This window comes from Oncorhynchus gorbuscha, linkage group LG26, assembly GCF_021184085.1.
Source record: "Oncorhynchus gorbuscha isolate QuinsamMale2020 ecotype Even-year linkage group LG26, OgorEven_v1.0, whole genome shotgun sequence".
Taxonomy (NCBI): Eukaryota; Metazoa; Chordata; class Actinopteri; order Salmoniformes; family Salmonidae; genus Oncorhynchus; species Oncorhynchus gorbuscha.
The window spans coordinates 20,248,266-20,392,444 of record NC_060198.1 but is presented as its reverse complement, the minus strand read 5'-3'; the positions used below and the strand labels follow the sequence as shown (position 1 = coordinate 20,392,444).

Below are 144,179 nucleotides of genomic sequence, written 5' to 3'. Positions count from 1 at the left end.
AGATCAAACGGTCCAGCACGTCCCGAGAAAGAACCCAACTCCTCTCCTCAGGACCGTAACGAAAAAAACTATAAAAAGGGAAACTAGGGTACTACTCTAAAAAAAAAATGAGACACGGGTAGAGAACTGAAAACTTTAGAGCAAACAGGACCAAACAGGCCAGGAGAGTAACAACTAGGGACAGACTGAGACACAGCAAGGGCAGGAACAAGAACAGGAGAAATGCGATGGCAGGGAACAGACTGAGACCCAGCAAGACCAGGAGCAGAAGCAGAAAAATACGCACAAGGGTGGACCCCATCGTCAGTATCGGAGCGCTGGGACAGAATGGCTCCCACGCCCACCCCCGACGCGTCAACCTCAACAATAAACTGTTTAGTGACGTCAGGTGCAACAAGGATAGGAGCGGAAGCAAAACGCTTCTTAAAGAGATCAGAACAACAATCATACGACCGGTGAGGAGGAAGGGAGTTGGTTCTGGACCGACTGAAGACCGTGCGCAGACCATGATATTCCTCCGGCACTCCTGTCAAATCACCAGGTTCCTCCTGAGAAGAGGGGACAGAACAAACAGGAGAAATAGCAGACATTAAACACTTCACATGACAAGAAACGCTCCAGGAAAGGACAGAACCACTAGACCAATCAAAAGAAGGATTATGACACACTAGCCAGGGATGACCCAAAACAACAGGTGTAAAAGGTGAACAAAAAATCAAAAAAGAAATGGTCTCACTATGGTTACCAGATACAGTGAGGGTTAAAGGTAGTGTTTCATATAATATACTGGGGAGAGGACTACCATCCAAGGCAAACATGACCGTGGGCTCCCTAACTGTCTGAGAGGAATGTCATGTTCCCGCGCCCAGGCTTCGTCCATAAAACAGCCCTCTGCCCCAGAGTCTATTAATGCACTGCAGGATGCTGCCGATCCGGTCCAGCGTAGATGGACCGGTAAAGTAGTACATGTACTTGACGGAGAGGACCGTCTAGTAGCGCATATCAGTCGCCCTCCGCTTACTGATGAGCTCTGGCCTTTAACTGGACATGACATGACAAAATGACCAGCGGAACCGCAATAGAGACAGAGGCGGTTGGTGATTCTCCGTTCCCTCTCCTTAGCCGAGATGCGAATACCCCCCAGCTGCAGGGGCTCAACACCTGAGTCAGTGGGGAAAGACGGTAGTGTCGGAGAGAGGGGAGACACAGTTAACGCGAGCTCTCTTCTATGAGCTCGGTGACGAAGATCTACCCGTCGTTCAATGCGAATAGCGAGTTCAATCAAAGAATCCACGCTGGATGGAACCTCCCGAGAGAGAATCTCATCCTTAACCTTAGCGTGGAGTCCCTCCAGAAAACGAGCGAGCAACGCCTGCTCGTTCCAGTTACTGGAGGCAGCAAGAGTGCGAAACTCTATTGAGTAATCCGTTATGGATCGATTACCTTGACATAGGGAAGACAGGGACCAGGAAGCTTCTTTCCCAAAAACTGAGCGATCAAAAACCCTTATCATCTCCTCTTTAAAGCTCAGATAATTGTTAGTACACTCAGCGCTTGCCTCCCAGATAGCTGTGCCCCACTGCCGAGCCCGACCAGTAAGGAGTGATATGACGTAGGCAATCCGAGCTCTCTCTCTTGAGTATGTGTTGGGTTGGAGAGAGAACACGATATCACACTGGGTGAGAAAGGAGCGGCACTCAGTGGGCTGCCCAGAATAACAAGGTGGGTTATTAACCCTAGGTTCCGGAGGCTCGGAAGAACCGGAAGTAGCTGGTGACACGAGACGAAGACTCTGATACTGTCTTGAGAGGTCGGAGACCTGAGCGGCCAGGGTCTCAACAGCATGCCGAGCAGCAGACAATTCCCGCTCGTGTCTGCCGAGCATCGCTCCCTGGAACTCGAGAGTAGAGTAGAGAGAATCCATAGTCGCTGGGTCCATTCTTGGTCGGATCCTTCTGTTATGCAGGTGAATGAGGACCCAAAAGCGACTTGGCGAAAACAGAGTCTTTAATCCAGTAAAGTAAAATACAATCAAAAAACACAACTTCCACTCGTAATGACGAGAACCGACTGGAGACTCGATCTTGAACAGCAGGTAGCCTCGGGAAGGCACTTGAACCTAGCAGACTCAGACACCTGCTCACCACGCAGCATCTGAGGGAAACACGACACGACTGGGCGATACACAAACACAGCACGGTGACCAATACATACAAGGCTCCGACAGGACAGGAACGGAACACAAAGGAAGAAATAGGGACTCTAATCAGGGGAAAGGATCGGGAACAGGTGTGGGAAGACTAAATGATTGATTAGGGGAATAGGAACAGCTGGGAGCAGGAACGGAACGATAGAGAGAAGAGAGAGCGAGAGAGTGAGAGAGGGAGGGGGAGAGAGAGGGATAGAAAGAGGGAACGAACCTAATAAGACCAGCAGGGGGAAACGAACAGAAGGGAAAGCATAATGACAAGACAATATATGACAAAACATGACATCTCTAAGGTCAGGGCGTGACACAATTATTTTTCTGAATACTGCATTGTTGGTTAAGGGCTTGTAAATAAGCATTTCACTAAGGTTGTATTCAATGCATGTAATATATGCCATTTAGCAGACGCTTTTTATCCAAAGCGACAAATAAAATGTAATTTGATTTGTAATTTGCACCAGTTTGATTAACCTAGCAAATGTACCAATTTAATTGCTCAATGTTTTCCCATGTCCACTCCACCAGTACAGATTGCAATCCTTGTCATCCCCATTTACATGTTTATTTATGTAATTTTTGTCATGCCAGGCACACATCCAGGCTCCATTTTAATGGGCCATTATTAGAGTAGGCAAAGGCGCAGATCAAACAAGCCAAGTAAACACCCACAAATCCATTTCACCAATGCTCGTTTGATGGCAATTATTTCATCACTATGAGCTCAATTCAGACTTTGATACTGACACCGAATAGAATTGCAACAGCATGATGCTGAAATGTATATTGATCATTTGTTTGGGGACAGATAGGGGATTGTTGAAAATCCTGACATTTTGGATATGTCCCCTGAAAGCTTTATATACAGTTCATGAACTCCGTTCATTAATTCACTTTGATATGTCCATTGTTTGTGTGTGTTTTTTTGGTTTCACTATCCTCGTGGGGAACAGAAATCCTCAGAAGTATAGTAAAACAAGAAAAATTGGGGACTTTTCGACAGTCTTCCCCAAAAGGAAAAAGACTATTTTAGGCTTAAGGGTTAGGTTTAAGGTTACAATTAGGGTTAGGGGGTAGACTAAGGGTTATGAGTTAGGGTCTGGTTTAGGATTAGGGGTTTGGGTTAAGGTTAGGGTTAGGATTAAGGTTAGGTTAAGGGTTAGTGAAAATATAATTTTGAATGGGAGTCAATTGTTTGGTAGTGGCTATGTGGGTGTGTGTAAGATATATATATAGAGAGAGTACTTCAGTATTGGCTCATATCATTCCTTGAAAGTTTGTGTGACCATTGCGTTCATAAACAGGTGCATCTTCCAACATTTTGTAGCTGGTCCGCACTCAAAAGGAGATTCAAGGTTTCTATTTAGTATTAATTTCATTCAGGGGTAGGTACATAGACAAATGTTTTGGCCTGTTTCGCGTGTGTCATGTATGTGTGTGCATCTGAGAGAGAGAGAGTAATTTAAGTTTTACACATTAAAATTGTCAAACTGTAACTTGTTACTTGTTGTATTGGGAGTGTTGATGTTTCATCAAAATAAGGACGCAAGGGTTATGTTACATTTGGAGCCTTGGAGTCATACGAAACCATTATTTTATCTTAAAGACACACCCATCTTTATGGCTGACTTTGAAAGAGTAGGACAACCTTGACATTCCCTCACACAAGCTGTGTGTCGCCTCCGGGAGATGGTCATTCCCTCTCCATGTGAATAGGAGGAGCCTTTAGTTTTAGAGGACACGACTTCAAGTCCAGGTGCTGAGGAGAGGGAAAGAGCGAGAGGGGTGGTGTGGTTTATGCAGGTAAACACTAGTAATCTCGACCACAGAGAGGCAAGTGCGAAGTTTAGCCCACACCCAGCACGCTTGCGGACACCGTACCGATCCACATGTGTTGATGTATCTTCCGTTTCAGCAACCCGCGAGTGGGAAGCAGCCAATGCCAATGCGCTCTCGACTGTGGACCGTGCTCGCAGGTCAGAGGATGCGTAAAAATGCTTTGTAACTGGAATAGCAGGTGCTGGAAGAAGGGCGTCCGACTGTCAACACGTCTAAACTGTGCGCATAGCGCCGAGCGCTGATGTTCAAACCATGGAGAAACAAGCTCTTGCAACGGCTCTGAGCTTGTCCATGAGCGTTGTCTCTTTACTATTGCTGGTCACCGCTATCTTCACCGACCATTGGTACGAGACAGACACCAGAAGGCATAAGGAGAACTGCGACGAGTATGGGTCGGATTCTAACGACCAGAAAAACAGGGAGATGCCAATATACCACTTGCCTCTTGTGGACAGCGGTAACTCCAAACGGAACGTGGCGCTTATGAAGCCGATTCACGTCGGGAGTAGAGAGGAGGAATTGCTTGAGAACTGGAGGGCGATACTGGGGATGGGGATTCTTGAGACGGAATGTGGGCGTCCGTTGTTCTCCACATATTCTGGACTGTGGAGAAAATGCTACTTTCAAGGCATGGACCGAGATATCGATAAACTCATATCAAAGGGTAAGTTTTAATGTGCACACTAAAAAGTGTGAGAAAAGAAAAACAGTTGTGAAATTTGCTGTCAATGATCCGTGACTATTAGGCAAGGACTGTTTTGCATTCCTTTAATCGAGGTAGCTCCATCTGTGGTGATGATTCTGCATACGTGCATTGCGTCAAAACAAGGTTTATGAGGGCTCATATGCACAAGGGCTCATGATTATACACGCCCAAACTAATTTCCAGGAACATGAATTGCCATTTCAAACTCATTGCCAAGGTAGGCTATTTTTATTTCTATAATTGTCGCATCATGACGAGGGTGCTGAGAAATGATAGCCTAATGATTTAGGTTATTAATAGGCTAATTTATGAGGAACATTTTTATATTTATTTCCCTCTCATTTTCCCACAGTGGTAATCGTTGTAAACTGGCCTGGGAATTGTTTGTTTATGTTGTTATCCCAGTCAAATCGTCAATAGAGCCATCGATAGGGCTACAAAAGCCAAAAATGTTGATTGACGACAGAACCCAAAAGGGTTCTTTGGCTGCACCCATAGGAGAACCCTTTTTGATTCCATTTACACCCTTTTTGGTTCCAGGTAGAACCATTTTGGGTTTGTGGAAAGGGTTCTACATGGAACTCAAAATGTGTTTACTTGGAAGCAAAAGGTTTCTACCAGGAAGGGACAGATAACACCTTTTTTTTTACCCACAAAGAAACCCCTTTGAAGCCATTTTTTATTCTACAGGGATGTGTTCAACATGGAACCCTACAGGGTTCTTAAGAATAATTTCTATGGAAAAAAGGGACCTGAAAGGTTCATTTGATTGAAAGTGTTCTACCTACAACCATAAAGGCTTCTCCTTCAGGGATACACCAGAATAAACATTTTCTAAAAGGTGAATTCATGCCCAATGTGCTGAAGTTCAAGTCCCTACAAAGTCTTTTTAAGGTTGAAACGGGATGAATGGAGAACATTTCCCCACAGTGTCCAGTCCATCAAGATTAATGTCACCCCGATTAAGCCAGGGGCTAAATGTCACCGAAACCCACTTGCCACCTTGCATTTAAAACAGATAAGGTGTCATGTGAAGGATCTCAAGCTTCAACACCTACCCTTTGATTTCTGTCAATGTTGATTTCATTTGATACCTGTGAAGGATTGTGCCCATACACTCTTAGAAAAAAGGGTTCCAAAAGTGTTCTTTGCGGAAGGATAGGGTTATACGAACCGTTTTGATCAGAAGAAGGGTTCTTTGTAAGGGCGAAGTGTTCTACCTAGAATTATTAACATCCTAAAAACATCCGATTTTGGAAGAAAGGGTTCTTTGATGATTATTTGGAAGGCAAGAAGGGTTCGACATAGAACACATATACAGTGCATTAGGAAAGTATTCAGAGCCCTTGACCTTTTCCATATTTTACGTTACAGCCTTATTTTAAAATTGATGAAATCGTTTTTTCCCTCAACAATCTACACACAATAATACCCCATAATGACAAAGCAAAGCAGGTTTTTAGAAATTTTTGCAAAATGTATTAAAAAAATATCACATTTACATAAGTATTCACACCCTTTACTCAGAATTTTGTTGAAGCACCCTTTGGCAGCTATTACAGCCTTGAGTCTCTTGGAAATGACACTACAAGCTTGGCACACATGTATTTGGGGAGTTTCTCCCATTCTTCTCTGAAGATCCTCTCAATCTCTGTCTGGTTGAATGGGGAGCATCGCTGCACAGCTATTTTCAGGCTGATTAATTAGGGCTGATTTCAGGTTTTCATTTCAATCGGTAATCGGCATTTTTGGACACCGATTATGGCCGATTACATTGCACTCCACGGGGAGACTGCGTGGCAGGCTGACTACCTGTTATCCGAGTGCTGCAGGGAGCCAAGGTAAGGTGCTAGCTAGCATTAAACTTATCTTATAAAAAACAATCAATCGTAACATAATCACCAGTTATTAACTACACATGGTTGATGATATTGCTTGTTTATCTAGCCTGTCCTGCGTTGCATATAATCGATGCGGTGCCTGTTAATTTATCATTGAATCACAGCCTACTTCGCCAAACGGGTGATTTAACAAGCGCATTTGCGGAAAAAGCACTGTCATTGCACTCAATGTGTACCTAACCATAAACATCAATGCCTATCTTAAAATCAATACACAATTATATATTTTTAAACCTGCATATTTAGTTAATATTGCCTGCTAACATGAATTTCTTTTAACTAGGGAAATTGTCTCACTTTTCTTGCGTTCTGTGCAACAGAGTCAGGGTATATGCAGCAGTTTGGGCCCCCTGGCTCGTTGCGAACTGTGTGAAGACCATTTCTTCAGCATAAATACTGGAGGCTAACAAAGACAGCCAACTTAGCCAAACGGGAGATGATTTAACAAAAGCGCATTGCGAAAAAAGCACAATCGTTGCACAAATGTACCTAACCATAAACATCAATGCCTTTCTTAAAATAAATACACAGAAGTATATATTTTTAAACCTGCATATTTAGTTAAAATAAATTAATGTTAGCAGGCAATATTACCTAGGGAAATTGTGTCACTTCTCTTGCGTTGGAATTTGCCAGAATTTTACATAATTATGACATAACATTGAAGGTTGTGCAATATAACAGCAATATTATGGCTTATGGATGCCACCCGTTAGATAAAATAAGTCATTAATATGGTCTAAGTATTTCTGTGTGTTATTATATCATAATTAAGTCTATGATTTGATAGAGCAGTGTGACTGAGCTGCGGTAGGCAGCAGCAGGCTCATAAGCATTCATTCAAACAGCACTTTCCTGAGTTTGCCAGCAGCCTTTCGCAATGCTTCAAGCATTGCACTGTTTATAGCATTGCACTGTTTATAGCATTGCACTGTTCAAAGCTATCAACTCCTGAGATTAGGCTGGCAATACTAAAGTACATATTAGAACATCCAATAGTCATAGGTATATGAAATACAAATGGTATAGAGAGAAATGGTCCTGTAATCACTACAACCTAAAACTTCTTACCTGGGAATATTTAAGACACATGTTAAAAGGAATCACCAGCTTTCATATGTTCTCATGTTCTGAGCAAGGAACTTAAACGTTAGCTTTTTTACATGGCAAATATTGCACTTTTACTTTCTTCCAACACTTTGTTTTTGCATTATTTAAACCAAATTGAACATGTGTCATTATTTATTTGAGACTAAATTGTTTTATTGATGTATTATATTAAGTTAAAATTGTCACGACTTCTACCAAAGTCGTTGCCTCTCCTTGTTCGGGTGGTGCTCGGCGTTCGACGTCACCGGTCTTCTAGCCATCATTGATCCATTTTTCATTTTTCATTGGTTTTGTCTTGTCTTCCCACACACCTGTTTTCAATCACATTCATTACCTGTTGTGTATTTAACCCTCTGTTTCCCCTCATGTCTTTGTCAGAGATTGTTTATTTTGTCAGCGTAGTGTTTTTTGTATAGGTGTGCGACGGGTCTTCATACCCATATGTGTTTATATTCATTTTTCTATTTAGTGTTATGGAGCATGTTACTTGGACATTTATTAAAAGACTCCATTTTACACTCCGTTTGACTCTCCTGCGCCTGACTTCCCTGCCACCTATACACATATATCTGACAAAATAAAAGTGTTCATTGTTCATTCAGTATTGTTGTAATTGCCACTATTACAAATATATATATAAAAATCGGCCGATTAATCAGTATCCGCGTTGAAAAATCATAATCGGTCAACCTCTACTCCAGAGATGTTCAAGTCCAGGCTCTGGCTGGGCCACTCAAGGACATTCAGAGGCTTGTTCTTAAGCCACTCATGCGTTGTCTTGAATGTGTGCTTAGGGTCGTTGTCCTGTTGGAAGGTGAACATTCACCCCAGTCTGAGGTCCTGAGCGCTCTGGAGCAGGTTTTCATCAAGGATCTCTCTGTACTTTGCTTTGTTAATCTTTCCCTCGATCCTGACTAGTCTCTCAGTCCCTGCCACTGAAAAACATCCCCACAGCGTGATGCTGCCACCATCAAGCTTCACTGTAGGGAGTATTTCAGGTTTTCTCCAGATGTGACGCTTGGCATTCAGGCCAAAGAGTTCAATCTTGGTTTCATCAGACCAGAGAGTCTTGTTTCTCATGGTCTGAGAGTCCTTTAGGGGCCTTCTTGGCAAGCTCCAGGCAGGCTATCATGTGCCTTTTACTGAAGAGTGGCTTCTGTCTGGCCACTCTACCATAAAGGCCTGATTGGTGGAGTGCTGAAGAGATGGTTGTCCTTCTGGAAGGTTCTCCCATCTCCACAGAGGAACTCTGGAGCTGTGTCAGAGTGACCATCGGGTTCTTGGTCACCTCCCTGACCAAGGCCCTTCTCCCCGATTTTCTCAGTTTGGCCGGGCAGCCAGCTGTAGGAAGAGTCTTGGTGGTTCCAAATGTACATTTAGGAATGATGGAGAGCAAGTAGGTTCTTGGGGACGTTCAATGCTGCAGAAGTTTTTTGGTACCCTTTCCCAGATCTATGCCTCGACACAATCCAGTCTCGGACATCTACGAACAATTCCTTTGACCTCATGGCTTGTTTTTGTTCTGACACGCACTGTCAACTGTGGGACCTTATATACACAGGTGTGTGCTCTTCCAAATCATGTCCAATGAATTGAATTTACCACAGGTGGACTCTAATCAAGTTGTAGAAACATCTCAATGATTATCAATAGAAACAGGAGGTACCTGAGCTAAATTTTGACTCTCATAGCAAACAGTCGGAATACTTTATTTTTTATTTTTTTACAATTTTGCAAAAAAATCCTGTTTTTGCTTTGTCGTTATAAGGTATTGTGTGTAGATTGATGAGGAAAACAATTAATGCAATCCATTTTAGAATACGGCTGTAACATATCAAAATGTGGAAAAAGGGAAGGGGTCTGAATACTTTCCAAATGCACTGTATACTGTATATAATATTTCACAGCATGCTCTATTGCAGGGAGATTTTCAGAATTGCTTGTTTTACTGTAATATCTGTGTTTTTGCATGTACATTGATGGCTTGATAAATATTATGTTACACAGAGATAAATAACATACAATTTTCTAAACTAATCCAATCTCTTAGTATTTGGATTTATTTCACCTATTACTGAGATTATTGTTTCAATTTAGATAATTGAAGTTGTCTCAGTATTCAATCTTTCCTACCCTGGCAGTCATTCTGAAAGCAAGTTGCAGATGATTAACAATTCCACTTTTTGGATATCCTATCTCTGTTATGCAGGTGAATGAGGACCCAAAAGCGACTTAACGGAAACAGAGTCTTTATTCCAGTCTTACACAAAAGCGATAATCCTGGATATTATCTAGGTACATGCAAAAACAGGAAAACTGAAATCCACTCGTCAGTAGAGAGGAATGACTGGAGACGCGACCACAGACTGCAGGTCGCTTCGGGAAGGCACCGGCCGTAGCTGACATTGACACCTGCTCACACGCAGCATCTGAAGAAGGTAAAACACGACAGGGCGGAACAAGGACACAGAACAGCGAACATCAAGCAAGGATCCGACAAGGACAGAAGCGGAAAACAGAGGGAGAAATAGGGACTCTAATCAGAGGGCAAAATAGGGGACAGGTGTGAAAAGAGTAAATGAGGTAGATAGGAAAATGAGGAACAGCTGGGAGCAGGAACGGAACGATAGAGAGAGAGAGGGAGAGAGGGAGGGGGAGAGAGAGGGAAAGAAAGAGGAAAAGAACCTAATAAGACCAGCAGAGGGAAACGAATAGAAGGGAAGCACAGAGACAAGACATGATAATCAATGACAAAACATGACAGTACCCCCCCACTCACCGAGCGCCTCCTGGCGCACTCGAGGAGGAACCCTGGCGGCAACGGAGAAAATCATCAATCAACGAACGGTCCAGCACGTCCCGAGATGGAACCCAACTCCTCTCCTCAGGACCGTAACCCTCCCAATCCACTAAGTACTGGTGACCACGTCCCCGAGAACGCATGTCCATGATCTTCCGTACCTTGTAAATAGGTGCGCCCTCGACAAGGACGGGGGAGGGGAGGGAAGACGAACGGGGGCGCGAAGAAAAGGCTTGACACAGGAGACATGGAAGACAGGGTGGACGCGACGAAGATGTCGCGGAAGAAGCAGTCGCACAGCGACAGGATTGACGACCTGAGAGACACGGAACGGACCAATGAACCGCGGAGTCAACTTGCGAGAAGCTGTCGTAAGGGGAAGGTTACGAGTGGAAAGCCACACTCTCTGACCGCGACAATACCTAGGACTCTTAATCCTACGTTTATTGGCGGCTCTCACAGTCTGCGCCCTGTAACGGCAAAGTGCAGACCTGACCCTCCTCCAGGTGCGCTCACAACGTTGGACAAAAGCCTGAGCGGAGGGAACGCTGGACTCGGCGAGCTGGGACGAGAACAGAGGAGGCTGGTACCCAAGACTACTCTGAAACGGAGATAGCCCGGTAGCAGACGAAGGAAGCGAGTTGTGAGCGTATTCTGCCCAGGGGAGCTGTTCTGCCCAAGACGCAGGGTTTCGAAAAGAAAGGCTGCGTAATATGCGACCAATCGTCTGATTGGCCCTTTCTGCTTGACTGTTAGACTGGGGATGAAAACCGGAAGAGAGACTGACGGAAGCACCAATCAAACGACAGAACTCCCTCCAAAATTGTGACGTGAATTGCGGGCCTCTGTCTGAAACGGCGTCTAACGGGAGGCCATGAATTCTGAACACATTCTCAATGATGATTTGTGCCGTCTCCTTAGCGGAAGGAAGTTTAGCGAGGGGAATGAAATGTGCCGCCTTAGAGAACCTATCGACAACCGTAAGAATCACAGTCTTTCCCGCAGACGAAGGCAGACCGGTAATAAAGTCTAAGGCGATGTGAGACCATGGTCGAGAAGGAATGGGAAGCGGTCTGAGACGACCGGCAGGAGGAGAGTTACCTGACTTAGTCTGTGCGCAGTCCGAACAAGCAGCCACGAAACGGCGCGTGTCACGCTCCTGAGTAGGCCACCAAAACCGCCGGCGAATAGAAGCAAGCGTACCCCGAACGCCGGGGTGGCCAGCTAACTTGGCAGAGTGAGCCCACTGAAGAACAGCCAGACGAGTAGAGACAGGAACGAAAAGAAGGTTACTAGGACAAGCGCGCGGCGACGCAGTGTGAGTGAGTGCTTGCTTTACCTGTCTCTCAATTCCCCAGACAGTCAACCCGACAACACGCCCTTCAGGGAGAATCCCCTCGGGGTCGGTAGAAGCCACAGAAGAACTAAAGAGACGGGATAAGTCATCAGGCTTGGTGTTCTTATTACCCGGGCGATAAGAAATCACGAACTCGAAACGAGCGAAAAACAACGCCCAACGAGCTTGACGTGCATTAAGTCGTTTGGCAGAACGGATGTACTCAAGGTTCTTATGGTCAGTCCAAACGACAAAAGGAACGGTCGCCCCCTCCAACCACTGTCGCCATTCGCCTAGGGCTAAGCGGATGGCGAGCAGTTCGCGGTTACCCACATCATAGTTGCGTTCCGATGGCGACAGGCGATGAGAAAAATAAGCGCAAGGATGGACCTTATCGTCAGAATGGAAGCGCTGGGATAGAATGGCTCCCACGCCCACCTCTGAAGCGTCAACCTCGACAATTAATTGTTTAGTGACGTCAGGAGTAACAAGGATAGGAGCGGATGTAAAACGCTTCTTGAGGAGATCAAAAGCTCCCTGGGCGGAACCGGACCACTTAAAGCACGTCTTGACAGAAGTAAGAGCTGTGAGAGGGACAGCAACTTGACCGAAATTACGAATGAAACGCCGATAGAAATTAGCGAAACCTAGAAAGCGCTGCAACTCGACACGTGACTTTGGAACGGGCCAATCACTGACAGCCTGGACCTTAGCGGGATCCATCTGAATGCCTTCAGCGGAAATAACAGAACCGAGAAATGTGACAGAGGAGACATGAAAGGCGCACTTCTCAGCCTTCACGTAGAGACAATTCTCTAAAAGGCGCTGGAGTACACGTCGAACGTGCTGAACATGAATCTCGAGTGACGGTGAAAAAATCAGGATATCGTCAAGGTAGACGAAAACAAAGATGTTCAGCATGTCTCTCAGTACATCATTAACTAATGCCTGAAAGACAGCTGGAGCATTAGCGAGACCGAACGGCAGAACCCGGTATTCAAAATGCCCTAACGGAGTGTTAAACGCCGTTTTCCACTCGTCCCCCTCTCTGATGCGCACGAGATGGTAAGCGTTACGAAGGTCCAACTTAGTAAAGAACCTGGCTCCCTGCATAATTTCGAAGGCTGACGACATAAGGGGAAGCGGATAACGATTCTTAACCGTTATGTCATTCAGCCCTCGATAATCCACGCAGGGGCGCAGAGTACCGTCCTTCTTCTTAACAAAAAAAACCCCCGCTCCGGCGGGAGAGGAAGAAGGCACCACGGTACCGGCGTCGAGAGAAACAGACAAATAATCCTCGAGAGCCTTACGTTCGGGAGCCGACAGAGAGTATAGTCTACCCCGAGGGGGAGTGGTCCCCGGGAAGGAGATCAATACAACAATCATACGACCGGTGAGGAGGAAGGGAGTTGGCTCGGGACCGACTGAAGACCGTGCGCAAATCATGATATTCCTCCGGCACTCCTGTCAAATCACCAGGTTCCTCCTGAGAAGAGGGGACAGAAGAAACAGGAGGGATAGCAGACATTAAACACTTCACATGACAAGAAACGTTCCAGGATAGGATAGAATTACTAGACCAATTAATAGAAGGATTATGACATACTAGCCAGGGATGACCCAAAACAACAGGTGTAAAAGGTGAACGAAAAATCAAAAAGGAAATGGTCTCACTGTGGTTACCAGATACTGTGAGGGTTAAAGGTAGTGTCTCACATCTGATACTGGGGAGAAGACTACCATCTAAGGCGAACATGGGCGTGGGCTTCCCTAACTGTCTGAGAGGAATGTCATGTTTCCGAGCCCATGCTTCGTCCATAAAACAACCCTCAGCCCCAGAGTCTATCAAGGCACTGCAGGAAGCAGCCGAACCGGTCCAGCGTAGATGGACCGACAAGGTAGTACAGGATCTTGATGGAGAGACCTGAGTAGTAGCGCTCACCAGTAGCCCTCCGCTTACTGATGAGCTCTGGCTTTACTGGACATGAAATGACAAAATGTCCAGCAGAACCGCAATAGAGGCAAAGGCGGTTGGTGATCCTCCGTTCCCTCTCCTTAGTCGAGATGCGAATACCTCCCAGCTGCATGGGCTCAGTCTCTGAGCCGGAGGGATGAGATGGTTGAGATGCGGAGAGGGGAACACCGTTAACGCGAGCTCTCTTCCACGAGCTCGGTGACGAAGATCTACCCGTCGTTCTATGCGGATGGCGAGTGCAATCAAAGAGTCCACGCTGGAAGGAACCTCCCGGGAGAGAATCTCATCTTTAACCTCAGCGTGGAGTCCCTCCAGAAAACGAGCGAGCAACGCCGGCTCGTTCCAGTCACTGGAGGCAGCAAGAGTGCGAAACTCTATAGAGTAATCCGTTATGGATCGATCACCTTGACATAGGGAAGCCAGGGCCCTGGAAGCCTCCTTACCAAAAACTGAACGATCAAAAACCCGTATCATCTCTTTAAAGTTCAGATAATTGTTAGAACACTCAGCCCTTGCCTCCCAGATAGCTGTGCCCCACTCCCGAGCCCGACCAGTAAGGAGTGAAATGACGTAAGCGATCCGAGCTCTCTCTCTTGAGTATGTGTTGGGTTGGAGAGAGAACACAATATCACACTGGGTGAGAAAGGAGCGGCACTCAGTGGGCTGCCCAGAGTAACATGGTGGGTTATTAACCCTAGGTTCCGGAGACTCGGAAGACCAGGAAGTAGCTGGTGGCACGAGACGAAGACTCTGAAACTGTCCTGAGAGGTCGGAAACCTGAGCGGCCAGGGTTTCAACGGCATGACGAGCAGCAGACAATTCCTGCTCGTGTCTGCCGAGCATTGCTCCCTGGATCTCGACGGCAGTGTTGCGAGAATCCGTAGTCGCTGGGTCCATTACTGGTCGGATCCTTCTGTTATGCAGGTGAATGAGGACCCAAAAGCGACTTAACGGAAACAGAGTCTTTATTCCAGTCTTACACAAAAGCGATAATCCTGGATATTATCTAGGTACATGCAAAAACAGGAAAACTGAAATCCACTCGTCAGTAGAGAGGAATGACTGGAGACGCGACCACAGACTGCAGGTCGCTTCGGGAAGGCACCGGCCGTAGCTGACATTGACACCTGCTCACACGCAGCATCTGAAGAAGGTAAAACACGACAGGGCGGAACAAGGACACAGAACAGCGAACATCAAGCAAGGATCCGACAAGGACAGAAGCGGAAAACAGAGGGAGAAATAGGGACTCTAATCAGAGGGCAAAATAGGGGACAGGTGTGAAAAGAGTAAATGAGGTAGATAGGAAAATGAGGAACAGCTGGGAGCAGGAACGGAACGATAGAGAGAGAGAGGGAGAGGGGGGGGGAGAGAGAGGAAAGAAAGAGGAAAAGAACCTAATAAGACCAGCAGAGGGAAACGAATAGAAGGGAAGCACAGAGACAAGACATGATAATCAATGACAAAACATGACAGTACCCCCCCACTCACCGAGCGCCTCCTGGCGCACTCGAGGAGGAACCCTGGCGGCAACGGAGAAAATCATCAATCAACGAACGGTCCAGCACGTCCCGAGATGGAACCCAACTCCTCTCCTCAGGACCGTAACCCTCCCAATCCACTAAGTACTGGTGACCACGTCCCCGAGAACGCATGTCCATGATCTTCCGTACCTTGTAAATAGGTGCGCCCTCGACAAGGACGGGGGGAGGGGAGGGAAGACGAACGGGGGCGCGAAGAAAAGGCTTGACACAGGAGACATGGAAGACAGGGTGGACGCGACGAAGATGTCGCGGAAGAAGCAGTCGCACAGCGACAGGATTGACGACCTGAGAGACACGGAACGGACCAATGAACCGCGGAGTCAACTTGCGAGAAGCTGTCGTAAGGGGAAGGTTACGAGTGGAAAGCCACACTCTCTGACCGCGACAATACCTAGGACTCTTAATCCTACGTTTATTGGCGGCTCTCACAGTCTGCGCCCTGTAACGGCAAAGTGCAGACCTGACCCTCCTCCAGGTGCGCTCACAACGTTGGACAAAAGCCTGAGCGGAGGGAACGCTGGACTCGGCGAGCTGGGACGAGAACAGAGGAGGCTGGTACCCAAGACTACTCTGAAACGGAGATAGCCCGGTAGCAGACGAAGGAAGCGAGTTGTGAGCGTATTCTGCCCAGGGGAGCTGTTCTGCCCAAGACGCAGGGTTTCGAAAAGAAAGGCTGCGTAATATGCGACCAATCGTCTGATTGGCCCTTTCTGCTTGACCGTTAGACTGGGGATGAAAACCGGAAGAGAGACTGACGGAAGCACCAATCAAACGACAGAACTCCCTCCAAAACTGTGACGTGAATTGCGGGCCTCTGTCTGAAACGGCGTCTAACGGGAGGCCATGAATTCTGAACACATTCTCAATGATGATTTGTGCCGTCTCCTTAGCGGAAGGAAGTTTAGCGAGGGGAATGAAATGTGCCGCCTTAGAGAACCTATCGACAACCGTAAGAATCACAGTCTTCCCCGCAGACGAAGGCAGACCGGTAATAAAGTCTAAGGCGATGTGAGACCATGGTCGAGAAGGAATGGGAAGCGGTCTGAGACGACCGGCAGGAGGAGAGTTACCTGACTTAGTCTGTGCGCAGTCCGAACAAGCAGCCACGAAACGGCGCGTGTCACGCTCCTGAGTAGGCCACCAAAACCGCCGGCGAATAGAAGCAAGCGTACCCCGAACGCCGGGGTGGCCAGCTAACTTGGCAGAGTGAGCCCACTGAAGAACAGCCAGACGAGTAGAGACAGGAACGAAAAGAAGGTTACTAGGACAAGCGCGCGGCGACGCAGTGTGAGTGAGTGCTTGCTTTACCTGTCTCTCAATTCCCCAGACAGTCAACCCGACAACACGCCCTTCAGGGAGAATCCCCTCGGGGTCGGTAGAAGCCACAGAAGAACTAAAGAGACGGGATAAGGCATCAGGCTTGGTGTTCTTATTACCCGGGCGATAAGAAATCACGAACTCGAAACGAGCGAAAAACAACGCCCAACGAGCTTGACGTGCATTAAGTCGTTTGGCAGAACGGATGTACTCAAGGTTCTTATGGTCAGTCCAAACGACAAAAGGAACGGTCGCCCCCTCCAACCACTGTCGCCATTCGCCTAGGGCTAAGCGGATGGCGAGCAGTTCGCGGTTACCCACATCATAGTTGCGTTCCGATGGCGACAGGCGATGAGAAAAATAAGCGCAAGGATGGACCTTATCGTCAGAATGGAAGCGCTGGGATAGAATGGCTCCCACGCCCACCTCTGAAGCGTCAACCTCGACAATGAATTGTTTAGTGACGTCAGGAGTAACAAGGATAGGAGCGGATGTAAAACGCTTCTTGAGGAGATCAAAAGCTCCCTGGGCGGAACCGGACCACTTAAAGCACGTCTTGACAGAAGTAAGAGCTGTGAGAGGGACAGCAACTTGACCGAAATTACGAATGAAACGCCGATAGAAATTAGCGAAACCTAGAAAGCGCTGCAACTCGACACGTGACTTTGGAACGGGCCAATCACTGACAGCCTGGACCTTAGCGGGATCCATCTGAATGCCTTCAGCGGAAATAACAGAACCGAGAAATGTGACAGAGGAGACATGAAAGGCGCACTTCTCAGCCTTCACGTAGAGACAATTCTCTAAAAGGCGCTGGAGTACACGTCGAACGTGCTGAACATGAATCTCGAGTGACGGTGAAAAAATCAGGATATCGTCAAGGTAGACGAAAACAAAGATGTTCAGCATGTCTCTCAGTACATCATTAACTAATGCCTGAAAGACAGCTGGAGCATTAGCGAGACCGAACGGCAGAACCCGGTATTCAAAATGCCCTAACGGAGTGTTAAACGCCGTTTTCCACTCGTCCCCCTCTCTGATGCGCACGAGATGGTAAGCGTTACGAAGGTCCAACTTAGTAAAGAACCTGGCTCCCTGCAGAATTTCGAAGGCTGACGACATAAGGGGAAGCGGATAACGATTCTTAACCGTTATGTCATTCAGCCCTCGATAATCCACGCAGGGGCGCAGAGTACCGTCCTTCTTCTTAACAAAAAAAAACCCCGCTCCGGCGGGAGAGGAAGAAGGCACCACGGTACCGGCGTCGAGAGAAACAGACAAATAATCCTCGAGAGCCTTACGTTCGGGAGCCGACAGAGAGTATAGTCTACCCCGAGGGGAGTGGTCCCCGGAAGGAGATCAATACAACAATCATACGACCGGTGAGGAGGAAGGGAGTTGGCTCTGGACCGACTGAAGACCGTGCGCAATCATGATATTCCTCCGGCACTCCTGTCAAATCACCAGGTTCCTCCTGAGAAGAGGGGACAGAAGAAACAGGAGGGATAGCAGACATTAAACACTTCACATGACAAGAAACGTTCCAGGATAGGATAGAATTACTAGACCAATTAATAGAAGGATTATGACATACTAGCCAGGGATGACCCAAAACAACAGGTGTAAAAGGTGAACGAAAAATCAAAAAGGAAATGGTCTCACTGTGGTTACCAGATACTGTGAGGGTTAAAGGTAGTGTCTCACATCTGATACTGGGGAGAAGACTACCATCTAAGGCGAACATGGGCGTGGGCTTCCCTAACTGTCTGAGAGGAATGTCATGTTTCCGAGCCCATGCTTCGTCCATAAAACAACCCTCAGCCCCAGAGTCTATCAAGGCACTGCAGGAAGCAGCCGAACCGGTCCAGCGTAGATGGACCGACAAGGTAGTACAGGATCTTGATGGAGAGACCTGAGTAGTAGCGCTCACCAGTAGCCCTCCGCTTACTGATGAGCTCTGGCTTTTACTGGACATGAAATGACAAAATGTCCAGCAGAACCGCAATAGAGGCAAAGGCGGTTGGTGATCCTCCGTTCCCTCTCCTTAGTCGAGATGCGAATACCTCCCAGCTGCATGGGCTCAGTCTCTGAGCCGGAGGGAGGAGATGGTTGAGATGCGGAGAGGGGGAACACCGTTAACGCGAGCTCTCTTCCACGAGCTCGGTGACGAAGATCTACCCGTCGTTCTATGCGGATGGCGAGTGCAATCAAAGAGTCCACGCTGGAAGGAACCTCCCGGGAGAGAATCTCATCTTTAACCTCAGCGTGGAGTCCCTCCAGAAAACGAGCGAGCAACGCCGGCTCGTTCCAGTCACTGGAGGCAGCAAGAGTGCGAAACTCTATAGAGTAATCCGTTATGGATCGATCACCTTGACATAGGGAAGCCAGGGCCCTGGAAGCCTCCTTACCAAAAACTGAACGATCAAAAACCCGTATCATCTCTTTAAAGTTCAGATAATTGTTAGAACACTCAGCCCTTGCCTCCCAGATAGCTGTGCCCCACTCCCGAGCCCGACCAGTAAGGAGTGAAATGACGTAAGCGATCCGAGCTCTCTCTCTTGAGTATGTGTTGGGTTGGAGAGAGAACACAATATCACACTGGGTGAGAAAGGAGCGGCACTCAGTGGGCTGCCCAGAGTAACATGGTGGGTTATTAACCCTAGGTTCCGGAGACTCGGAAGACCAGGAAGTAGCTGGTGGCACGAGACGAAGACTCTGAAACTGTCCTGAGAGGTCGGAAACCTGAGCGGCCAGGGTTTCAACGGCATGACGAGCAGCAGACAATTCCTGCTCGTGTCTGCCGAGCATTGCTCCCTGGATCTCGACGGCAGTGTTGCGAGAATCCGTAGTCGCTGGGTCCATTCTGGTCGGATCCTTCTGTTATGCAGGTGAATGAGGACCCAAAAGCGACTTAACGGAAACAGAGTCTTTATTCCAGTCTTACACAAAAGCGATAATCCTGGATATTATCTAGGTACAAAAAACAGGAAAACTGAAATCCACTCGTCAGTAGAGAGGAATGACTGGAGACGCGACCACAGACTGCAGGTCGCTTCGGGAAGGCACCGGCCGTAGCTGACATTGACACCTGCTCACACGCAGCATCTGAAGAAGGTAAAACACGACAGGGCGGAACAAGGACACAGAACAGCGAACATCAAGCAAGGATCCGACAAGGACAGAAGCGGAAAACAGAGGGAGAAATAGGGACTCTAATCAGAGGGCAAAATAGGGGACAGGTGTGAAAAGAGTAAATGAGGTAGATAGGAAAATGAGGAACAGCTGGGAGCAGGAACGGAACGATAGAGAGAGAGAGCGAGAGAGGGAGAGAGGGAGGGGGAGAGAGAGGGAAAGAAAGAGGAAAAGAACCTAATAAGACCAGCAGAGGGAAACGAATAGAAGGGAAGCACAGAGACAAGACATGATAATCAATGACAAAACATGACAGTACCCCCCCACTCACCGAGCGCCTCCTGGCGCACTCGAGGAGGAACCCTGGCGGCAACGGAGAAAATCATCAATCAACGAACGGTCCAGCACGTCCCGAGATGGAACCCAACTCCTCTCCTCAGGACCGTAACCCTCCCAATCCACTAAGTACTGGTGACCACGTCCCCGAGAACGCATGTCCATGATCTTCCGTACCTTGTAAATAGGTGCGCCCTCGACAAGGACGGGGGGAGGGGAGGGAAGACGAACGGGGGCGCGAAAAAAAGGCTTGACACAGGAGACATGGAAGACAGGGTGGACGCGACGAAGATGTCGCGGAAGAAGCAGTCGCACAGCGACAGGATTGACGACCTGAGAGACACGGAACGGACCAATGAACCGCGGAGTCAACTTGCGAGAAGCTGTCGTAAGGGGAAGGTTACGAGTGGAAAGCCACACTCTCTGACCGCGACAATACCTAGGACTCTTAATCCTACGTTTATTGGCGGCTCTCACAGTCTGCGCCCTGTAACGGCAAAGTGCAGACCTGACCCTCCTCCAGGTGCGCTCACAACGTTGGACAAAAGCCTGAGCGGAGGGAACGCTGGACTCGGCGAGCTGGGATGAGAACAGAGGAGGCTGGTACCCAAGACTACTCTGAAACGGAGATAGCCCGGTAGCAGACGAAGGAAGCGAGTTGTGAGCGTATTCTGCCCAGGGGAGCTGTTCTGCCCAAGACGCAGGGTTTCGAAAAGAAAGGCTGCGTAATATGCGACCAATCGTCTGATTGGCCCTTTCTGCTTGACCGTTAGACTGGGGATGAAAACCGGAAGAGAGACTGACGGAAGCACCAATCAAACGACAGAACTCCCTCCAAAACTGTGACGTGAATTGCGGGCCTCTGTCTGAAACGGCGTCTAACGGGAGGCCATGAATTCTGAACACATTCTCAATGATGATTTGTGCCGTCTCCTTAGCGGAAGGAAGTTTAGCGAGGGGAATGAAATGTGCCGCCTTAGAGAACCTATCGACAACCGTAAGAATCACAGTCTTCCCCGCAGACGAAGGCAGACCGGTAATAAAGTCTAAGGCGATGTGAGACCATGGTCGAGAAGGAATGGGAAGCGGTCTGAGACGACCGGCAGGAGGAGAGTTACCTGACTTAGTCTGTGCGCAGTCCGAACAAGCAGCCACGAAACGGCGCGTGTCACGCTCCTGAGTAGGCCACCAAAACCGCTGGCGAATAGAAGCAAGCGTACCCCGAACGCCGGGGTGGCCAGCTAACTTGGCAGAGTGAGCCCACTGAAGAACAGCCAGACGAGTAGAGACAGGAACGAAAAGAAGGTTACTAGGACAAGCGCGCGGCGACGCAGTGTGAGTGAGTGCTTGCTTTACCTGTCTCTCAATTCCCCAGACAGTCAACCCGACAACACGCCCTTCAGGGAGAATCCCCTCGGGGTCGGTAGAAGCCACAGAAGAACTAAAGAGACGGGATAAGGCATCAGGCTTGGTGTTCTTATTACCCGGGCGATAAGAAATCACGAACTCGAAACGAGCGAAAAACAACGCCCAACGAGCTTGACGTGCATTAAGTCGTTTGGCAGAACGGATGTACTCAAGGTTCTTATGGTCAGTCCAAACGACAAAAGGAACGGTCGCCCCCTCCAACCACTGTCGCCATTCGCCTAGGGCTAAGCGGATGGCGAGCAGTTCGCGGTTACCCACATCATAGTTGCGTTCCGATGGCGACAGGCGATGAGAAAAATAAGCGCAAGGATGGACCTTATCGTCAGAATGGAAGCGCTGGGATAGAATGGCTCCCACGCCCACCTCTGAAGCGTCAACCTCGACAATGAATTGTTTAGTGACGTCAGGAGTAACAAGGATAGGAGCGGATGTAAAACGCTTCTTGAGGAGATCAAAAGCTCCCTGGGCGGAACCGGACCACTTAAAGCACGTCTTGACAGAAGTAAGAGCTGTGAGAGGGGCAGCAACTTGACCGAAATTACGAATGAAACGCCGATAGAAATTAGCGAAACCTAGAAAGCGCTGCAACTCGACACGTGACTTTGGAACGGGCCAATCACTGACAGCCTGGACCTTAGCGGGATCCATCTGAATGCCTTCAGCGGAAATAACAGAACCGAGAAATGTGACAGAGGAGACATGAAAGGCGCACTTCTCAGCCTTCACGTAGAGACAATTCTCTAAAAGGCGCTGGAGTACACGTCGAACGTGCTGAACATGAATCTCGAGTGACGGTGAAAAAATCAGGATATCGTCAAGGTAGACGAAAACAAAGATGTTCAGCATGTCTCTCAGTACATCATTAACTAATGCCTGAAAGACAGCTGGAGCATTAGCGAGACCGAACGGCAGAACCCGGTATTCAAAATGCCCTAACGGAGTGTTAAACGCCGTTTTCCACTCGTCCCCCTCTCTGATGCGCACGAGATGGTAAGCGTTACGAAGGTCCAACTTAGTAAAGAACCTGGCTCCCTGCAGAATTTCGAAGGCTGACGACATAAGGGGAAGCGGATAACGATTCTTAACCGTTATGTCATTCAGCCCTCGATAATCCACGCAGGGGCGCAGAGTACCGTCCTTCTTCTTAACAAAAAAAAACCCGCTCCGGCGGGAGAGGAAGAAGGCACCACGGTACCGGCGTCGAGAGAAACAGACAAATAATCCTCGAGAGCCTTACGTTCGGGAGCCGACAGAGAGTATAGTCTACCCCGAGGGGGAGTGGTCCCCGGAAGGAGATCAATACAACAATCATACGACCGGTGAGGAGGAAGGGAGTTGGCTCTGGACCGACTGAAGACCGTGCGCAAATCATGATATTCCTCCGGCACTCCTGTCAAATCACCAGGTTCCTCCTGAGAAGAGGGGACAGAAGAAACAGGAGGGATAGCAGACATTAAACACTTCACATGACAAGAAACGTTCCAGGATAGGATAGAATTACTAGACCAATTAATAGAAGGATTATGACATACTAGCCAGGGATGACCCAAAACAACAGGTGTAAAAGGTGAACGAAAAATCAAAAAGGAAATGGTCTCACTGTGGTTACCAGATACTGTGAGGGTTAAAGGTAGTGTCTCACATCTGATACTGGGGAGAAGACTACCATCTAAGGCGAACATGGGCGTGGGCTTCCCTAACTGTCTGAGAGGAATGTCATGTTTCCGAGCCCATGCTTCGTCCATAAAACAACCCTCAGCCCCAGAGTCTATCAAGGCACTGCAGGAAGCAGCCGAACCGGTCCAGCGTAGATGGACCGACAAGGTAGTACAGGATCTTGATGGAGAGACCTGAGTAGTAGCGCTCACCAGTAGCCCTCCGCTTACTGATGAGCTCTGGCTTTTACTGGACATGAAATGACAAAATGTCCAGCAGAACCGCAATAGAGGCAAAGGCGGTTGGTGATCCTCCGTTCCCTCTCCTTAGTCGAGATGCGAATACCTCCCAGCTGCATGGGCTCAGTCTCTGAGCCGGAGGGAGGAGATGGTTGAGATGCGGAGAGGGGGAACACCGTTAACGCGAGCTCTCTTCCACGAGCTCGGTGACGAAGATCTACCCGTCGTTCTATGCGGATGGCGAGTGCAATCAAAGAGTCCACGCTGGAAGGAACCTCCCGGGAGAGAATCTCATCTTTAACCTCAGCGTGGAGTCCCTCCAGAAAACGAGCGAGCAACGCCGGCTCGTTCCAGTCACTGGAGGCAGCAAGAGTGCGAAACTCTATAGAGTAATCCGTTATGGATCGATCACCTTGACATAGGGAAGCCAGGGCCCTGGAAGCCTCCTTACCAAAAACTGAACGATCAAAAACCCGTATCATCTCCTTTTAAAGTTCAGATAATTGTTAGAACACTCAGCCCTTGCCTCCCAGATAGCTGTGCCCCACTCCCGAGCCCGACCAGTAAGGAGTGAAATGACGTAAGCGATCCGAGCTCTCTCTCTGAGTATGTGTTGGGTTGGAGAGAGAACACAATATCACACTGGGTGAGAAAGGAGCGGCACTCAGTGGGCTGCCCAGAGTAACATGGTGGGTTATTAACCCTAGGTTCCGGAGACTCGGAAGACCAGGAAGTAGCTGGTGGCACGAGACGAAGACTCTGAAACTGTCCTGAGAGGTCGGAAACCTGAGCGGCCAGGGTTTCAACGGCATGACGAGCAGCAGACAATTCCTGCTCGTGTCTGCCGAGCATTGCTCCCTGGATCTCGACGGCAGTGTTGCGAGAATCCGTAGTCGCTGGGTCCATTCTGGTCGGATCCTTCTGTTATGCTGGTGAATGAGGACCCAAAAGCGACTTAACGGAAACAGAGTCTTTATTCCAGTCTTACACAAAAGCGATAATCCTGGATATTATCTAGGTACAAAAAAACAGGAAAACTGAAATCCACTCGTCAGTAGAGAGGAATGACTGGAGACGCGACCACAGACTGCAGGTCGCTTCGGGAAGGCACCGGCCGTAGCTGACATTGACACCTGCTCACACGCAGCATCTGAAGAAGGTAAAACACGACAGGGCGGAACAAGGACACAGAACAGCGAACATCAAGCAAGGATCCGACAAGGACAGAAGCGGAAAACAGAGGGAGAAATAGGGACTCTAATCAGAGGGCAAAATAGGGGACAGGTGTGAAAAGAGTAAATGAGGTAGATAGGAAATGAGGAACAGCTGGGAGCAGGAACGGAACGATAGAGAGAGAGAGCGAGAGAGGGAGAGAGGGAGGGGGAGAGAGAGGGAAAGAAAGAGGAAAAGAACCTAATAAGACCAGCAGAGGGAAACGAATAGAAGGGAAGCACAGAGACAAGACATGATAATCAATGACAAAACATGACAGTACCCCCCCACTCACCGAGCGCCTCCTGGCGCACTCGAGGAGGAACCCTGGCGGCAACGGAGAAAATCATCAATCAACGAACGGTCCAGCACGTCCCGAGATGGAACCCAACTCCTCTCCTCAGGACCGTAACCCTCCCAATCCACTAAGTACTGGTGACCACGTCCCCGAGAACGCATGTCCATGATCTTCCGTACCTTGTAAATAGGTGCGCCCTCGACAAGGACGGGGGGGGGGGGAAGACGAACGGGGGCGCGAAGAAAAGGCTTGACACAGGAGACATGGAAGACAGGGTGGACGCGACGAAGATGTCGCGGAAGAAGCAGTCGCACAGCGACAGGATTGACGACCTGAGAGACACGGAACGGACCAATGAACCGCGGAGTCAACTTGCGAGAAGCTGTCGTAAGGGGAAGGTTACGAGTGGAAAGCCACACTCTCTGACCGCGACAATACCTAGGACTCTTAATCCTACGTTTATTGGCGGCTCTCACAGTCTGCGCCCTGTAACGGCAAAGTGCAGACCTGACCCTCCTCCAGGTGCGCTCACAACGTTGGACAAAAGCCTGAGCGGAGGGAACGCTGGACTCGGCGAGCTGGGACGAGAACAGAGGAGGCTGGTACCCAAGACTACTCTGAAACGGAGATAGCCCGGTAGCAGACGAAGGAAGCGAGTTGTGAGCGTATTCTGCCCAGGGGAGCTGTTCTGCCCAAGACGCAGGGTTTCTAAAAGAAAGGCTGCGTAATATGCGACCAATCGTCTGATTGGCCCTTTCTGCTTGACCGTTAGACTGGGGATGAAAACCGGAAGAGAGACTGACGGAAGCACCAATCAAACGACAGAACTCCCTCCAAAACTGTGACGTGAATTGCGGGCCTCTGTCTGAAACGGCGTCTAACGGGAGGCCATGAATTCTGAACACATTCTCAATGATGATTTGTGCCGTCTCCTTAGCGGAAGGAAGTTTAGCGAGGGGAATGAAATGTGCCGCCTTAGAGAACCTATCGACAACCGTAAGAATCACAGTCTTCCCCGCAGACGAAGGCAGACCGGTAATAAAGTCTAAGGCGATGTGAGACCATGGTCGAGAAGGAATGGGAAGCGGTCTGAGACGACCGGCAGGAGGAGAGTTACCTGACTTAGTCTGCGCGCAGTCCGAACAAGCAGCCACGAAACGGCGCGTGTCACGCTCCTGAGTAGGCCACCAAAACCGCTGGCGAATAGAAGCAAGCGTACCCCGAACGCCGGGGTGGCCAGCTAACTTGGCAGAGTGAGCCCACTGAAGAACAGCCAGACGAGTAGAGACAGGAACGAAAAGAAGGTTACTAGGACAAGCGCGCGGCGACGCAGTGTGAGTGAGTGCTTGCTTTACCTGTCTCTCAATTCCCCAGACAGTCAACCCGACAACACGCCCTTCAGGGAGAATCCCCTCGGGGTCGGTAGAAGCCACAGAAGAACTAAAGAGACGGGATAAGGCATCAGGCTTGGTGTTCTTATTACCCGGGCGATAAGAAATCACGAACTCGAAACGAGCGAAAAACAACGCCCAACGAGCTTGACGTGCATTAAGTCGTTTGGCAGAACGGATGTACTCAAGGTTCTTATGGTCAGTCCAAACGACAAAAGGAACGGTCGCCCCCTCCAACCACTGTCGCCATTCGCCTAGGGCTAAGCGGATGGCGAGCAGTTCGCGGTTACCCACATCATAGTTGCGTTCCGATGGCGACAGGCGATGAGAAAAATAAGCGCAAGGATGGACCTTATCGTCAGAATGGAAGCGCTGGGATAGAATGGCTCCCACGCCCACCTCTGAAGCGTCAACCTCGACAATGAATTGTTTAGTGACGTCAGGAGTAACAAGGATAGGAGCGGATGTAAAACGCTTCTTGAGGAGATCAAAAGCTCCCTGGGCGGAACCGGACCACTTAAAGCACGTCTTGACAGAAGTAAGAGCTGTGAGAGGGACAGCAACTTGACCGAAATTACGAATGAAACGCCGATAGAAATTAGCGAAACCTAGAAAGCGCTGCAACTCGACACGTGACTTTGGAACGGGCCAATCACTGACAGCCTGGACCTTAGCGGGATCCATCTGAATGCCTTCAGCGGAAATAACAGAACCGAGAAATGTGACAGAGGAGACATGAAAGGCGCACTTCTCAGCCTTCACGTAGAGACAATTCTCTAAAAGGCGCTGGAGTACACGTCGAACGTGCTGAACATGAATCTCGAGTGACGGTGAAAAAATCAGGATATCGTCAAGGTAGACGAAAACAAAGATGTTCAGCATGTCTCTCAGTACATCATTAACTAATGCCTGAAAGACAGCTGGAGCATTAGCGAGACCGAACGGCAGAACCCGGTATTCAAAATGCCCTAACGGAGTGTTAAACGCCGTTTTCCACTCGTCCCCCTCTCTGATGCGCACGAGATGGTAAGCGTTACGAAGGTCCAACTTAGTAAAGAACCTGGCTCCCTGCAGAATTTCGAAGGCTGACGACATAAGGGGAAGCGGATAACGATTCTTAACCGTTATGTCATTCAGCCCTCGATAATCCACGCAGGGGCGCAGAGTACCGTCCTTCTTCTTAACAAAAAAAACCCCCGCTCCGGCGGGAGAGGAAGAAGGCACCACGGTACCGGCGTCGAGAGAAACAGACAAATAATCCTCGAGAGCCTTACGTTCGGGAGCCGACAGAGAGTATAGTCTACCCCGAGGGGGAGTGGTCCCCGGGAAGGAGATCAATACAACAATCATACGACCGGTGAGGAGGAAGGGAGTTGGCTCTGGACCGACTGAAGACCGTGCGCAAATCATGATATTCCTCTGGCACTCCTGTCAAATCACCAGGTTCCTCCTGAGAAGAGGGGACAGAAGAAACAGGAGGGATAGCAGACATTAAACACTTCACATGACAAGAAACGTTCCAGGATAGGATAGAATTACTAGACCAATTAATAGAAGGATTATGACATACTAGCCAGGGATGACCCAAAACAACAGGTGTAAAAGGTGAACGAAAAATCAAAAAGGAAATGGTCTCACTGTGGTTACCAGATACTGTGAGGGTTAAAGGTAGTGTCTCACATCTGATACTGGGGAGAAGACTACCATCTAAGGCGAACATGGGCGTGGGCTTCCCTAACTGTCTGAGAGGAATGTCATGTTTCCGAGCCCATGCTTCGTCCATAAAACAACCCTCAGCCCCAGAGTCTATCAAGGCACTGCAGGAAGCAGCCGAACCGGTCCAGCGTAGATGGACCGACAAGGTAGTACAGGATCTTGATGGAGAGACCTGAGTAGTAGCGCTCACCAGTAGCCCTCCGCTTACTGATGAGCTCTGGCTTTTACTGGACATGAAATGACAAAATGTCCAGCAGAACCGCAATAGAGGCAAAGGCGGTTGGTGATCCTCCGTTCCCTCTCCTTAGTCGAGATGCGAATACCTCCCAGCTGCATGGGCTCAGTCTCTGAGCCGGAGGGAGGAGATGGTTGAGATGCGGAGAGGGGGAACACCGTTAACGCGAGCTCTCTTCCACGAGCTCGGTGACGAAGATCTACCCGTCGTTCTATGCGGATGGCGAGTGCAATCAAAGAGTCCACGCTGGAAGGAACCTCCCGGGAGAGAATCTCATCTTTAACCTCAGCGTGGAGTCCCTCCAGAAAACGAGCGAGCAACGCCGGCTCGTTCCAGTCACTGGAGGCAGCAAGAGTGCGAAACTCTATAGAGTAATCCGTTATGGATCGATCACCTTGACATAGGGAAGCCAGGGCCCTGGAAGCCTCCTTACCAAAAACTGAACGATCAAAAACCCGTATCATCTCCTCTTTAAAGTTCAGATAATTGTTAGAACACTCAGCCCTTGCCTCCCAGATAGCTGTGCCCCACTCCCGAGCCCGACCAGTAAGGAGTGAAATGACGTAAGCGATCCGAGCTCTCTCTCTGAGTATGTGTTGGGTTGGAGAGAGAACACAATATCACACTGGGTGAGAAAGGAGCGGCACTCAGTGGGCTGCCCAGAGTAACATGGTGGGTTATTAACCCTAGGTTCCGGAGACTCGGAAGACCAGGAAGTAGCTGGTGGCACGAGACGAAGACTCTGAAACTGTCCTGAGAGGTCGGAAACCTGAGCGGCCAGGGTTTCAACGGCATGACGAGCAGCAGACAATTCCTGCTCGTGTCTGCCGAGCATTGCTCCCTGGATCTCGACGGCAGTGTTGCGAGAATCCGTAGTCGCTGGGTCCATTACTGGTCGGATCCTTCTGTTATGCAGGTGAATGAGGACCCAAAAGCGACTTAACGGAAACAGAGTCTTTATTCCAGTCTTACACAAAAGCGATAATCCTGGATATTATCTAGGTACATGCAAAAACAGGAAAACTGAAATCCACTCGTCAGTAGAGAGGAATGACTGGAGACGCGACCACAGACTGCAGGTCGCTTCGGGAAGGCACCGGCCGTAGCTGACATTGACACCTGCTCACACGCAGCATCTGAAGAAGGTAAAACACGACAGGGCGGAACAAGGACACAGAACAGCGAACATCAAGCAAGGATCCGACAAGGACAGAAGCGGAAAACAGAGGGAGAAATAGGGACTCTAATCAGAGGGCAAAATAGGGGACAGGTGTGAAAAGAGTAAATGAGGTAGATAGGAAAATGAGGAACAGCTGGGAGCAGGAACGGAACGATAGAGAGAGAGAGCGAGAGAGGGAGAGAGGGAGGGGGAGAGAGAGGGAAAGAAAGAGGAAAAGAACCTAATAAGACCAGCAGAGGGAAACGAATAGAAGGGAAGCACAGAGACAAGACATGATAATCAATGACAAAACATGACAATCTCTGTCTGGATTCCAATAGGAATTACACATATTACACACAATATTGCCGTAAATAATTTGATTTTAAAAGCTAATAAGCCTAGTGGAACCTTTCATATAGGGTTCTAGGAAGAACCCTCAGAAGATAAAGTGTTCTCAATAGAACCATTTATAGATGGTTCTAGGAAGAACCTTTAGATGATAAAATGGTTCTTGGTAGAACCCTTCATAGAGGGCTCTAGGCAGAACCTTTCACAAAGAGTTCTCGGTAGAACCATATACAGGGGGTTCTATGAAGAACCTTACATTGAGGGTTCTAAATAGAACTCTCTGCAAAGGGTTCTATTCAGCATCAAAAAGGGTTCCCCATGGGGACAAACCAAATAACCCTGTATGGTTCTACTTAGCACCTATTTTCCTAAGTGTGTAGACTAAGGCTACTCAACCTCATACCAAAGGAGTTGCCTCTTAGACCTTCTTGGACCTAAATGGCAGCATAATGCCTCAATGAGCATCTTATTTACTCAGTGGCTGCATCTCAAATGGCACCTTATTTCCTGTAGTGCACTTATTTTGACCAGGGCTCATAGAGCAATAGTCAAAAGTAGTGCACTATACACTCTTAGAAAAAAAGTGCGATCTAGAACCTAAAAGGGTTCTTCGGCTGTCCCCATAGGAGAAACCTTTGAAGAACCCTTTTTGGTTCCAGGTAGAACCTTTTTTGGGTTCCCTTAAAAACCATTTCCACAGAGGGTTCTATATAAAACCCAAAAGGGTTCTACCTGGAACCAAAAAGGGTTCTACCCAGGCTCCCAGTGTCCTGTCTGGAGCGTGAAGTCACAAACTCTGCTGGTTGGCTACTGGTGAAGCAACATAGTGGTATAGAAAAGCCCTAGAAAACCAATGTAAATTACGATCGTCAGAACGGCCAAAAATGTTTGGGGGGGACAGCCGTTTTGGGCTCAACCTAGTTTATTATGGTCAAGTTCGATCCCCACAGTGAATTATTTAAGAGTTTGTTACAAATTTAGATATTTAATTAAATAGTCATCCAGTCTGACTACTACTGTCACGCCCTGACCTTAGAGCTTTTTATGTCTCTATTTTGGTTTGGTCAGGGTGTGATTTGGGTGGGCATTCTATGTTCTTTTTGCTTTGTTTTTTGTATTTCTTTGTTTTGGCCCGGTATGGTTCTCAATCAGGAACAGCTGTCTACAATTGTCTCTGATTGGGAACCATACTTAGGTAGCCTTTTTCCACATGGTTTTTGTGTGTAGTTAATTTCTGTTTAGTGTTTTGCACCTTACAGGACTGTTTCTGTTTCGGTTATTCTCTTTGTTATTTTTACTATAGTGTTCAGTTTCATTAAAAAGCATGAACACTTACCGCGCTGCGCTTTGGTCCGATTCCTCTTCCTCAGATGACAAAAACCGTTACAACTACACAGGACCACGTGCTGACACAGACCAATCATGGGATATGAGGATGCTCCCAGTTGACTCAGGCAGGATGAAAACGACTACATCGACCATGATCCTTTGCTCTTGACAGCCACTTTCACTATGATCCTTAGTGCCATTCAGCCCCATTTAGCAATAGGGCATGCTTAAAATTAACATACTTCTGGTTTCATGTGCCAATCGGGAGTTTTCCATGGGAATACGCGGATGACATCAGCACTGTCACTATCTACTGGAACCAAAAAGGGTGCTCCTATGGGGACAGTCGAAGAATACTTTTTTCTAAGAGTGTATAGGGAATAGGGTGCCATTTGGGACACAGGCAGGGATTGCGAGCAGAACTAATCATATCTATGCAAAGGCATGGCGTGTTGGTTACTGTAAAATTGTTACGGTTTTCTTCCGTTGAAGGAGAGTCGGACCAAAATGCAGCGTGGTTAGTTCGATACATCTTTAATAGACGAAAAAAACACGAACAATACAAAACAACAAACGGAATGTGAAAACCTAATACAGCCTATCTGGTGAAAAAACACAGAGACAGGAACAATCACCCACGAAATACTCAAAGAATATGGCTGCCTAAATATGGTTCCCAATCAGAGACAACGATAATCACCTGACTCTGATTGAGAACCGCCTCAGGCAGCCATAGACTATGCTAGACACCCCATAAAACCCCAAGACAAAAACGCACCACAATAACTAACCCATGTCACACCCTGGCCTGACCAAATAAATGAAGACAAACATACTATACTTCGACCAGGGCGTGACAAAAATAAACAAACAACCTCCCGACTCTCTGAGCGTGAGATGCAGATGCTCGGCTCGCAGCCTCACACACCTCACGTTCACAGTGAGAGATCAGCTTCAAAGTGCCTGCTCAAATATGCACATGATGATGTTTCATAATTTCTACCAAGTATGAAATGGTAGCGGTTCCCATGCATTATGTAGATGTGGACCACAAGAACTATGATAGAGCTTTTGAATGTGTGTTAAGATTTTGAATTTAAAAAGTGTTTTAAAGAGCATCAGGGCTTCATTCGATGGTAAACTGTCTAGATTTTGTCCCACCAATTCAAGTTGTGGGAGCTCAGCTTGAAATAAGGACAGACGTTCTCACCGGCAACATAGGACTCATGTCTACTGTACTCTCGTACAAGAAAGAGACAACATTTTACAGTAGCTCACATACAGAGACACCGTAACAGCAGCAAAGGTAACTTGGTAACACTTTATAGGTTGCCTTTATAAAGTTCATTTTTCTAAATGGCTTATAACAGTTATTTAATCATTTGTAAATGCATCATAAACAAATGTGAAAGGGTACCTTATAAAGTGTTTACTGAGCACTCACTATGTGAACCTGTCTAAATCTGTCCAGTTTGGAAAAAGAACAAAGTAAGCAACAGCACAGGCCAAGTTAAATGAATTTGTCCTGCATATAGTTGATTACGACACCAATTAAACTCTACAGAAGACCTAGGCCTGCCATTTGTGTAAGGGAAACTGGACCAGCCAAGTCATAGGTTGCTTCAAAGCCAGGTAAATGTTAAAGTGTTTACCCTTTTCAAACCAAGTGAGCCATTGCATGGAAATACAAGAGCTCTCTCAAATGTCACAGTTTGAGGCAGTGAAATGAGGGTAAAAAAAATGGACACATCAAAATGCCTGGTTTGTGACACAAAGGCTTTTGTTAACCATCAGTGACATAAAGCTGTTATGAAATTCAACGTTAAATTCAACTTTTATACAGTACATGATTATAAACCATTATAATATGGCATTATGCCATTGACAGTACCAGTCAAAAGTTTGAACACGCCTATTCATTCAAAGGTTTTTCTTTATTTTTACTATTTTCTACATTGTAGAATAATAGTGAAGACATAAAAACAATGAAATAACACATATGGAATCATGTAAAAAAAAGTGTTAAACCAAAAAAAGTGTTAAACAAATCAAAATATATTTTATGGATATTCTTCAAAGTAGAAAGTAGAACTCCCTTTTCCTTGATAACAGCTTTTGCACACTCTTGGCATTCTCTCAACCAGCTTCATGACGAATGGTTTTCCAACAATATTGAAGGAGTTCCCACATATGCTGAGCACTTGTTGGCTGCTTTTCCTTCACTCTGCGGTCCAGATCGGGTGATTGTGGAGGCCAGGTCATCTGATGCAGCACTCAATCACTCTCCTTGGTCAAATAGCCCTTACCCAGCCTGGAGGTGTGTTTTGGGTCATTGTTCTGTTGAAAAACAAATGATAGTCCCAGTAAGTGCAAGCGAGATGGGATGGTGTATCGCTGCAGAATGATGTGGTCGCCATGCTGGTTAAGTGTGCCCTGAATTCTAAATAAATCACTAACAGTGTCACCAGCAAAGCACCTCCGTGCTTCATGGTGGGAACAACACATGTGGAGATCATCCATTCATCTACTCTAAATCTCACAGACACAGCGGTTTGAATCAAAAATCTCAAATTTGGACTCGTCAGACCAAAGGACAGATTTCCACCAGTCTAATGTCCATTTCTCGTGTTTCTTGGCCCAAGTAAGTCTCTTCTTATTATTGGTGTCCTTTAGTAGTGGTTTCTTTGCAGCAATTCAATCATGAAGGCCTGATTCATGCAGTCTCCTCTGAGCAGTTGATGTTGAGAATTGTCTGTTACTTGAACCCCGTGAAGTATTTATTTGGACTGCAATCTGTAAGTCGCTCTGGATAAGAGCGTCTGCTAAATGACTTAAATGTAAATGTAAATGTGTGAAGTGCAGTTAACTCTAATGAACTTATCCTCAGCAGCAGAGGTAACACTTGATCTTCCAGTCCTGTGGCGGTCCTCATGAGAGCCAGTTTCATCATAGACCTTGATGGTTTTTGCGACTGCACTTGAAGAAACGTTCAAAGTTTTCTAAATGTTACGTATTGACTGACCTTCATGTCTTAAAGTAATGATGGACTGTGGTTTCTCCTTGCTTATTTGAGCTGTTCTTGCCATAATATGGACTTGGTCTTTTACCAAATAGGGCTATCTTCTGTATACCACCCCTACCTTGTCGCAACACAACTGATTGGCGTAAACGCATTAAGAAGGAAAGAAATTCCACAAATGAACTTTTAACAAGGCACACCAATTTGGTATTTTATTAGGATCCCTATTACTCTTCCTGAAGTCCACACAAAACATTTAACATGGCATAATACAGAACATTAACAGACAAGAACAGCTCAAGGACAGAACTACATACATTTAAAACAAGGCACACGTAGCCTACATATTAATGCATACACACAAACTATCTAGGTCAAATAGAGGAGAGGGATTGTGCTGTGAGGTGTGGCTTTATCTATTTTTTAAATCAGGTTTGCTGTTTATTTGAGCATCAATAGATGGAACGGAGTTCCATGCAATAATGGCTCTATATAATACTGTACGCTTTCTTGAATTTGTTCTGGATTTGGGGAATGTGAAAGACCCCTGGTAGTATGTTTGGTGGGGTAAGTGTGTGTGTCAGAGCTGTGTGTAAGTTATCTATGCAAACCATTTGGGATTTTCTACACATTAATGTTTCTTATAAAAAGATGAAGTGATGCAGTCATTCTCTTCTCAACTCTTAGCCAAGAGAGACTGGTATGCATAGTATTATATCAGCCCTTTGATTACAATGAAGAGCAAGACATGCCCATCTGTTCTGGGCCAGCTGCAGCTTAACTATGTCTTTCCTTGCAGCACACAACCGGACAATAATTATGATTAGACAAAATTAGAGCCTGCAGAACTTGCTTTTTGGAGTGTGGTGTCAAAAAAGCAGAGCATCTCTTTATTACGGACAGACATCTCTCCATCTTTACAACCATTGAATCTTTATGTTTTGACAATGACAGTTTACAATCTAAGTATCCAAGTAATTTAGTATCCTCAAATTGTTCAACAGCCACAACATTCATTACCAGATTCAGCTGAGGTCTAGAACCTAGGGAATGATGCTCTTAGTTTTAGAGATGTTCTGGACCTGTTTATGACTGGCCACCCATTCCAAAACAGACTGCAACTCTTTGTTAAGGGTTTCAGTGACTTTATTATCTGTGGTTGAATCATCAGCATACATGGACACATATGCTGTGTTTAATGCCAGTGGCAGGTCATTGGTAAAAATAGAAAAGAGTAGAGGGCCTAGAGTGCTGCCCTGCAGTACACCACACTTTACATGTTTGGCATTAGAGGAGCTTCCATTAAAGAAATCCCTTTGAGGTCTATTAGATAGAGAGCTCTGAATCCACGATATGGCAGAGGTTGAAAATCCATAACACATGCATTTTTTCAACAACAGGTTATGGTCAATAATATCAAAGGCTGCACTGAAATCTAACAGTACAGCTCCCACAATCTTCTTACTATCAATTTTTTTCAACCAATCATCAGTCATTTGTGTCAGTGCAGTACATGTTGAGTGCCCATCTCTAGAAGCATGCTGAAAGTATGTTGTTAATTTGTTTAAAAATAAATGTTTTTTCCAATAGTTTGCTAAGAGCCGGCAGCAAACTTATAGGTCTGCTGTTAGAACCAGTAAAGGCCACTTTACCACTATTGGGTAGCAGAATAACTTTGGCTTCCCTCCAGGCCTGAGGGCAAAGACTTTCGTCTAGTCCCAGATTAAAGATATGACAGATAGGAGTGGCTTTAGAGTCAGCTACCATCCTCAGTAGCTTTCCATCTAAGTTGTCAATGTCGGGAGGTTTGTCATTATTGATCAATAACAAGATTTTTCCATCTCTCCCACACTAACTTTACAGAATTCAAACTTGCAATTATTTTATTCGTTTTTTTTATGCATGAATACGATGGTTCACTGTTCGTTGAATTGAAATGCATTCCAGGTGACTACCACATGAAGCTGGTTGAGAGAATGCCAAGAGTGTGCAAAGCTGTCATCAAGGCAAAGGGTGGCTACTTTGAAGAATATAAAATATATGTTTTGGTTACTACATGATTCCATATGTGTTATTTCATATTTTTGATGTCTTCACTATTATTCTACAATGTAGAAAATAGTAAAAAAATAAAATAAAGAAAAACCCTTGAATGAGTAGGTGTGTCCACACTTTTGACTGGTACTGTATGTTGTACTAAGAGTTGTGCAAAGTTGGTAGAATATTATTCACAGCTGTAATGGCTGCCACAGGTGCTTCCACCGAGTATTAACTCTGAGGTGTGAAGACACATGTAATCAAGACATCTTATTTTGAATTAATTCAGACATTTTTCTCAAACTTTCTTTCAATATAAATATGTGGAGTAGGCTGTAGGTAAAAATCCAGTGTAATCCCTTTTTAAATGTAATTATGGTAACTTCAAGTAAAGATATGCAAGTTGGGCAAAGATTTTACGTAACGAAAGTAATGCGTTCTAATGTTAAAACGTAGAGCTTTTTAGTAACCCATTCTCTCCACAGGTATTGCGGACCGATGCACAACTGTCAAGTACCATTTCTCTCAGCCCATTCGGCTTCGAAACATCCCGCTCAACCTGACGAGAACCATTCAGCAAGATGAATGGCATCTCTTACGTAAGTATTGCAGACTGAACGTCCCACAACCACCTGCAATAAAACCTCTTGCATGGCTAGCAGTTTTTTATAGAGAGAAATAGTAATTGTGTCTTTAAGTAGGAACTAAAGGAGGCTAACTGCACCATGGATCATTGGCCAAAGCCTATGGGGAAATGTATGCTTTTTTGGAGGGGGGGTTGGATAAATGTAAAAAAAATAAAAAAACGTCTGTGGTATAAGGCCACAGGCTTATGAGATCTTATACGTTTCTGTCACGCCTTGGTCATTGTATCTTGTGTTTTTGTTATATGTTTGGGTAGGCCAGGGTGTGACATGGGTTTATATGTTGTATTTCGTATTGGGGTTTGTATTAATTAGGAGTGTGTATTAGTAGGGGTGTGTCTAGTTAGGCTTGGCTGCCTGAGGCGATTCCTAATTGGAGTCAGCTGATTCTCGTTGTCTCGGATTGGGAACCGTATTTAGGCAGCCTGAGTGCACGTTGTATTTCGTGGGCGATTGTACCTGTCTTTGTGTTAGTCACCAGATAGGCTGTAATTAGTTTCACTCGTTTGTTGTTTTGTATTCTCAGTTATTTCATGTACAGCATTTTCTTCATTAAAAGTCATGAGTAACCTACACGCTGCATTTCGGTCTGACTCACTTCAAACAACAGACGAATATCATTACAGAATCACCCACCACGATTCACAGACCGAGCAGCGTGTGAACTGGCAGGATCTGAAGGTGGACGTTATGGACAACAGAAGCAAGGATTATACGACGAGGGAAGAAATCGACAGGTGGGCGGCCGACCCAGTGCGAGTGCAGGAGCCCGCCTGGGATTCCCTACAGCAATGCGAGGAGGGCTACAGGCGAATCGAATCAACGAAAAAGACACGCCGGGAAAACGGAGAGGCGCAGGTTTAAACAGGCAGCGACAGCTGGAGCAGCAAAGGGAGGTTGAATTATTTGGAGAATGGACATGGGAAGACGTGTTGGATGGTAAAGGTTGTTACACTTGGGAGGAGATATTGGCCGGAAGAGATCGCCTCCCATGGGAACAGGTGGAGGCACTAAGGAGAGCAGAGGCAGCGGGAGATAGGAGCCGACGATACGAGGGAACACGGTTGGCAAGGAAACCGGAAAAACAGCCCAAAAAAATTATTGGGGGGGAGCTAGAAGGGAGAATAGTTATGCCAGGTAGGAGACCTGCGCATACTCCCTGTGCTCACCGTTGGGCTAGAGAGACCGGGCAGGCACCGTGTTATGCTATGGAGCGCACAGTGTTTTCAGTGCAGGAGCATAGCCCGGTGAGGCACATACCAGCTCTTCCTATTGGCCGGGCTAGAGTGGGCATCGAGCCAGGTAAGCTTGGGCAGGCTCGGTGCTCAAGAGCTCCAGTGCGCCTGCACGGTCCGGTCTATCCAGAGCCACCTCTACATACCAGTCCTCCGGTAGCAGCTCCCCGCACCAAGCTTCCTGTGCGTGTCCTCACGCCAGTACCACCAGTTCCAGCACCACGCACCAGGCCTCCAGTGCGCCTCGCCTGTTCAGCGCAGCCAGTGCTTTTCTCCTCTCCTGCGCTGCCGGAGTCTCCTGTCTGTCCAGCGCCACCAGTGCTACCAGTCGGCCCAGCGCGTCCAGTGCGCCTCGCCTGTTCAGCGCAGCCAGAGCTTTTCTCCTCTCCTGCACTGTTGGAGTCTCCCGCCTGTTCAGCTCAGCCAGAGCCTTTCTCCTCTCCTGCACTGCCGGAGTCTCCTGTCTGCCCAGCGCCGCCAGTCGGCCCAGCGTCACCAGTCTGCCAGGATCCGCCAGAAGTGCCAGTCTGCCAGGATCCGCCAGAAGTGCCAGTCTGCCAGGATCCGCCAGAAGTGCCAGTCTACCAAGATCTTCTAGATCGGCCAGACAACCTTAATCATCCAGGTCCACCAGCCAGCCAGGATTTACCAGAGCCTACTACCTGCCTGAGCTTCCTCTCAGTACTGAGCTTCCTCTCAGTACTAGGCTCCCTCTCTGTACTGGGCTCCCTCTCAGTACCGAGCTTCCTCTCAGTACCGAGCTTCCTCTCAGTACTGAGCTTCCTCTCAGTATCGGGCTTCCCCTCAGTACCGGGCTTCCCCTCAGTACCAGGCTGCTTCGGTCCCGGGCTGCCCCTCTGTCCCGGGCTGCCCCTCTGTCCCGGGCTGCCCCGCTGTCCTGAGTTGCCCCTCTATCCTGAGTTGCCCCTCTATCCTGAGTTGCCCCTCTATCCTGAGTTGCCCCTCTATCCTGAGTTGCCCCTCTGTCCCGAGCTGCCCCTCTGTCCCGAGCTGCCCCTCTGTCCCGAGCTGCCCCTCTGTCCCGAGCTGCCCCTCAGTTATGTGGGGATCAGGGTGAGGACTATTAGGCCATGGTCGGCGGAGAAGGTGGATTATCCTAGGACGCGAAGGGGAGGAACTAGGGCATTTATGGAGTGGGGTCCACGTCCCGAGCCAGAACCGCCACCATGGACAGACGCCCACCCGGACCCTCCCTATGCTCTTGAGGTGCGTCCCGGAGTCCGCACCTTAGGGGGGGGTTCTGTCACGCCTTGGTCATTGTATCTTGTGTTTTTGTTATATGTTTGGGTAGGCCAGGGTGTGACATGGGTTTATATGTTGTATTTCGTATTGGGGTTTGTATTAATTAGGAGTGTGTATTAGTAGGGGTGTGTCTAGTTAGGCTTGGCTGCCTGAGGCGATTCCTAATTGGAGTCAGCTGATTCTTGTTGTCTCGGATTGGGAACCGTATTTAGGCAGCCTGAGTGCGCGTTGTATTTCGTGGGCGATTGTACCTGTCTTTGTGTTAGTCACCAGATAGGCTGTAATTAGTTTCACTCGTTTGTTGTTTTGTATTCTCAATTATTTCATGTACAGCATTTTCTTCATTAAAAGTCATGAGTAACCTACACGCTGCATTTCGGTCTGACTCACTTCAAACAACAGACGAATATCATTACAGTTTCGTTCTATGAGATAATCTTCCTCAGCTAATTTTTAAGCATTTATGTAATCAAAACAAGCACACAAAGCACATAAATACTTTATAATTCATAAAGGTCATGCAGTCTTACTGATATTATCTCATAGAACAAAACATATAAGATCACCTAAGCCTGTGTTAACTTCAGATCTTATTTTCAGTGTTTATCCTAAAATCCCACTCCTTCCCCATTAATTTCCCCCATTTCCCCTAACAAACCAGAGGTAGAAAATGCTAGCTCATTTCCGTCTGGGTCTGAGCAAAAATATGGACAATGGATAGATGGCCTTGGTGTGATGTGAGAAGTTTGATTCCAGGTGCCCCACAACTGCTCTCTGTTGGTGTCTGCGGTGGGATAGTCTGACGTCTTTCATGAGTAGTGTTAGGGTCCTTTAAGATCAGCTTTTCCAGGTAGTTGTTGGTGCAAAAACGTAGCTATCCTAACTTTCATCTTACGGATTTGGGGCAAATTTCTACCACCATCTTTGCTCAACCAATAGCATTGTATCCCTACCCATATTATTTCCATTATTTATTGGGGAATATTTGTACTGTTCTTGCTCTTCCCATCCCTTGTATTGTGTGTTTTTTTTGTATAAATATTTACATGTTTTGTATGTGTGTTTTTTAAATATGTTTTTCAATGCTTCATACAGTACTGTAGACTAAAGGTTCTGTCTGTTGTGTCTAGGTTTGATAATGAAATAACAGTGGAAGTCCAAATGCCAGTGCTCCATATTAATTTGGCTTCATGCTGTGGAACCTTTAGAACCTTCAGACAACCCTAGTGATCTCATCAGACATCCATGATCTGTAATAAGGCTACTACTGGGTACACATGGTGAATATGTTAAGTTAACCTTTCGAAGCTAGTATTCCTACTCCAATGTCCAACCCCTGATGAGTGGATTACTACATGCTTATGGAAAATGTTCACGGGGAGGAAGTAAATGTCAGCTCATACAAGAAAAACATATTAACGCCACACAGTCTATTATTACTGCACAACTAGTCTGAGGAAGTCAAAAATACGATTGGTTTTCTTTGTCTGCATGCCATCTTTAGACAGTGTTAGCATCCCAAATGGCACCCTATTCCCTATTAAGTGCACTACTTTTGAGTGCACAGTTGTTCCCTATTAAGTGCATACGGTGTTATTTGGGACGCTGCCATTGTTTTTCCTGCTCGAGGTTGATCCTGTGTTAGGATACTGCAACTCGATCTGACAAATGTATGAGATGCAGATTAGGCCTAAACATTTTTGGCAAAGTATCAGATATGTGATTTATGATCAATGTGTCATAATGTTGTAGCAGTATATCATAAGTTGCAGGAATTTAATATTACCATCAACATATCCCACTATAAAACTGTTGTGTGTTGAGTGACATAATGCTTGCCATAACGTTTACTGAAAACAAGGCACAATGCTGTCATGATGCATTAAGGAAATCATTAAAATTCACCTATTTTTAACAGTCGTGGCTGGCCATTTTATGTTATGACAGGCATCATGTCATTCTTATGACAGGGTTGTAACAAATGTAGGACAGGGGAGACCAAAAGACAAGCATTACCTAACAAAAACTCGTGTTTTTTCCCGTGTTTGTTTGGAGACTGTTGACGGGCAGCACGAGCGGGTTTACCAGGGGGCGGTTGTCATGGAAATGTTGGTGTGTGCATGTGTGCTAATGTTTTCACTCGTGTTTGTGCTCTTGTGTGTGTGTGTGTGTGTGTGTGTGTGTGTGTGTGTGTGTGTGTGTGTGTGTGTGTGTGTGTGTGTGTGTGTGTGTGTGTGTGTGTGTGTGTGTGTGTGTGTGTGTGTGTGTGTGTGTGTGTGTGTGTGTGTGTGTGTGTGTGTACGCTTTGTGTTTGTCTGTGTGTGTGTGCATGTGTGCTTATATGTACGCTTTTGTGAATGCTGGTGTCTGTATCTTTGTGTGCTTGTGTGCTTGTGTGCTTGTGTGTGTGTGTGTGTGTGTGTGTGTGTGTGTGTGTGTGTGTGTGTGTGTGTGTGTGTGTGTGTGTGTGTGTGTGTGTGTGTGTGTGTGTGTGTGTGTGTGTGTGTGTGTGTGTGTGTGTGTGTGTGTGTGTGTGTGTGTGTGTGTGTGTGTGTGTGTGTGTGTGTGTGTGCGTGAGAGAGTGCTATGTTTATATGTGTGTGTGTCTCAGATCTGCGGCGAATCACGGCGGGGTTCTTGGGGATGGCGGCTGCCGTTTTGCTGTGTGGCAGCATTGTGGCCACAGTGGGCTTCTTTTGGGAGGAGAGCCTCACCCAGCACATCTCCGGCCTGCTCTTCCTCATGGCAGGTACAACGCCTGCCAACTACCAACACCCTACCTCTCCTGTGTGTGTGTTAGGGCTTTCATTGCCAACGACCTACCTATCCTGTGTGTGTGTGTGTGTGTGTGTGTGTGTGTGTGTGTGTGTGTGTGTGTGTGTGTGTGTGTGTGTGTGTGTGTGTGTGTGTGTGTGTGTGTGTGTGTGTGTGTGTGTGTGTGTGTGTGTGTGTGTGTGTGTGTGTGTGTGTGTGTGTGTGTGTGTGTGTGTGTGAGAGTGCGTGTGTGCGTGTGTGTGTGTGTGTTAGAGAGAAAGAGAGAGAGAGACAGGCAGAGAGAGATATAGAGAGTGTGTGGTTCTCTTTCCCTTTCATTGTTGGTTTCTTTGTGATGGCAGCTTTCAACTTTTGTCTCTCTCTGCCTCTTTTACTGCAACCTATCTCTATATCTCTAGTTTTCTCCCTCTCTCTCTCTCTCTCTCTCTCTCTCTCTCTCTCTCTCTCTCTCTCTCTCTCTCTCTCTCTCTCTCTCTCTCTCTCTCTCTCTCATCGCCAGAATACTAACCACCGGTCCTGGGATTCATCATTATGCACACCTAGCACTCATCATTACGCGCACCTGTTAATCATTATGATTCACACCTGGGCTTCATTAACTTCATCATTTCTTCCCCTTTATATGTCATTCTCTTATGTTTTCTCACCAGTTGGTATTATTCTTGTGTACCAGCGTATAGCCTGATGGAATTGTCTCGTTTCTGGTTTTGTCATTTTATTAAACTTTTCACCTGCACCTGCTTCCTGACTCACAGCTCCGTTATTACACTTTCTCTCTTGTCCAAATCTTCCTCCAAAGTGTTCATCAAACACATACAGTAAAGGCTCTTTTTTTAGCAGAATTTGTAAGTGCCTAATGGATACAGAGGCATTCATAATACCTTACAGACAGGTGTTAATATGCATAATAAAACATGCCATAAGCATTCATAATAGCTCATCGCTACAAACAGGAGACTACTTCTATGGTTGTATGCAAACATTCCTATAACATATTTATAACATTACAATAGGGCGGATAATTTTTAATTTCAGTTGTGTTTTAGATTTCCTTTCAACTTGTGTCTTTTATTTATTTATGTTATACTCGTTAATTTCTGTTCCATGTGAATGGCAATCCGGATTGGCACATCCATTTTTTAAACTTTTAAATGAATAATATATATATAGCCATTGAAGAATATAACTTAGAAATGCCTCATGATCTTACTTCAACTGTCTAACCTGTCATTTGTTATTTTAATCCTGCATTGTCTCTTTAATAAAAATCTTGGAAGTTACAATTTGTCCCCTCCAGGGATCTTCTGCACCATCTCCTTGTGCACCTACGCCGCCAGCGTCTCCTATGACCTCTCCCGGAACCCACCCTTCATCTACGGACTGCCCGGCGACGTGGACCATGGCTACGGCTGGTCCATCTTCTGCGCCTGGGTCAGCCTGGGACTGACCGTGGCATCAGGCTGCCTCAGCACCACCTACCCCTTCCTCAGCCAAACCAAGGCCCTGCACTCCAAAACCGCACGGGAGTCCTCAGTATGAGCAGTGTGAGAGAATTGAGTGCCCCCTGTAGAATCGGGGGGGGGGGGGGGCTGAATTGTTGGTGTGGACATTTTGTTGCTGACTGAAAACCAATATAAGAGGAGCTGCTTTATTTTTATGAAACCAGAGATGACAACATAGTGTTTCAGTGAGATGTGGGAATCTTGTTGCTCTTTTGTGGACTCTCGTCATCCTTTATCGAGGTGTTATGCAAGGTGCAGGTGTTATGATGTGTTATTTATGTGTGTTTGTATGTGCACACAGGCAAACCCACACATACATATGGACCTACACACCCGTACACAAGTACACACACAAATTTCTCTCTCAACCAAAGTTCTCTCTCACTCGCTGTCTCTCTCTCTCTCTCTCTCTCTCTCTCTCTCTCTCTCTCTCTCTCTCTCTCTCTCTCTCTCTCTCTCTCTCTCTCTCTCTCTCTCTCTCTCCAAGACATGGAGAACAACATGAGAGTGAATAACATGAAACAACTTAAATACCCACATAGGCATACCACACACACATAAAAATTGTATATTTTCAAAACTCTTAAGTACAAAACTCTAAACTGATAACATGTGTAATGCCCCCTATCTTATGTTCAGAACTTTTGACTGTGCATTCATCGGGGTTTCACACATCTTTCACCCCTGAGTCATTAATGCAAAATCAAAGTTTTCCTCAAATGCCACAAGCACATTTTTTTTGTCACCAATACATCAGATAATGATAGGCTCACCATATAGTCATTTGAACTACCACTTTCAATTGTTGTTTTATTCAATCACTTTGGCACAATTTTCATTAGTATGTGGTAAATTTTCGCAACAAGCACAAAAATCAAAACAGATCATCACAATCGCTCATGTTTCAAAACTTTAAGCACATTTTTAATTGACTGAGTACAACAAACAAATTCACAATGTCACTTGTTCACTGCACCAAATCACCTTTTCAATTTAGATAAATATTCAATATATATATATATATATATATATGCTTTTCAAAATGCAATATTCACTTTACTTTTCATATTAGTTTCTTGTTATTTGTTAACAATACTATAAACTATCACTTAATCAAACTGCTCAAAATGACTGAACCACAATTATGTACTGCCTAGTTAACATTTATAGTTTGATAACTGCTGAACACTGTAAATGTCTACATTTTTACCTAAATGTATCACTTTGACATCAATTTATGCTGGAAGTTTTGAAACATGAGCCATTTTCATTATCTGTTTAGATTTTTGTGTTTGGAGTTGTGTAACACAGCCTATGAGATCCGATGGATTCGATTGGTAATTTCAGTTGTGGCAATCAAATTGTACAAAGTTTTTAGCAAACCCATTAACCAGTCCATTCCCAAACAGATGAGGCATAATCACTAAAAATTTGCTAGACTGTGAGAAGAATGCTGACAATGATAGACAAAGGACTACAGCGTTTGTTGTTTACATAGTTGAGGAAAGTAATTTTTCTCGCTCAACACAAATGGTGCACAATTCTACATTGAAATGTGAAAACAGTGGAAACTGGATGAGATAATGTTGACACCGCTTGAATGGATGTAAGACTTTTGTGTTGAACCATTATCACAGATATTTTGAGCAGCCAACGGTGAGCGGTGGGCTCTGAAAATTAGTTGCTGCCCCATGGAATGGCCAGCTTTCGCAACAACTCTATCTGACCTGGAAGACTTGTAGGGACCTTGAATGGCTTGTGGGGACATTAAATGACATCTGTTGACCTTGCAGGTTATGTATGTTCAACTCAGCATGCTGTTTCAGAAGCAGAGCAGCATTTCTGAAACAGTACAATGAGCTTCAAGTCTTCTCTATGAATTGTAAATAAAAGATTATCAACAAGAACATATCTTAAGAGTTTATGACATTATGTTGAGCTTTGTCTCTGTGTGTTACCTGTGTTACGAAGGCCTGCATGATGCTGTCATAATGCATTTTCAAGACCCCCTTATAATGTCATATAATCATATCATAATGATCCTTACTAAATGCACCATTTCATATCAGTTGACAAAAGATATTTTATTCTTAAGGTATTATAAAGGAGCCTTCATACGCTCATGACAAAGTCTTGTCAGTAAATCCATTGTAGCACATCAGAGCATGGTTTCATTACCAGATACCAGAGGTCTTAAGCAGTATTGCCATAATCGTCTTTGTTGGGAGCTGGGAGCGGTGCGTACTGGACAGGTGACTTCAACAGGACCCTCATACAGTTTAGATCTGCCTGCTCTCGAGATCACGATGCGTAAACTACACTCTCTGTCTTACTTGCCACAAACACATTGGTAAAACAAGACCCAACAGCCTCTACTGCAGTCCTGAATTAATCTGAGGATTTCTGGTCTACACACATGAATATACATTCTGAGGTGTGTACACAGCACGCAGGAGTCGCTCAATCTTCTTATGGACCACAATGGAGTAGGTGATGGGGAAGTCTCTCTCTTCCACACCCAGGAGTATCATGACGAACCCTCTGTCTGTAACAGAACTTTTACAGTTTTAGGTCACGTCGTGGCAGAATGCCTCAGACAGGATCTTGGGCTTATTCTTTGTTTTCAGAAGTCTTCTGAGCTGCTCCTTGTCGATGCCCTTCAGGTCTCCTCTGATGATTGGAGGAGTAGGCTGGCAGATCATCTGCGTAGTCCTATGGTAGGAGGTAAGGTGCTGGGAGTGGGCTTCTCTCAGAGCAGGTTTGTTCCAGAGGAGGAGAGAGATCAAATCTCACATTGGGATGAGAAAGAGGTTTCTGAAGCATATATGTGATCTTGATCACCTAAGAGGACCCATAACTATTTATCTATGTATTATTAGTATTTGTGCAGACCATAGCCTTGGAGCACTGCTGTTAAATTATAATTGTCACACACAAAAGGAAAGGAGACTCAGGGAGTCAGGAATTAGGTGCCGTTGGTGATTTTAATGGTTAATGAACATAACGCAAATAAAAAACAGGAGAAGCGTCTGGACATGATAACAGAACCAATACTGCCGGATGATAAATACTACAGTGCTAGATAAAGGGGAAGTCATCAGGGTAGGGATGAAGTCCAGGTGTGCCTGAAGATTGGTCGCAGGTGTGTGTAATGATGGTTGCCACGTGCATCACTGTAACGTTCGTCGTTGGGAGATAGAGAGGAGGACCAAGGTGCAGCGTGGTAAGTATTCATATTCTCTTTTAATGAAAATGAATACTCGAACAAAAACAACAAAACACTAGAACGAAACGAAAACAGTCCTGAACAGTGAAATACAAACACAGAACAGAAAATAAACACCCACGAAACACAGGTGGAAAAAGGCTACCTAAGTATTTTTTATTTTTATTTCACCTTTATTTAACCAGGTAGGCTAGTTGAGAACAAGTTCTCATTTGCAACTGCGACCTGGCCAAAATAAAGCATAGCAGTGTGAACAGACAACACAGAGTTACACATGAAGTAAACAATTAACAAGTCAATAACACAGTAGAAAAAAATGGGCAGTCTATATACAATGTGTGCAAAAGGCATGAGGAGGTAGGCGAATAATACGATTTTGCAGATTAACACTGGAGTGATAAATGATCAGATGGTCATGTACAGGTAGAGATATTGGTGTGCAAAAGAGCAGAAAAGTAAATAAATAAAAAACAGTATAAAAACAGTATGGGAATGAGGTAGGTGAAAATGGGTGGGCTATTTACCAATAGACTATGTACAGCTGCAGCGATCGGTTAGCTGCTCGGATAGCTGATGTTTGAAGTTGGTGAGGGAGATAAAAGTCTCCAACTTCAGTGATTTTTGCAGTTCGTTCCAGTCACAGGCAGCAGAGTACTGGAACGAAAGGCGGCCAAATGAGGTGTTGGCTTTAGGGATGATCAGTGAGATACACCTGCTGGAGCGCGTGCTACGGATGGGTGTTGCCATCGTGACCAGTGAACTGAGATAAGGCGGAGCTTTACCTAGCATGGACTTGTAGATGACCTGGAGCCAGTGGGTCTGGCGACGAATATGTAGTGAGGGCCAGCCGACTAGAGCATAAGTCGCAGTGGTGGGTGGTATAAGGTGCTTTAGTGACAAAACGGATAGCACTGTGATAGACTGCATCCAGTTTGCTGAGTAGAGTGTTGGAAGCCATTTTGTAGATGACATCGCCAAAGTCGAGGATCGGTAGGATAGTCAGTTTTACTAGGGTAAGCTTGGCGGCGTGAGTGAAGGAGGCTTTGTTGCGGAATAGAAAGCCGACTCTTGATTTGATTTTCGATTGGAGATGTTTGATGTGAGTCTGGAAGGAGAGTTTGCAGTCTAGCCAGACACCTAGGTACTTATAGGTGTCCACATATTCAAGGTCGGAACCATCCAGGGTGGTGATGCTAGTCGGGCATGAGGGAGCAGGCAGCGATCGGTTGAAAAGCATGCATTTGGTTTTACTCGCGTTTAAGAGCAGTTGGAGGCCAGAGAAGGAGTGCTGTATGGCATTGAAGCTCGTTTGGAGGTTAGATAGCACAGTGTCCAATGACGGCCCAAAAGTATATAGAATGGTGTCGTCTGCGTAGAGGTGGATCAGGGAATCGCCCGCAGCAAGAGCAACATCATTGATATATACAGAGAAAAGAGTCGGCCCGAGAATTGAACCCTGTGGCACCCCCATAGAGACTGCCAGAGGATTGGACAGCATGCCCTCCGATTTGACACACTGAACTCTGTCTGCAAAGTAATTGGTGAACCAGGCAAGGCAGTCATCCGAAAAACCGAGGCTATTGAGTCTGCCGATAAGAATATGGTGATTGACAGAGTCGAAAGCCTTGGCGAGGTCGATGAAGACGGCTGCACAGTACTGTCTTTTATCGATGGCGGTTATGATATCGTTTAGTACCTTGAGTGTAGCTGAGGTGCACCCGTGACCGGCTCGGGAACCAGATTGCACAGCGGAGAAGGTACGGTGGGATTCGAGATGGTCAGTGACCTGTTTGTTGACTTGGCTTTCGAAGACCTTAGATAGGCAGGGCAGGATGGACATAGGTCTATAACAGTTTGGGTCCAGGGTGTCTCCCCCTTTGAAGAGGGGGATGACTGCGGCAGCTTTCCAATCCTTGGGGATCTCAGACGATATGAAAGAGAGGTTGAACAGGCTGGTAATAGGGGTTGCGACAAGAAAGTAAGTAGAAGGTAAGAGATTGAGATCTCTTACAAAGTATTGAGATAAACTTTTGTTATTGACCAAATACTTATTTTACACCATAATTTGCAAATAAATTCATTAAAAATCCTACAATGTGATTTTCTGGATTTTTTTTCTCGCATTTTGTCTGTCATAGTTGAAGTGTACCTATGATGAAAATTACAGGCCTCTCTCATCTTTTTAAGTGGGAGAACTTGCACATTTGGTGGCTGACTAAATACTTTTTGCCCCACTGTAACTTAAAAGTGTGTGAAACATTTTTGCATTTAACATGGACCTGACAGAATTGTAGCACCAAGATATCTTATTCAAATCTATTTTTACAAAACCCAAGGAAGAATATGCCACTTTAAAAAGAAAATCTGGCAAATGACCACTAAAGGTCATTTTCATGTTTTCATAACTTCTTAGAATGTTTGTGAATTACATACAGTTAGATACAGTCGGAAGTTTATATACACCTTAGCCAAATACATTTAAACTTCCGTGACTTTTAATCCAAGTAAGGATCACCACTTTATTTTAAGAATGTGAAATGTCAGAATAATAGTAGAGAGAACAATTTATTTAAGCTTTTATGTCTTTCATCACATTCCCAGTGGGTCAGAAGTTTACATACACTCAATTGGTATTTGGTAGCAGTCAAATGTTTTGGGTAGCCTTCAACAAGCTTCCCACAATAAGTTGGGTGAATATCAGCCCATTCCTCCTGACAGAGCTGGTGTAACTGAGTCAGGTTTGTCGGCCTCCTTGCTCGCACATGCTTTTTCAGTTCTGCCTGCAGATTTTCTATTGGATTGAGGTCAGGGCTTTGTGATGGCCACTCCAATACCTTGACTTTGTTGTCCTTAAGTCGTTTTGCCACAACTTTGGAAGTATGCTTATGGTCATTGGAAGACCCATTTGTGACCAAGCTTTAATTTCCTGAGATGTTGCTTCAATATATCCATGTAATTTTCCTTTCTCATGATGCCATCTATTTTGTGAAGTGCACCTGTCCCTCCTGCAGCAAAGCACCCCTACAACATGATGCTGCCACCCCCGTGCTTCACGGTTGGGATGGTGTTCTTCAGCTTGCAAACCGGAGCAGTGGCTTCTTCCTTGCTGAGCAGCCTTTCAGGTTATATCGATATGGGACTCGTTTTACTGTGGATATAGATACTTTTGTACCTGTTTCCTCCAGCATCTTCACAAAGTCCTTTGCTGTTGTCCTGGGATTGATTTGCACTTTTCGCACCAAAGTATGTTCATCTCTAGGAGACAGAACGTATCTCCTTCCTGAGCGCTATGGCGGCTGCGTGGTCCCATGGTGTTTTTACTTGCGGACTATAGTTTGTACAGATGAACGTGGTACCTTCAGGCATTTGGAAATTGCTCCCAAGGATGAACCAGACTTGTGGAGGTCTACAATTGTTTTCTGAGGTTTTGACTGATTTATTTGTATTTTTCCATGATGTCAAGCAAAGAGGCACTGAGTTTGAAGGTAAGCTTTGAAATAAATCCACAGGTACACCTCCAGTTGACTCATATTATGTCAATTAGCCTATCAGAAGCTTCTTAAAACCATGACATCATTTTATGGAATTTTCCAAGCTGTTTAAAGGCACAGTCAACTTAGTGTATGTAAACTTCTGACCCACTTGAATTGTGATACAGTGAATTATAAGTGAAATAATCTGTCTGTAAACAATTGTTGGAAAAATTACTTGTGTCATGCACAAAGTAGATGTCCTAACCGACTTTCCAAAACTCTAGTTTGTTAACAAGAAATTTGTGGAGTGGTTGAAAAATGAGTTATAATGACTCCAACCTAAGTGTATGTAAACTTACAACTTAAAATATATATATATGCCAATATATATATAAGGCATTTGTGAAAATTCTATTGCAATATAGAGTAGGAAAGTTGCCATGTGTTTGGACAATTTTTATTGATTTATTTTACCTTTATTTAACTAGGCAAGTCAGTTAAGAACAAATTCTTATTTTCAATGACAGCCTAGGAACAGTGGGTTAACTGCCTGTTCAGGAGCAGAAAGACAGATATGTACCTTGTCAGCTAGGGGATTTGAACTTGCAACCTTCCGGTTACTAGCCCAACACTCTAACCACTAGACTACCCTGCCTCCCCCAATTAATAGACAGTGCAGTAAATAAAACCAAATAAAAACATCTGTCTTGTCCAGGACCGGCGCCTACACAGACCGATGCACTACAGCCAATCAGAACTACAGTAGACCTTTATACAAACAAGTTATTTGCCACACGGGCCTGCCATCATTCACTTTGAACTGGACTTTGTGTTCACAGGCAGTTTCAACAGCATTACTTTAGATCCTTAGAACGCATTCGCCAAAAGCCACAAAATACACCTGAATGGATTTATGCAAATATGTTAACACCACAGGAGTCCTCTTACATTTGAGAACTTTACAGTCCTATTGATCAAACAGCCATGAAAAGGTAGGCTCTCTCTCCCTCAGCTATGCACATCAACAACAACAAGATAAACAGCTTGCCTGCAAATGCATGCTTGTCCCAACCAAGTGCCCAAGCTAACTGGCTGAAGTTGGCTATCTTGCTAGCTAGCTACGTCCAGACACAAATGAGAGATAACCTCACTCTGACCATTTTATTATACATAGCAGAGCTGGTTAGGCTGTTTACATGTTGTTATCTAGAGTGTTCTTGACAAACTATTACTTGTTTTGCCTATGTTTACTGACACCGGTCATATTCAGCAGGTGTTGCGCGTTCGTAAATTAATCCGTTGTTCTGCACTCTGGCACACTCAGACGAGAGTGCTCTGAAATCGGAGTACATTGCCCAGAGTTAATTTGCGAACATAAGAGATATGCTAACTATAACAGTCGTTCAAGTTCTTGCTAGCTGACCAAATTACACCTGCATCTTTAGCTGTGTATAGACATCAAAAAACGATGTGAGGGAAAAAAGTCAGTCACTCACCCACTCCTCCAATGGGATATCAGGGGAAGTCTGGAGTACTTCTCCTGTCTTATCTGGTGTCATGTGTGAATTTAGGTATGCTCCCTCTAACTCTCATACTCTCTCTCTCTTTCTCTCTTTTCTCATACAAACTGAGCCCTAAGACCATACCTCAGGACTACCTGACCTGATGACTCCTTGCTGTCCCCAGTCCACCTGGTCGTGCTGCTGGTCCAGTTTCTAAATGTTCTGCCTTCGGCTATGTCCCGGACCTGCTGTTTTCGACTCTCTCTCTCTCTACCGCACCTGCTGTTTCTAACTCTGAATGATCGGCTATGAAAAGTCAACTGACATTTACTCCTGAGGTGCTGACCTGCTGCACCTTTTACAACCACTGTGATTTATTTATTTTCTGAGCCTGCTGGTCATCTATGAACTTTTGAATATCTTGGCTATGTACTGTTATAATCTCCCCCATGCACAGCCAGAAGTGGACTGGCCACCCCTCAGAGCCTGGTTCCTCTCTAGGTTTCTTCCTAGGTTCCTGCCTTTCTAGGGAGTTTTTCCTAGCCACCGTACTTCTACATCTGCATTGATTGCTGTTTGAGATTTTAGGCTGGGTGTCTGTAGAGCACGTTGGGACATTGGCTGATGCAAAAAGGGCTTTATAAGACTAGCTAGCTAGCTACAGTGGCAAGAAAAAGCATGTGAACCGTTTGGAATTAATGGATTTATGCAAATTTGATCCAATCTTCATCTAAGTCACAACAATAAACAAACATAGTGTGCTTAAACTAATAACACTATATTGAATACATCATTTAAGGTAGCACATCCGGTGAACAGGTCAGGGTTCCATAGCCACAGGCAGAACAGTTGAAACTGGAGCGGCAGCACGGCCAGGTGGACTGGGGACAGCAAGGAGACATCATTCCAGGTAGTCCTGAGGCATGGTCCTAGGGCTCAGGTCCTCCGAGAGAGATAAAGAAAGAAAGAACTAGAGAGAGCATGCTTAAATTCACACAGGACACCGGATAAGACAGGAGAAGTACTCCAGATATAACAGACTGACCCTAGCCCCCCGACACATAAACTACTGCAGCATAAATACTGGAGGCTGAGACAGAAGTGGTCATTCTTAATGCATTTGAGCCAATCAGTTGTGTTGTGACAAGGTAGGGGTGGTATATAGAAGATAGCCCTATTTGGTAAAATACCAAGTCCACATTTTTGCAAGAACAGCTCAAATAAGCAAAGAGATGCAACAGTCCATCATTACTTTAAGATATGAAGGTCAGTAAATCCGGGAAATTTTAAGAACTTTGCGCAAACATGTCTTCAATAGATATAAAGACTTCTAAGATATTAATGTTTCAAGAAAGGATATATAATAATATAATATAATAATATATATATATAATATTTTGCCTGAATGGAAGCTGCTAAAAAAAATGTTTTACTCTGCTGGGGTAGGCTGGTCTCACTGTCCGATCGCTGTCCGAGACCGAGTCAAGACAGAGTACAAATGTATCTGACACTGAGACAAGACTGAGACACTCAAAATGTGGTCTCGAGAAAATATTGTGGGAGCTGTTTTGTTAGACTTCAGTGTAGCTTATGCGTTATGGCTTTACGCCCCCTAATATATTGTGGATGAAGAGTTACCTGTCTTACAGAATACAGAGGGTGTTCTTTAATGGAAGACTCTGCAACATAATTAAGATAGAATCAGGAATTCCCCAGGGAAGCTGTCTAGGCCCCTTACTTTTTTCAATCTTTACTAATGACATGCCACTGTCCTTGAGTAAAGCCAGTATGTCTATGTATGCAGATGACTCAAAACTATACACATCAGCTACTACAGCGAGTGAAATCATTGCAGTTAGTTTCAGAATGAGTGGCAAGGAATAAGTTAGTCCTAAATATTTCAAAAACTAAAAGCATTGTGTTTGGGACAAATCATTCACTAACCTCTAAACCTAAACCAAACCTTGTGAAATGTTGAATCTGGAATAGTGGAGGCAGCTTCTGTTTTCTTTGCGACTTGCGATATCTCTCTGTGGTTCTAAATCAATAGTTGTTTTGGATTCCAATTTTTGTTTTTAAATATTACCTTGCTTGACATTGCTGTAGGTCATGTAACTGTCTTTTACTGTACATGCATTATGCTTTGTGGACTTCAATAGACAGAGGTTACGATCTGGTTTTGTGATAAAACAAAGGTGAAGAATGACCAAGTTATAGAGCAAACAAAGCAATTATCACAACAGCCCAGAACAAAATCACGGATGATCAATCAAACTACGAGGTCTGCAGTAGCGGTGCATGGGAAAATCAATGGGGAAGCCAATCCGGAAAAAAAGCCATAATACAACATGTGTTGTGATACTTCTGTTGTTTGCTCTATAACCTGTTAGTTCATATGCCTTGCCACCGCAAACTATAGGTCCAAGGCCGAGACAATAAGAAGACAATGGCAGAATAAATTCAACCGGAGAGCAACATCTGTCTGGTGGAGTCCACAAAGCATTTTGCATGTAACAAGTTTCATGACATACAGTATGTCAATCAAGTTCATGTTTTTGAGATTTTCAGACTATTAAACAACTATTGATTTAGAACACCAGAGAATTAGCGCACGCCGCGAAGAAAACAGGAGCTGCCTCCACTATTCCAGCACCATTTCAACTTCAACATTTCAACATAATCAAATCACCTATGCTCAGTCTAATACCATGAAAACTAAAAGATTCCAAAAACGATTTAGTCCAAGCAACATAAGCTAAATATCATATCTTATATCAACACTGATAGGCTTTTATTGTATAATGTTTTAATCAAGGGAGGCGAAATGCTCACTGGCTTCCTTGCATTCAATGCCACTGGCGGAAACAATGTCATTCATTCTCCTTTTGACCAGACAGCATCAGACAGATGGACAGAGACAGAGGGGAACTGTTTCGCCCGGACGCTTTCTCTGGTGAGATACATCCAGCCTTTTGCGAATTGAAGGATAATTATGAAATACAGAGAGACAAATGATAAACTACCTTTTTTGTGTAAGGTTTTGGAGGAAGCTTGGCTTACGTTGGCATACATGAATTACATTCCACTGGAGGTCTGGGAAGTATTAAGAACACGTTTATATTTAAGAACATTATTATATTATATTATATTATTATTATAAGATTTTTATACTGAGTGTAGTTTAACAGTAAATAACACACTACAACTCTGGATATTGACTGCTATAATTCCAGATCAAGCAGCAGAACTGTCATCCTTGGGTATCAGAGTTGCAGGCAGTGAAACCCAGCTGGAGAAACTGAAGAATGAGAATGCAGGTAATAATGAGACAGGACTGCTGTGAATATAAACTGAGTGTACAAAACATTAGGTACACCTGCTCTTTTAATGACAGACTGAACAGGTGAATCCAGGTGAAAGCTATGATCCCTTATTGATGTAATTTGTTAAATCCCCTTCAATCAGTGTAGATGAAGGGGAGGAGACAGGTTAAAGAAGGATTTTAAAGTTTTGAGATAATTGAGACATGGATTGTGTATGTGTGCCATTCAGAGGGTGAGTGGACAAGACACAATATTTAAGTGCCTTTGAACTAGGTATGATAGTAGGTGCCAGGCGCACCGGTTTGAGTGTGTCAAGAACTGCAACGCTGCTGGGTTTTTCACACTCAACAGTTTCCTGTGTGTATTAAAATGGCCCACCACCCAAAGGAGACAACTGTGGGAAGCATTGAAGTCAACATGGGCCAGCATCCCTGTGGAACGCTTTTGACGTGTTCTAGAGTCCACGCCCGATGAATTGATGGTGTTCTGAGGGAAAAAAAGAGGGTGCAACTCAATATTAGGAATGTGTTCCTAATGTTTGGTACACTCATTGTATATGCCATAAAAAGTAGTGCTTGTCTCAACTCAGTAATGTTTGATACGTTTAGCAATGTTTATTTTCCGCCCTGGAGACCAGAGTGACAACCAATGAGAGACAGGTGGTGAAATTGCAGGAAGAGAATGCAGGTACATGTAATATCTGTTATGAAAAAAAGTTGAGTTCATTATTTCCTCAGTTGTAAAATGAACAGCTATGGATATTGCCTTGATTGCCTCTAGATTATGTAGTATTTTTTTATTTCAGCCCAAGCAGTTGAGGTGTCAGTCCTGGAGACCAGAGTGACAGACAGTAAGAGTCAGGTGGAAGAAGTGAAGAAAGAGAATGCAGGTAAGATAAGAAATGATGAACTAATGAAAATGAATGACTCTGATGTGAAAGATATACTGTATTCAAAGACAATGAATGTTCAATGTACGGTTATGAATGTAATATAGAAAGCATTACAATCATTACAAATGTTAGCAATTTAATTCTGTATTTCGAAAATTGAGCAATTACGACAGAAATTTGGGCCAAAACAATTGGGGTGGGATATTGATGATTAAATCAATGGAAATGATGTTGAGCTAAATCACGGATTATCAGTAAAACCATGACATCTGGGACACATTAGGAAACAACACTACTATAATAGTGTACATTCTTCACATTCATGTAGTTTGACAGTAAATAACACTCAACAACTCTGCATATTGACTTATGTAATTCCAGCCCAAGCAGCAGAACTGTCATCCTTGGGTACCAGAGTTACAGCCAGTGAGACTTAAATAACCCTTTTATTGAATTCAGTATTCTACATTTTTCTGATTTTAGCCTTGGAGGCCAGACTGAGTTCCAGTGAGAGCCAGTTAGAAGAGATGAAGAAAGACAATTCTGGTAAATAATGAGATCTGAATCTGAGTGAGAGCTGAAACTCTATAAAAATATATTTGCTTAAATAATTAATTCAATGCAAATATAAACAACATTCATTTATGATTCCAGCCCAAGTAGCAGAACTGTCAGCCTTGGGGACTAGAGTTACAGCCACTGAGACTCAGGTTGTGGATTTGAGGAAAGAGAAGGCATGTAAAAAAGAAAGAGGACTACTGTGAATATACACGTCATAAAAATAATGCTTGTCTCAACTCAGTAATGGATGATATGTTTAACAATGTTTCTTTTCAGCCCTGGAGGCGAGAGTGACAGCCAGTGAGAGCCATGTGGTGGAACTGAAGAAAGAGAATAACATTAGAAATTAACATTCAATTATTTGGCAACAGCTCTGGTGGACATTCCAAATAATTGAATGTTAATTTCTCCACCATAAGCCGCCTCCATCTTCATTTTAGAGAATACTTAGGCTTCTACTTTCAGCTTATACATACTATATACATTTTACGGCCACAGTATATTTTACATTAGTTATCTTTTTTGTTTGCTTGTTTTTAGTTTTGATTTGTAATTGCCATATATTATTCAACTGTGCTGTGATGTTTCAAAAAAAATTCTGAACCTTTCTATTCTCATAGTTCTCTACAGATATTAAATGAAAGATAAACAGAGTATTAATATATTATTGATCGATTGACTATGACTTTTCAAATCACCCAGCAGTGTCATGCAGGTGAAAGAGGACCCAAAAGCGACTTAACAGAAACAGAGTTTATTTAAGTCCAAACAGGGAATAACAAAAATCCTCTAGTCTGTAGAGGGGAATAACTGGAGAAGCGGCCACAGACTGCAGGTCGCTTCGGGTAGGCGCAGGCCGTAGTTGACAGAGACACCTGCTCACACGCAGCATCTGATGAAGGCAAAAAAACACGACAGGACAGGGCGATACACAATCACAGCAAAAACACGACAGGACAGGGCGAAACGCAATCACAGCATGGTGAATACTAAACAAGGAACCGACGGGACAGGAACGGAACACAAAGGAATAAATAGGGACTCTAATCAGGGGAAAGGATCGGGAACAGGTGTGGGAAGACTAAATGATGATTAGGGGAATAGGAACAGCTGGGAGCAGGAACGGAACGATAGAGAGAAGAGAGAGCGAGAGAGTGAGAGAGGGAGGGGGAGAGAGAGGGATAGAAGGAGGGAAAGAACCAAATAAGACCAGCAGAGGGAAACGAATAGAATGGGGAGCACAGGGACAAGACATGATAATAAATGACAAACATGACAGTACCCCCCACTCACCGAGCGCCTCCTGGCGCACTCGAGGAGGAATCCTGGCGGCAACGGAGGAAATCATCGATGAGTGAACGGTCCAGCACGTCCCGAGACGGAACCCAACTCCTCTCCTCAGGACCGTAACCCTCCCAATCCACTAAGTATTGGTGACCCCGTCCCGAGAACGCATGTCCATGATCTTATGTACCTTGTAAATAGGTGCGCTCTCGACAAGGACGGGAGGGGGGAGGGAAGACGAACGGGGGTGCGAAGAAAGGGCTTAACACAGGAGACATGGAAGACAGGATGGACGCGACGAAGATGTCGCGGAAGAAGCAGTCGCACAGCGACAGGATTGACGACCTGGGAGACACGGAACGGACCAATGAACCGCGGAGTCAACTTACGAGAAGCTGTCGTAAGAGGAAGGTTGCGAGTGGAAAGCCACACTCTCTGGCCGCAACAATACCTTGGACTCTTAATCCTGCGTTTATTGGCGGCTCTCACCGTCTGTGCCCTGTAACGGCAAAGTGCAGACCTCACCCTCCTCCAGGTGCGCTCACAACGTTGGACAAACGCTTGAGCGGAGGGAACGCTGGACTCGGCAAGCTGGGATGAGAACAGAGGAGGCTGGTAACCCAGACTACTCTGAAACGGAGATAACCCGGTAGCAGACGAAGGAAGCGAATTGTGAGCGTATTCTGCCCAGGGGAGCTGTTCTGCCCAAGACGCAGGGTTTCTGAAAGAAAGGCTGCGTAGTATGCGACCAATCGTCTGATTGGCCCTCTCTGCTTGACCGTTAGACTGGGGATGAAACCCGGAAGAGAGACTGACGGACGCACCAATCAAACGACAGAACTCCCTCCAAAACTGTGACGTGAATTGCGGGCCTCTGTCTGAAACGGCGTCTAACGGGAGGCCATGAATTCTGAATACATTCTCAATAATGATTTGTGCCGTCTCCTTAGCGGAAGGAAGTTTAGCGAGGGGAATGAAATGTGCCGCCTTAGAGAACCTATCGACAACCGTCAGAATCACAGTCTTCCCCGCAGACAAAGGCAGACCGGTAATGAAGTCTAAGGCAATGTGAGACCATGGTCGAGAAGGAATGGGGAGCGGTCTGAGACGACCGGCAGGAGGAGAGTTACCCGACTTAGTCTGCGCGCAGTCCGAACAAGCAGCCACGAAACGGCGCGTGTCACGCTCCTGAGTCGGCCACCAAAAGCGCTGGCGAATAGACGCAAGAGTGCCTCGAACACCGGGATGACCAGCTAACTTGGCAGAGTGAGCCCACTGAAGAACAGCCAGACGAGTGGAAACAGGAACGAAAAGGAGGTTACTAGGACAAGCGCGCGGCGACGCAGTGTGCGTGAGTGCTTGCTTAACCTGTCTTTCAATTCCCCAGACTGTTAACCCGACAACACGCCCATAAGGAAGAATCCCCTCGGGATCAGTAGAAGCCACAGAAGAACTAAACAGACGGGATAAGGCATCAGGCTTGGTGTTCTTGCTACCCGGACGGTAAGAAATCACAAACTCGAAACGAGCGAAAAACAACGCCCAACGAGCTTGACGGGCATTAAGTCGTTTGGCAGAACGGATGTACTCAAGGTTCTTATGGTCTGTCCAAACGACAAAAGGAACGGTCGCCCCCTCCAACCACTGTCGCCATTCGCCTAGGGCTAAGCGGATGGCGAGCAGTTCACGGTTACCCACATCATAGTTGCGCTCAGATGGCGACAGGCGATGAGAAAAATAAGCGCAAGGATGAACCTTATCGTCAGACTGGAAGCGCTGGGATAGAATGGCTCCCACGCCTACCTCTGAAGCGTCAACCTCGACAATGAATTGTCTAGTGACGTCAGGAGTAACGAGGATAGGAGCGGACGTAAAACGTTCTTTTAGAAGATCAAAAGCTCCCTGGGCGGAACCGGACCACTTAAAACACGTCTTGACAGAAGTAAGAGCTGTGAGAGGGGCAGCAACTTGACCGAAATTACGAATGAAACGCCGATAGAAATTAGCGAAACCTAAAAAGCGCTGCAACTCGACACGTGACCTTGGAACGGGCCAATCACTGACAGCTTGGACCTTAGCGGAATCCATCTGAATGCCTTCAGCGGAAATAACGGAACCGAGAAAAGTAACGGAGGAGACATGAAAAGAGCACTTCTCAGCCTTTACGTAGAGACAATTCTCTAAAAGGCGCTGTAGAACACGTCGAACGTGCTGAACATGAATCTCGAGTGACGGAGAAAAAATCAGGATATCGTCAAGATAGACAAAAACAAAAATGTTCAGCATGTCTCTCAGAACATCATTAACTAATGCCTGAAAAACAGCTGGCGCATTGGCGAGACCGAACGGCAGAACCCGGTACTCAAAATGCCCTAACGGAGTGTTAAACGCCGTTTTCCACTCGTCCCCCTCTCTGATGCGCACGAGATGGTAAGCGTTACGAAGGTCCAACTTAGTAAAGCACCTGGCTCCCTGCAGAATCTCGAAGGCTGATGACATAAGGGGAAGCGGATAACGATTCTTAACCGTTATGTCATTCAGCCCTCGATAATCCACGCAGGGGCGCAGAGTACCGTCCTTCTTCTTAACAAAAAGAACCCCGCCCCGGCCGGAGAAGAAGAAGGCACTATGGTACCGGCGTCAAGAGACACAGACAAATAATCCTCGAGAGCCTTACGTTCGGGAGCCGACAGAGAGTATAGTCTACCTCGAGGAGGAGTGGTCCCCGGAAGGAGATCAATACTACAATCATACGACCGGTGAGGAGGAAGGGAGTTGGCTCGGGACCGACTGAAGACCGTGCGCAGATCATGATATTCCTCCGGCACTCCTGTCAAATCGCCAGGTTCCTCCTGAGAAGTAGGGACAGAAGAAACGGGAGGGATGGCAGACATTAAACACTTCACATGACAAGAAACGTTCCAGGATAGGATAGAATTACTAGACCAATTAATAGAAGGATTATGACATACTAGCCAGGGATGACCCAAAACAACAGGTGTAAACGGTGAACGGAAAATCAAAAAAGAAATAGTCTCACTGTGGTTACCAGATACTGTGAGGGTTAAAGGTAGTGTCTCAAATCTGATACTGGGAAGATGACTACCATCTAAGGCGAACATGGGCGTAGGCTTCTCTAACTCTCTGAAAGGAATGTCATGTTTCCGAACCCATGCTTCGTCCATGAAACAACCCTCAGCCCCAGAGTCTATCAAGGCACTACATGTAGCACCCGAACCGGTCCAGCATAGGTGGACCGACAAAGTAGTACAGGACTTTGATGGAGAGACTTGAGTAGTTGCGCTCACCTGTAGCCCTCCGCTTACAGATGAGCTCTGGCTTTTACTGGACATGAATTAACAAAATGTCCAGCAACTCCGCAATAGAGGCACAAGCGGTTGGTGATCCTCCGTTCCCTCTCCTTATTCGAGATGCGAATCCCTCCCAGCTGCATGGGCTCAGTCTCAAAGCCAGAGGAGGGAGATGGTTGCGATGCGGAGCAGGGAAACACCGTTGATGCGAGCTCTCTTCCACGAGCCCGGTGACGAAGATCTACCCGTCGTTCTATGCGGATGGCGAGAGCAATCAAAGAGTCCACATCTGAAGGAACCTCCCGGGAGAGAATCTCATCCTTAACCACTGCGTGGAGTCCCTCCAGAAAACGAGCGAGCAGCGCCGGCTCGTTCCACTCACTAGAGGCAGCAAGAGTGCGAAACTCAATAGAATAATCCGTTATGGACCGTTCACCTTGGCATAAGGAAGCCAGGGCCCTAGAAGCCTCCCCACCAAAAACTGAACGGTCAAAAACCCGAATCATCTCCTCTTTAAAGTTCTGGAACTTGTTAGAGCAATCAGCCCTTGCCTCCCAGATAGCTGTGCCCCATTCTCGAGCCCGGCCAGTAAGGAGTGAAATGACGTAAGCAACCCGAGCTCTCTCTCTAGAGTATGTGTTGGGTTGGAGAGAGAACACAATCTCACACTGCGTGAGAAAGGAGCGGCACTCAGTGGGCTGCCCGGAGTAGCAAGGTGGGTTATTAACCCTAGGTTCTGGAGGCTCGGCAGGCCAGGAAGTAACAGGTGGCACGAGACGTAGACTCTGGAACTGTCCAGAGAGGTCGGAAACCTGAGCGGCCAGGTTCTCCACGGCATGGCGAGCAGCAGACAATTCCTGCTCGTGTCTGCCGAGCATGGCTCCTTGGATCTCGACGGCAGTGTAACGAGCGTCTGAAGTCGCTGGGTCCATTCCTTGGTCGGTTCCTTCTGTCATGCAGGTGAAAGAGGACCCAAAAGCGACTTAACAGAAACAGAGTTTATTTAAGTCCAAACAGGGAATAACAAAAATCCTCTAGTCTGTAGAGGGGAATAACTGGAGAAGCGGCCACAGACTGCAGGTCGCTTCGGGTAGGCGCAGGCCGTAGTTGACAGAGACACCTGCTCACACGCAGCATCTGATGAAGGCAAAAAACACGACAGGACAGGGCGATACACAATCACAGCAAAAACACGACAGGACAGGGCGAAACGCAATCACAGCATGGTGAATACTAAACAAGGAACCGACGGGACAGGAACGGAACACAAAGGAATAAATAGGGACTCTAATCAGGGGGAAAGGATCGGGAACAGGTGTGGGAAGACTAAATGATGATTAGGGGAATAGGAACAGCTGGGAGCAGGAACGGAACGATAGAGAGAAGAGAGAGCGAGAGAGTGAGAGAGGGAGGGGGAGAGAGAGGGATAGAAGGAGGGAAAGAACCAAATAAGACCAGCAGAGGGAAACGAATAGAATGGGGAGCACAGGGACAAGACATGATAATAAATGACAAACATGACAAGCAGTCCTATTTGCAGAGTTAGTTCTAGGTAAATGTCCCAATTCTTCACTTTATTGAGTCATTGTTAGTTTTACATATACTTGAGACATGATTTTGCCGAAAATGCAGGTAAGATAAGCTACATACATTATATCACAAAAGTGAGTACACCCCTCACACCTTCCATTTGAGGATGCCCCACAGATGCTCAATAGGGTTTAGGTCTGGAGATATGCTTGGCCAGTCCATCACCTTTACCCTCAGCTTCTTTAGCAAGGCAGTGGTCGTCTTGGAGGTGTGTTTGGGGTTGTTATCATGTTGGAATACTGTCCTGCGGCCCAGTCTCAGAAGGGAGAAGATCATGCTCTGCTTCAGTATGTCACAGTACATGTTGGCATTCATGGTTCCCTCAACGAACTGTAGCCCCCCCAGTGCCGGCAGCACTCATGCAGCCCCAGACCATGACACTCCCACCACCATGCTTGACTGTAGGCAAGACACACATGTCTTTGTACTCCTCACCTGGTTGTCGCGACACACGCTTGACACCATCTGAACCAAATAAGTTTATCTTGGTCTCATCAGACCACAGGACATGGTTCCAGTAATCCATGTCCTTAGTCTGCTTGTCTTCACACCTGAGACCTTGTAACACTAACGAGTCACATAACACCGGGAAGGGAAAATGGCTAATTGGGCCCAATTTTGACATTTTCACTTAGGGGTGTACTCACTTTTGTTGGCAGCGGTTTAGACGTTAATGGCTGTGTGTTGAGTTATTTTGAGGGGACAGCAAATTTACACTGTTATACAAGCTGTACATTAACTACTTTCCATTGTAGAAAAGTGTCATTTCTTCAGTGTTGTCACATGAAAAAATATACTTAAATATTTACAAAAATGTGAGGGGTGTACTCACTTTTGTGATATACTGTACATTGTGCTAAATCATGTGTTTAATAACAATGATTAAGGCCTATTGTTGAACAGTTTCATAATGTTTCAGGCTTGGAAAGTGACAATCAGTGACAATCAGTGAGAGTAAGCTGGAGGAGCTGGAGGAACTGAAGAGAACTGAAGAGAATTATTGCAGGTGACATACAAAAACCATCAGCTCAATCCATCATTTACGGACACAAACACTGTGTGGCCGTGTCATGCTTATAAGAGTTAAATGTGCTGAACAAAGCTTACTCTCCTGTGTTTTCAGACAGAACGAATGGTTTGACGGACTCAGGATATGTGGGAACCTTCAACTCAGAGAAAACTCTAGTCTACACAAAAGTATTCACCAGCATCTGCAATACTTACGACACAACCTCAGGTAACAGTTTACAGCCTTACACCAACAATACAACAGGTGCAGCTTATGGCATTAAACTTCTTAGGGATAGCAGCTTTTAAAAAAATGTTGCCTAAATGACATACCCAAATATAACTGCCTGTAGCTCAGGCCCTGAAGCAAGGATACCATTTGGTACCATTTGAAATGAAACACTTTGAAGATTGTAGAAATGTGAATTTAAGGTAGGAGAATATAACACAATAGATCTGGTAGAAGAAAATAATCTTTGAAATGCAAGAGAAAGGTCACAGTTCCAGCCATCACTCTGGTTGTAATTCCAATAGTATCCACAAGATGGCAAAGTTTCAGATGGATAACTTGAGGTATGAGAACTACAAGACTTTTAGTGTGAAGTCCCCAGGTACAGTTGGGCAAATCGTGAAGGAGACATTCGCATTCATATTAAATTTTTCTGCAAGAATATCATCAAATCTGTATATTTGGACTTTGATTTAGCTTTCCAAGTATTAGTAGCCATATTATAACTTGCAAAACAACGAGTTTCCATAACTTCATAACTCTGAATATCCTTATAATTTTTGTCCAAAATGAAAAGGCATGCTGTTGTACAAGGTTAGTAGCAACATTGTACGACACATACATGGCTCTTTGGCGATCTAACTAGCTTTGTTTGACCCCGATTTGTGCTTATTTGACAAAGATACAGGATGGCTGCTATGAAGGCGTCTCTCTCTGACCAAATATGGTGTCCTATACAATTTACTACACCCCTAATGATATAGTAAAGTTTTGTTACCTTCTTAGATCTCTGAGGAATACATACGAATGTGATTTGACTCATTCAAACAACGATTAGGTTGAGACTTTTACAGATTCCTTTCTTTGCAAATTGAATGAGTGGAAATACAAAATAGATTGTGCATGCAATATGGACCTTTTAGGATATGAAAAATTATTTTATCTAACAAAACAACACTTAATGTTATCTCTGGAACCCTTTGGATGATAAATCGGAGCATGATTTCAGAATGTACACATAAGTACACATTTCACCTTCAGAGGTGAATTTATCAAACCTATTGCAGTGAAAAAAGTGTTTTGTTGTAAGGAGCTCTCCTCAAACAATAGCATGGCATTTTTTCATAATAATAGCTACTGTAAATTGGACAGTGCAGCTATATATTAACAAGAATGTAAGCTTTCAAACGATATAAGACACTTATATATACCGAGATTTGTTGTTTCTCTCAAATCTGCGATCTTGACATAATGCGCTGCATGATTTACAACTGTCCCGTTGACGGGACGCCGATCCTTACTACATGTGCAGCTTATGGCATTAATTCTACAGGTGCAGCTTGTACAGTAACACTACTACAGGTGCTGCACATACAGCAAAGTACTACATGTGCTGCTTATGGCAGCAATACTACAGATGCTGCTTCTACAGCAACAATAGTACAGGTGCTGCTTAAACAGCAACAATACTACAGGTGCTGCTTATGGCAACAATACTACAGGTGCTGCGTATACAGCAACAATACTACAGGTGCTGCTTATGGCAGCAATACTACAGGTGCTGCTTGCACGGCAACAATACTACAGGTGCTGCATATACAGCAGCAATACTACAGGTTCTGCTTAAACAGCAACAATGCTACAGGTGTGGTTTACATTCCCGCTGGGCATAAACTGGTTGAATCAATGTTGTTCCAACGTAATTTGTCAATGTATTGTCATGAGAAATCTACATGGAAAATACATTGGATTTGGAAAAAGTCATCAACTATAGTTTTGAGAATAAAATGTCAATCACATGAATATGTCATCATTGTAACCAATTTTCAACATAGACAAAACTTGTATGAAATATGTTGAATTTGTACCTTTGAAACGTCAGATCGTCAAATCTTCAACGTTATATCAGAAAAAAAGACAATAGGCTGGGCAGCACCTCCCGCTAGAGAGTTTATCTATCTACAGCTATTTTTGGTCTCCCATCGAGGGTTTTACCAAACCCAGAACCCAGCATTGATATTTGTCACTGACTACTACCAACCTGCTAGTGTGAGAATTATTATTGAGGAATTTCTTAATTACTAAATATTCACTGTTGCTAGCTAAGTCATTCCAAAGGGTTGGTTTAACAGAGCAAATTAAATGTTACCATCATTTATTAGTATTGTATTGTTAATGAGGGTTTCAAGCTTTGGTTGATTTCAAGCTTAGGTTGGATTAACCTCTCCATTTCAACCAAAAATATATATTAAATCAAATCAAATTTTACAAGTCACACGCGCCGAATACAACAGGTATGAAATGCTTATTTACGGGCCCCTAACCAATAGTGCAGTTAAAAAAATATGTATTAGAATAAGAGATTAAAGAGCAGCAGTAAAAAATAACAATATATACAGAGGGGTGCCGATACAGAATCAATGTGTTAGTGTGTTAGTTGAGGTAGTATGTGCATGTAGGTAGAGTTATTAAAGTGACTATGCATAGATGACAACAGAGAGTGGCAGTGGTGTGGAGGGGGGGGGGGTCAATGCAAATAGACTAGGTAGCCACTTGACTGGATGTTCAGGAGTCTTGGGGGCTTGGGGGTAGAAGCTGTTTAGAAGCATCTTGGACCTATACTTGGCGCTCCGATACCGCTTGCCGTGCAGTAGCAGAGAGAACAGTTTATGACTAGGGTGGCTGGAGTCTTTGACAATTTTTAGGGCCTTCCTCTGACACTGCCTGGTATAGAGGTCCTGGATGGCAGGAAGCTTGGCCTCAGTGATGTACTGGGCCATACGCACTACCCTCTGTAGGCAGTGATGCAGTGATGCAACCAGTCAGAATGCTCTCGATGATGCAGCTGTAGAACCTTTTGAGCATCTGAGGACCCATGCCCAAACTTTTCAGTCTCCTGAGGGGGATTAGGTTTTCACGTGCCCGCTTCATGATGACCTTGGTGTGCTTGGACCATGTTAGTCTGTTGGTGATGTGGACACCAAGGAACTTGAATCTCTCAACCTGCTCCACTGGAGCCCCATCGATGAGAATGGGGGCATGCTCGGTCCTCTTTTTCCTGTAGTCTACAAGCATCTCCTTTGTCTTGATCACGTTGAGGGAGAAGTTGTTGTCCTAGCACCACATGGCCAGGTCTCTCTCTGACCTCCTCCTATAGGGCTGTCTCGTTGTTACTAAATTACTAAATCAAAGCAAACTTTATCTAAAGTGGATTTAACGTTTGATTATATAAGATTAAGACCTATTCTTTAACTTTGATTTTGGGTTGAGATGGAGACATGAATCCAACTGTAACGCCTGTCGTCGGAAGGCTTGGACCAAAGCGCAGCGTGAAAAGTGTTCATGATTTTTTTTATTATCAAAAAACACTCAAACAATGTAACAAAACGAAAGGGAACAGTTCTGTCAGGTAACAGAGACTAAACAGAAAAATAACTACACAAAAACACAGGTTACAAAAAAGGCTACATAAGTACGATTCCCAATCAGATACAACGATTGACAGCTGCCTCTGATTGGGAACCACACTCGGCCAAAAACAAAGAAATAGGAAACATAGAATGCCCACCCTAATCACACCCTGACCTAACCAAGTAGAGAAATAAAACGTCTGTCTAAGGTCAGGGCGTGACAGTACCTCCCCAAAGTTGCGGACACCCGGCCGCAAACCTGAACCTATAGGGGAGGGTCCGGGTGGGCATCTACCCTCGGTGGCGGCGCCGGTTCGGGACGTAGCCCTCGCTCCTTGCGCTGATCCCTCCGCTTCTGTGGACCCGAACCCGTGGATCGTCGCCGGAGACTCCGGATCATGAATCCTTGCCGGAGGAACCGGACCGTGGATCATCGCTGGAGGCTCTGAACTGGGAACCACCACTGGAGGCTCCGGACTGCAGATCGTCGCCGGAGGCTCCGGACTGGGAACCCCCGCAGGAGGCTCTGGACTGCGGATCGTCGCTGGAGGCATCGGACTGCGGACCGTCGCTGGAGGCTCCGGACTGCGGACCGTCGCTGGAGGCTCCGGACTGGGGACCGTCGCTGGAGGCTCCGGACTGGGGACCGTCGCTGGAGGCTCCGGACTGCGGACCGTCGCTGGAGGCTCCGGACTGGGCGCCGTCGCTGGAGGCTCCGGACTGGGCGCCGTCGCTGGAGGCTCCGGACTGGGCGCCGTCGCTGGAGGCTCCGGACTGGGCGCCGTCGCTGGAGGCTCCGGACTGGGCGCCGTCGCTGGAGGCTCCGGACTGGGCGCCGTCGCTGGAAGCTCCGGACTGGGCGCCGTCGCTGGAAGCTCCGGACTGGGGGCCGTCGCTGAAGGCTTCGTGCCATGGATCATCACTACAGGCTCCGGGCCATGGATCATCACTGGAGACTCCGTGCCATGGATTATCAATGGAGGCTCCGGTCCATGGATTATCACTGGAGACTCCGGGCCATGGATCATCACTACAGGCTCTGGGCCATGGATCATCACTACAGGCTCCGGGCCATGGATCATTACCGGAGGCTTCATACGTGGAGCCGGAACAGGTCTCACCGGACTGAGGAGACATACTGAAGGCCTGGTGCGTGGAGCTGCCACAGGGCTTACCAGGCTGGGGAGACATATTGGAGGTCTGGTACGTGGAACCGGACCAGGTCTCACCGGACTGGGGAGACGTACTGGAAGCCTGGTGCGTGGAGCTGCCACAGGGCTTATCAGGCTGGGGAGACATACTGGAGGCCTGGTACGTGGAACCGGAACAGGTCTCACCGGACTGGGGAGATGCACTGGAAGACTGGTGCGTGGAACAGGCACCGGATACACTGGGCCGTGGAGGAGCACTGGAGGTGTGGAGCGTAGAGCTGGCACAACCCGTCCTGGCTGGATGCCCACTTCCGCACGGCAGTGGGGGGCGCTGGCACAGAGGTGCTTGGGGGCTGCTTCTCGGGCTCCCGTTGTTGTTGTGACTCCTGGTCTTGTTGTTGTTCCTCTAATTCTTCGTATCTTCATCTTTCCACTCATGCTGCTTCTATCTCCTCCATTGGACGGCGATACTCTCCAGCCTGCGCCCAGGGTCCTTTTCACACTGCTTGGTCCTTTGGTGGTGGGTAGTTCTGTAACGCCTGACGTTGGAAGGACTGGACCAAAGCGCAGCGTGAAAAGTGTTAATGATTTCTTTAATTATCAAAAAACAATCAAAGTAACAAAACGAAAGCGACCAGTTATGTCAGGTAACAGAGACTAAACAGAAAAATAACTACCCACAAAACACAGGTGGGGGAAAAGGCTACCTAAGTATGATTCCCAATCAGAGACAACGATCGACAGCTGCCTCTGATTAGGACCCACACTCTGCAAAAAAACAAAGAAATAGGAAACATAGAATGCCCACCCTAATCACACCCTGACCTAACCAAATAGAGAAATAAAACGGCTCTCTAAGGTCAGGGCTTGACACCAACATATCAATTATTAATTTGTAGACAAACTGGATATTGAATTGTGTTTGGTTGTCAATGCAACCATATATCAACATTTGAAAGAGATGTATCTTCCACTTGAATAGTTCAATCTGTGCCACTGACTTAGGGCTCTACTCAATATGTATTGCGGAAAGTCAGCGTTACAGCGTGATTGAAATTCAAAGGCAATGTTCCCGCGTTAGTGGATACTGCATTCAAAGTAAACTCCGCATATGTCGGCTCAATCGGAAATTACCTTAACATTTCTATTGCAGAATCTGTGACACTTTCTGCTTAGTCTGGCTTTTATTACAGTTTGTCTACAAATTAATATGTTTTTTTATGTTGGATTCAAATCAAATCAAATGTTATTGGTTACATTCACATGTTTAGCAGATGTTAATGCGAGAGTAGCAAAATGCTTGTGCTTCTTGTTCCGACCATGCAGTAATATCTAACAAGTAATCTTACAATTTCACAACAACTACCTTATACACACAAGTGTAAGGGAATGAATAAGAATATGTACATATAAATATATGGATGAGCGATGGCCGTGCGGTATAGGCAAGATGCAGTAGATGGTATAGAGTACAGTATACACATATGAGATGAGTTATGTAGGTTATGTAAACATTATATAAAGTGGCATTGTTTAAAGTGACAAGTGATACATTTATTACATCCAATTTTTAATTATTAAAGTGGCTAGAGATTTGAGTCATTATATTGGCAGCAGCCACTCAATGTTAGTGATAGCTGTTTAACAATCTGATGGCCTTGAGATAGAAGCTGTTTTTCAGTCTTTTGGTCCCAGCTTTGATGCACCTGTACTGACCTCACCTTCTGGATGATAGTGGGGTGAACAGACAGTGGCTCAGGTGGTTGTTGTCCTTGATGATCTTTATGGCCTTCCTGTGACATCGGGTGGTGTAGGTGTCCTGGAGGGCAGGTAGTTTGCCCCCGGTGATGCTTTGTGCAGACCTCACTACCCTCTGGAGAGCCTTACGGTTGTGGGTGGAGCAGTTGCCGTACCAGGCGGTGATACAGCCCGACATGATGTTCTCGTGTGCGATTTTAAAGGACATACATCTGGTTAATTTGAAGAAATTATTGGTACCATGATTGTTTAAAAACATTTTTTAACAGAAAGATGGACCACGAAGATCGCATTATTACATTCACTATAATGGGGGATCCATTTTTCTGCTAACAGTACCGCGGTCGGCTGTGAACTTCCATGGCTTCAATGAAAGGGGAAAGTTGTTCTTTGGTTGGATCAAAGATTGTGTATTATATTGACAAGATAGTCATGTGACCGCTCTAACAATGGAAATACATGTTCTCAAAGATGGAAGGCAGGCGGGAGAAGGCGAGTTCAGGTGGGACAATTCTAGCCAATGAGAGTGCAGATATGCGTATGAACAACAGACCCTAGAGATAGATGGAGGACTCAAATTTGTATCTGTGCCATTATAGCATCTGTGACACCATGGGTAGCGCCATTGAGGCTCCATTTGAAAGTAGTCATTTATCTTCTTCTTCATTGGCTGATTGCTCCCAACTCATAAGAATCCCCACCCAGTTAGTTGGCTACTTTAAAATCATGGAAGCTCTCCATTGCAATGTCCATGCTAAATAGGTTTTATCCATCATAAGTCCTCTATCTATCTTTATGATAACAGACAACTCCTATATAAAGTCGTTTTTTGCCAAAGTTGCCAAAATGCCATATGCATCCATATCAGTGCATTCCTAACAACCTAACAATTACGAAACTCCTATTCGATCAAATAAGCCTCACTTAGAAAATTAGCAATTGCATTATTTTGTTGTCCAAATTTGACAGTCTCCTTGACCTCCATACAAAAAATCCTCACTTCGTGTGCTTATTTTCATGGACAGACTTTGGGTTGAGTGAAACCTCCTCTCTTGTTGAATTCACTCCCCAGCCTCTCTCCTCAGCTCTTTCCATCAGCTGGGCAATCTGCAACTGCTACTTCCATTTGTGGACTTTTAAATTAATAATATAAAGCCGTTGATTCTTGAAGAATTTAACCTATAAATGCTTCATGTACTTAGTTCAACTGTCTAACCCACAGACTGTAAAAAATATGGACGAAGCCATCGATGACATCACCCCATTGTTCCCTATGAGAATGCTCAGTGGCGCATTTGAAGATCAAGAAGTGTCATTTCAGCGTGTCACCATCTTGCTACATGAAGGAGTTATAAGAAACATCTAACCCCATCAGGACCGTAAAAGGTAAGTTTGTTTCACTCCATTATTTGTAAACAATGTAATTGTAAACAAACAGTGTATAGCTTCAAAACATGGGTAAAACTATCATTTTGATCTGATGGATGGTCAGTCCTTGCATCCATAGCCCCGACTAAAGGTTGACCACTTTGTTATTGTTTGAACTGCAGATTGCCATTTCATGAATCTCTCCTGGTTGACCTGCACACACAGAGACGTTTAAAGGACATTTTATACGATTAGATTAATATTCAGTCATTTTTTCAAAATTATAAAAATCTTTAAAAGAAAATATGGGAAATAAGTAAAAGTCCTGTAAAGGAATAAAGTAATATGTATCTTAAGCGTTTGTCAATACATTATCAGCTAAATGTACCAGAAGGGGGAGCCAACTTACTGTTTATCAGAAATATCTATTTGACCAAATACCCAACTCCTAACATCATACACAATCATGTACACACCAATAACAACTCTACTGATTTCCTAGAAACAAGCTAGGTTTCAAAACATTTATTTTCTGTGACAGAACTAATTGCGCCTTGGTACACATTACCTCCTGTTTTGCATGCACAGTGAAAGAAAAATCATGACATTCAAATACATTTTACAGCAAACAAATACATTTAAACCAAAAACCCTGATAAATAAAATAAAAAAGTTAAGTGAAACCTATAGAACAAGCATTCTGAGAGAAATATGGTGTTTGTATTGCCCAGCCTGGTGGTCCAGTCTGTTTGCGCTTTTGCCAAATCCTCTCTGTGTTCGTTCCTTGTCATACCATGATGTACACTACATGACCAAAAGTATGTGGACTCCTGCTTGTCGATCATCTCATTCTAAAATCATGGGCATTAATATAGAGTTTAGTCCCCCCTTTGGTGCTATAACAGCCTCCACTCTGCTGGGAAGGCTTTACACTAGATGTTGTAACATTGCTGCGGGGACTTGCTTCCATTCAGCCACAGTCGGCATTCCAATTCATCCCAAAGGTGTTCGATAGGGTTGAGGTCAGGGCACTGTGCAAGCCAGTCAAGTTCTTCCACACCGATCTCGACAAACCATTTCTGTATGGATCTCACTTTGTGCACTGGGACATCGTCATGTGAAACAGGAAAGGGCCTTCCACAAACTGTTGCCACAAAGTGGGAAGCACAGAATCTCTAGAATGTCATTGTATGCTGTAGCATTAAGATTACCTTCACTGGAACTAAGGGGCCTAGCCCGAACCATGAAAAACAGCCCCAGACCATTATTCCTCCTCCACAAAATTTACAGTTGGCATTATGCAGGTAGTGTTCTCCTGGCATCCACCAAACCCAGATTAATCAGACTGCCAGATGGTGAAGGGTGATTCATCACTCCAAATAACGTGTTTCCACTGCTCCAGAGTCCAATGGAGGCGAGATTTACACCACTCCAGCCGACAATTGGCATTGCGCGTGGTGATCTTAGGCTTGTGTGTGACTACTCGGCCATGGAAACCCATTTCATGAAGATCCCGACGAACAGTTATGGTGCTGACGGTGCCTCCAGATGCAGTTTGGAACTCAGTAGAGTGTTGCAACCCGATGACAGACAATTTCTATGTGCTGAGCGCTTCAGCACTCAGCAGTCCCGTTCTGTGAGCTTGTGTGGCCTACCACTTCGCGGCTGAGGTGTTGTTGCCCCAAGATGTTTCCACTTCCCAATAACAGCACTTACAGTTGACCGGGGCAGCTCTAGCAGGGCAGAAATTTGACGAACTGACTTGTTGTAAAGTCGGCATCCTATGACGGTGACATGTGACATGTGACATGAGCTCTTCAGTAAGGCCATTCTACTGACAATGTTTGTCTATGGAGATTGCATGGTTGTGTACTCGATTATCTACATCTGTCAGGAACTGGTGTGGCTGAAATAGCCAAATACACTAATTTGAAGGGGTGTCCACATACTTTTGTATATATAGTGTATATATAGCTTGAAAAAGATGGAAGAATAGAAAGTTGGCTACAGCACAGTTACAGAAGGGGACAAGGCTATACAGTATGTATAACCAATGTTAATACATAGAACAATTCGTCTAGAGGTGGGCCTAGGCTTGTGACAAGTTGAGGAAGAGTGAATCAATACAATATTGTCAATGTGTGTGACATCACCAATAGGGACAATGAGAAAAGTGAAATAAACAGAAGCCATAATATGGCTATTTTTTATGCATCAGCTGTCCTAATAGGGAATCAATGTTCTTAATGTGAGAGAAAGAATTGGGCTGGATTACTTTTGTTTTGTTTAAACTAGTCAAAACTGTGCAAGAAGTTACAATACCATACATTCATACAGTACTGGTAAAGTGATGCTTATTTCTTTTAGATTTGGCTGAATTCACTCTGTAGTAGGTATGTAGTATCCGTTTTGGCCCCTGAATGTATTGACGACAAGACAACTTCCATCGCAAGAAAGGATCAAAATACCTCAACAAGGACAAGAACCACCCAGACTCATTCAGAAAAATAGAGGGGAGAACGTCAATTCAAACGTGGGTCCCCTGGAAGGCAACATTAGCTATTCTTGTGTCCCCAAAGGGTAGGAAAATAAATAGCTTGAATCTTATATTTTCAACATTGAGGCCAACTACCTCACTTTGACAACACTGTACACTATATACAAAACCAGATAACACAGACAAAGTACTGCTTCGTATTTTCCGCAAACTTGACATCAGCAAACTCAAGCAGAGCAATATAGTTTTGGACAAATACCCATTTAATCAACAGAAGAGTATGAGATATTGCCTTTCATACAAATAATAAATTATTTGTTCACATTACTTTAAAGAATTGTAGTCTTTCAGATAACATTGTTCTTGGAGCAAACACACAAAAACAATCTCAATGAACCCAAATCCATTACTACTCATTATTAAAATGTGTCCCCTAATGTTAATGATAACTACGGCTTATGATATACAGTTATGTTTACACTCATGCATATAGTTTACAATTAGCACATTGATAATCCAACATTGAGGATTATTCAGTCAGAGTTAACACAAGCACACTATGCTTACCACAGCGCTAAAGTGAACATCGCCGCACACCTGGATAAAGAATCAACAACAACGTATGACAAAACTTGACACGCAAGACATTTTTGATGACTTTTCTATGAAAGAAGTGTTTGTGTTGTTTTGTCTGTCACCTGTGATAGTTAACAGACCAAATGAAAGATGCTATGGACATCACATATATAAAGGGATTAGCAGTCTCTGTGTTGGAGATCTTGATAGTTTACTACAGGGATGGACAACGGAACTCATCATGAGGGGCTGCAGTGGTTCGTGGGTCTGCGTACCCACATCCATACCACCCCCCGCCAGCAAAGCACCCCTGTGACAGCGAAGAGAAACATTTGAAGTTTTAAAGTTAATTTCCTGCAATTCTACACACTTTGCCATGGGGTGTAGAGAAAATGTTGCTGTTTTAAAGCATGTTCTCTGCAATTCTACACATTTTGCCACTGGGCAGAGAGAACATATTTTTTATTTTATAACTCATTTCATGCAATTCTACTCATTTTGCCATGGACTGGAGAAAACAATTAGCAGTTTTACAGCTAATTTCCTGAAATTCTACACATTTTACCATAGGGTGGATGCAAATGTTAGCAGTTTTAATATGATAACTGATGACCAAAGGGCCCCACCCGGTTGGTAATTCAACCATGCTTACTACAAGTTTAGATAGCTGGCCACTGACTTACCAATCAAAAAACATTTAGCTGAAATGGGCTAATTGAGTGACTGCTGATGCACAAGCACATTTCTAAATTGCATCTTGTGTATTCTTTATTCTAACCCTCAACAGTGAGTTGAGACCCCGACTAAACCCATAAGAATTTGTTTTTTAGTTTTTAGTTTCTGTAATATTAGAGGTACAGTCATCACTGCAACAGTACAGTGTAGACATAAAATGAGCTATAGCCTCTTTCAAGTTTTTACATAAGTAACTATGCATTTTTCACCCATATACTCGTTGCATTTAAACAATCACTCACATTTCTGGCTACAGGAATATTATGACAAATTTGTCTTTTTTTTGTGGGGGGGGGCACTGAACAGAATTTGTGGACGCCAACCAGCAGCACTTTTATGCCCAGCTTTGATGTTCTGTGTTCTGTATAACCAAACAAGCACACGTTTTTGCTTCATCTGAAAGTACATTTTGGATACACAGCCTTAGGAGTCTTGATCCAATGAAAGTCAACAGATAGCTTCCATTTAAAATAAAGCTGCAACAACAGGATTGAAGGAGCTAGAGAACAAACACTAAATGAATAGTTAAAAATAATTTTAAAAATCCCTATTTTTGGGCCACCATCCGGCTGGTGTTGGTTTAGAGGCCTTAGTTGTAGTAGTGGATGCTTCGGATGTATTGGATGTGGCAGTAGATGGCTTAAGCATAGGACGAGAAGGGTATGCAGAGTCATTGATGTTAGATTTAGGATAAAGGGACATGGAAGTCAATGGCGTAAGATGTCAATAAAGTGGTTCTTTTTAGAAGCATTACAATTTATTTTAGAAGCTTTAAAAGACTAAAAATCTTTCAAATATATTTTAGAAGCTTTCAAATACTTTTGAATAGCTTTATTAGACCTTATAGAAGCTTTCAAAGACTAAGAAGCTTTCAAAGATCTTTCAGAAGCTTTCTTAGATCTTTTAATTATCCCTTTTGGAATCTTGCTTTCAGATACTTTATAGAGAAGTTAGAAGCCCTTGACGTGGCAATAAGCTTCCAGGGAGGAGAAGACGATGTACATGAGCCACAGGCTGAAGAAGAGGCAGGTGGTTGCGATTTTGGGGCCACGGGGCCCACCCAGCTCGCCCCCAATCTCGGGCCGGCGCCGGTACATGAGCACGGCCACGGCGACAAAGGCGAAGATGGTGAATAGGGTGACGGAGAAGGCCAGGGTGCCCGGGTCCACCCGGAAGTCGTTGCCCTTGGAATTGTGGTAGATGGCAGCGATGGACCAGGCCACGCCGATGCCCAAGAAGACGTTGACGGCATTGCTGCCCGTTACGTTGCCGATGGAGGCATCAGCGTACTGGTCCTGGATTGCAGCTACCTTGCTGGCAAATGTGTCTGGGGGAGAGAGAGAGAGATAAAGAGAATGCATGACAAGAGCTATGACAGAGTACTATTCAAGAACACTTCATATAAACCCTACATACAGTGGGGCAAAAAAGTATTTAGTCAGCCACCAATTGTGCAAGTTCTCCCACTTAAAAAGATGAGAGAGGCCTGTAAATTCTCATCATAGGTACACTTCAATTATGCCAGACAATATGAGAAAAAAAAATCCAGAATATCACATTGTAGGATTTTTTATGAATTTATTTGCAAATTATGGTGGAAAATAAGTATTTGGTCACCTACAAACAAGCAAGATTTCTGGCTCTCACAGACCTGTAACTTCTTCTCTAAGAGGCTCATCTGCCCTCCACTCGTTACCTGTATTAATGGCACCTGTTTGAACTTGTTATCAGTATAAAAGACACCTGACCACAACCTCAAACAGTCACACTCAAAACTCCACTATGGCCAAGACCAAAGAGTTGTCAAAGGACACAAAAGGAAACAAAATTGTAGACCTGCACGAGGCTGGGAAGACTGAATATCTGCAATAGGTAAAGCAGCTTGGTTTGAATAAATCAACTGTGGGAGCAATTATTAGGAAATGGAAGACATACAAGACCACTGATAATCTCCCTCGATCTGGGGCTCCACGCAAGATCTCACCCCGTGGGGTCAAAATGATCACAAGAACGGTGAGCAAAAATCCCAGAACCACACGGGGGGACCTAGTGAATGACCTGCAGAGAGCTGGGACCAAAGTAACAAAGTACCATCAGTAACACACTACGCCGCCAGGGACTCAAATCCTGCAGTGCAAGACGTGTCCCCCTTCTTAAGCCAGTACATGTCCAGGCCCGTCTGAAGTTTGCTAGAGAGCATTTGGATGATCCAGAAGAAGATTGGGAGAATGTCATATGGTCAGATGAAACCAAAATATAACTTTTTCGTAAAAACTCAACTCATCGTGTTTGGAGGACAAAGAATGCTGAATTGCATCCAAAGAACACCATACCCACTGTGAAGCATGGGGGTGGAAACATCATGCTTTGGGGCTGTTTTTCTGCAAAGGGATCAGGATGACTGATCCGTGTAAAAGAAAGAATGAATGGGGCCATGTATCGTGAGATTTTGAGTGAAAACCTCCTTCCATCAGCAAGGGCATTGAAGATTAAACGTGGCTGGGTCTTTCAGCATGACAATGATCCCAAACACACCGCCCGGGCAACGAAGGAGTGGCTTCGTAAGAAGCATTTCAAGGTCCAGGAGTGGCCTAGCCAGTCTCCAGATCTCAACCCCATAGAAAATCTTTGGAAGGAGTTGAAAGTCCGTGTTGCCCAGCAACAGCCCCAAAACATCACTGCTCTAGAGGAGATCTGCATGGAGGAATGGGCCAAAATACCCTTCTCAAAATGCTTGACCTCTGTCATTGCCAACAAAGGGTATATAAAAAAGTATTGAGATAAACTTTTGTTATTGACCAAATACTTATTTTCCACTATAATTTGCAAATAAATTCATAAAAAATCCTACAATGTGATTTTCTGGATTTTTTTCTCATTTTGTCTGTCATAGTTTAAGTGTACATATGATGAAAATTACAGGCCTCTCTCATCTTTTTAAGTGGGAGAACTTGCACAATTGGTGGCTGACTAAATACTTTTTTTGCCTAATTATAATAAAAACCTGTCATGAGAGTAAAGAGCTAGATGGTGTATGTTACTAGCCTGGCCTCCCAATGTCGCAAACACCAGACTGGTGACAGAGTCTTCATAAGACCCAGAGTTTGTGAATATGTCTTTGCGCGTGTATGTGTGTCTGGGTGTATTGCAGCATGTATGGAACGCACCTGGCACAGACGTCCCGAGTGCCACAAACACCACGGCGGTCACAGAGTCCTTGAGGCCCACGGTACAGCCAAAGTGGGAGGCCAGGTCTCCAATGAAGGCGGTGAGCAGGCCAATCATACTGATGGAGACCACGAAGCAGGCCCAGCCATTCCAGTAGTCGGTGGGCGGCACAAATGCGAACAGGAGCTTCCAGAAGACGGTGAGGAAGTGCATGACGTAATCAAAGCAGGAGGGCAGCTTCTCCTCGCCGCACTCGTCCTCGTCATCATCGCCTGAGACATTTTGAGGGGAGGGAAGATGTGTTGTGTTTATTTTATTTAACTTTTACTTAACTAGGCAAGTCAGTAAAGAACAAATTCATATTTACAATTTAGGAAAAAGGCCTCCTGTGGGTACGGATGCTGGAATTAAAAATAAAAATAAATACATCTACAGTTGAAGTCGGAAGTTTACATATACCTTAGCCAAATACATTTAAACTTTTTTTCACAAATCCTGACATTTAATCCTAGTACAAATTCCCTGTATTAGGTCAGTTAGGATCACCACTTTATTTTAAGAATGTGAAATGTCAGAAATGTCAGAATGTCATCCCATTCCCAGTGGGTCAGAAGTTTACATACACTAAATTAGTATTTGGTAGCATTGCCTTAAAATGGCTTAACTTGGGTCAAACGTTTCAGGTAGCCTTCCAAAACCTTCCCACAATAAATTGGATGAATTTGGGATTGATTTGTTCTGGGATTGATTTGCACTTTTCACACCAAAGTACGTTCATCTCTAGGAGACAGAACGCATCTCCTTCCTGAGCAGTATGATGGCTGCGTGGTCCCATGGTGTTTATACTTGCGTACTATTGTTTGTACAGATGAACGTGGTACCTTCAGGCATTTGTATATTGCTCCCAAGGATGAACCAGACTTGTGGAGGTCTACAATTTATTTCTGAGGTCTTGGCTGATTTCTTTTGATTTTCCCATGATGTCAAGCAAAGAGGCACTGAGTTTGAAGGTAAGCCTTGAAATATATCCACAGGTACACCTCCAATTGACTCAAAGTATGTATATTAGCTTATCAGAAGCTTCTAAAGCCATGACATAATTTTCTGGAATATTCCAAGCTGTTTAAAGGCCAGTCAGCTTAGTGTGTGTAAACTTCTGACCCACTGGAATTGTGATACAGTGAGTTATAAGTGAAAAAATATGTCTGTAAACAATTGTTGGAAAAATGACTTGTGTTATGCACAAAGTAGATGTCCTAACCGACTTGCCAAAACCATAGTTTGTTAAGAAGAAATTTGTGGAATGGTTGTAAAAATAATTTTAATGACTCCAACCTAAGTGTATGTAAACTTCCGACTTCAACTGTATATAAATATAAGACAAAACACACATCATGACAAGAGAGACAACATAACATAAGAAAGACCCAAGACAACGACATAGCAAGGCAGCAACACATAACAACAACACATGGTAGCAACACAACATGGTAGAAGCACACAACAGCACAAAGGGCAAGAAGGTAGAGACAACAATACACCATGTAAATCAGCCACAACTGTCATTAAGAGTGTCCGTGATTGAGTCTTTGAATGAAGAGATTGAGATAAAACTGTCCAGTTTGAGTGTTTGTTGCAGCTCGATCCAGTCGCTAGCTGCAGCGAACTGAAAAGACGAGCGACCCAGGGATGTGTGTGCTTTGGGGACCTTTAACAGAATGTGACTGGCAGAACGGGTGTTGTATGTGGAGGATGAGGCCTGCAGTAGATATCTCAGATAGGGGGGAGTGAGACCTAAGAGGGTTTTTATAAATAAGTATCAACCAGTGTGTCTTGCTACGGGTATACAGAGATGACCAGTTTACAGAGGAGTATAGAGGGCAGTGTTGTGTCCTATAAGGAGCATTGGTGACAAATCTGATGGCCAAATGGTAAAGAACATCTAGCCCCCCAAGAGGCCGATCTATAAATTATGTCTCCGTAATCTGAATCAGGGTTAGTTTGGCAGCTGGGGTGAAAGAAGAGCGATTACAATAGAGGAAACCAAGTCTCGATTTAACTTTAGCCTGCAGCTTCGATATGTGCCGAGAAAAGGACAGTGTACCTTCTAGCCATACTCCCAAGTACTTGTATGAGGTGACTACCTCAAGCTCTAAACCCTCAGAGGTAGTAATCACACCTGTGGGGAGAGGGGCATTCTTCTTACCAAACCACATGACCTTTGTTTTGGAGGTGTTCAGAACAAGGTTAAGGGCAGAGAAAGCTTGTAGGACACTAAGAAAGTTTTGTTGCAGAGCATTTAACACAAAATCCCGGGAGGGGCCCGCTGAGTATAAGACTGTATCATCTGCATACAGCTATGTTGTTGATGTAAATTGAGAAGAGCGTGGGGCCTAGGATTGGGTCTTGGGGTACTCCCTTGGTGACAGGCAGTGGCTGAGACAGCAGATTGTCTGACTTTATACTCTGCACTCGCGAGGTAGTTAGCAAACCCCCGGAAGTTAGTTGTAACCCCAACTTCGTAGTTCAATTTCAACATTTAACATGGTTAAAACCTCTGCTACAATGTTAAGGTTCTCTGCAATGTAAACTAGTCTTAAACTGTGAGTAGACCAGGAGAAACTAGCCACCACTAGTCCATTCTAAATTAAAACACAGACGTTCAGGCTTTCCTAGTAGTGTTAGCCGTTAGCCCCACTCTCTCCACTCCTTACAGACTGTGTGGAGAGTGAATTTCCACACAATTTCAGGACAGTGAGCCACATCTCTACTCATTGAAGCCATGGGAGAGTTCATTAGGGTGACGTTGCTTAAAATAGCTGATGGGCAAAATCCACCGGTATGCGTTTCTCTGCACGGGAGCAGGGAATGGTCACGTTTTTGTGTGTGTGTGTCTGTATTTGTGTCTATTTTTGATAATGCAATACATGTCGTGTCCATGAGTATGTTTCAAGACATAGGCCTGCATTGCAGTACTTGTTTCAATGTTTGTTTCTACATGTGAACGCATGTGTGGGTGCGTGTCCTCATGCATGCATTTGAGTAGACAGGAGGCCATAGTGGTTAAACAGATCCAGCTTGACCATGTCCTGTCCTGTTTTGTCTAAAATTGAATTTGTGTTACAGTAAACATACAGGTTAGTGATGAGATCAACCAGTGCCCATCTGCAGCACAGACTCTGTGCCTATCCTAGTGGAAAGTGTCTTCCTGGATATTAGCACAGTTCAGAACTCACGAGTACACACACACACACACACACACACACACACACACACACACACACACACACACACACACACACACACACACACACACACACACACACACACACACACACACACACACACACACACACACACACACACACACACACACACACACACACACACACAATGGTCGTGTCCGAATACCCATACTTGCATTCTGAATAGTAGGAATGTTTCCATGTGAAATTTCAAAATGTTTGTATGCTTTAAATCGCAGAATGTCATACTAATTTCAGCTTTTCAGCCAGTAGAATTCGCTGTACACCTTTGAGGAAGAAAATTGTCTTTCGAGAACCAAGTGTCTGACAACAGCTGATATGCTGTACCAAAATGAACGAATGGCGGGAATAAACGGAATTGCTCATTAGATTATGCATCCTCAGGATTCTAGTATGCTGATATTGGTTGCTTACTTAATTATTTTTTTTGAACAGTATGTGATACTAGCACACAATATGCAGTTAAGTAAGTAGTAGGAAAGCCTGATTTTGGACATGGCCACAAACATACATGTAGTTTAGAACCCCATGAGCAGACTAATTCATTACATGGACGTTTTAATGATCTCATTACTACTGTATCCCTGGAGGAATCTCCTCTGGAGTGCACTCCCATGGCTAACAAGCTTTGTCATCTCCGCTCAGGCCCTCAGCGGAAATTTGTGTGTGTGTGTATGTGTCTGTCTGTGTGCGTGTGTTCGTGCATGTGTGTGTGTGAGATGTGTGCATATATGATTGGGTATGTGAGATTGTGTGGGTGTGTGTGTGTTGCTTGATGAGTTCGTTGTGCTTCAGCGCTACCTTGTTGATAAATCAACAGTGCATTATGTCTGGAATGTGCTTCAGAGGGCGCCGCTACAAGAACTTCACAGTTCCCTCTAATTACAAAAAGCATTCCAATTAAGATTTGGGCAGATGGCTTTGTGGCTAGGGTGATTGTGTAGCCAATTAAGACAAATGTGATTTGAAAGGAAAATAACATAATATTTTCTCTTTGGACAAGATTTGATTTTGCTCTGAATACATCATCCTGTATTGTTGTCCAATAATCAGAATATAGGCTGGCTCCCAAATGGCAACCTATTCACTATAGTGCACTACTTTTCAACAGAGCCCTATAGGCCTTGGTCAAACGTAGTGCACTATAAAGGGAATATGATGCCATTTGAGACGCAGATATGGTATTTAAGAGGCTACCTGGAAGGGTTCTTCCTACTGCACTTCCTAGACCTAGGGAGTTTTCCCCTGCCACTCTAGTTGTGGTTTGCTCTTTTGGGGTTGTTAGGCCTGGATTTCTGGTTAGTCACTTTGTTACAAACACATTTCTAAAAAGTTCTATACGCTGCCAATTAAATGATTGATTGATTGATCTGCTTACCAGAGCTGACTGTGATAGCTTCCATAAACTGCTGCCTCCAGCTATTGGTTCCAATCAATAGAGCCAAGTTGGTCTTCTTAATCAGTTTATCCACTGTGTTCTGTGGGGCACCAGAACATAATATTTCAGTCTAATAATCCTCAATCCTGGTTACTTAGCATTCCACAAACATAGATACATGCCCAATGAATACACCTTGGCAGTGCAAAAGTCTATACAATACAATAAAGACAAAGCAGTTTGATTTATCAGGCCAGAATGGGAACTAAACCATATCTCAACCTCAAACATACCCCAACTTCTACCCCTAAAACTACCCCAAACTGCAAAGACATTTTTAATGCTCAAATCCCGAAATGTTCATCCTAATCACTGTCTCTTTCATGTGGAATATGGAACTTACAGTATCAGTATAGCTGGCTACCTTTTCGATTGACATATGGCCATGTCAGTGAAAGTTGGAGTTTGGATGAAATTAAACATTGAAAGGACTCCAGCTGGGCCGACTTAATACACGGGAGATACCACTTAAGACATCGGAGGTACGACTTAAGTAATGGGAGATACCACTTAAGACATCGGAGGTACGACTTAAGTAATGGGAGATACAATCTCAAGTGCGGCTGGTTGTCTTACTCCTTTTTCCAAGTGGTGGAGTGAGTGGTTTTATAGTGCGCTATTTGTTTTAGGGTCCTATCAAAGCTGTGACTTACTATTATTAAAGGTACAATTTGCAGGTCTGTGCGCGACCCAAAATATTTCAGATATAAATGAGAGTTAATGATTTGTCACTCTCATTGAAAGCAAGTCTGGTAAGTGGTAGACCTGTTCTTTGTGCGGTATGCTATGCTTCCCCTCTGTACGTTGTTGCTTATTTATATTTTCAGTTTTGTACTTCAGCTTCAAAGAGCTGAAAATACAATATTTTGGGTTATTCAAAATATATTTTCTTGTACCTTGAACTCATACGACTCCTCGATGACGACTTCCAGTTTGACGTGCTCCCCCAGGGTGGGCCGGCCCATCTCAGCGATGCGGCGTTCCTCCTCCTCCTTCTTAGAGAGAGCTTCCTCATCCCCTTCCTCTGAGGGAGAGAGGGGGAGAAAGATAGAGAGAGAGAGAGAGGGAGAAATAAAGGGAGTGAACACATTTGGGTGGTTAGTGGCCATGACAAGGACGGCACCCATAAAAGGCCATGCATGTATGTCTGTGAGTGGTCAATTTAGCTGTTGACTGCTCAACATCTGCTCTTGAAAACATTTACACTTTTCCAAATATTGTGCTCAGCTGTGCCTTGGATATTTTATTTTCACATAATCCTTTCTAGCACAGCCCCAGCTACTGTGTTGGATGCATAACCTGGCCAGTGCATAACAGTTCAGCTTGGTTCAGTTTAGCGAGGCTCATAAGTGTGAAAATGTCACTTGAGTCCAGGTTTCTGTTGCAAGTGTACCTTCGTGTGCTCTGTTTATGCTAATTGATGTACGATAAAGTGAGGACTAAAAAAAGTGTAGTAGGAGAGGCACAAAGGTGTGTGAAAGAGGCACATTTTCAATAGCTGCATGATACTGACTATTAGCTTTGCAGTGACAATCTAGCCATTTGACTGGCCCAAAGCTAGTCACCAAAGCAGAAGCACTGACGTACTGAGCTGATAAGAGAAAGGGAGTTAATTCAAAAAGAGTGACACTGAAAATGAAAAAGCAGACTGTTAATTCACAGAGATTTCCAGCCGGAGGCCGTATTGAGACATCCGTGATAAAGAACTCATGAGTCACATGAGCGAGATGATAAAGAAGTGAGGGAGGATAGAGGAGAGCGAGACGATAGCGAAGTGAGGGGAAGATGGAGAGGACAAAGGGAGGATGTATACCTGCAAGGCTGATAATGGTGGCAGGGACAGGGTTATCCCTACCCTGCACTTTCCGGTAGACGTCCCTGCCTGAGGGATAAGTTCACAGTTCAAAGTTCATTGCACAAAGAGCCCCCATTAGATTACAAAAAAACTGTTTCCCAAGGTTTCCGGATAAGTCAAAAAACACTATCCAATATATGTCACTATATTATGGTGGACGAACAAAGGTTTCATTTGAAAGGTTGTTGAGATTCTTTGAACCCACTGTAAACATTACTTTGTTGAGTACATTCATTTGAGTACATTTGCTTTGAGACTTTTGTTAAAGTTGCAGCAGGAATCATGTTTTTAAAGTTATCCGGGGGAAACCAGTGACTGTGTTTGATTGAAAATATTATTTTTCATATAGCATTTGGATCCCAAACACACCTGATTCACCTAATCCCAGCCCAGACTGAAGAGCTGAATGAAGTGTGTAGCCTAAGTGCTATCAAGTGTGTTAGTGCTGGGCTGGAACAAAAGCCTACACACCCAGTACCTCTTTTGAACCGGAGTGACCACTGATATAGCACATACAGCAATCACCAGGCATGTTAGGTGAAATGGCTATCCAACTGGTCACACCTTACACAACAAGAACACATTCATAAACCATTTATGAATAATTTGTAATACCTGAATTACAAATAAAAGTGTGTCAAGTGTGTAAGCTTTATGAGTGTCTATTTCCTGTAAAATAGGGGGAATTCAACTTAAGTTCCTTGGGACATGAAATGATCTTAACTAGTTCTGTTTCATTACGTTGTTATATTTACCTTGTCAGTAATTAGCCTTCTGTATATAGTTGAGTAAGTACAAAGTGTTGGTGGAAATTGCATTCCCAAGAGACTTGATTGAACCCTGATGAATAGTGTGACCTGGCCATTAACGATCCACGACCCAACCGCTAAAGGACCACAGAGTGTGCTCAGTGATACCAGTGAGTATCTGATCACGGGCGTGGTGCATATAAGCCAAAGTGGACAGAGGGCAAAAGCTGTCTCTTTGAAGGTCAATCTAGGCTTTGAATCATTCCATGAACCCCTGTGGCATGCAAATGACACGTGTCTCGACGCGTACATGCCAGTGGAGGCTGCTGATGGGATGAAAGCTCATAATAATGGCTGGAATGAAGTCAATGGCCAGGGTTACTGTCCAAAATTGTAATCAATAAAGTAACTTTTGGATTACCCAAACACGGTAACTTAATCTGATTACATGCAGTTACTTTTAGATTACTTTCCCCTTAAGAGTCATTAGAAGAAGACAAAAATGTATGTTACCAATTGAATGACATTTATTGCAGGATAAATCAATGTTAAAGTTTACGTAGCTGGCCATATATGGATGCTAAATTTTACTTTATGGGTTGGTTATGTAGGCTTCTTCTAACCCATCGCTTTTTACTACATATAATAATATGACTCTCTAATATCTTTACATTAATATATATAATTTATAAGTCCAAAAATGGATGTACCAACTACAGATCAGAAGTGTGTGAGTTTGAGCATGTGTCCATTAGGCCTATTTTTTTTATCAGCATGAATTAGATTGAGCAATAAAATCCCCACTTTTATTCAATAGGCTGGGATCTGCCCTATGCAGCTATTGCAAGAGTGCATTTTTCACTGGCTGTCCAATGGTTTAAAAAACAATGATTGATAAGCACTATGAACTTGTTGAATTCAACCATTATTGGGTTCAAATACATATTTAGATTTGTGAACAGCCATCCACAGCAAACACAATCTGTAAGGCAAATAGCTAAATGAGAGAGCAGCAGAGTGATTCACATCAATACGCTATGTCGATATTAATAATAAGTTATTTCCGGATCGCCGTAGACTACACCACAGCTGTCATCCTTTCCTCAGAGTGTTTATTAAAGTTGGATAATCTTCGGATGCCGACAGCAGTCGCACCATTGGAAGGTAGCTTGGACTGTAGCCTACAAAAGCTTGTTTGTGCTCTTTTCCCGCGATCCATCAAACACATTTGATGTGTCATCATAGTGGTCAGACTGGGTCAGGTGGAACAAATTTAAATGTGCACCTTTTTCAATGCTGATTTGAATGTCATTGAGAAATCAAAGAAGTGTCAAATATTTTTTCTCGCAAACATCCTTTCTGAATTCAAAAGTAATCCTCGAAGTAATCATCTAGTTTTTCAAAAGTACCTGTAATCTGATTACAGTATTTTGTTCTGGTAATGTACCGGATTACAGTTACCAGTTGTTTTTGTAATCCCTTACATGTAATCTGTTACTCCCCAGCCCTGTCAATGGCATGGTATCAAACACATCAAAGATGTGGTTTCCATGCGGTTAATACCACTTCATTGACTCCATTCCAGCCATTATTATGAGCCCCCTCAGCAGTGTTCACTGGTACACGCCTACAGAAACACACAGTGTGGTCACACGCAGTGAGGTCATTCATTCTCTTTCACACTCTTTCGCACACAGTGAAGTGTGACTCATTCAGTGATAGGATAAGCCTACATGTTGAATGCCTGGAAGTGCAAACCAAAAAAACGACATTTCTAGTATTCATCAAAGAAAAGACTATAGTAGTACTACAGTAGTACACAGTAGAATATATTCATTCAAGTGTACACAGTGCTGTCTTTGGAGTATATTTGATTTGAAAATATGCCATGCTCAAATCAACTAAAGTCTATCAAATATTTCTCAATATAATCAATCTATTACATTGGTTTATTATAAATGTCTATGTCTAAATAGACATAGTTACAAAGATAGTCTAAACAATGAAAGAGTAGCCTGGAAGGCTTATGCCATTAGTAATGGGGAGTAGAACACATGATTCTCACCAAGGTGACACATTTGTTACTTGAATTTAACTTGCTTTAAATTTCAACGATTCAAAGCAATTAATTGCAACACTGAATTGTTTCTTACCATAAAGCCTTTTGTCTATTAAAATGAATAAAAATGACCCATTAATTAATTAATTAATCAATCAATCAATATATATCCAAATCATATCATTTTTGTTTGCAATAGCAATATTCCATACCTGTCTTCACGAATCCACCTAAAACCATAGAAAATAAAGAAAATAAATCAAACATGCCTTTTGGTTGCGAGTGGGTATTACTTTATATGAAGTATCTTAATAGTATTATTCATTAATGACAAATTTTGATCAGCAAATAATAATTCAACAAAAATACTGTATAAGGCTACTTCCAACTCACTCTTTAATAAGAACAATTACACATGTTTTCTTGCAACTGAGAACATAATTTAGGAAATTAATTCACCCTTCTGTAGAAGGTTACCATGTACACGGACTGCCAGTGTATCCACTTTTGACACTTCACTACAATAGTAACAGACAATGAATGGCATTTGAATTAATAGGTGACTACAGAAGCGAGGGGAAACAAAGAGTGTGACAGCACACCAGAGCAGACTAACGAGAAAACGTAGACTGCTTACCAATTTCTTGAAGCAACACAGCTGATAGGATGGAAACAGATGAGATAAGAGACAGTTGAGCAGAGAGAAACGAGACATGAGAAACAAGAGAAATGGAAACAAGTAACAAGGGAAACAAGAGGAATGAATATACACAAGCTGGCGGCAAAAAGTTATAGTCATCAGGCAAGTTATTTATAATATATAGATTTCGTGGTTAGGTTGTGGTTCACTACAGACTAGACATGTCTAACAAGTTTTTGAAATTGAAATCAGACTTGTAGGACTCGAAATGTTATACATTAAATGGCAATGAAACACTTGGGCCAATCAAATCTCAGAGGTACTATATATTCGGCACAATTTAAATTCACAATATCTGTGAGAATTTAAAAATGTTACATATTCGGAAATAAAAACAAGGTATCAGTCTGGGTTTCATAATGGTATTTGTTACCCGCTAAATGTTTCCACTGGATGAAAGTTTAAACGATGAGAAATTATGCCTAAACGCACATTGAATAAGTCAAGACAGAGTATTGTCAAAATGATGCGCTAGCATTATCCTGCAGCGTACTGTTTTGGGCCCAGTTTCCTGAGATGGAACTGAAGTCTCATAAGAGCGTTTTAACGATGCACCGTCCCTAATGTCCGAAAACGTTACAAAGGTTTTGGGGAGCAGGGCCTTAGGCTCTAGCATAGCTTCATTTGGAGTTATACATACAAAATATGAAATGGCACCACAATAAACATGTACAGCAATCACTTCTCTGTGATGGCAAAGTTTGCATGATAAATTAACCACCGCATCACAGCATTTTTATCTGAGTTATTTCCGTACATTGAGAGTGGTGATTCAGTATATTTATTGGTACCTTATATAGAGGTTAATATTGTATTATGTAATTCTAAAAATATATCTAATTGCATTTCTTCCAAAATCCTACAGTAAGGAGTTAATCAAAGTCCAACATGCATACTGAAAAACTTATGTTTTGAGTATTGTGAGTGTGTGTTCCAAGCAGCACCCCAAACATAAACAGTGGAACACAGTTAGTACCAAGGGGTGTGGTTGTAAAAGGGTAAACTTGGACCATTTGCTTGGCTGAAGACCACAAGAGCTCAAGGGCTAGAAAAGCACCTTCTTGAGCATACTACCACTACCAGTCAACATTCCACCTTTGTTTAACCACCAAAAAGCTATTATCGCTCTGCACGCCTCATAGGATGGGACTCCTTAACAGGACGGAAATAAACTTCACTGACTCTGCTCCAATCCTGTTCCTGTTCCAAATCCTGTTCACTGAATAGCGGCGTTGACCAGGGGCAGTAGAAATACAAGAAACCAGAGGAGAGGGTAGGTAGCCTTGCAACAGTGGAGAAAATACGAGAGGGAGCAGAAGAGGGTAAGAAAAAGAACAGGAAAGATGGCAGTAAGAAGGAGTGGGAGGAAGAAGAGGAGGAGGTCAGAAGCTTGAGCCCATCTTCTACTCTTTTCAGTTACTCTCACACCTGTCAATCGCCTTTTCCAATGGGGCTCCTGCAGCTCTATGTAGAATCTGGCCTGTCTTTCATATTCGTCGTGGTCAAGTATTCTAACCGCTATGGTTTTCCTGCAAGGGGACACAAGACAAGGTATAAAACAAAAAGGGAAAGGTGAAAGACGAGGGCGAGGAAGTGGGGGAAGGATAGATTGTGCACGTTTCACAAACACACACACACAGCAAAACGGATTTGGACTGGTTTCGATATCCACCTATCCACTGAGCCATCCATGGATGTACAGATGGAACAGTTTGTCGGGGTTCGGGGGTAGGGGGGGAAGTCGAGCTCTGTTGCACACTCGTACCACCTCATGGTGCATACATGGAGGGACATTTGGAACTCTGTTTGTAAGCCTCTATGATCTCAGTTTGAGTTTAAAGATGAAAGCTTTTCATTGATTTTCACCTCTAAACATAATATCACTATTGTTAAGTCTGTGCATTTGATATCGTTATGTCCTGGTATTTACTTCTCATAACATTGATATTGTTTTGTGTAGGTGCTGAGGTCAATAAAAGGTCACAAGTGCTCTGTAGTCTCGGTCTGACTAAATTTGTTTTAGGCTCAATGCTGGTCCTGGAGGACCACGGGATTCATAATCAAGAAATCTACACCTGACCATTATACAAATGTGGTTGAAAGGTAACAATGAAAAAATACCAAAAAAGTGAATCCAGTGGGTAGGAAAACCTGTCTATTACAGTGTTCCTCTTGGACCAGGATTGTGAAAATTCTCCATGGAGGATGTAAATGTGGCCTTTATCCATGTATACCCAATACAGTAGGTCTGAGCGAACGCAAAGTAATAGTGGATGGATCCAGTAGGGGACGCCATACATGGTGAATGGAATGGGGGCGGGGTTAAGGGGTACAGGGTTGGGACCAAAGCCTGGGAAGGGAACGCCCCACCTTTCCTCTCACTCATCTCCAGCAGCTGAGGCTCTCCCATCTCAAGGAAGAAGTTCTTGTTTTTCTCATACTCCTCGTCATCGATTATATTGATCTGTATAGATTTGCTGAAACAGAGAGAGAGAAAGAGAGAAAGAAAGAAAGAAAGAACACAAGGTTGCAGATAGAAAAGCGTATGGAGAGCGCGAACATGAGGGAAGAAGAACGACGAGCCATGCATTGTCAAACGACACATTGGCGACAGCACAAAAACAAATGTGAAGATGTGTTGTAGAGTGACATCAAGCGATTCCGATAGGGGGAGACAATAAATCACAAACAATGAAATCAATGTCTTTTATACAAAAATGTACTGGAAAAATGAAAACATCCCCATATATCGCCTCATCAAAATACTACATTTAAGTTCTGAATTAAAGTCATTTGAGACAAATGAGGGACACAACAATTCACAACAAGACTGAAATATTTTCAAGTGTGCCTATGCAGTGCTGAATTGTACTGTTAGTGTTCTTATAGGCCACAGGCCCTACTGTATGTACAGACAGACATGGTGGACATGTTTTCCCTCCAATATATATTACCACATTTTTTATTCTCAACAACAGGCCAAATGTAAGTTGAGCTTGGCTTGGCTCAGTATTGCGAAAAGGCCTAGAGAGTCTATCTATTTTATAGTCTTATACTGTGGCTCAGGCCCATGTTTGAGAATGACCAGGATCCTCTCAACAGCGATGCTACCCAAATATGGAGACTAAAACAACTCTCTGAGACAAAAGCAGAGCACCCATGGGTTGAAGATGCAATTCTGCATAATGTTTATAAACTAAACCATGGGGAAATGATTTCCTGATCCAAGATATGTTTGTACTGTATATCCAACTCATGACAATGACCATAGGAGTTGGCAAGACAGCACAAACAGATCTGGGACCAGACCAGACCAGGGGTAAGGTGAGAGGGAGATGATAGGCTTGTCGCTCTAACAGCTAGCCAAACATGTCTGAACATGTCTCCAAACACCACACTACTAATATAATTGGACAAAAGATGCAAGTAATGACAAAAACTATGTAGGCAGCTTTGAATCTCTCTTAACAGGAGATGACATTGTCAATTTATAAGTTATTAGTTGTCTGATTGCTACTGCTAAATAATGCAGAAACTAGCTGCTGTGGCAGATGGCCATTTGCTGTTGGATGTGAAATAAAATAAAATAATCACAACAGACTGTGATCATTTTAGGGGTGAACTATTCACAAAATCCACGATTTGTTGACAATTTATCACCCTAAAAAAAATAAACAGCCAATCCATGTGACAAACCAATTCAAAATGTAACCTTGTGGATGATTGATGAACGATCTTTCAAGGCTGCTGTGTTTGCCATATTTCTCCCGTGACAAGATGGACCATTTCAATCTGGCAGATAACTGCATCTAATAACAGAACATTTCGGTGGTCTGACATGTATTTCCCCCATTAAAGGTAGGCTAAACACTGATTGCGAGTCCTAATAGAAATAGCATAAACACAAATCAAATCAAACTTAATTTGTCACATGCGCCGAATACAACAACTATAGATCTTACCATGAAATGCTTAGCCCTTAACCAACAGTGCAGTATTTACCAAATACACCAAAGTAAAAAATAATAAAAAGTAACACAATAACACAACAATAACGAGGCTATATGCAGGGAGTACCGGTACCGAGTCAGTGTGCGTGGGTACAGGTCAGTTGAAGTAATTTGTACATGTAGGTAGGGGTGAAGTGACTATGCATAGATAATAAACAACGAGTAGCAGCAGTGTACAATACAAATGGAGGGTGGTGTCAAAGTAAATAGTCCGGTGATGTCACGCCCTGACCTTAGTTACCTCTGTTTTCTTTATTATTTTGGTTAGGTCAGGGTGTGACGAGGGTGGTATGTGTATTTTTTTCCTGTCTAGGGTTTTTTGTAATTCTATGGGGTTTTGGTATGTCTAGGTATATGTAGGTCTATGGTGGCCTGAATTGGTTCCCAATCAGAGACAGCTGTTTATTGTTGTCTCTGATTGGGGATCTTATTTAGGTTGACATTTTCCATTTTGGATTTGTGGGTTATTGTCTATGTGTAGTTTCCTGTCAGTACTTGTGTCACATAGAGTCACGTTGTTTTGTATAGTTTGTTCAGTGTTTAGTCTTCATTAAAAGAAGAATGTATTCTTATCACGCTGCGCCTTGGTCTCATCATTACGACGAACGTGATAGGTGGCCATTTTATTAATTGTCCAGCAGTCTTATGGCTTGGGGGTAGAGGCTGTTAAGGAGCCTTTTGGTCCTAGACTTGGCGCTCCGGTAGCAGAGAAAACAGTCTATGACTCGGGTGACTGGAGTCCTGACAATTTTATGGGCTTTCCTCTGACACAGCCTATTATATAGGTCCTGGATGGCAGGATGCTTGGCCCCAGAAATGTACTGTAGTGAATTGCGGTCAGATGCCGAGCAGTTGCCATAGCAGCCATAGCATTTCAGGATGCTCTCGATGGTGCAGTTGTAGAACCTTATTGAGGATCTGGGGACCCATGCCAAATATTTTCAGTCTCCTGAGGGGGAAAAGGTTTTTTTCGTTCCCTCTTCATGGCTGTCTTGGTGTGTTTGGACAATGATAATATGTTGGTGATATGGACACCAAGGAACTTGGGTATCTGGGAGGATGCTGTTGATGTGAGCCATGACCAGCCTTTCAAAGCACTTCATGGCTACCGACGTGAGTGCTATGGGGTGGTAATCATTTAGCCAGGTTACTGACGTTACCTTGGGTACAGGGACTATGGTGGGCTGTAGGTATTACAGATTCAGTCAGGGAGAGATTGAAAATGTCAGTGAAGGCACTTGCCCGTTGGTCTGCGCATGCAGGTAATCCATCTGGCCCCGTGGCTTTATGAATGTTGACCTGTTTAAAGGTATTGCTCACATCGGCTGCCGAGAGCGTTTTCACACAGTCATCCAGAACAGCTGGTGCTCACGTGCATGCTTCAGTGTTGCTTGCCTCGAAGTCAGCATAAAAGGCATTTAACTCATCTGGTAGTCTTGCGTCACTCGGCCGTTCATGTCTGTCTTTCCATTTGGAGTCCATAATAGTTTTCAAGCCCTGCCACATCCAACAAGTGTCGAGCCAGTGTAGTAGGATTCAATCTTAATCCTGTGCTGAGGCTTTGCTTGTTTGATGGTTCGCCTGAAGGCATTGCAGGATTTCTTATAAGCATCCGGATTAGTGTCCCGCTCCTTGAAAGCAGCAGCTCTAGCCTTTAGCTTGATGCGGATGTTGCCTGTAATCCATGGCTTCTGGTTGGGATATGTACGTACGGTCACTGTGGGGATGACGTCATCGATGCACTTATTGATGAAGCCAATGACTGAGGTGGTTAACTGCTCAATGCCATTGGATGAATCCCAGAACATATTCCAGTCTGTGCTAGCAAAACAGTCCTGTAGCGTAGCATCCTCATAATCTGACCAGTTCCATATTGAGCGAGTCACTGGTACTTCCTGCTTTAGTTTTTGACTGTAAGCAGGAATCAGGAGAATATAATTATGGTCATATTTGCCAAATGGAGGGCAGGGGAGAGCTTTGTGTGCATCTCTGTGTGTGGAGTAAAGGTGGTCTAGAGTTTTTTCCCCTCTGGTTGCACATGTGACATGCTGGTAAAAATGTGGTAAATCTGATTTAAGTTTGCATGCATTAAAGTCCCCAGCCACTAGAAGGGCCGCTTCTGTATGAGAAATTTCTTGTTTGCTTATTGCCTTGTAGAGTTGGTTGAGTGCGGTCTTAGTGCCAGCATTGGACTGTGGTGGTAAATAGACATCTACGAATAATATAGATGAGAAATCTCTTGGTAGATAGTGTGGTCTACAGCTTATCATAAGATACAATACTGTACCTCAGGCGAGCAATACCTCGAGACTTCTTTAATATTAGACATCGCTCACCAGCTGTTATTGACAAAAAGACACACACCCCCACCCCTCGTCTTACCAGACGTAGCTTCTTCTCTGTTCTGCCGGTGCATGGAAAATCCAGCCGGCTCTATATTATCCGTGTCGTTGTTCAGCCACGACTCGGTGAAACATAAGATTTTACAGTTTTTAATGTCTTGTTGGTAGGATGACCTATTGGTCATCAATTTTATTTTCCAGTGATTGCATGTCGTAGAATGGATGGCAGTGGGAGTTTACTCGCTCTTTTCCTCCGCATTTCCTTCACGCAAATTACAGGGATTTGGGCCTTTTCCCGGGAAAGCAGTATGTCCTTCTCATCGAACTCGTTAAAGGAAAAAGCTTCTTCCAGTTCGTGTTGAGTAATCACTGTTCTGGTGTCCAGAAGTTATTTCCGGTCATAAGAGACGGTAGCAGCAACATTATGTACAAAATATGTATAAAAAAAAACAAGTTACAAACAATGCAAAAAAACTGACAAAATAGCACATTTGGTTAGGAGCATGTAACACGTCAACCATCCTCTTCGGCCCAATCTTATTACACATGTCAACATTGGTGCGATTTCAATTGCTTACACATATTCAGAGACTGGGGGATAAACAGGGTCATTAATTGGAGTGGAATTACACTGTCTCTTGATAAAACAGTGCTGCTTTGTAGCAATTGGAAATGTCAAAACCTTTTGGAAGGGAGAATTGCCATAGAAAATAAACACGTGCTGTATATTCAACCTGGTCTCAGAGCATTTCGTATTATTCTGTATGTAAATCGGAGACACTCCTATTTAGTATGATATCTTATGGTAAGTATTAATTTATGGATGTCCATCACCCATTTCGTTTGATAAGTTAAGAATTACAATACATATTATATGTTACAAATTTGCTAAATGTACAACATGTTACGAATTTGTTACAAAATCTAGCTAGGTGGCTAACGTTAGCTAGGCTAGGGGTTAAGGTTAGGGTTTAGTTTAGGTTTAGATTAGCTAACATGCTAAGTAGTTGCAAAGTAGCTACAGTTGTCCATAATGAGATTTGATCTCACAACCTTTGGGTTGCTAGATGTTTGTGTTATAAGCCAACCCATAATTTAACATTTTTAGTAGATGCTCTTATCCAGAGCGACTTACAGTAGTGAGTGCATACTTTTTAATACTTTATTTTGTACTGGTCCCCCGTGGGACTCAAACACACCACCCTGGCGTTGGTAGTGCATGGCACTTGCAACTGAGCTACACTGGACTACCATCCACCCTGACCAACCACCATAGTAAGTAAACATCTGTCGTACATAACCATACAAAACGTAACATATCATAGTAATTTGAGTATTTCAGATATACATTTACTATGTTACGTCTACTCTAGGAGATCAGGCTGGTATACGTGGGTTCCACAGTGATTTGTGGGTATATTCTCAAAGGCATATTGGAGGTATGAGGTTTTTGCTCTTACATTGTTCCTAACATTACATGGTTTTTGGGTTAGAGGCTACGAGTCAACTGGAAGCTAATCTTACACAGTGTGAATACAGTATGGGTGAATTGTCAGTAATAATGTAATATGTTACCTTTATTTAACTAGGCAAGACAGTTAAAAACAAATTCTTATTTGACCTACCCCGGCCAAACCCTAACCCGGACGACACTGGGCCAATTGTGCGCCGCCCTATGGGACTCCCAATCACGCCCTGTTGTGATAATGCCTGAAAACAAACCAGAGTCTGTAAGTGACGCCTCTAGCACTGAGATGCAGTGCCTTAGACCACTGCGCCACGCAGGAGTCCGAACACTTTGATTACTTTTTCAAAGCTTCATTAGGTGGAGGCTAGAGAGGGATTGACCAACCACAAACTAGTTCAAACTTATTGGAACCTCCAAACTGATTCGAATTAGGGCAATTATGTGGGATAGTCAACCTGAGCATGCAACACTTTAATTAATGTCTTGTTTGTCCATTCTGTGAGACATTTAATTTGTGATTTGGTGTGGAAATGTCACATCCATCATGCTGGAATTGTCCATTACTCAAAGTCAATTACTAAGTGACAGGGGACCTTTTTATAGTCATTAAGGTGATGTTCATGTGATTGACTAAGATTAACATGAATTATTGATCAACGGCCTCTTGGTGCCATGTAGGTGAATGAGTCTCTGGTGAAAGGAAATAGCAAGAGTCCTGCTGGGCCCTTGGGTGACATAACAGGGAGTCAGTCCCTTCCTCTTGTGACACCTCCTATTCACCCTCTCAGGCAGCCCTGGGTGTCATGGATTAAACCAGGGGTGTCTTCCAGGGGTGTCTTCTACGAGGTACGGCAGGCCACACTGAAAATTGGTTACGTTTCCTTGCCATTGTTTTGGGAATTTTCTATGCTTCCTGACTGTCTAGTGAATATTAGCGACTTGGACTTTTTATATGAAGATATTGTAGGTCCATTATCATTTCACACAGTTTAGATTTGGTTCTAGTTATTTTAAAGTATATTGAGTTCGTTTCCCCCTTCAATTTTCAATCCACCTGTGGGCAATGTTCCCTCTAAGCTGCGGAAGGGCGCGCAGATCCTTCGGGACTAGCACACTGAAGAAATATGAACACGCACAGAGCAGCACGAGATTGAACTTTACTCAACTGTCTAGAGTTTTCTCCCTTAAGTTAACACTATCAACGTTTCCCTTTACTGTGGGAATTGTGTTCGAATCAACACAATATTAGCCACTTTTAATTCAACATAATGAAATAAAATGAACTACGCAAGATTTAGAATGCAAAACTAACTACGCAAGAGATATTGTTGTAGGCAGAAGACATTGGAGTAGGATTCTATTGCATTGAAAAGCATGACGCCATGCTCTACACATACCTGTGTGGCATAAACAATAAGAGCTGCAGTAGACCTATATGCAAATAGGTATTTTCATTTCCCACACATGGAGCTGTGCCAATCACTTTGAACTGGACTGTGTTTACAGCATGAGCGGTCGTGAGTAGATGCGTTTGTTTTGAGAACTCAGCATGGTTCTAGGAAAAGGGCTTTCAACAGTTCTTGGTATAAGGACAATTCATGGCTTGAATATTCTGTAATTCAAGATTCGACTTATTGTTTCGCCTGTAGGCATTTTTCTCTGTCCAATACACCGTAATCTGCCTTCACATCACAGTCAGGGTTTTGTAACTGGAAAATGGCGCCGTTTAAAGATTCTGGTTTGAGCCTCTATTCAAAGGCAGAGCACCACATTAATGCTATGTATGCATGGAATCAGCATCAAAGGGCTATTGACAGCAACTCATCAATGTTAGATGTCAAAAATGAGAGTGGAGGAAAACTGTACTTACATTAAAACAATTGCACATGTGCTCCTATTTACTGCCACTCAAAATATAGCGCAGAGAGGTCACTGAGAGTCGGATGACTCTCACCAGGGTAATATTTTGACAATCTTAGAAAAAATAGCAAAGCTTGACCCTCTCATAGAGAAAAGGATGAATGCGTGTGGCAATGGTAAGTACACAAGCCACCAAATCCAAAATGAAGTTCTTGAGATGGTACAAAGTGAAATAATGAGTGAAGTAAAAGAAAGTTACGTTTTTAGTGTAATTGCAGATGAAACCAAAGATTTAAAGAAAAAATAACAAATGTCTTTAGTTGTGAGGTACTTTTACAACGGGGCCATCCACGAAAGCTTTTTACACTTTCAGTCAGCTGAAAGCAGCAGGTCTCACAAAAATGATAATTGATTGCCTTGAAAAACATAGTCTGGACTACAGAAATAATTGTGTGGGGCAAAGCTATGACAGTGCATCCGTCATGAGCAGAAAGCATTCTGGTGTGTCTGCACAGATTAAAAACAGTGTAAGATTTGCATTTTATGTGCACTGTAATGCACATTGTTTGAATTTGGTTCTTGTCGATGCTGTAAAATCAGTGCCTGAGGCAGTTAACTTTGTTTCTCTCCTGCAGAAGCTTTATAACTTTGTATCTGGCTCGTATGTTCATCTCAAGTAGCTGGCAGTTCAGAAAGAGCTGTTTCCACAGCAACAGCCCAGGGAACTACAGAGACTGTTCTGCCTGCAGCTAAGGAACCCTGACCTGTTCACCGGACGTGCTGCCTTGTCACGGACCTGCTGTTTTCGGCACTCTCTCTCTACCGCACCCGTTGTCTCAAACTCTGAATAATCGGCTATGAAAAGCAAGTAACATTTACTCCTGAGGTGCTGACCTGTTGCCCAACCACTGTGATTATTATTATTTGACCCTACTGGTCATCTATGAACATTTGAACATCTTGGCCATGTACTGTTATAATCTCCACCCGGCACGGCCAGAAGAGGACTGGCCACCTCTCAGAGCCTGGTTCCTCTCTAGGTTTCTTCCTAGTTTTCTGCCTTTCTAGGGAGTTGTTCTACATCCTCATTGCTTGCCGTTTGAGGTTTTAGGCTGAGTTTCTGTATAGCACTTTGTGACATCGGCTGATGTAAAAAGGGCTTTATAAATACATTTGATTGATTGATTGATTGAAAGCAAGAGCTGCATGTAGTCATGTGTGCAAATTTGTTCATATCCTTTGCTAGTTAGTGAGTTTTTAGCCCAGTTATAGATCATTTGTTGTCAGCAATGGGGGAGTGCTTCCTTGCTTCCTACAAGAGCACAAAACATGTACATTTCTAGACATCTGAAAAGCGAGTCCGGTAAAGAGCTTTTTTGGTCTTAAAAGGGCAGTGTTGCATTTTGAAACAGGCTTGAATAAGCTAAGTAGCCAATAGGCAGAGGGAAGGATAATTTGTCTGATTCTCTGTAATAGTGGTGTGGGAATAATAATGCATTTTATTTGTAAAGTGGTTTCTTGCATCAAACAAGACAACAACCTTTGCAGTCACCTCCTTGTCTGAAGGACAAGTGGATAAACAGGTTAATGTCAAGCCCAGCATGTTTTTTTTTCAAAAGTCAGGGAATGTAGGCCGAAATTGAGCACCTCCCCTATTGACTGCTTCTGTAGGCTGAATGATAGAACAGCTATTTCTATGTTAAAATGTTATGGATGCATTTTATCCATTGTTATTGATGGTAGACCACTCTGGTAGGCCTACATTAAAATCAAATAGCCACAGTCTGAAACTGTAACTTAAAATGGGTACAGTTACACAGAATTCAAGTTTGTGTTCAGCAGACCTGAAATTTGCTCAGTGCCAAAAAAGATTTCAGGGAACATTGGACCCTCTCGCCATATGTTTGACACCCCTGGGTTTAAACAAAACAACAGGACACACAGCAGATGATGTCTGTGTGATAATCTCATTGCTCATACCCGAGCCCTCAATAATAGTTTTTAAAGAAAGATTAAGAAGTTCCTTGTTTGGATTGATGGCCTATTACAATGTCATACCGTAGCAGGTATCCTGATCAAAAGAGTGTTCTATTTTTGATTGCTCCTACAGGCTTAGAGTGCCTAACAGAGAGGCTGCAAACTAATACTCTTTTGGCATATTCAGAGTGCTTCTTCTGCCACCTGGCAAAAACGGTAGACAGGGTTACTAAACCTACTTAGTGGCTCTAATCTGAAAAATTCAACAGAGAGACCCCTCTAGCGAGCCATTGTTACTCCCACAAGCATGTGAAACTGGGGATTGGACTGTCTCCACATTTCAACTGGCTTTTGAAGAGATACAGTACCGTTTTTCAAGGATGCACAACAAAGTAAAAGTTGGAGGCCAACAACTCTGTTGAGCAGTCGGTTTGAAAAAGGAAGGGAAATTTCTACTGTGTTGGCTCTGAGCAGGATTACATGTGCCAGCTTCCTCACAGCTTTTCCAAAGGCAGTTTGACTGACAGACACACAGAGAGAAAGATTGACAGACAGTGGGTGAGTCATGACAGAGCGACTGAATGGCAATGACAGGAAGAGAGGGAGAGAGAGAGAGAGTGGACATAAAGGGGAGAAGAGAAGCGAACAACAGAGAGAGAAAAAAAGAGTGTGAGAGAGAGGACAGAGAGGAGAGAGAATGTTCCTTTGGCTTCTTAGCCCCATGTCAATCCTATCCCTATGAGCCAGCCCTCTAACTGAGTCAAATCAGCCGATGCGCTGTTTGACTCAGGGCCAAACACTAGCTGCGAGCCAGCATCTCCCCAGTACTTCCATACTCCCACAAAATAGGCAGTGTCAACAGTCCCTGAATGTCAACACCATTGACCTTGTCAACGTCAGTTCATTGGCAATTTTAGTTTCTGTGAAACACAGCACCAGATAGTTATACCTTTTTTTCATGGTATCCAATTGGTAGTTACAGTCTTGTCCCATCGCTGCAACTCCCGTACGGACTCGCAAGATGTGAAGGTCGAGAGCTGTGCATCCTCCGAAACACAACCCAGCCAAGCCGCACACTGCTTTTTGACACAATGCCCACTTAACCCAGAAGCATCACCGTGTCAGAGAAAACACCGTAAACCTGGCGACCGTGTCAGCGTGCATTGTGCCCAGTCACTAGTGCGCGATGGAGCAAGAACATGCCTGCCGGCCAAACCCTCCCCTAACCCGGACGACGCTGGGCCAATTGTGCGCCATCCCATGGGTCTGTGGCAGAGCCTGGACTCGAACCAGGATCTCTAATGGCACAGCTAGCACTGCAATGTAATGCCTTAGACCCCACTGCGCCACTCCGGAGGTCCCCAGAAAGTTATACTTTAATGTCCGATTTGCGAAAGACTCAAGCTCATAGTAGGCTTTATTGTGACGAGAATTTAATAGAAATTAATGGTTTAAAACACCTGTGGAAATCGGCCTATTTGGATAGGGCCAAATCTAAATGTTTTTAACATAAGAACTATAAAAATCATATGCATGACAATGGTAGCAACTGAAAGAAAACATTGGAGATTATGGAGAAATAGTTGGACCAAAGGTGAGGACACAAGACTGAACCCAAACATTACACTGTTCATTTTATGTTCATTTGACATTTTAATCTTAAGGATCATACCCTTTTTTTCCATTTTTGCCTGAAATGACATTCCCAAATCTAACTACCAGTAGCTCAGGACCTGAAGCAAAGATATGCATATTATTGGTATCACTTGAAAGGAAACACTTTGAAGTTTGTGGAAATGTGAAATTAATGTTGGAGAATATAACACAATTAGATCTGGTAAAGGATAATACAAACAAAAAAACATGTGTTTTCTATTTTTTAAATGTCATCATCTTTGAAATGCAAGAGAAATACCATAATATAATATTGCAGTCCAAGGTAAATTTACAGTGTGTGTGCAAAGTTTCAGATTGATCCAGTAAAGGGCTGCAATTTTGTATCAAGTCTGCCCAAATGTGCCGAATTGGTCAATTTATACATTTTCAAGTACATAACTATAGAGAAAATACAAAAATTATATGGTAATTTGAGGTGGCAGGGTAGCCTAGTGGTTAGAGCGTTGGACTAGGTTGCAAGTTCAAACCCCTGAGCTGACAAGGTACAAATCTGTTGTTTTGCCCCTGAACAGGCAGTTAACCCACTGTTCCTAGGCCGTCATTGAAAAAAAAAACGTTTTTAACTGACTTGCCTAGTTAAATAAAGGTAAAAAAATGTTTTTTAAATACAACATTTAAGTTGACACACTCCTAGGAATGTCATACATAGCTTATGCACTAACTTTCACACATCTAGATGGACGGGTGGGGTTGGTGTGGAGCCATATATATATATATATATATATATATATATATATATATATATATATATATATATATATATATATATATATATATATATATATATATATATATATATTTTTTTTTTTTTTTTTTTTTAATGATGCTACATTTTATCTCTGGGACCCTCAGGATGACAAATCAGAGCAAGATTATTGAATTTAAGTACATTATTTACCTTCAGAGCTGAATGTTTTTTGTTGTTGTGCTTTCTTTTCAGAGTTGGACTAGTAATCGAGAGATTGCAAGATCGAATGCCCGAGCTGACAAGGTAAAACAATTCTGTCATTCTGCCCTTGAACAGGGCAGTTAACCCACTGTACCTAGGCCGTCATTGAAAATAAGAATTTGTTCTTAACTGACTTGCCTAGTTAAATAAAGGTAAAATAAAAATAAAAAATAGCATGGTATTTTTTCACTGTAATAGCTACTGTAAATTGGACAGTGCAGTTAGATTAACAATAATTTAAGCTTTCTACCCATAGAAGTCATGTCTATGTCCTGGAAAGTTTGCTGTTACTTACAACTGTCATGCTAATCACATTAACGCACGTTAGCTCAACCGTCCCGGTATAGGGACACCGATCCCGTACTTTTTATAGCATTTCTCAATAACAACATTTTAAAATACTCTGGATACATTCAGTAACATAATAAGAATATTTACTGAAATGTTGGATTGGTGCAAGATAAGAAAAAACAATTACAAGGGTTTGAGTGAGAGGTCTAACTGGCATCTCCAAATGCAAACACACCTCTCCAAACTGTGCACAGTTCCTAAGTAATTTCAATGCAATTTTATGATTCAAGGAAAGAGCTTTCAATCAAAAGGAGCTCTCCTAGGTTTGCCATTGAGGAACTGAAGAAAGCACACTTATAGTTTTATGTTTGGAACACAGCACCATCAGATAATTACTGTTGCTGTTTACACAATCCAAAAACGTTCCTTTATAACGTTCCTTTATCTGGGTGAGGTGGGCATCATTTGAAAACGTATTCTTAAGTTATAAATTAAGATCTTACAGTGTTAGGCATTAAAAAGGCACTTCAGACAAACATATTGTAATTTTGTTGTGCATAGAATGGAGTCATGAGTGCATTCAAGTACGTATTCTGCGGCAAAGAAAATTCACAATACAACAAACATAAGTTCCTTCTGTTCAGAACAATCCAGTGTATAACGCATGTCATCCTTGAAACTTTGGATCAAAAATAGCGATCATAAACATTGAAAATGTAAATTAAATGAGTTTTCAAATATGGAAACGTGAAGTACATTTGGATTCATGGGTGTGTGCTTTGCCCATTTGACATCAAAGGTATTTTTTATAATACTAAACATCTCACCTTCCAGAACACATCGACTCCTCTCGATTAACAGCATTCCCCTCACTCAGACAACAACAAATGTGCAAAAGTAGCCCAATTAGTTGGAGGGATGGGGGCATTCTTGTCTGTGTGGTTCTCAGTTTTATAACAGCTGTCAATCAAAACTCATACAGCGCTGTGAAGTGGAGAACCTGAGCTCTGACGTCATATATTGCATATATGTTACTGTACAGTCACTGCAATCCAATTAAAGCACTTATCAATGACAAGATATTCAATTTTCAACCCACATATGAGATGACGTGCTGTGAGTGGAAAGAGCTAAACAAGTTAACTGAGTAAATCAAAGGAAATCACATTGAGTGCTAAAGAATAGCTTAGCAAAACTACTATTATAAGAACATGAACAGTCATACTAAATGAGACCAAACCAAATAGAAAAGGTTATCCTTTTCCGCAGTCCGTCTCTCATTGGAGAGAGGAGCAGGCAGACCAATAAGTTGCCTTCCCTACCATGAATTTAATTTGTTTTTCCCACCTCACATTCATTTTCTATTTCTGGCCCTGCTATAAATCAAATCAAATTTTATTGGTCACATACACGTAATTAGCAGATTTTATTGCAGGTCTAGCGAAATGCTTGTGCTTCTAACTCCGACAGTGCAGTAATATCTAACAAATTACACAACATATACCCAATACACACAAATCTAAGTAGCAATGAATTAAGACTATATACATATGGACGAGCGATGTCAGAGCGGAACAGACTAAGATACAGTAGAACAGTATATTATACCGTATATACTGTACATATGAGATGAGTAATGCAAGATATGTAAACATTATTAAGTGACTAAGATACCGTAGAATAGTATATACATATGAGATGAGTAAGAGCCTTATGCCTGTGATCTTGTAAGAAGACAGCTCATGAAGTGAGGGAGGCTTATTAAATAATAATAATTTGGTGGGTGCTTATTTGTCCTATTTCACTCATGTACACATGTGTATTAATAAACATGTCTGATTTGGAAATTGCAATTCCCAACTCCAGCTGAGTAACCCCTCTGAGAGTGGGGAAATGGCCAGGGTCTGCCATTATCAAAGGTGACTCTCAAGCAATTAGGGTTAAGTGCCTTGCTCAAGGGCACATTGACAGATTTTTCAGCAGGTTGACATTCATTGTCATGAAACTTGCCCTGGGGGCAGATCTGAGCAACTTCTACTAGATAGGCCAGCTGTAAAGTCAAAATTGGGTATATGGTAAAATGGTAGTCAGTTTGCATTGCTATTTGCTGCCTCACAAAATATACAATGCAGCTCACTGAAAGTTTTTCCTTGTCCTTTATTCCTGCTCCTGCTACTGTAAAGCATGGAAAATGTGATTTGAGTTCAAGCGGTCTCAGAATTTAAATGGATTTACAAAGAGACGTGGGTTCCCCTATCTGCAGTGTACATAATGTTAAGTATCCCTCTTGGGGTGGGAAGAAGTTCTATGGTATTACATCAGCAAAGCTACTAAAAAAAGTCTAAATAATCCTACAATTCGTCATTTGTCACTGTTTTTCTTACAGCTATTCATAACCTATAGACTATACCCTTGTGAGTACACAAATGTAACTTGATAGAGAGGTAGCCGAGTGTTCCTAAGGGGCTGAGATGCAGAATATGACAATGCTGTTTCTGACTATCGGGCATGTGTGTCCTATATTGAATGTCTTTCCACTAAAATAAATGTATTTTGCTAAGATATGGTATGTTTATTTCATGGCATCTTCATTGATGAGCTTACTTGAGTAGCAGCCAGGGTCGTCAGTGTGATCAGTTTTTGCACCAAGTATACAATAGGACACAACGCTAAGAGAATCCGTCAGCACAGATGAGATGGGCATAATGAGTTATCAAACTGTGGATGTCTCTTCATCTCCCCCTCGCCATTTGTAAGTAACATGCCTGCCATTATCTGCTCCCAGTCTCTGTGTCTCGGCCAATTAGAGGCCTGACAAACATTGTTTCAGCCATGTAGAAAGCCCGACAAACATTTCACCTGCAGAAAAATAAGACACAAATATGTCCATCACCCCGGAAGCGCTTAGCTCCCCAAAAATTTGGACATATGCACTGCAATGACCAACCCCCTCAAAAACATCCAAAGGCTGCAAGGGAAAATGTGAGGCGTATATAGACAGAGGTTGAGTCAGTGGAGTTGGCAAGTTTTTGTGTGTCCTCCTCCCACTTCCTCCCAGGCCTGGGTTTGGATAGTATTTGATATCGTTCAAATACTTTAAGCATTTGCTTGAGCCTGCACCAGGCAAGCTTAATCAAGCACAGCTTGAAGTAATTTGAAAGATTTCAAACATGATTTGAACACTTGGTCTTCTTGCTCCTCTATGGTCCAAAGTGCCATGGTCTCCTGCCTCGGTCTGTCGCTTGTCTGATGAAGCGGTGGTGACAGCCCCGCTGTCATGCAGCCCAAGGCAACACATCACTCCCCCAGCCATGTGATCCACAGGCCATAGCTTCCCGTGGGCCGCACGGGAAGCTATGCTAGCCCTGGATCATGACAGTGGTCTACTGAGCTTATAAGGATAGAGGAGCACGAGGTCTGTCCTCATGTGAGAGCAGGCCAGAGACGAGAGGGCAAAATTAGCATAGGCAAAGAAAACGATTTAATTAGTTGTTTAAAATAGTACCTCCTCCTAAAGCCCAAAGTAATCCCCTGTCGAGTTTCATGCTTGTCAATGTGTGTAGTCAATGCAAAGCCATTAATTTCACTACATGTAGGCAGCGAAGTTAATAACATCTACATTACCAGAGGGCGGGTCTTGTCAAAATAAAAAAAGGCATGGTTGAACCATCATTCTCTACGGTTGAGGGCAGCAGATATGATCTTGTCTGATAAGGACAGTCGGATACAAAGGACACATTCTGGCTATAATAAATTGTGATGTAAAATGATGTCGTGTTTATTCAGTAGAGTTAAGTACAGCGGACCAAACCCAATTTTTGGAGAAAATATCCAGTCGGAATGTTACTGAAATGGGTACTTTGTAGAACATTGTTAGTTTGATATTTCAAAGGTCGCTGAAAGGTCCTTGGCAGAGTACCTGGTGCTAATTCTTAAAAACCTATACTGGCTCAGTCAGGAGCTAAGCCCTTATTACACATTAATGTCCACCAATATTATCACAACTAACACTTGTTCCTAACAGCAAAACAAAAGAACATGATCCTGACCGTGTAGTTTCTTGTAACGATATAACTAGATCGTCTTTGACTATTCAACCACCCTTATCTGGATATGGGACACAGCAGGGTTGAGTGTAACCAGGTCTCTTGCTTCAGTGACAAATGGAATTACCATCAATCACATTCTGTCTGTAGCGTAAGTGAATGATTTGTGCAGAAACATAAATAAGTGTTTACATTGCAATGGACATTGCATGCATCTTAAAATAGGTTTGGAAATAACTTGCAACTGCATCCTCTCAAATGTGTCAATGTCAACGCTAATACATTTTCCAAATGAAAACTTAAGAACTGACTCCCCAACCGAGACGACTGCCGTGTCTATATATGGTACTGTTTCTCTATGCAAAGCTTGCTGAGCTGATTTACATTGCTCACTTCAAAGCAATCTGTTTGCCTCTGTATAAATGTGTGGATGTCTTAACTTAAAACAAGCACAGAGCCTTTTCCATTTCAACACGTTGGTGCTATCCTCAAACTGGCAATGTTAATCCTCTATGGAATACATTTGTTGTCATTATATCCCCCACCCCACAATCCATGGAAAATGTCTGGCCCAACTGCTATTCCAGGTATATACAGTATACCTGACCATATCAGTATATCATTCACGGGAGTTTCAGTTTGAAGAGGGGAGTGATAAAAGTGTTGCTGGATTTCCCACTGAAAAAGGCAAAAAGGCCTTACTCACATTCTATTCTGGTGGTTTTCTATAAATGATGAACACACTGATATGGAAAATCTGTATCGATAGCAGCTGCATTTTTTTCAATATGATATTGATTAAAAACATTTCAAAATTACAACTGCCTAGCTGACCTGTAATGTCTTATGCATGAGGAGTTTGTTTTGAGTTTAAATAAACAGGACAGACTGTGGACCCAAGCTTGCTGTACAACATTAAAACCTATTCAGTCTGTCTACAAACAGGCTCTCAAAGTGCTTGATAGGAAGCCCAATAGCCATCATCATTGTCACATCCTTAGAAAACATGAGCTCTTGTCTTGTATTCAAGATCCTTAATGGCCTGGCTCCCCCTCCACTCAATATTTTTGTTAAACAGAAAACCCAGACATATGGCAGCAGATCCACAAGGTCTGCGATGAGAGGTGACTGTATAGTTCCCCTAAGGAAAAGCACCTTTAGTAAATCTGCATTCTCTGTGATAGCTTCCCATGTCTGGAATACACTGCCATCAGAAACACATAACTGCACCACACATCACACTTTCACAAAATGCTTGAAGACATGGCTAAAGGTCAATCAGATTTGTGAACATGGTCCCTAGCTGTGTGTTGCCGCTTTCCATGTTGTCTGTTGTCTGTAGCTTGTGAGGTGTGGAAACATTTTGTTGCTTTTATGAATTTTGTCTTGCTGCTTTTTGTTCGATGTTGCTCTGTCTGTATGCTATTTCTTGCTTGTCCTATGTTGCTATGTCTTGCTTGTTCTATGGTGCTATTGTCTATATTGTAATTGCTTTTAATAACCTGCCCAGGGACTGCGGTTGAAAATTAGCCGGCTGGCTAAAACCGGCACTTTTACTGAAACGTTGATTAATGTGCACTGTCCCTGTAAAAATAAAATAAACTAAACCAATTCAAGATCCAAATGATTTGAACTATTATGTAAACTGCATGTGGAGTGAACATGTAGGAGTCCTACAGTCTCATGTTCATAACTGCTTTCTCCACTTGTACAGTGCCTTGCGAAAGTATTCGGCCCCCTTGAACTTTGCGACCTTTTGCCACATTTCAGGCTTCAAACATAAAGATATAAGACTGTATTTTTTTTGTGAAGAATCAACAACAAGTGAGACACAATCAAGAAGTGGAACGACATTTATTTGATATTTCAATCTTTTTTAATGTTAGGGCAGTGGTCCCGTGGTGGGAACATATATCAGCGGAAATTTCAAGTGCGCCACGTATAGTTTTTGATAAAACTCAAACTTTCATTAAAATGCACATACAATATACTGAATTAAAGCTACACTCGTTGTGAATCTAGTTACCGAGTCAGATTTGTAAAATGCTTTTCGGCGAAAGCATGAGAAGCTAAAATCTGATAGCATGTATCCCCCAAATACTGCACCGTCACCTAACGACAGATTTTGCGATAGCCGGGGGCTACTCAGAACACAGAAATAAAATATAAAACATTCATTACCTTTGACGAGCTTCTTTCTTGGCACTCCTAGATGTCCCATAAACATCATTTTGGGTCTTTTTTCGATTAAATCGGTCCATATATAGCCTAGATATCGATCTATGAACACTGTGTGAACAACGGAAAAAAATAGCGTTTTATAACGTAACGTCATTTTTTTAAATAAAAAAAGTTGACGATAAACTTTCACAAAACACTTTGAAATACTTTTGTAATGCAACTTTAGGTATTAGTACACGTTAATAAGTGATACAATTGATCACGAGGCGATGTCAATTCTATAGGTGTCCTTCATGAAATACTGTCGGAAGAAATCTCAACCAAAACATCCGGTCGGAGACCGGAGGGAATCGGTTCCCTTGATTCGGTTTGACCAAGAAACAAATCCTAGGCAAATGACAAGACTCTAGACAACGTGTGGAAGTATTGCAACCTCAGCCCCATTAAATGTGGTTCACCTTTATCAATGGGTTCAAGTCGCGCATGGATATATATTTCCATTTTCAGTGATCAGATTTTCCTGCACTTTTCGATGAAACGCACGTTCTGTTATAGTCACAGCCGTGATTTAACCAGTTTTATAAACGTCTGAGTGTTTTCTATCCACACATACTAATCATATGCATATACTATATTCCTGGCATGAATAGCAGGGCGCTGAAATGTTGCGCGATTTTTAACAAAAAGCTGCGAAAATCTGCTTAGATTCTCGACATCCCTAACAGGTTTTAACAAATCAAAAACTGAAAAATTGGGTGTGCAAAATTATTCAGCCCCTTTACTTTCAGTGCAGCAAACTCTCCCCAGAAGTTCAGTGAGGATCTCTGAATGATCCAATGTTGACCTAAATGACTAATGATGATAAATATAATCCACCTGTGTTTAATCAAGTCTCCGTATAAATGCAACTGCACTGTGATAGTCTCAGAGGTCTGTTAAAAGCGCAGAGAGCACCATGAAGAACAAGGAACACACCAGGCAGGTCCGAGATACTGTTGTGAAGAAGTTTAAAGCCGGATTTGGATACAAAAGGATTTCCCAAGCTTTAAACATCCCAAGGAGCACTGTGCAAGCGATAATATTGAAATGGAAGGAGTATCAGACCACTGCAAATCTACCAAGACCTGGCCGTCCCTCTAAACTTTCAGCTCATACAAGGAGAAGACTGGTCAGAGATGCAGCCAAGAGGCCCATGATCACTCTGGATGAACTGCAGAGATCTACAGCTGAGGTGGGAGACTCTGTCCATAGGACAACAATCAGTCGTATATTGCACAAATCTGGCCTTTATGGAAGAGTGGCAAGAACAAAGCCATTTCTTAAAGATATCCATAAAAAGTGTTGTTTAAAGTTTGCCACAAGCCACCTGGGAGACACACCAAACATGTTGAAGAAGGTGCTCTGGTCAGATGAAACCAAAATGGAACTTTTTGGCAAACAATGCAAAACGTTATGTTTGGCGTAAAAGCAACACAGCTCATCACCCTGAACACCATACCCACTGTCAAACATGGTGGTGGCAGCATCATGGTTTGGGCCTGCTTTTCTTCAGCAGGGACAGGGAAGATGGTTAAAATTGATGGGAAGATGGATGGAGCCAAATACAGGACCATTCTGGAAGAAAACCTGATGGAGTCTGCAAAAGACCTGAGACTGGGACGGAGATTTGTCTTCCAACAAGACAATGATCCAAAACATAAAGCAAAATCTACAATGGAATGGTTCAAAAATAAACATATCCAGGTGTTAGAATGGCCAAGTCAAAGTCCAGACCTGAATCCAATCGAGAATCTGTGGAAAGAACTGAAAACTGCTGTTCACAAAATGCTCTCCATTCAACCTCACTGAGCTCGAGCTGTTTTGCAAGGAGGAATGGGAAAAATGTCAGTCTCTCGATGTGCAAAACTGATAGAGACATACCCCAAGCGACTTACAACTGTAATTGCAGCAAAAGGTGGCGCTACAAAGTATTAACTTAAGGGGGCTGAATAATTTTGCACGCCCAATTTTTCAGTTTTTGATTTGTTAAAAAAGTTTGAAATATCCAATAAATGTTGTTCCACTTCATGATTGTGTCCCACTTGTTGTTGATTCTTCACAAAAAAATACAGTTTTATATCTTTATGTTTGAAGCCTGAAATGTGGCAAAAGGTCGCAAAGTTCAAAGGGGCTGAATACTTTCGCAAGGCACTGTATCTCCTTGGAACCTATAACATACTAAAATTAGTTTAGTCCTTTTTGGGAGCTCTTCATAAATAGTAACCGTTTGCCCGATAACTGTTTAGAGTCCATTATATATTTTGATACACCTGTTATATTGATATTATTTATCTTTATCAGGAAGGTATTCCAGTGTTCTTACATCGCATACACAAAATGATCAGCCAAAGAACAGCTGCTGCCTCTGGGCTCCAACATATTCCATACCTAATCTAATCACGCAAACATGCTAACGCATCATTAGCATCAGAATAATAATTTCTTGAAGTTGTTGTCTCTCTTTTGTCCAGCACCAGTGAGTTATCAAGTCCCGTCTTCAGTGAGACACGGTATTTGGTACACTTGAATACTCTCAATTGTACAGTATGTTCTATGTTGAAGCACTGCAGGTCATAAAATATCCAAGGGGTGTGAGCGAAAGTGGATGAGAAATTGCAGAAAAACCCCTTTAACTGAAATGAAATCATTCAAGCCAGTTCTGCAATACTACAGTCCACAGTATCTCTACATGTGGTATGCAAAACAGTAATTGGTAGATTTGTAGACAGGGGCTAGTCAGGCAGTCAAATGAATGCTCACATGAATGATTAAAACAACAAGGGCAGTGAGGGCAAAGCTGAGAGAAAAAGAACACAACACAGTGAAGCAGAAAGTAGTAAGTGGAAAGAGAGATACATGTAGGAACTTAAGACAGGATTCCTTCTTGAACCCCAGAGACACTTACATCCCCTGAGAAAATGGAATCTAAGATAATAGATTAAAACAATAACTGGAATGGAATGCACATTGAAATGAATGGAATCTAATGACCCGGCCATACAAGGTAAAAACCCACTTTCAAAACTGGTTGAATCAACTTTGTTTCCACGTCATAAACAAAAAAATTACATTGAATCAATGTGGAAAACTGATTGGATTTGCAAAAAGTCATCAACGTATTGGAATTTATTTTTCTTCTTCACCCAAATCCAATGACATGATGACATGTTTGTTGATTTCACATTGAATTCAGAATTGTTTGACAAGTAAACAAAGTGTAAAAAAATATATAGGTTGAACTGACGTCTATGCTTAGTGATAGGCGACAACAATAAGCTCTTTTCTTTATGAGACAGAAAGTCACTTCTGTGGGACATAGTAGAAACAGGGACATTGACTTTACTAAGACATAACAGTTGTCAAATTGAACTTCAATGTGCTGTTGGCCACACCTCATTTACATGACAACAATATAAACATGACAATGTAATGTTAATAGCAAGTGTGTAACTTACAAAATCTCATCGTTCTGGAATTCCAGCGCTCCGTGCGTATCTTCAAAGTCTTCTCCCCCTCCTTTTGCTGTACCCTCCATGGTCTTGTAGGGTACAACCACTAGACCCCGCGCTCCTGAGGTACGAAGAACCTTTACTTCCATCATGCCGATACTTTCACTTATGGTCATTACCGGTTCTTCAAAAGTAAAGATCCCGGCATGGTCATCGTCAAAGATAGTCACGGTGGCTGAGCAGGGTAGGCCAAGGCCCGCCAAAGTGTCCAAGTGATTAGCCCTTGGTTGTACGTAGCCAGTGCCCTCTGATATGACCTTCACGTTGCTAAGGTGGACCAGAAAATGCTCATCCTCCTCAAAGATGTCATCGTCAATGATGTCTATCCGGATCTCCTTCTCAGTCTCACCGGGGTTGAACACCACAACGCCCTCAGTGAACTGGTAGTCCGATCCGGCATTGGCTGTGCCGTCTTCGGTACGGTATTCCACTGAAACAGTGTTAGTCAAGTCCCCACCCAGGCGTACTACATTCAAGGCCACTGTACCACAGTTCTCCAAGCACTGGTATGTACCGGGGTCAAAAAAGACCTTTGACGAAAAGTCATTCTCAGAAACTTCGGAGCGGATCTCGTACGCACCAACAGCTTTCCTGGCTTGGTCTGCTGCATGCTTCTTCAGTACGTTCCCTGCTCCCGTCATGATCCTGGTAGCCTGGCATCGGTAGAAGGCGCGACTCTTTTGCTGCTGTGTCAATACCTGGTAGTTGGCCAGTTCTATCAGCTGCTCTGTCTCCTTCTCTGGATGCTTCTGTTTCAGTTCCTTCAGGATCCGGACCATTTCCCTTCTGGCCTCCTCCTCATCCAGGTCCTTCTCATCGAAACCCATCGCTCCGTCCATGAAGCTCTCTGAGTTGAGCATTTTCCCGTCCATTTCAATGTCCATCTTTGAAGGTATTTGCGCCTCCCCTTCCGTCTCAATGATCACCCCTCTTCGTTTCCCTGCGCGGTAGCGTTTGTACATGTACTTATAGACAAGAAGTCTGCGATCCGCGACGTAGGCCATCCCAACACACAATGGGAAGAAGAACAGTGTGACAAGGCCCTCCCACACCTGTACGATGCCCGGAGAGATGACAGCCAAGATGAGATAAAGCCAGGTGTACGCGAATATACTCCAGGTGGCGGTAACAAAAAATACCCTCAAATGTTTGACTTTCCGGTGCTCTCCATCAGGAATGACAGAAACACAAAATCCAATGATAACGAACATGTTGAAGGCAGCACTACCAACGATTGTGTTCGGGCCCAGATCACCTGCGTCAAAGTTGTGACCGCACACCTCAACGACGGACAGTAGGATTTCCGGGGCTGAGGAACCCAGGGCCATAAGGGTCAGGTTGGACACCGTCTCATTCCATATACGCACAGTGGTTGTCACTTTTTCGCCATTTGGTTTCTTGATGGTGATCTCCCTCTCTTGTGATGTAATTACCTCGATGGACGCCATGAAGCGATCCGCAATGATAGAGACCCCCAGGAACATGTAAAACAAGGCCACAAAGTAAACTGTGGCTCTTGCCAGTTTATCACCAAAAGATGGGTTCTCTGGTAACCATATGGGCAGAATGACACCCACTTTGCATTCAGTATCCACTGAATCACACTTCTTATTAGTTTGGTTGCCAATGGAAGAGTTTGTTCCGAGGCTTGGGTTTGAATTCCCAGCTGTAACAAATTTCATTTCAGATGAGAAAACTGCCAACAACACTGTGAGTTGAAGAGTGCAGAAGAGGAAAGATGATGTCCCAGTTCGTCTCATGATTCTGATGAGGTGTTATGCTCCAACTCTTCCTTTCACCTATGCAAAAAATAAAAGGGATTGATGAGAACAGAACTACCAAAAACTGTACAAATTTGAGAAATGACAAATTACTGAAAGAGAAATATCAATATTCCTAACTCCGGTGTTTCCCTAAGTTACAGTAGATATAAAGCAACATCCCCCAGAGCCGCCTCCAATGCACACATCACACATTTAATATTGAAGCTTTGTCAGATATGAGGGCGCTTCAGGTGTCCTCTGGGCTACCAAGTTAGGAGGGGGGACCTGTCTAACCTAGTAGGGGAAACACTTCCTAAATAATTTCTAGGAAATAACACTGGTTTCAGCAGACAACCACACAAGCGTACCACACACTTCTCTCTCTGATTGTGTGTGTCTGTCACGTATCACTGGAACTGTGTCATTATGCACACCTGGTCCCCATTCCCACTGATTGTAATTGTTTGGGCTGTCGTTTATTGTTCCAATGTTTGTTGGTTGTGTGAGTACCTGTGCTGTGTTGTTTTGGCTTTCGTGCCGCTTGTATTGCGCAGATGATTACGGGTCTTTAGAATAATTGTGTGCGTGTATGTTACGGGTCTCATCCTGGTGTATTTCTTCGAGGTACTCCGCTTTTTTGTTTGGGTTTCAACCCTGTGTTTTGTATACGTGTTTGTTTGGTCTTCGTCCCCGTGCCTTTAGATGGCCCGCTGTAATTTGGGTGAAGTAAAAAAAAACAAAGCATTCATGCGCCTGTCTCCCGATCCCTTTATACAAATGTGACAGTGTCTTAGAGAGTGATCACTTGCATTGTATCATTTGAATAACTGGTTTAGATGGCAAAATGGCACCAATGATTACATTTCTCCATACAATCTTTACTACGTCCTCTAGACATACTGCCATGAAAAACTACAATATTTGAAAAATATGTTGCAATGACATACACTTTGCAATTCGATTTAATGCAATAAAAATGTCACCTACTTTGCTTGAGAACCAAAATGTGTGCATTTAGCCTAAGAGATAGTTAGGGCCAGTTCCAGTCATAACCCACTGCGCACAAACGTCAGTTCATTACACTACATTTTAGTCATTTAGCAGACGCTCTTATCCAGAGTGACTTACAGATTTTTCACCTAGTCAGCTCGGGGATTCAAACCAATTCAACGTCTAGTTTTGATTTACTTATTTTTTTTGTGTTACTCAGTTGGGTTCTCAATTTACTATTGAGAGTAAGAATAGTAGAATACACCAGGTGCAATTTCGAAATTTGGTGGTGCATCAGCAGTTTTTCTCTTGTTATGTCAGTCACTGACAGTCTCTCAATTAGCCATGCCAGCAAAATATTTTTAGATTGACAGTTAGTCTAGCTAGACATTTAAACTTTTAGTAATCATGCGGAATCCTGACCGGGCACACAACGCACATGTCCAAGGGCCCTGACCTCCACATTGATTTTTGTCAGTCATTCTCCCTCAGATATCATATTAACATTGCAAATTCATTACAACCTGTGTAGAATTGCAGAGAACTGCTTTAAAACATTTTCAATACACTCCCATGACAAAATGTGAATTGCAGGAAATTAACTTTAAAAAATACATTTTCTCCACCAAGAGGGGGGTCACTAAAGTGTTTGCCCGAAGCGGCCCCCCAAACCAAATCTTGCTTAGGGCCCCCAGAAGGCTAGAGCTGGCTAAAGCTGGCGATAGAAAGATGTCTTTCATAGTCTTATCTTTCTTTACATAGGCTATTCTTTTTTGAAAGGCTAGACCACATTTGTCCTAATTACATGATTCTCATTTGCAACATGAAATCACAAAGATACAGTATCAGCAATCTAGTCTGCAATTTACATCCATGCACATGTTCTTTACAGGTAGGATTTAAAGTCAACTAGCCGATAAAGTAGCCTACAAAAATGCGTAACATTTCAAGTGACAGTAGTTGCCCAAACTGCTAGCCTACCGTTTTAATCCACGTAATGGGGAACGGAATTGATAAACTACTGAGAAATTATTTGAGGCTGAAAAAGGAAACAGAAATCCTTGAGAAATCCCTAATTTCCAACCCTTGATAAAACAATGACGTAATTTGTGACATCGTCAATAAATCTTGAGTTGTTGTATAGGTAAACCGTTTGTTCCAAAAAAATACAAATGTTCTGCCACAGTATAGATAGCCGATTAGAGACGATCATGGGCTCTCAGCGCACGCTTCCTCCGGACTGCTCTCTTTCACTCACTCTCTTGCTCTTTCACTCACTCTCTTGCTCTGTCCCACCCTCTCTCATTTCTCATCCTGGTTTTAATGTCCATGCTCTAATCTCTCAAGTGATGCAACAATTTTTTTTTTGACGCTGCTGCAAAGAAACGGGGGAATTCATTTCCATATATTATTTGATTTGCCCTCTTGAGAAAAAATAATACATTTATTCTAACAGTTTATTTTAGGAATAGTTTCATTCTATCTAACCAAAACTTGAACATGAATCATGTTTGAACAAATCAGTATCGTTTCTTCATGTCATGTATTTTAGAAGCATTTACTTGTGGAAACTACATTATTGGGACAATATTAATATACAGGGGGGTTCGAGGTTAATGCAACCTACGCCTAATGCAAACCTAGATATGCTCCATTTTGTTTAGCCATAATGCTATATAATTATTTTTAAAAAATCCTTTATACAAAAAATATTTAAATCCAACTTCAATATTGTTATGATTGACAGGATTCATGCCTAATGTTTTTTTTAACCCATTTGGACATGACAGGAGTCTGATCTCAAGCTATGTATTGTGTTTACAGAGAAACTCAGATGCAACCTGGACTCAGAGGTAGACAAAACATAGTAAACGAAAATACAATATGATATGTTACATTTGGTATGGTATGTATTCATTTGTGGATGTCCATCTATTTTGTATCATATGGAACAAATTGCAATTCATACAGTATGTTAAGAATTTGCAAAAGGTACGATACGTTACAATTTCCAATTTGTTGTGGCTAACGTTAGCTAGGTGGCTAACACTAACTATTCTAGGGGTTAAGGTTATGGTTAGCGTTAAGGTTATGGTTAACGTTAAGGTTAGGGTTAGGAGTTAGTAGGGATGTAACGATTAACCAATAAGCATAAAATATTTAAGATATGAGTGCATTGGTTTGCAGGACCCCAAACCAATCTAAATGTAGCATGCATCGGTCAGAAAATCAATTCAAACAGTACAAATCACTGGTGAACTTTTTTGTTGTTCCTCAAATTACTTTCTTTCAACCTTCCAAAAATATGCGTCCTTTCCTTCAGTGTCGAACTAAGCATGTAATTATGTTGACAGTCATTGATCTACAAGGCCTTTTGCATGCTGAACAACCCCAGGCAATATCAGTAACCTACTATATTCAAACTGAGGGCTGTGCGCAGCTTCATGTGCTGACCAACTAGAGGTAGGCCTATTTCTGATCTGGCACATATGCGTGTCAACTTCAGCATTCAAATGTTTGTAAAATGGCTTGCACATTATTAGGCTTTATTAGTTGAGTGACAACCAATATAATTTGGTAGGTTATTTTTATCAAATGCACTGTGGAAATGGTGTTTTACCAGCCTAAGCTACAACTCTCATCTGGCTATAGGTAGGCTATATGCTGATCGGGGCTAACATTAGATTTTATTTCCATTGTTCGTTGTTCACCATCAGCAAAAGTTTTGGTCATTTTGCTTGAAACAATCAGTATATGTGATTATTTTTTTTAGATATACAGGGGAAATTAGCTAAGTTCATAACAAAGAAAGCAATCACTTCTGCTGCAATCACTGCATGGTCGAAGCTCTTAACACTTTGAATCTGCAAAAATGAGAAATTAATTAGTGGGTGACGGTGATTTCAGATCAAAAGCTAGCATTGCCCCCCTCCCCATTACTGATAATGGAGTAGTAGATGCCTAGTTTCCATTATGGCTAAGTTTAAGTGTCCACACACACACACACTTACACACTTCAGCTCAGAGGCCCAGCATATGAACAGCAGATTTGAATTAAGAATGGAAAATGTATGTGTTTATGCAACAAATTTTAGTGCATCGGTTTGCATCGAACCGAATCGTATTGATTAGTTCCTCTAATCAAACGAAATCTCACTGAATAGTTTCAAACAAAAATGTTGCGTTTCTGTATCATATCGGAGCCCATGTATCGAATCGTCTTGAAAGGGAAAGATTCACACCCTAGGAGTTAAGGGGGTTGGGGGAAGGGTTATTTGTAAGTCGCTCTGGATAAGAGCGTCTGCTAAATGACTTAAATGTAATGTAATGTAATGGTTAGCTAACATTCTAAGTAGTTGCAATGTAGCTAAAAATTAGTAAGTATCTCACTGTCAACTCTATTTTCAGCAAACTTAACGTGTAAATATTTGTGTGAACATAACAACATTCAACAACTGAGACATAATCTGAACAAGTTCCACAGACATGTGACTGACAGAAATTGAATAATGTATCCATGAACAAAGGGGGGGGGTCAAAATCAAAAGTAACAGTCAGTATCTGGTGTGGCCACCAGCTGCATTATGTACTGCAGTGCATCTCCTCCTCATGGACTGCACCAGATTGGCCAGTTCTTTCTGTGAGCTGTTACCCCACTCTTCCACCAAGGCACCTGCAAGTTCCCGGACATTTCTGGGGAGAATGGCACTAGCCCTCACCCTCCGATCCAACAGGTCCCCGATGTGCTCAATGGGATTGAGATTCAGGCTCTTCGCTGGCCATGGCAGAACACTGACATTACTGTCTTGCAGGAAATAACGCACAGAACGAGCATTATGGCTGGTGGCATTGTCATGCTGGAGGGTCATGTCAGTATGCGCCTGCAGGAAAGGTACCACATAAGGGAGGATAATATCTTTCCTGTAACGCACAGTGTTGAGATTGGAGCGAGTGGTCGCATCTGCACGTCGCTCCAACGGGTAGTATAACTTTTTCATTATATTTCATTATATCACAACGGTTTGATTTGTCTTATCTTAGCAATTTCTTCTCAGCTAGCTACATAGCCGTCTTTGTATCAAAAGATAATTGCGTAATTATCGTATTTCGCCGTCCTAACGTAGTCTTCACTAGTCTTCACTAGCCAGCTAGCTAACGTCCACTGATTAGCTGCACTGGAGAAACTGTTACACTCAACTGAACGACTTGATTAGTTTAGTGTCAGCTAGCTACATAGCTGTCTTTGCTGTCTTCGTATCATCGTATCATCGTATCCAAGATAATTGTGTTGTTTAGGTTTAGAGTGTGTAGTCTTAGAGTGATTATCTTAATTTACCGAGGTTAGCTAGCCAGCTATTTGTCGTCCTTAACGTAGGTGACTCTGCTAGCTAGCCAACAGCTAGCCAACGCTAGCCAACGTCTTCTGTATAGAACTCAACTACCCGGTCGCATTCACAGGTTGTATCACATTTTCACTTCATTTTCATTACAGTACAACGGTTTGATTTGTTTGATCGTAGCTAGCTACTTAGCTAGCTACATAGCCGTCTTTGTATCAAAGATAATTGTGTAGTCTAGAGCGATTTTCTAGGTTCGCTAGCCATCTATTGTCGTTCTTTTAACGCAACGTAACGTAAACAACACTGCTAGCTAGCCTGCTAGCCCCGAATAGCAACACTGCAGAAACTATTACACTCAACGGAACGACTTGATTAGTGTAGTGTCAACAACGCACCCACTGCCAGCTGGCCTACTTCAGCAGTACTGTATCATTTTAATCATTTTAGTCAATAAGATTCTTGCTACGTAGCTTAACTTTCTGAACATTCGAGACGTGTAGTCCACTTGTCATTCCAATCTCCTTTGCATTAGCGTAGCCTCTTCTGTAGCCTGTCAACTATGTGTCGGTTTATCCCTGTTCTCTCCTCTCTGCACAGACCATACAAACGCTCCTCACCGCGTGGCCGCGGCCACCCTACTCTGGTGGTCCCAGCGCGCACGACCCACGTGGAGTTCCAGGTCTCCGGTAGCCTCTGGAACTGCCAATCTGCGGTCAACAAGGCAGAGTTCATCTCAGCCCATGCCTCCCTCCAGTCCCTCGACTTCTTGGCCCTGACGGAAACATGGATCACCACAGACAACACTGCTACTCCTACTGCTCTCTCTTCGTCCGCCCACGTGTTCTCGCACACCCCGAGAGCGTCTGGTCAGCGGGGTGGTGGCACCGGGATCCTCATCTCTCCCAAGTGGTCATTCTCTCTTTCTCCCCTTACCCATCTGTCTATCGCCTCCTTTGAATTCCATGCTGTCACAGTCACTAGCCCTTTCAAGCTTAACATCCTTATCATTTATCGCCCTCCAGGTTCCCTCGGAGAGTTCATCAATGAGCTTGATGCCTTGATAAGCTCCTTTCCTGAGGACGGCTCACCTCTCACAGTTCTGGGCGACTTTAACCTCCCCACGTCTACCTTTGACTCTTTCCTCTCTGCCTCCTTCTTTCCACTCCTCTCCTCTTTTGACCTCACCCTCTCACCTTCCCCCTACTCACAAGGCAGGCAATACGCTCGACCTCATCTTTACTAGATGCTGTTCTTCCACTAACCTCATTGCAACTCCCCTCCAAGTCTCCGACCACTGCCTTGTATCCTTTTCCCTCTCGCTCTCATCCAACACCTCCCACACTGCCCCTACTCGGATGGTATCGCGCCGTCCCAACCTTCGCTCTCTCTCCCCCGCTACTCTCTCCTCTTCCATCCTATCATCTCTTCCCTCCGCTCAAACCTTCTCCCACCTATCTCCTGATTCTGCCTCCTCAACCCTCCTCTCCTCCCTCTCTGCATCCCTTGACTCTCTATGTCCCCTATCCTCCAGGCCGGCTCGGTCCTCCCCTCCCGCTCCGTGGCTCGATGACTCATTGCGAGCTCACAGAACAGGGCTCCGGGCAGCCGAGCGGAAATGGAGGAAAACTCGCCTCCCTGCGGACCTGGCATCCTTTCACTCCCTCCTCTCTACATTTTCCTCCTCTGTCTCTGCTGCTAAAGCCACTTTCTACCACGCTAAATTCCAAGCTTCTGCCTCTAACCCTAGGAAGCTCTTTGCCACCTTCTCCTCCCTCCTGAATCCTCCGCCCCCTCCCCCTCCTCCCTCTCTGCAGATGACTTCGTCAACCATTTTGAAAAGAAGGTCGACGACATCCGATCCTCGTTTGCTAAGTCAAACGACACCGCTGGTTCTGCTCACACTGCCCTACCCTATGCTCTGACCTCTTTCTCCCCTCTCTCTCCAGATGAAATCTCGCGTCTTGTGACGGCCGGCCGCCCAACAACCTGCCCGCTTGACCCTATCCCCTCCTCTCTTCTCCAGACCATTTCCGGAGACCTTCTCCCTTACCTCACCTCGCTCATCAACTCATCCCTGACCGTTGGCTACGTCCCTTCCGTCTTCAAGAGAGCGAGAGTTGCACCCCTTCTGAAAAAACCTACACTCGATCCCTCCGATGTCAACAATTACAGACCAGTATCCCTTCTTTCTTTTCTCTCCAAAACTCTTGAACGTGCCGTCCTTGGCCAGCTCTCCCGCTATCTCTCTCTGAATGACCTTCTTGATCCAAATCAGTCAGGTTTCAAGACTAGTCATTCAACTGAGACTGCTCTCCTCTGTATCACGGAGGCGCTCCGCACTGCTAAAGCTAACTCTCTCTCCTCTGCTCTCATCCTTCTAGATCTATCGGCTGCCTTCGATACTGTGAACCATCAGATCCTCCTCTCCACCCTCTCCGAGTTGGGCATCTCCGGCGCGGCCCACGCTTGGATTGCGTCCTACCTGACAGGTCGCTCCTACCAGGTGGCGTGGCGAGAATCTGTCTCCTCACCACGCGCTCTCACCACTGGTGTCCCCCAGGGCTCTGTTCTTGGCCCTCTCCTATTCTCGCTATACACCAAGTCACTTGGCTCTGTCATAACCTCACATGGTCTCTCTTATCATTGCTATGCAGACGACACACAATTAATCTTCTCCTTTCCCCCTTCTGATGACCAGGTGGCGAATCGCATCTTTGCATGTCTGGCAGACATATCAGTGTGGATGACGGATCACCACCTCAAGCTGAACCTCGGCAAGACGGAGCTGCTCTTCCTCCCGGGGAAGGACTGCCCGTTCCATGATCTCGCCATCACGGTTGACAACTCCACTGTGTCCTCCTCCCAGAGCGCCAAGAACCTTGGTGTGATCCTGGACAACACCCTGTCGTTCTCAACTAACATCAAGGCGGTGGCCCGTTCCTGTAGGTTCATGCTCTACAACATCCGCAGAGTACGACCCTGCCTCACACAGGAAGCGGCGCAGGTCCTAATCCAGGCACTTGTCATCTCCCGTCTGGATTACTGCAACTCGCTGTTGGCTGGGCTCCCTGCCTGTGCCATTAAACCCCTTCAACTCATCCAGAACGCCGCAGCCCGTCTGGTGTTCAACCTTCCCAAGTTCTCTCACGTCACCCCGCTCCTCCGTTCTCTCCACTGGCTTCCAGTTGAAGCTCGCATCCGCTACAAGACCATGGTGCTTGCCTACGGAGCTGTGAGGGGAACGGCACCTCAGTACCTCCAGGCTCTGATCAGGCCCTACACCCAAACAAGGGCACTGCGTTCATCCACCTCTGGCCTGCTCGCCTCCCTACCACTGAGGAAGTACAGCTCCCGCTCAGCCCAGTCAAAACTGTTCGCTGCCCTGGCCCCCCAATGGTGGAACAAACTCCCTCACGACGCCAGGACAGCGGAGTCAATCACCACCTTCCGGAGACACCTGAAACCCCACCTCTTTAAGGAATACCTAGGATAGGTTAAGTAATCCCTCTCACCCCACCCCCCCTAAGTTTTAGATGCACTATTGTTAAGTGACTGTCCCACTGGATGTCATAAGGTGAATGCACCAATTTGAGCGTCTGCTAAATGACTTAAATGTAGAACAAGCTCAGTCCGATGATGCATTGACACACCGCTCCAGATCATGCCGGACCCTCCACCTCCAAATCGATCCCACTCCAGAAGACAGAACTCAGGGGGAACGCTCATTCCTTCGATGATAAACGCAAATCCGACCGCAACTCGTCAGTGAAGAGCACTTTTTGTCAGTCTTGTCTGGTCCAGCGACGGTGGGTTTGTGTCCATAGGCAATGTTGTAGCCGGTGATGTCTGGTGAGAACTTATATAATAATATAATAATAATAATAAATAATAATAATACTTGCCTTACAACAGGCCTACAAGCCCTGTAAGCCAAGATAAGCCCTCAGTCCAGCCTCTTTCAGCCTATTACGGACAGTCTGAGCACTGATGGAGGGATTGTGTATTCCTGATGTAACTCCGGAAGTTGTTTTTGCCATCCTTTACCTGTCCCGCAGGTGTGATGTTTGGATGTACTGAACCTGTTCAGGTGTTTTTACACGTAGTCTGCCACTGGGAGGACAATCAGCTGTCCGTCATGTCTCCCTGTTGCGCTGTCTTAGGCATCTCACATTACGGACATAGCAAATTATTGCCCTGGCCACATCTGCAGTCCTCATGCCTCTGTGCAGCATTCCTAAGGCATGTTCACGCAGATGAGCAGGGACCCTGGGCATCTTTCTTTTGGTGTTTTCCAGAGTTAGTAGAAAGGCCTCTTCCGTGTCCTAAGTTTTCAAAAGTGTGACCTTAATTGCCTACTGTCTGAAAGCTGTTTGTGTCTTAACGACCATTTCACTGGTGCATGTTCATTAGTTGTTTATGGTTCATTGAACAAGCATGGAAAATAGTGTTTAAACCCTTTTCAATGAAGATCTGTGAAGTTATTTCGATTTTTACCAAATATCTTTGAAAGACAGGGTCCTGAAAAAGGGACATTTCTTTTTTTTTGCTGAGTTTAGTTACAAAGTTCATAATTAGCAAAAATGACAAAGTTGTCCATGATGGGATTTGAACATGCAACGTTTGGGTTGCTATACATTTGCATTATTCCTCTTATCACACCGAATAATTTCAAATTAAAATGTATAATTCCTGTACAGTATCGAGGCCCATGTATCTAGATATTTATCAAATTGTCTTGAAAGGGAAAGATGCATATCTCAAAGAGTTAGCTTAAGGGTTAGGGGAAGGGTTAGCTAACATGCTAAATAGTTACAAAGTAGCTAAAAAGTAGCAAGTAGTTGCAAAGTTTTGTGTTGCTAGATGTTCGTGTTGCTAGATGTTCGTGGTATACACCTACCTATCCACCCTGACCAACCCCCCTCTTTTCATTTAACCTTCTGTGTTATGTAACCCTACCATACATAATATATGACACTAATTTGAGTGTCCCTGATTTTTGTTTACTATGTTACGTCTAGTCTATGATACCAGCCTGTCAGATAAGCTGAGGTCAGGTATAACTCACTAAAGAAAAGAGTTTGCTACTCCTGCATGTAACATTGAGTCACTGCAATGTCAGGACAAGTTACCCAACGCTGAGCTCTCTGACATCTTTTGTCTCCCCTTGTTAACTCCCTCTATCTCCAGGCCTCCGGTAGAAGGCTATCTTAGCAGCCGACAGATATGAATAATATGTCAGAGGATCCTGCAATAGTCACTCTATGAATTAGCCTATGCTGCTCCAAATGCAGTACACACCACAGTGACTAGCCTATGCAGAGTCACCAGAAAACGCTAACATTCGGTTTTCAGGGATACAGTATTTTCAACCTAACTTCCGTTTCCCCTGGAAAACAGAAGTGGGAACTCCAATCTCAGGCATCGTTCTATGCCTACTACATTAGGTTACACAGTGACTACTTTTCATTATTTTAAGCTTTAACTTTGAAATCAATTCACCTTAAGGGAGAGGCGAGAGCGGTTCCATCAAAGTTTCATCGAATGCGCGGTGCGTGATTTTGTTTCCTTTTGAAACAATGTAGATGCGTGTCCCTTGGCAGAGACACAGCATGCAGATGAACCTGACTCCATTCTGAGTCAGTGGAGTTTTAATGATACTGGGAAACTTACTCCCCAAATAACTTCATCCGAGGGAGAGTTGGGGTGAACTCACAGTTGAGTCAGTCATGTTTTTGCTCTTGGCTCACACAGACTGGACACACTTTACTTGAATGTCAGTCAGTCAGTTAGTCATTCGTGTTTTTACTATCAGTTATCTTGGCTTACAGGGTTATTTTGACTTACATGCACTTGGCCAGACTTTGCTTGTACTCCCTCAGTCCTTAAACAGTCCTTTGCATCGTCGCACAACACATAGTAAGTGAAAGATGATGTTAAAATATTTTTTATTGAACACACAAGAATGGTGTATAGGTATTTTGTAGAAAAGACAAGTATACAATTCTTATCTAAACATAAAAGAGCAGACAGAAACAAAAATACCCAGAGTTCTAGGTACAAAGTAAATAATACAAAATAAGACATACAGAACAAGGACAGGTAAACAGAAAGAGGGCAGATGTCACCCCCTTCTTATCCCCACACCCCCCCATCCATCTAATCTGTCGTTCTGCCCCTGAACAAGGCAGTTAACCCACTGTTCCCCGGTAGGCCATCATTGTAAATAGAATTTGCTCTTAACTGACTTACCTAGTTAAATAAAGATGAAATAAATACAATAAAAAAACAACACTCCCAGGATGATCAGAAGCGGATCTGGGTCAATTGAAGTCTCCAAAACTTCAGAGAAGATCCCAAAAATTCCACACCAATAACCATGCAAGTCAGAGCATAGGGCAAAGCAGTGTAGGTTACCCTGTGCAGCATGACATTCATCACACATAGGGGATGTATCAGAAAATATCCTATGCAGCTTAGTTTTAGAATAGTGTAATCTGTGTAATACCTTGAATTGTACGAGACGATATCTGAGTTAATGGAGCAGGTGTGGATATACTCCAAGCTATCTTCCCAGTCTGCCACAGAAATGTCAGTCCCTAGCTCTTCCTCCCATTTTGCCTTAATGGCATTGTAGAAGGTGTGCTAACAGATTGAAAAGCGTCACATATGACGGACGTGCGTCATCCAGCAGAAACGTAACATCGCAGTGGTTAGCGGCCCAATAGTACAATATAACATTTGGGAGAGACAATCCTTCTTCCATCTTGGATTTACAGAGGTGTTTTTTACTTATCCTCTGTGTTTTATAATCCTGGATGGATAATTGAGTCCAGTTGTTTATGAAAGGACTTAGCGATGAATACTGGGATGTTCTGGAATAGGTAAAGCATAATGCAACGTTTTAATGGCATTAATTCTCCCGAGCAAAGAAATTGGGAGAGTTCTCCAAAATGGTATGTTTGCCTTGAGTTTTTGCATCAGAGGGGACATTTTCTTTAAATAGTGGGGAGTATTGTTTGGTAACTACAATTCTGAGATAGGTACATTTTTCTGAAGATAACTTAAATGGTTTTAAAAAGTTCTAACCAAGAGGTGTTTTGCAACCGTATGGGCATTAATTCACTCTTGTTCAAATTTATTCTGTATCCCGAGAAGGTACCAAACAAATTAATCAAATCAAGAATAGCTGGAATACTAGATTGTGGTTCTGTTTCATAGAGGAGAATGTAATCTGCGTATAGAGAAATCATATTTAGAGTATCTTTATTATAGCCGTGTATTGCTGTATGAGATCTGATTGGCGATAGCGCGCAACCTTGCCTTGTCCCTCTATAAAGGTTAAATCGAGGCGACAATGATTGGTTCGTCAGTATTCTCGCACAGGGGTTGCTATTTAAAAGTTGGATCCATTTTATGAACTCATCTCCAATATTACATTTCTGTAGGACCTTGAATAGATAGGACTACTCAACCTTTTCGGCGTCAAGTGATATAACGGCAAGGTCCAAGTTGGGTAAACTCTGAGAATACGTTATGTTGAAGAGGCGCCTGAGATTGAAGAATGAGTTTCTGTTCGGGATAAAGCTGGTCTGGTCTGAATGGACCAATTTGCCCATTAAAGTGCTAAGCCTGTTAGCCAGAGTTTTTGCTAAAATCCTTTGGTCTGTATTGAGGAGAGATGTTGGTCTGTATGACCCTACCTCTTCTGGATCTTTACCCTTTTTATGTATAACTGTAATAAACACCTCATCCAAAGTAGGTGGGAGAGCTCCACCCTCATTGGCCCGAACAAATATTTTGTGCAGGTAGGGGGAGAGCATGTTGCTGAATTTCCTGAATTCACCAGGAAATCCATCTGGGCCGAGGGTATTGCCACTCTTTAGAGATGTAATTGTTCCTTGAATTTCTCCAAGAGATATTTCCTTATTCAGAATGTTGCAATCTTTGTGGTTCAGGGTAGGGAGATTAGTCTTCTAAAAAGTTTTTGCATAATTAAGGGTTAGGATCTCCTTTAGATGTATATAGAGTCTCGTAAATCTGACAGAATCTGTCATTGATGTCCTTGGGGAAGAGAGTAATTCCCCAGTTGCAGATTTAACAGTGTGAATCATTCGGTCACTCAGTTTTTTGAAGTTGTCAATTTCAGAAGTGTGTAAAGCCTGGAAAGAAATGTATTTAAAAAAAATCCCCTGTCCCTGATGAACTAGACCCTTGCTTCCTACACCTAGCTGCAAACATGATTGCTCCCCCTTAACATGTATTTTTAACCTCACGTTTGTTATGGAAATCTGCTTTTGTACTGCCTCTCCTGAAAGGTGGAGAACCTTTGCTACTTAACAACTATCGAACCAGATCAAAATTGTCTGTACTGTCAAAGGTACTGGAGTCCTTAGTTAGTAGGTTTTAGGTCTGGCCACAGCACTGTTTGAGCAACATTGAAGGTTTTAATGACATCCACTGTGCTCTTGATAAGAAGTTACATTGTGTGTCTGTTTTTATTGATTTGTCAAAGGCTTTTGACACCGTGGACCACACTGTGTTAGTGCAAAGGTTAAAATGTTGTGGAATTACTGGTCATGCTCTAGATTGATTTTTAATGGCTGATGGTTGTAAATCTGAGTCCATAGAGGTGTGCTCAGGTGTTCCTCAAGGTTCTATTTTGGGCCCATTGTTGTTAATTTTGTATATCAACAACATTGGGGATCTTATTAAAACAGCGGTTGTTCATTTTTATGCAGATGATACTGTATTTTATTCAAGTGGTAGTAGTTTATCTTTAGCTTTTGAAAATGCCCAAAGAGCATTTAACTGTCATGCAGGTGAAAGAGGACCCAAAAGCGACTTGGCGAAAACAGAGTCTTTAATCCAGTAAAGTAAATACAATCAAAAAACACAACTTTCACTCGAAATGACGAGGACAAACTGGAGACTCGATCTTGAACAGCAGGTGAACAGCAGGTTGCCTCGGGAAGGCACTTGAACCAAACAGACTCAGACACCTGCTCACCACGCAGCATCTGAGGGAAACACGACACGACAGGGCGATACACAAACACAGCACGGTGAATTCTAGACAAGGAACCGACAGGGCAGAAACGAATAACAAGGAGAGAAATAGGGACTCTAATCAGGGAAAAGGATCGGGAACAGGTGTGGGAAGACTAAATGATTGATTAGGGGAATAGGAACAGCTGGGAGCAGGAACGGAACGATAGAGAGAAGAGAGAGCGAGAGAGTGAGAGAGGGAGGGGGAGAGAGAGGGATAAAAAGGGGGAAAGAACCTAATAAGACCAGCAGAGGGAAACGAATAGAAGGGGAAGCACAGGGACAAGACATGATAATTAATGACAAAACATGACATTAACATCATACAATAGAATCTGTATGATTTAAAGCTGATTCTAGATTCGGGTAAAACAAAATGCATGGTATTTTTAAATGCCAGGCATGATACAAATCATGTCATTGCTACATTGGCTGGACATACTTTAAAGCAAGTTAAAGTGTACAAATATTTGTGTGTGTGTGTGTTGATGATAAGCTGAGCTTCACTGTGCATGTAGAGAACTTGATAAGGAAGCTCAAGCTGAAAATGTAATTTTATTACCGGCATAAGGCTTGTTTTTCTTTTGAGGCCAGGAAGGAGCTGGTACGATGTACATTACTGTCGGTTTTAGATTTTAGTGATGTTATATATATGCTGGCCTCAGCCACTACTCTGAGAGCACTTGATTCAGTGTTTCATGCAGCCCTCAGGTTAATTTCAAATCAGAAACGTCTAACACATCATTGTGATCTCTACAGCGCTGTTGGCTGGTCGTCATTGACCTTGCGTAGGCTTAAACACTGGTATACACTGATTTATGAGGCCATATTGGGTAAAATGCCATTTTATCTCCCCTATTTTTTAGTCAGGTCAGTAAATAAACATAAATTACAGTTCCATTCTGATTTACTTCTAACAGTACCAAATATTAGAAATTAGAATATGACATGGTAGAAATAGTTTTAGTTACTTAGCTCCGTGGTCCTGGAATTCTGTCATGAACATTTGAAAATGTGATGATCTAGTTTCGTTGGTGGAGTTTAAACACTTGATCGATGTCTATATCATAGAGTGTAATTGTTTTTAGGCCAGCTGTTTTTAGTCAAGATGTCTGTGTTTTTAATGTACAATGTTTTTGTTGAACTGTATGTGTGTTTATAGTTTTCTTTAATGTTGTGTTAGTGTATGTACGTTGTTTTGTCTGAAACGTTGTTCCCCCTGCTGCTATTGGACCAGGTCTCTCTTGGAAAAGAGATGTTATCTCAATGAGAAAAAACCCATATAAATAAAGGTAAAATAATAAAATAAAAAGTAATTTGTGTGGTTTGTCTCCAAACTCAAAATATTTTTGCTTGGCAGAGAGAAAAGTTTTAGCAATTTCAGCTGAGAGAATCTGATTATATTCACATTTTGAAGCTGTCATTTGTTTAATGTTTCTCCATAGATGGTGTGAGGAGCTGAGGATTCAACCTCCAGACCAACTAGTTTGATACGATGTCACCCAATCTCAGGTAGAAGGTGAGTTGACTGTGGTCAGAGATTATAATATCATGATACCTCCCATTACAGGTGTAAGGGAGTAATTTCGCATCAACCAAAAAGTAGTCAATTTGGGTAGAAACATTGTGAACATGAGAGTAAAGGAGTATTCCCTGCCCATTGGGTTACCAATTCCCCATATATCAAATAAGTTTAATTTTTTTATGTAGGTATTCAAGAATTTGCTTGAATAGGAGGTAGGGGTATGTCGGGTAGAGGATCTATCCAAATATTGGTCTAGCACACAATTAAGGTCCCCCTCTCCAATGACCAGGTTAGTATGGGAGATATCTGGAATCAGGGCAAAGACTCTTTTGAAAAAATGTGGGCTCATACATTTTTGGCCCATAGATATTCAGTAGAGCTACAGAAGTAGAATGGATCTTTCCTATTACGATTACATAACAACCCTCTTTAGAAGGCCAGCATCCCGGAATTGCCTCTTCACTGTTGACGTTCAGACTGGTGTATTGCGGGTACTATTTAATGGAGCTGCCAGTTGAGGATGTGTGAGGCATCTGTTTCTCATACTATACACTCTAATGTACTTGTCATCTTGCCTAGTTGTATACCGGGGCCTCCCACTCCTCTTTCTGGTTAGTGCCAGTTTGTGCTGTTCTGTGAAGGGCGTAGTGCACAAAGTTGTACGAGATCTATAGTTTCATGTCAATTTCTCGCATGGAATAGACTTCATTTCTCAGAACAAGAATAGACTCACGATTTTCAGAAGAAAGTCCTTTGTCTCTGGCAATTTTGAGCCTGTAATCGAACCCACATGCTGATGCTCTAGATACTCAACTAGTCTAAAGAAGGGTATGTTTATTGCTTCTTTAATCAGGAACAACCGTTTTGCAAAATGGTTTTCTAATGATCAATTAGCCTTTTAAAATGATAAAGGTGGATTGCCTAACACAACCTGCCATTGGATCACAGGAGTGATGGTTGCTGATAATGTGCCTCTGTACGCCTATGTAGATAGTCCATTAAATATCAGCCATTTACAGCTACAATAGTCATTTATAACATTAACAATGTCTACACTGTATTTCTGATCAATTTGATGTTATGTTAATGGCACAAAAAATGTTTTTCTTTGAAGAACAAGGACATTTCTAAGTGACCCCAAACTTTTAAACGGTAGTGTACACATACACAATAATAATAAAAAATGCTAAGAGAAAAAATTAAGTACAAATAATAATTCTATGTACACACAGCTACACATATATACACAAACACCACAGGAGGCTGGTGGGAACCTAATGGGGAGAACGGGCCCGCGGCAATGACCGAAGCACAAAACACCAACATGATATCCAGGTGTCTGATGCCACCCCATCTGACCCAGCCCAGCCATCACCACCATCAAGGAGAGACAAATCTTCTCACCAGAAGTAGGGGCAATTCTGAGTCTGGCAGGGAAGAGCAAGGCTGGGGGAAGATGGAGTTTGCAGAGTTTGGTCATAACATCCCTCTAGTCGGCGCAATGCTTTGCCACATCGGGCTGGTAATCATCATAGACACGGAAGGGATGTCTTTCATGTAACAGGTTACTCTTCATTCAGACTCACGCAGGTTAGGAAGGTTATGACGTCTGGACCGGCCCTCTAGGTCGACCACTTTCACAGAAAGCATCTGCACACTATCCTGCAAGGACATGCATAGCTTCTCTAACTCGTCGATCCTACCAGCGTTGAATTCAGAAGCCTTCTCAAGGTCCACAATACTCTGGCCCTGCGAAGCAACCGTTCAAATGGTGCTCTCGATGTTGGTGTCCAGTTCAGCAATAGTAGCCTTAAAATCCTCAGCTATAGCAACACGTAGTTCTCCCAGAGCCCGGATAAGTTCTGAAAGTGTCACATTATTACCTGTGCCTTCTGCCATGTCTGTCTCGTTGTTTGGTGGGCCTCCGATGAGGATTTATTGTCCTTTAGTTGCCTATTACTCGGCATGTTCACATAAGAAGTTACAATATTGTATTAGAAAGAGACTAATGTTGTAAAAAGTGCTGTAAAGTAGGTTAAGTTAGATTGTTTCACAAAAAAGTTGCGAGAGCCTCTCTCAAACACGGCCGTTCACTCCAACATGCTAGCTCTGCCCCAACCATAAGTGAAAGATGTGATAAGCAGTCACGATATCTAAAGTAGGTATTGATATCATAGGAATGTAAGCTTTCAAGGCTAGCTTGCTGCATAACTCAATGTAAGTTATGTTCAGAGGGTACAGTGTACACATTTGTAATTCCAAGTATGGATTGGGATCAGAAATCAGTCCCATAGCATTTCTCCACACCATCTCATTTTTGTGTGTGCACTTATTGATTGATGGGATGATCCACTAAACTACTTTGGGGCTGGTGTCTGTAAAATGTTACTGCAGACAATTAGCCAAATGATGATACATCTGCTCAAAAATCATAATCACAGGCCATGGGCTACAACACTTTTATTTATCCCTTTTTTTAAACAAAATTACAATGCAATATTGTTGATTCTCTGTATTTTCAAGTATTGTGGTGGCAGCATTATGTTATGCGTATGCTTGGCACCAGCAGGGACTGGGGAGTTTAGAGGAAAACCCACCGTGGTCTTCTGAAAACCTAACCCTGGGACAGAGTTTCATTTTCAGCAGCACAATTTCAGCTAAACTTTTAATGCCAAAAACACACCAGAATGTCTTTCCAAGAGGTGTTCGTGAATGGTCCAGTCTCGGTCCTGATTTAAATCTGTTTGAAAATCAGAGATAAGATTTGAATACTGTTGACTGTCAATGATTCCCACCCAATTTACTGAGCTTGAGCAATTTGAACAAAATCAATTGATATTCAGTGCATTCGGAAAGTATTCAGACCCGTTGACTTTTTCCACATTGTGAAATGTATTAAATCATTTTTTCCCCCTCATCTACACACAATTTCTTAGACCTTTCTGGCTTGGTTTTTGCTCTGACAACTGTGGAACCTTATATAGACAGGTGTGTGCCTTTCCAAATCATGTACAATCAATTGAATTGACCACAGGTGGACACCAATGAAGTTGTAGAAACATCTCAAGGATGGTCAATGGAAACAGGATGCACCCAAGCTCAATTTCAAAGTCGCAGGGCAAAGGGTCTGAATACTTAAGTAAATCATCTAAGAAACGGTTTTTCGCTTTGTCATTATGGGGTATTGTGTGTAGATTGATGAGGATTTTTTTGTATTTAATCCATTTTTAGATAGGACTGGTGTAACAAAATGTGGGAAAAGTAAAGGCGTCTGAATACTTTCCGAATGCCCAGTATGTTGCCCTAAGAGTTGTCCAAGGTTGGTCGAACCTTGTTCAAAATGATTCACAGCTGTAATTGCTGCCAAAGGTTCTTCCACCAAAAGGGATGTGAAGACATAAGCAGTCAACGCATCTTAATAATGAATACAATAATCTAGGACATTTTCAAACATTTGTCTTTCATTTTGAACCTTGTGAGTAGGTTGTGCAGATCGATAGGAACAACATCTAATTGAAACCTTCGATTTAAATTTAAGGCAGCAAAAATGTGAAGACTGTGCAAGGGGTGTGTACACTTTCAGCGACTGTATATTCATGTTCTCCTTGTTTTTGTCATATCCAGAGTATAGGCCGCACAGTGACATCTTCAGCCATTCTCATGCAGTACATTACGATAGATAATAAAAAACTGGGAGGACAATATTGTAGCATCAGGGTATTTCTATTAACTGCATGCCATTTTAATGTTATATGTTATCTGGGAGACATTAACTAACATTTTGGTTCTAAAATGCTAATATTAACTGTTGGTGGCAGTCAAAAGTTCAACCAAACCAAAGTGTCCATAATCTGCATTCTGGGTAATGGAGCAAATATATATTTGTAATTTGGGATAACTATCTCTTTAAAAGTCATACAAATGTATGTCTTGCATTTATTTTTTGTTTGTGTAATTATTTGTGTTCTAACTTTACCACTCCTATCCAGTGCATGAGCTGCATCAGTTAATTAGCTCTGAATCAAGATTTATCTGACCCCCTTTGTCTGAAAGTCCAATTTCTCACTGAATGTAGAGGACTTTTGTTCAGGTGCTTATGTCATCAATTGGATTAAAAGGCTGAAAATCAAAAACAACCTCTATTATGGTATGGTTTGCTAATGTAATATTTGAATCTCCCATGATCCATGTTATAAACGGAATTAAGAAAATCATCCAAAAACGTAGAATTGAGGACACATGATGATTCCTCATCTGCTAGTCTACTGCACCATCATTCTTTCCAAGGTGAAGGACTTTCATGGAAGTCCAACCACCCATGCACCTCACACACAGTCAAAAAACCAAAGCCAAACATCTCACCATGTTTAAGAAAAACTCTTGGTGACAATTGGTGACAAACACATTTCAAATTCGTCAAAGATGAACATGCTGACCAGCCAAACAAGAACCTCTCTTACTCACCTCTGTTAGTCCCAATGGAGCTGTGAAAAAGACGTACTGCCTAGCGGGAAGAACAGCGTGCAATAACCACTCTGAATTGAACAGAAACAGACATTGTTCTGCGGATGCCCGGTCCCAAGGAGTCTCTCTAAACATGGGCTGCATTGCTGGGCTGGCTGCTGCTTATCGTCCTCCTCAGCCCGATCCATGGCCATACAAGGACTCTGCTGATGGAGCTTGTCACTCTGGGCTTCTGGAGTAGGCCGGCTATCTGGCAGCTCCTTGTCGCCAACGACACATGGGAGATAAAGGGTTTGGAGTGTTTGGATGGTGGGTACCTTTTAGGCAACGTTGAACCCCCCCCCTCCCTCCCCCACCACCACCAATGGAGGAATGTGGTGGATAAGTGGTTCCCTCCAGGGTGATTTTCAACTGTTTCCAGGCCCTTTGACCGTGGAGGTGGTATATGGATATCTCCAAAAATTATCTTGAAGTCCTTATTATGAATCCAGGGGATGGGTGGATGAGAGGTGAAAAAAGGGGATTACATTTACATTTACATTTAAGTCATTTAGCAGACGCTCTTATCCAGAGCGACTTACAAATTGGTGCATTCACCTTATGACATCCAGTGGAACAACCACTTTACAATAGTGCATCTAAATATTTTAAGGGGGGAGGGGGTGAGAAGGATTACTTTATCCTATCCTAGGTATTCCTTAAAGAGGTGGGGTTTCAGGTGTCTCCGGAAGGTGGTGATTGACTCCGCTGTCCTGGCGTCGTGAGGGAGTTTGTTCCACCATTGGGGAGCCAGAGCAGCTGAACAGTTTTGACTGAGCTGATTTGAACCATGGGAACTCAGAAGACCTAAGATTAACTTCCTCAGTGGTAGGGAGGCGAGCAGGCCAGAGGTGGATGAATCGTAGAACAGTGCCCTTGTTTGGGTGTTTCAGGGCCTGATTGACAGAGCCTGGAGGTTTTGACTGAGGTGCCCTCAGTGGTAGGGAGGCCCCAGAGGTGGATGAACGCACAGCTCCCTGGAGGTAGGCAAGCACCATGGTCTTGTAGCGGATTAAGAATTGTTGACTTGCATAAAGCTGGACAGGGTTACAAAAGTATCTATAAAATCCTTGATGTTCATCAGGCCACGGTAAGACAAATTGTCTATAAATGGAGGAGGTTCAGCACTGTTGCTACTCTCCCTAGGAGTGGCTGTCCTGCAAAGAATGACTGCAAGAGCACAGTGCAGAATGCTCAATGAGGTTGAGAAAAATCCTAGAGTGTCAGCTAAAGACTTACGGAAATCTCTGGAACATGCTAACATCTGTGTTTACGAGTCTACGATACGTAAAACACTAAACAAGAATGGTGTTCATGTTCATGGGAGGACACCACGGAAGAAGCCACTGCTGTCCAAAAAAAACATTGCTGCACATCTGAAATTCCCAAAAGTGCACCTGGATGTTCCGCAGTGCTACTGGCAAAATATTCTGTGGACAGATGAAACTACAGTTGAGTTGTTTGGAAGGAACACACAACACCAACATCAAAACCTCATCCCAACTGTAAACTATGGTGGAGAGTGCATCATGGTTTGGGGCTGCTTTGCTGCCTTAGGGCCTGGACAGCTTGCTATCATCGACGGAAAAATATAAAGACATTTTGCAGGAGAATGTAAGGCTATCTGCCCACCAATTGAAGCTCAACAGAAGTTAGGTGATGCAACAGGACAGCAACCCAGAAGACAGAAGTAAATCAAAAACAGAATGGCTTGAAGTGGCCCAATCTGGAGTGGCCCAGTCAGAGTCCTGACCTCAACCCGATTGAGATATTGTGGCATGACCTCAAGAGCATTTCACACCAGGCATTCCAAGAATACTGCTGAACTGAAACAGTTTTGTAAAGAGGAATGGTCCAAAATTCCTCCTGACTGTTGTGCAGGTATGATCCACAACTACAGAAAACATTTGGTTGAGGTTATTGCTGCCAAAGGAGGGTCAACCATTTATTACATCCAAGGGTTCACATACTTTTCCCACCCTGCGCTGTGAATGTTTACACGGTGTGTTCAACAAAGACATGAAAACATATCATTGTTTGTGTGTTATTAGTTTAGGCAGACTGTGTTTGTCTATTGTTGTGACCTTGCTGAAGATCAGATCAAATGTTATGACCAATTTATGCAGAAATCCAGGTATTTCCGAAGGGTTCACATACTTTTTCCTGCCACTGTAGCCAAGCTTTGTAAAGCAAGCTGTTGTAGTTAAACACCATTTGGTTTTCCTCTCCAATCGAGTAGTCGTCGTGATTTATTTGCAGTGACAATGCTCCCTCCTCCACGGTTCCCTTGAAAGAGAAACCTTATCTCACCCCGTCTGGGACACAGAATCTGTGTCTGAGCTTCATTTCATTTGGCCCCAAGCAGCACGCTGCTCTATTTACTGGACCCCCATTGTGCTCCTTCGACATCATGATCCAAGTTGGAAAATTCATGTCGTGCCAAACGTCTGTTCCACACAGAGTTAGGACGCAAGCGTTAACCTCAAGTGGGAGCAATCGCTTTTGAAGCATAAATAAGCAGTGCTATTGGATGAGCTCAGATGGTGTCTTGGTAGCATTTGCATTCGGAAATATTCATTATCTTTTGCCCAGTGAATGGGACTTTGGTTTTGCTACTTTTAAGTTGTGTTGTGTTCAGAGGAAAATAAACATGGATATGTTTCTACAGAATACCCCATTATCTCAAAACACTTTATTTTGGTTTTGAAGGTTACTTACATCATGGAGCATCCACCATTTTGGAGGACAATGCTACAACATATTAGCTAGTCAAAAGCCTTGAGGCATAAACTGCCATTCAATCATTGCAGAAATGACATTTTCTACACTGCCTTTTCAGAAGTGTGCTTGATTTGCACAGCATTTACCTCAGAAGGAGGAAGTTAACATGTGATTTAGAAATGGGCAGTCTCGTGTTGTGACACGTTCCGTATTGATGCCAAACCTGGCGGAGAAGTCATCCAGGGCACACAACAGCACTGCCAATGCCAAAATCAAGTGTCAACTTCCTCCAGCCTGGACTTGCTACTGTAAAGGGCAGTGTGGAAAACTATCATCAGCCAGTCTTGATTGAAACATTGGAAATGCAATGCTTTTCCTAAATACATGTACATAATATCATTTTAGGTTGTGTACTTTGCTGCAACTGCAAATTGAGTGTTAAAGGATTTGAATCACAAGCTGAATGACTTGAAGTCAATTGACAGTAACAATGAAAAAGTAATTGAATTAATAGATAGTCAAATGCCACATTCCCCTCACATCCAATAGTTAACTTGATGAAGACAGAAATAACTACAAAGGCTAATGTGGATTTCTTGTTATTTATATTTGAATTACACAAGCTTTGGGGATTCAACCCCATTTCAAAGCAATTTGTTTTGAAAACTCAAATAAGACATTAATGCCCATATGAATGTAGTTTCTTCTTGTGAGGGTAAATCATTTGAATATACAGAGACAATAATACGTTCACTCCAGTAATGATGGAAGACAGGAAATCATTGTAATGAACCCATTGTGCCATCTCATTCTTGCCGCCTGCGAAGTGACGCAAGATTTTCATGTGACTGAGGGGATGAGCTGGATCTGCTCAGGAGAAAGAGTCTTACACGAACCACATTTCAAATGATCAACAAAACAAAGGACCCATCAAAGAATAGTTCAATCTGTAAGAGAAAGAAACACTACAGAGGTAAGTAAAAAAAAATGTATAAAGACCCACGAAAATCTCCAGCCAAGAAGTTGTTAGATTGGACTGCTATGATGCATCGAATGTCAATGATTGGAATTGTGGTTGAACGCTTTCGTTCCATGCGTCACAGTAAAGTTGTTAAAGATGTCACAAGCAATGTAGCCTAATTACCGATAACTCTTAAGACAATATAGTGTTGGTATGCAGGCTACATTGAAAGTGTCAACAATACGGGCTCTCTCCTTGTGATTGAGCACAAAATGTTTGAAACATATCTGGAACAGTCACTGCTTTCAACGCACGCTCACTCGCTCACCTGCACTCGCTCTCAATTCAAATTAAGTGGCTTATTGGCATGGGGAAACACATGTTTACATTGCCAAAGCAAGTGAAATAGATCATAAACAAAAGTGAAATCAACAATAATACAAAATATAACAGTAAACATTACACTCACAAAAGTTACAAGATAATAAAGACATTTCAAATGTCATATTATGTGCAAATAGCTAAAGTACAAAAGGGAAAATAAATAAACATAAATATGGTTTGTGGCCTGTCTTCTCTTGAAAGCCAGATCTGCCTACGGTGGCCTTTCTCAATAGCAAGGCTATGCTCACCGAGTCTGTAAATAGTCAAAGCTTTCCTTAAGTTTGGACCAGTCACGATAGTTAGGTGTTTAGGGCCATATAGCATTCTAGTTTGCTCTGTTTTTTGTTAATTCTTCCCAATGTGTCAAGTAATTATCTTTTTGTTTTTTCATGATTTGGTTGGGTCTAATTGTGTTGCTGTCCTGGGTGGGGCGGCAGCGTAGGCTAGTGGTTAGAGTGTTGGGTCAGTAACCGAAAGGTTGCTATATTGAATCTCTGAGCTGACAAGGTAAAAATCTGTCGTTCTGCCCCTGAACAAGGAAGTTAACCCACTGTTCCTAGACTGTCATTGTAAATAAGAATTTGTTCTTAACTGACTTGTCTAGTTAAATAAAATATAAACAATTGTGTAGTCTGTTTGTGTTTGTGAACAGAGCCCCAGGACCAGCTTGCTTAGGGAACTTTTCTCCAGGTTCGTCTCTGTAGGTGATGTTTTTTTTATGGAAGGTTTGAGAATCGCTTCCTTTTAGGTGGTTTTAGAATTTTGATAATTAGCGGGTATCATCCTAATCCTGCCTCTCTCTCTCTTTCTCACACACACAAACAGGCACGCACACACACACAGGGTCCAGTTATGGATTCATCAAACAGCTTAGATATATGAATACCTCGTTGTGGCATGATGCTTCCACACACAACACTGACTGCAGATTCTTAGTCTCACACCAAGTGCTTTGGGGATCTACAGTAGGCTACTGATAATGAGGGGACATGGATTGTACATTATGTTTTATTCAAAAGCATTCAATCATTTGGATATTTAAACATTTATTATCCGGTTTCTATACATTACCACAGCACACACATTATCACATACTGTACATTATCACCTCAATGTCATGTTTTGTCATATATTGTCTTGTCATTATGCTTTCCCTTCTGTTCGTTTCCCTCTGCTGGTCTTATTAGGTTCTTTCCCTCTTTCTATCCCTCTCTCTCCCCCTCCCTCTCTCACTCTCCCGCTCTCTCTTCTCTCTATCGTTCCGTTCCTGCTCCCAGCTGTTCCTATTCCCCTAATCAATCATTTAGTCTTCCCACACCTGTTCCCGATCCTTTTCCCTGATTAGAGTCCCTATTTCTCTCCTTGTTATTCGTTTCTGCCCTGTCGGTTCCTTGTCTAGAATTCACCGTGCTGTGTTTGTGTATCGCCCTGTCGTGTCGTGTTTTCCTCAGATGCTGCGTGGTGAGCAGGTGTCTGAGTCTGTCTGGTTCAAGTGCCTTCCCGAGGCAACCTGCTGTTCACCTGCTGTTCAAGATCGAGTCTCCAGTTTGTCCTCGTCATTTCGAGTGAAAGTTGTGTTTTTTGATTGTATTTACTTTACTGGATTAAAGACTCTGTTTTCGCCAAGTCGCTGTTGGGTCCTCTTTCACCTGCATGACAGAAGGAACCGACCAAGGAATGGACCCAGCGACTTCAGACGCTCCGTACACTGCCGTCGAGATCCAAGGAGCCATGCTCGGCAGACACGAGCAGGAATTGTCTGCTGCTCGCCATGCCGTGGAGAACCTGGCCGCTCAGGTTTCCGACCTCTCTGGACAGTTCCAGAGTCTACGTCTCGTGCCACCTGTTACTTCCTGGCCTGCCGAGCCTCCAGAACCTAGGGTTAATAACCCACCTTGCTACTCCGGGCAGCCCACTGAGTGCCGCTCCTTTCTCACGCAGTGTGAGATTGTGTTCTCTCTCCAACCCAACACATACTCTAGAGAGAGAGCTCGGGTTGCTTACGTCATTTCACTCCTTACTGGCCGGGCTCGAGAATGGGGCACAGCTATCTGGGAGGCAAGGGCTGATTGCTCTAACAAGTTCCAGAACTTTAAAGAGGAGATGATTCGGGTTTTTGACCGTTCAGTTTTTGGTAGGGAGGCTTCTAGGGCCCTGGCTTCCTTATGCCAAGGTGAACGGTCCATAACGGATTATTCTATTGAGTTTCGCACTCTTGCTGCCTCTAGTGAGTGGAACGAGCCGGCGCTGCTCGCTCGTTTTCTGGAGGGACTCCACGCAGTGGTTAAGGATGAGATTCTCTCCCGGGAGGTTCCTTCAGATGTGGACTCTTTGATTGCTCTCGCCATCCGCATAGAACGACGGGTAGATCTTCGTCACCGGGCTCGTGGAAGAGAGCTCGCATCAACGGTGTTTCCCTGCTCCGCATCGCAACCATCTCCCTCCTCTGGCTCAGAGACTGAGCCCATGCAGCTGGGAGGGATTCGCATCTCGACTAAGGAGAGGGAACGGAGGATCACCAACCGCCTGTGCCTCTATTGCGGAGTAGCTGGACATTTTGTTAATTCATGTCCAGTAAAAGCCAGAGCTCATCTGTAAGCGGAGGGCTACAGGTGAGCGCAACTACTCAAGTCTCTCCATCAAGATCCTGTACTACTTTGTCGGTCCATCTACGCTGGACCGGTTCGGGTGCTACATGTAGTGCCTTGATAGACTCTGGGGCTGAGGGTTGTTTCATGGACGAAGCATGGGTTCGGAAACATGACATTCCTTTCAGAGAGTTAGAGAAGCCTACGCCCATGTTCGCCTTAGATGGTAGTCATCTTCCCAGTATCAGATTTGAGACACTACCTTTAACCCTCACAGTATCTGGTAACCACAGTGAGACTATTTCTTTTTTGATTTTTCGTTCACCGTTTACACCTGTTGTTTTGGGTCATCCCTGGCTAGTATGTCATAATCCTTCTATTAATTGGTCTAGTAATTCAATCCTATCCTGGAACGTTTCTTGTCATGTGAAGTGTTTAATGTCTGCCATCCCTCCCGTTTCTTCTGTCCCTACTTCTCAGGAGGAACCTGGCGATTTGACAGGAGTGCCGGAGGAATATCATGATCTGCGCACGGTCTTCAGTCGGTCCCGAGCCAACTCCCTTCCTCCTCACCGGTCGTATGATTGTAGTATTGATCTCCTTCCGGGGACCACTCCCCCTCGGGGTAGACTATACTCTCTGTCGGCTCCCGAACGTAAGGCTCTCGAGGATTATTTGTCTGTGTCTCTTGACGCCGGTACCATAGTGCCTTCTTCCTCTCCGGCCGGGGCGGGGTTCTTTTTTGTTAAGAAGAAGGACGGTACTCTGCGCCCCTGCGTGGATTATGGAGGGCTGAATGACATAACGGTTAAGAATCGTTATCCGCTTCCCCTTATGTCATCAGCCTTCGAGATTCTGCAGGGAGCCAGGTGCTTTACTAAGTTGGACCTTCGTAACGCTTACCATCTCGTGCGCATCAGAGAGGGGGACGAGTGGAAAACGGCGTTTAACACTCCGTTAGGGCATTTTGAGTACCGGGTTCTGCCGTTTGGTCTCGCCAATGCGCCAGCTGTTTTTCAGGCATTAGTTAATGATGTTCTGAGAGACATGCTGAACATCTTTGTTTTTGTCTATCTTGACGATATCCTGATTTTTTCTCCGTCACTCGAGATTCATGTTCAGCACGTTCGACGTGTTCTACAGCGCCTTTTAGAGAATTGTCTCTACGTAAAGGCTGAGAAGTGCTCTTTTCATGTCTCCTCCGTTACTTTTCTCGGTTCCGTTATTTCCGCTGAAGGCATTCAGATGGATTCCGCTAAGGTCCAAGCTGTCAGTGATTGGCCCGTTCCAAGGTCACGTGTCGAGTTGCAGCGCTTTTTAGGTTTCGCTAATTTCTATCGGCGTTTCATTCGTAATTTCGGTCAAGTTGCTGCCCCTCTCACAGCTCTTACTTCTGTCAAGACGTGTTTTAAGTGGTCCGGTTCCGCCCAGGGAGCTTTTGATCTTCTAAAAGAACGTTTTACGTCCGCTCCTATCCTCGTTACTCCTGACGTCACTAGACAATTCATTGTCGAGGTTGACGCTTCAGAGGTAGGCGTGGGAGCCATTCTATCCCAGCGCTTCCAGTCTGACGATAAGGTTCATCCTTGCGCTTATTTTTCTCATCGCCTGTCGCCATCTGAGCGCAACTATGATGTGGGTAACCGTGAACTGCTCGCCATCCGCTTAGCCCTAGGCGAATGGCGACAGTGGTTGGAGGGGGCGACCGTTCCTTTTGTCGTTTGGACAGACCATAAGAACCTTGAGTACATCCGTTCTGCCAAACGACTTAATGCCCGTCAAGCTCGTTGGGCGTTGTTTTCCGCTCGTTTCGAGTTTGTGATTTCTTACCGTCCGGGTAGCAAGAACACCAAGCCTGATGCCTTATCCCGTCTGTTTAGTTCTTCTGTGGCTTCTACTGATCCCGAGGGGATTCTTCCTTATGGGCGTGTTGTCGGGTTAACAGTCTGGGGAATTGAAAGACAGGTTAAGCAAGCACTCACGCACACTGCGTCGCCGCGCGCTGTCCTAGTAACCTCCTTTTCGTTCCTGTCTCCACTCGTCTGGCTGTTCTTCAGTGGGCTCACTCTGCCAAGTTAGCTGGTCATCCCGGTGTTCGAGGCACTCTTGCGTCTATTCGCCAGCGCTTTTGGTGGCCGACTCAGGAGCGTGACACGCGCCGTTTCGTGGCTGCTTGTTCGGACTGCG

The 144,179-nt window shown here is 43.8% G+C and overlaps 2 protein-coding genes across 8 annotated transcripts; one reads left to right on the top strand and one right to left on the bottom strand.

Annotated features, from left to right (window-relative positions):
- The first annotated feature begins 3,951 nt into the window (after positions 1-3,951).
- On the top strand, positions 3,952-45,590 carry LOC124016136 (transmembrane protein 178A). The gene is made up of 4 exons (XM_046331669.1): positions 3,952-4,709; positions 36,761-36,874; positions 42,029-42,166; positions 43,490-45,590. Exons 1-4 carry the CDS (start codon positions 4,298-4,300, stop codon positions 43,729-43,731), a joined length of 906 nt encoding a protein of 301 aa, XP_046187625.1. The 5' UTR covers positions 3,952-4,297; the 3' UTR covers positions 43,732-45,590.
- A 27,863-nt stretch (positions 45,591-73,453) lies between these two features.
- On the bottom strand, positions 73,454-135,451 carry LOC124015185 (sodium/calcium exchanger 1-like). 7 transcript variants are annotated; one of them, XM_046330191.1, is made up of 11 exons: positions 135,300-135,450; positions 113,119-114,971; positions 91,194-91,300; positions 88,761-88,781; positions 88,336-88,353; positions 88,218-88,232; positions 85,274-85,342; positions 84,357-84,484; positions 83,401-83,500; positions 78,756-79,028; positions 73,454-76,915 (listed from the first exon to the last, which is right to left on the bottom strand). In XM_046330191.1, exons 2-11 carry the CDS (start codon positions 114,930-114,932, stop codon positions 76,539-76,541), a joined length of 2,922 nt encoding a protein of 973 aa, XP_046186147.1. In that variant the 5' UTR covers positions 114,933-114,971; positions 135,300-135,450; the 3' UTR covers positions 73,454-76,538. The 7 variants fall into 7 exon arrangements, with proteins under 7 accessions (XP_046186147.1, XP_046186151.1, XP_046186148.1 ...); XM_046330195.1 differs by lacking the exon at positions 85,274-85,342; XM_046330192.1 differs by lacking the exon at positions 88,218-88,232.
- Between the last annotated feature and the right edge of the window lie 8,728 nt (positions 135,452-144,179).

Bases quoted from the DNA above. Each gene is read 5' to 3' on its own strand.
- LOC124015185 (XM_046330191.1), bottom strand. From the start codon at position 114,932: ATGAGACGAACTGGGACATCATCTTTCCTCTTCTGCACTCTTCAACTC. The intron at 91,301-113,118 runs GTAAGTTACACA...TCTCTGTTTCAG, and splicing joins TTCCAGAACGATGAGATTTT to CAAATCTATACAGATCAATA. The intron at 84,485-85,273 runs GTATACATCCTC...TCTCTCCCTCAG, and splicing joins CACCATTATCAGCCTTGCAG to AGGAAGGGGATGAGGAAGCT.
- LOC124016136 (XM_046331669.1), top strand. From the start codon at position 4,298: ATGGAGAAACAAGCTCTTGCAACGGCTCTGAGCTTGTCCATGAGCGTT. The intron at 36,875-42,028 runs GTAAGTATTGCA...TGTGTGTCTCAG, and splicing joins AGATGAATGGCATCTCTTAC to ATCTGCGGCGAATCACGGCG. The intron at 42,167-43,489 runs GTACAACGCCTG...TGTCCCCTCCAG, and splicing joins CCTGCTCTTCCTCATGGCAG to GGATCTTCTGCACCATCTCC.